The following is a 144,179-nucleotide window of genomic DNA, read 5'->3' on the forward strand; positions in this document are numbered from 1 at the left end:
CCACTTTACACCAGACAGAATGGCCATCATAAACAAAGCAACCAACAACAAATGTTGGAGAAGGTTGTGGGGAAAAGGGGACCCTAGTTCACTGTTGGTGGGATTGCTGACGGGTACAACCATTATGAAAAACAGTATGGAATTTTCTCAGAAAAATCAAAATCGACCTGCCTTTTGACCCAGCAATTCCACTACTAGGATTATATCCTAAGAATCCTAAAACATCAATATCAAAGAACCTATGCACCACAATGTTTATAGAAGCACAATTTACAACAGCCAAGAGTTGAAAGCAACCTAGGTGCCCATCAGTAAATTAATGGATCAAAAATTGTGGTACATATACACAATGGAATTCTATGCAGCAGAGAGAAAAAAGGAGCTATTACCCTTTGCAACAACATGGATGGAACTGGAAAGCATTATGCTGAGTGAAATAGGCCAGGTGTTGAAAGACAAATACCATATGATCTCACCTTTAACAGGAAGCTAAACAACAAAACAAACAAGCAAGCAGAATAAAAATAAAGACACTGAAATAGAGAACAAGGGGATAGTGACCAGAGGGGAGAGGGAAGGGAATTTAAGGGGAAAAAGGGGGAGGAATTTGGAGGAACAAGTATGAAGGACACAAGGACAAGAACTAAGGGGGGTGGAAATGGGAGGGAGGTGGGGAGCAAGGGGCGGGGGAGGCTGGGATGGGAGAAATAGACAAAAAAACTGTACTTGAAAAATAACTAAATAAAATTAATTAAAAAATAAAATAAAAATAAAAGAATCCTAAAACATCAATTTCAAAGAACCTATGCACCACAATGTTCATAGCAGCACAATTTACAATAGCCAAGAGTTGGAAGCAACCTAGGTGCCTGTCAGTAAATGAATGGATCAAAAAATTGTGGTACATATACACAATGGAATTCTATGCAGCAGAGAGAAAGAAGGAGCTATTACCCTTTGCAACAACATGGATGGAACTGGAAAGCATTATGCTGAGTGAAATAGGCCAGGTGCTGAAAGACAAATACCATATGATCTCACCTTTAACAGGAAGCTAAACAACAAAACAAACAAGCAAGCAGAATAAAAATAAAGACACTGAAATAGAGAACAGGGGGACAGTGACCAGAGGGGAGAGGGAAGGGAATTTATGGGGAAAAGGGGGGAGGGATTTGGAGGAACAAGTATGAAGGACACAAGGACAAGAACTAAGGGGGGTGGAAATGGGAGGGAGGTGGGGAGCATGCGGCGGGGGGGCCAGTGATGGGAGAAATAGGCAGAAAACTGTACTTGAAAAATAAGTAAATAAAAATTAAAAAAAATAAAGTAGTCATAACTTTGCCAACAGCCCCAGAAGTCAACTGGCCACTAGGCTACCAGTTTAGGTTTGAGAGGACCCTGGGGCTGTTAGTAATCCTGGCTATTCTGTGACTACTCAGGCTTCTCCTTTTCAGATAAACAGGCTTCACAACATCCATTTCCTCTTTTTCTGGTCAGTTCTCTGTAACTCTGTATCTTAGGTATCCATACATTTTCTATGTCGTCCTTGAATTTTGGGGATGCTATTGCTTTCCCTGGCTGTAGTAAGTGTCTTGGGCATCATGCCTGAGCTAATTAGCTCAATTTCACCCCCTGGCCACAAGTATGAATTTAGGGGTGGGTTCTGCATTTAAAATGATTCTCAGTGAACATGCTCAGGGGGTATCAAAATAAATGGTGTTTGGCTTTTCTGAGAAGAGATCTATATTCTCTTTCCTTGATGTGGTGGAAGAAGTTTACAATCATGAGAATTTCTAATAGGTATTTGCAGTTCTGTATGATGCTGTCCATGCAGAGAAAGATGAGAGAAACAAAATGAATTGAAGGCTTTGGTGATTATACTATACCTTTGAATCAAACAAACTTGAAAGTTTCCCTCTCTCTGGACCTCCAGTGAGATGATCCTTGAGGCTCATTCTTGTGTGAACTTGGGTATGGTGGTCTTTCCCAGCAAAGATTTAGTTGGGTTAGCTGAAATGTGAGTAAAATAGAACCTCACTGCAATAAGAATTGCCTTTTTAGTAATTCTGTGTTTGCACTTCTCAAAGACTTCACAGCCCAGCCGACTTCATATATGCTGGTAAATATCCCTCAGACCATCATCAAATGGAAATTCTGGTTTCCAATTTGCAAAATGTCTGCATTCGAAAAGTCTGCAACATTAGAGCAAAGTGACATTTTCCTTCTAAAAAATGTCTACACCAGGACTACAACAGCTGTAAGGATTATGAAAAAGTCACAAAATTTTAGGGATTGGGATTTGCATTAGCAAAATAATTTGCAATCAGAGCTGCCAGGTAGCACTTCATGGAAATCAAGAAATGAGTTTTGAATATGTAGGTCATATCCTTACCCGCAGCATCCAAATCTATAGTAAAATCAACGTTATAGCTGTCTGGAAGTGCTGTGACTAAATGCTCAGAGTAGCTCTCCCATAAATGCTGAATAATTGTGATAAAGCAGATGCATCTAAAACATATTAATATTTATTTTACTTGAATTTCTAAATTAGTTTATTGCCTAAGAAAATCTTCAATTCAGTTGTCCTTGCCCTGTGGCCATTTTCTATAGTTGCCAAAGCTGGCTTCTCCACCTTAAGTAACTCTGAACCTGTGGCATAAGCATTGGGGTTGGTTTGAAATGGCAAGATTTTCCCATCCATTTCTCCACTCAGGATTTAGTTCCTTCAAAGAATACTTTGTATATCTTGGGTTTCCTTCCCCTGCTGTCAGAATCTAAAATGAATCTGAACTAAAAGTACTTGCTGAGTGCTTATGATCCCAGCTGTAATTTGGGGTCGAGGTATGAATATTTTCTACTCAAAGAGGCACTGAAGATTTATAAGAGGTTTTTAAAAATAAATGAACACACTCATTTGTGTTGGCATAGGCATACTATAGCTGGGGAAAAACAAAAATATAAGCAAGCCCTCAGTCATTAGTCTTTAAAAAATGAACCCGGATTTGTGATTTGTGATGATTGGGAGTTAAGTGTGGTGAGTACACAGTGTCCCTTAAAAGAAAGAAACACCAGGATGAAGGAGAACTTGGTAGGAGACAAACACAAAAGCACCCAAAGCCTCCAATCTCTATTTGAACCCGCCCAAATTCCAGAAGTGTAGTTTTAGAAGGTGCTCTTCGTGTTCTGGCAAAAAATAGGTGTTGGGCTGGAGAGCCAGTGTTCAGATGCTTGTGGCTTCCTTTCACTGCAAAAATAGACTTAAGAATAATCCAGTCTTTGGTAGTCTCTCCCATGGTGGAGTGACCTGAGTAGCCCCTATACTTTCATGGCTGGCGGATGCCATTGCAGTCAGCCCACAGCTAGGTGAGCTCATAGATAATTCGAAGATGTTGAATACAGTTGAAAGAGAATATTAATAAATGTTAACTAAACATTTCTTTTTTTCTTCTTTTATAAATCTGTGAGGTTTGTGCTCTTAATAACATCTATTGGTTTACAGAGAGAGTCCTGTTAGGTAATATTTTTTATCTTTAAGGAACTAGAAAATAGAGACAAAGTGTTTTGGCTCCTTTAACCTCAGAAAGGATAACAATTACCCAAGAAACTTAAGCTTTCCTTTCCTAAAGATTTCTGTACAAGGATATTCCTGTCACAAGTCATTTCTGATTTTCATTAAGTACTCTACATATTATAATTGTGCCTAATGCATATTGCTTCTCTTATAATGCCCTGATTTTATCCTAGGCAAACTATGTGACAATTTGGAAGAAAAAAGGGGAGTTTCTAAACTTTTATGGGTGCCTACCACGATCATAACCATCTGTGGGGGCTTGGGTACATTGCCTTATGGTAAATATTCTTATAGAACAACAATTCTTTCTTTTTCCCCTTCATCCATAAGGGTTTCACTTGTAATGTCTAACCTTTATTCACATTCTGGAGCCTTTAAGTAGATTGGCCTGAGAGAAGTTTGTAAAAATTCAGATGTATGCAATACAAAAATAGCTAGATACAATATTCACCTATTAAATTGGCAAAGATTTTAAAATTTCTTAACATGTAGGATTGACAAAAGTGTGGCTAAAATGTGGTTATTAAGATTAGGTGTGAGTGTAAAATGAGTGTAACCATTGAAGATAAATTGGCAACACATTCTACCCCCAAATGACACTTCTAGTTATTTATCCTACAACTGTAGAACAAAGATTTACATATTGCATTTATTATGATACATATTGAATTTATTTTGATAGCAAAATATGGTGACAACTTCTATGCTAATCAACAAGGTACTCCTTATAAAAAGGAAGAAATATTTATACAAAGGAATATTATAAAGCCATGAAAAAGACAGGATAATTGGAATATGTAGACATTGGGAGATAGCCAAGTATGGGTTTGAAAAAAAGAAAGGGACTTGTCCTGACCAGTATGGCTCAGTGGGTTAGGCATCATCTCAAACCAAAAAGTTGCTGGTTCAATTCCAGGCCAGGACACATGCCTTGATTGTGGGCCAGGTCTCCAGTTGGGAGCATGCTGGTTGATGTTTCTTTTGTGCACATGATATTTCTCTCCCTTTCTTCCCCTCTCTTTAAAAATAAATTAATTAAATCTTACAAAATAAGAAAGAGATATAACAGTGTGTATAGTTTAACTCCATTTTTATAAAAAGACATACGTGTCCATTGTACATTTGCAGAAAAATTCTTTTTTTAATCCACACCTGAGGATGTTTATTGATTTTATGTTTATGTAATTTTTTTCTTTTTAAAAAATTGTTATTCAAATACAGTTGTTTTCATTTCCCTCCCACCACTTCCCCGCCACCACAGCTATCCCCACTTCCAATTCTTGATCCTACCCCACATTGGCTTTGTCCATGTGTCCTTTATAATGTTCCTGGAAAACCTTTCTCCCTTTTCCTCCCTTTATCCCTTCCCATTTCCTCTCTGGTTACTGTCAGTTTTCTCTTAATTTCAATGTCTTTGATTATATTTTGCAATTTCTGAAGGGACAGGTAAGAAATTGTAATGACTAGTGCTTTTTAAGGTTTGGAACTGGGGATCTGAGAGAAGAGGAGAGAGAATTCACCCTTAGAATGTTATGGCCTTTTGAATTATTTGGTTTTAAAACAATCATTATGTCTGTATTCTTTTACTATAATAAAATTGGTATAATTTGCTGTATGTGTATTATGTATCTATGTATATGTGTGTATGGTATCTTTGCAACATTATTTACAATAGCTGGATTTCCATTATTTACATATGCATACGTACTATAGCTTTTTTATCTTGACATCTACTGATGAGCACTTGGGTTGTTTCCATATCTTTGCAATTGTAAATAATGCTGCAATGAACATAGGGGTGCATACATTCTTTCTAATTAGTGTTTTGTGTTTGTTTGGATATACCCAAGAGTGGAATTGCTGCATCATAACGTAATACTATTTTATTTTTTTAATTTTTAATTTTTAAAGGTTTGGGGGCAGTAACATAAAATGGAGTAAAGATAGCCTCTTCAGCAAATGGTGTTGGGAGAACTGGACAGCTACGTGCAAAAAAATGAAACTTGAGCACCAACTTACACCATACACCAAAATAAATTCAAGGTGGATAAAAGACTTAAATATAAGCCATGACACCATTAAAGTCCTAGAGGAGAACATTGGCAAGAAAATCTCAGATATTCCACGCAGCAACATTTTTACGGATATGTGCCCTAGAGCAAGGAATATAAAGGAAAGAATAAACAAATGGGATCTCATCAAAATAAAAAGCTTCTGCATGGCTAAAGAAAACAGTATTAAATTAAAAAAGACAACCAACTGTATGGGAAAACATATTTGCCAATGATACCTCAGACAAAGGTTTAATCTCCAAAATATACAAAGAACTTACACGACTCCACTCTAGGAAGACACCCAACCCAATTAAAAAATGGGAAAAGGACTTGAACAAACACTTCTCCAAGGAGGACATACAGAACATTCAGAGACACATGAAGAGATGCTCAATATCGTTAGCTATCAGAGAGATGCAAATTAAAACCACAATGAGATACCACTTTACACCAGTCAGGATGGCTATCATAAACAAAGCAACAAACAACAAATGTTGGAGAGGTTGTGGGGAAAAGGGGTCCTTAGTTCACTGTTGGTGGGATTGTAGACTGGTACAACCATTATGGAAAACAGTATGGAATTTTCTCAGAAAAATAAAAATTGACCTGCCTTTTGACCCAGCAATTCCACTGCTAGGATTATACCCCAAGAATCCTAAAACATCAATTTCAAAGAACCTATGCACCACAATGTTCATAGCAGCACAATTTACAATAGCCAAGAGTTGGAAGCAACCTAGGTGCCCATCAGTAAATGAATGGATCCAAAAATTGTGGTACATATACACCATGGAATTTTATGCAGCAGAGAGAAAGAAGGAGCTACTACCTTTTGCAACAACATGGATGGAACTGGAAAGCATTATGCTGAGTGAAATAGGCCAGGCATTGAAGGACAAATACCATATGATCTCACCTTTGACAGGAAGCTAAAGAATAAAACAAACAAGCAAACAGAATAAAAACAAAGATGCTGAAATAGAGAACAAGTGGGCAGCGACCAGAGGGGGAGAGGGAAGGGAACTTGAGGGGAAAAAGGGGGGAGGGATTTTGAGGAACAAGTATGAAAGACACAGAGTTGAGGACTGGGGGTGGGGGGGGAATGGGAGGGAGGGGGGAGACCGGGCGGGGGGGGGGGCAAGGGAAAAAAAAAATGTACTTGAAAAGTAACTGAATAAAAAAAAAAAAAAAAAAAAAAAAGAAACACGAAACTTAATTAATTCTCCAGGAAAGAATTATAGAGACACAACTAGCATTTTATGGACTGAAGGTGTATAACAGCAAAACCAAACTAAAAAAAAAAAAAAAAAAAAAAAATTTTTTAAAGGTTTTATTTACTCTTTGTGACACCATGGATGGAACTGGACAGCATTATGCTAAGTGAAATAAGCCAGACAGTGAAAGACAAATAACATAAGATCTCATCTATAAGTGGAACCTAATCAACAAAACAAACAAGCAAGCACAATATAACCAGAAGACATTGAAATTAAGAACAAACTGACAGTAACCATAGGGGAAGTAGGAGGTGATAATGAGGGGGGAAAGCAGGGAGGGTTTTCCGGAACATCTATAAAGGACTATTGGGAAAAACCAAAGGGGTTAGGATCAAGAGTGGGAGGTGGGGATGGTTAGGGTGGGGGGACTGTTGGGGGGTAAATGCAGACAACTGTACTTGAACAACAATAAAATAATTTAGAAAATAAAAATAAATGAATAACATAACATAATGGACACTAAAAAAAGACTTCATTTATTTATTTTTAGAAGGGAAGGGAGGTAGAAGGAGAGGGAGGGAAACATCAATGTGTGATTGCCTCTCACATGCCCCCAACAACTGAGGCATATTCTATGCCTTAGAATTCAAGTGGTGACCCTTTGGTTTGCAGGCCAGCACTTAATCCACTAAACCACACCAGTCAAGGCAGGCAGTAGTATTTTTAATATTTGAGGATCATACATAATGTTTGCCATAGTTGCTGCACCAATCTGCCTTCCCACCAACAGCGAATGAATGTTTCCTTTTCCTCATACCCTTTACCAACATTTGTTGCTTATTGATTTATTGATGATAGCCATTCTGACCAATGTGGAACACTGTCTCCTTGCGATTTTAAGTTGCACTTTTGTAATGATTAGTGACATTGAGCATCTTTTCATATGTTCACTGGATATCTGTATGTCATCTTTAGAGAATGTCTGTTCAGGTCCCCTGCCCACTTTTCAAGTGGATTGTTTGTTGTTTGAGTTGTATGAATTGTGTGAGTTCCTGAATTCATGCAAAGACTTTTACTATAACACAACTGAACTTCTTTATTTAAAAAAATTATTTTACTGATGTTCAATGACAATTGTCTCCATTTACCTGCCACCACTGCTCACTCCATCACAACCATCCCCGCCTCCCTCCCTTGCTTCCACCCTCCCTTGGTTTTGTCCATGTGTCCTTTATAGCTGTTCCTGAAAACACTTCCCCCTCCCCCTATTATCCCCTCCCAGCTCCCCTCTAGTTACTGTCAGATTGTCCTTAATTTCAATCTCTCTGGTTATATTTTGCCTTTCTGTTTATTTTGTTGATTAGGTTCCACTTAAAGGTGAGACTGAACTTCATATGTAAAAATCTGGCTGGGGAAAAAAGGCTTAATTTTAGCAGAATCAAAATGTAATACTACCTAATGACAAAATGAGCAGCAGAGCCAATTTTGATTGTAAAATGAGGGTCCACACATAGTCTACCATCTAGCACAACATATTCTCAGATTTGAGGCTTGTTCTTTGTGGGTCTTCACAAGTTTCTCTATGGTGCTGAATTTGATTTGAATTCTTTTTTTTTCATAAATTACTTTATTGTTGTTCAATTGCAGTTGTCTACATTTTCTCCCCACCATTCTCCCCCCACCCCAGCCAAATCCACTTCCCTCCCTTGCTCCCATCCTCCCTCTTGGTTTTGTCTGTGTGTCCTTTATGGTAGTTTTTGAAAACCTTTCTCCCCACAGTCCTTTCCTCCCTCTGCTCTGGCTATTGTTAGATTGTTCTTAATTTTAATGTATCTGATTATATTTTGTTTGCTTTTCTTCATTTGTTGATTGTGTTCCAGTTAAAGTTGAGATCATATGGTATTTGTCCCTCACTCCCTGGCTTATCTCACTTAGCATAATGCTTTCCATGAGAAGCCTCAGCATGGGCTGATCTGGGCCAATAAAGAGCTTCCTAAAGTTACCATGTTACCATGGTCAGTAGTTAAGTAAAATTTTGTTTATTTTGGAGGGCTAATACTGGCATACGTGATGCTCCTTCAGTTTCTTCTTTTCTGTTTGGTAATTTGTGCCTCTAAAATTCCCACTGTTGCGTGTGTTAATTTATAAAAAATTAAAAAATTGAAGCATTTAAAAATGAGTTCTGTATAAATTTTGGATATTAACCCCTTATCTGATGTATCATTGCCAAATATTTTCTCCCATTCAATGGGTTGTCTGTTTTGTTCATGGTTTCCTTTGTTGCACAAAACCTTTTTAGTTTGATGTAAACTTATTTTTGTGTTTGTTTGTTTCCTTGGACTAAGGAGATATGTCAAAAATACTACTAAGAGAAATGTCAGAGAGTTTACAGCCTGTGATTTCTTCAAGGAATTTAATGGTTTTCAGATATACACTTAAGTCTAATTCATTTTGAGTTTATTCTTTTTTTTAATTTTTAAAATATTTTATGTATTTATTTATCTTTAGAGGGGAAGGGAAGGAGAGAGGGAGAGAAATATCAATGTATGGTTGCCTCTCATGCGTCCCCTGCTGGGAACTGGCCTGCAACCCAGGCATGTGCCCTGACTGGGAATTGAACCGTGATACTCTGGTTCACAGACCCGCGCCCAATCCACTGAGCTATACCAGCCAGGGCTCTGAGTTTATTCTTACATATGGTGAAAGAAGGTGGTCTAGTTTCATTTTTTTGTGTGTATATGTTCAACTTTTCTGACACCATTTTTTGAGTAGACTGTCTCTATCACATTGTAAGTTCTGGCTTCTTTTGTCAAATATTAATTGACGATAGGCATAAATTTATTTATTGGCTTTCTATTATGTTCCATTTATCTAGGTATTTGTTTTAGGTCAGTATCATGCTGGTTTTTTATATTTATTTCATTTATTTTATTTTATTTTAAACTTTTATTAATTAATATAGTCTTGCAGTATAGTTCAATACTAGTTGCATGATATTTTTTAGAAGCATATACTATGTTTATGGATAGGAAGAAATAATATAATCAAAATGTCCACACTGCTCAAAGCAATCTATAGATTCAATGCAATTTCTACCAAGATTCCAATGATGATTTTTACAGAACTAGAACAAATATTTCAAAAACTTATATGGAACTATAAATATCCCTGCATAGCAATAGCAATCTTGAGAAAGACAAAGTTGGAGGAATCTTGCTACCTAATATCAAACTATATTACAAGACTACAGTAATCAAATCTGCTTGGTATAGACTAAAAACAGATGAATATATCAACGGAACATAATAGAGAGTCCAAAAATAAACCCACACCTTTATAGTCAATGAATATTCAACAGGGGAAGCAAACACAGACAATGGGCTAAAGATAGTTTATTCAATAAGTGGTGTTGGGAAAATTGGACAGAATCTGCATGATATTTTTGAACTTTGTTCTTCTTTCTCAAGATTGCTCTGGCTTTTCAAGGTCTTTGTAGTTCCATATAAAATTTTGAGCTATTTGTTCCAGTTCTATAAAAAAAACATCATTGGTATTTTGATAGGAATTGTATTGGATCTGTAGATTGTTTTAGGTGATAGGGACATTTTAACAATGTTAATTCTTTCTTTCCATGAGCATGGTATATGCTTCCATTTATTTGTATGTTCCTCAATTTCCTTCTTCAGTGTCTTTGATTTTCTGAGCACCAGTCTTTCAAATACTTGGTTAGGATTACTTCCAACTGTTTTTTGGATGCCATTGTAAATGGGGCTGTTTTCTTAGTTTATGTTTTTGATAGTACATTACTGGTGTAAAAAAGAGAAATCCATTTCTTTTCATATATACTTTAATGGCTTTTAAAATATATATTTCATTGATTATGCTATTACAGTTGTCCCATTTTCCCCCTTCACTCCCCTCCACCCTGTACATCCAATCCCACACACATTTTCCCCTTTTAGTTCATGTCTATGTGTTATACTTATAAGTTCTTTGGTTTTTACATTTCCCATACTATTCTCAGCCTCCCCCTGTCTATTGTCTACCTACCATCTATGCTATTTATTCTCTGTACCTTTCCCTCCTCTCTTTTCCTCCCACTCCCTTGTTGATAATCCTCCATGTATTCTCCATTTCTCTGGTTCTGTTCCTGTTCTAGTTGTTTAGTTTGTTTTTGTTTTTGTTTTAGGTGTGGTTGTTAATAGTTGTGAGTTTGCTGTCATTTTACTTTTCATATTTTTTTATCTTCTTTTTCTTGGATAAGTCTCTTTAACATTTCATATAATAAGGGCTTGGTGGTGATAAACTCCTTTAACATGACCTTATCTGAGAAGCACTTTATCTGCTGTTCCATTCTAAATGAAAGCTTTTCTGGATAGAGCAATCTTGGATGTAGGTCCTTGACTTTCATGAGTTGGAATACTTCTTTCCAGCCCCTTCTTTTTTTAAATTTTATTTAGTTATTTTTCAAGTATAGTTTTTTGTCTATTTCTCTCATCACAGCCCCCCGCCGCATGCTCCCCACCTCCCTCCCATTTCCACCCCCCTTAGTTCTCATCCCTGTGTCCTTCATACTTGTTCCTCCAAATCCCTCCCCCTTTTTCCCCTTAAATTCCCTTCCCTCTCCCCTCTGGTCACTGTCCCCTTGTTCTCTATTTCAGTGTCTTTATTTTTATTCTGCTTGCTTGTTTATTTTGTTGTTTAGCTTCCTGTTAAAGGTGAGATCATATGGTATTTGTCTTTCAACACCTGGCCTATTTCACTCAGCATAATGCTTTCCAGTTCCATCCATGTTGTTGCAAAGGGTAATAGCTCCTTCTTTCTCTCTGCTACATAGAATTCCATTGTGTATATGTACCGCCCCTTTCTTGCTTGTAAAATCTCTTTTGAGAAATCAGCTGACAGTCTGATGGGAATTCCTTTGAAGGTAACTGTCTCATTTTGTCTTACTACTGTTAAGATTCTCTTCGTATCTTTAATCTTGGGTAATGTAATTATGATGTGCCTTGGTGTGTTCCTCCTTGGGTCCGACTTCTTTAGGACCCTCTGAGCTTCCTGGACTTCCTGGAACTCCATTTCCCTTGCTAGCTTGGGGAAATTCTCCATTATTATTTGTTCGAATACATTTTTGATTTCTTGCTCTTTCTCTTCTCCTTCTGTTACCCCCATAATTTGGATGTTGGAACATTTAAAGATGTCCTGGAGGTTTCTAAGCCTCTCCTCATTTTTTTGAATTCTTGTTTCTTCATTCTTTTTGTGTGTTTGTTTATTTCTTCCTTCTGGTCCACTCCATTGATTTGAGTCCCACTTTTCTTCCCATCACTTGGTTCCCTGTACATTTTCCTTCATTTCACTTAGTGCAGCCTTCATTTGTTCATCTAATTTGTGACCAAAATCAACCAATTCTGTGAGCATCCTGATCACTAGTACTTTGAATTGCACATCTGATAGGCTGGCTACCACTTCATTGCCTAGTGGTATTTTTTTTTCTGGAGTTTTTATCTGTTTTTTCATTTGGGCCATTTTTTGTCTTGACATGCCTGTTATGTAGTGAGGGGTAGAGCCTTAAGTGTTCACCAGGGCAGAACAACCCAGTAGCTGGGTTGTGATGCTGTAAGTGGGGCAGGGGTCTGAGAGGGAACAATGGCGCTTGCTCCACTCTCTGCTGGATTTCAGGCACTTCCCTTGCTTCCCACAAGCAAATTGGGCCCTTCTGGTTCTGATTCCTGTGTGGATGGGTGTGTGTACACCCTGAGACCCTGTGGGCCTCTCCAACGAAATCCCCTGGGAGGCTGAGAGTTTCTCCTAGTGCCTCCTCAAACCCCACAGGTGTTTTCAATCTGTGTTTTGAGGCTTTATTTTTCTGTGCTGGGACCCTGGGTTGTGAGGTCTGTCTTGCTCCCTAGTTTCATCTGGTTTATCTGTGCATGAATGTGGGACCACCCAGTCGGCCAGCTGCCTTGTGAACTGCACCACTCCACAATTCCCTACCTCACTGGGTCCACCAGATGCCATCTGCTGCCCTGCAGCAAGCCCTCTCTATCCTGGCTGGCTGACTCCTCTCCTCTACCAGTCTGGATGAATGTGTCTACTTTAACTCCTTGTTTGTTGGACTTCCATACAGTTCAATTTTCTGTCAGTAATGGTTATTTTTTGTTGTTATTTTTAAATTGTTATTGTCCTTATTTTCATTGTGTGAGGAGGCACAGTGTATCTACCTATGCCTCCATCTGGGCCAGAAGTCTGAGAAATTCACTTCTGAGTATTAATTTTTGTATCTTGCTACTTTACTGAATTCTTTTTTTGGCCTATAATTTTAGGGTTCTCTATGTAGTATCATGTTTTGGCACTTTTACTTCTTCCTTTCCAAATCGTATGCCTTTTTCTTCTTTTTGTTTGACTTCTGTGCCTAGAAATTCCAATACTATGTTGACTAAGAGTGGTGAAAGTGGACATCAGTGTCTTGTTCCTGATGTTAAAGGAAATGATTTTATTTACTTCTATTGAGTGTGATGTTAGTTGTGGGTTTGTTGTATATGACCTCTATTATGCTGAGATATGCTATCTCTATTTCCACTTTGCTGAGAGTTTTTATTCAAAAATAGGTGCTGAGTTTTGTCAAATACTTTTTCTGCAGCTATTGATATGGTCATATGATGTTTATCCTTCATTTTGCTTATATTATTTATCATATGAATTGACTTGTGTATATTGTACCATCGTTGCATCACAGGAATAAATTCCACTTGATCATTCTAGATCAACATTTTAATGTATTGCTGAATTCAATTTGTTAATATTTTGTTGAGGGTTATTGTATATTGGCCTATCATTTTCTTTCTTTGTAGTGTCTTTATTTGGAGTCAGGATAATGCTGGCCTCATAAATAGAGTTTGGGAGTCTTCTGTCCTCTTGAATTTTATGGAATAGTTTGAAGATGATAGGTGTTAGCTCTTCTTTGAATGTTTGGTATAATTCACATATGTAGTCATTCATACTAGGACTTTTATTTGTTGAGTTTTTTATTATTGCTTTAATTTCATTGGTTGTGATTCATCTGTTCAAGTTTCCCATTTATTTTTCATTCAGTCTTGGAAATTTGTATGTTTCTAGGAATTTCTTCCATACCTAATTTGTTTCCTTGCTGTTGTTCATCATATTTTGTTACAAGTTTTTTTATTTCTGCTGTGCCAGTTGTTACAACCCCAGTTTTTGCATCTAATTTTATTTATTTGAGGCCTCTTTTTTTCTTAATGAGTCCAATTAAAGTTTTATCAATTTTGCTTATCTTTTCAAAGAACCAGCTCTTGGTTTCATTGACAGTTTGTATTTTCTTTTGATTTTCTTTTGTTTATTTTTCAGTCTGGTCTACATTATTTCCTTTTTCTGCTCACTTTGGGCGTTGTATGTTGTTCTCTTTCTCATTTATTAAGGTGTAAGTTTAGATTGTTTATTTGCAATTTTTCTTCTTTGTTTAGGTAGACCTATAATGGAATGAATTTCTATTTTAGAACTGCTTTTGCTGTGTTCCGTAGATTTAGTGTTGTTGTATTTTTATTTTCATTTGTTTCAAGGTATCTTTTTATTTCTTTCTTTATCTCTGTGTTAATCCATTCATTGTTCAGTGACATGTCACTTAGTCTTTCTGTGTTTGTGTGTTTTTTTATTTTTTTCCTTGTAATTGATTTCTAGTTTCATATCTTTGTGGTCAGAGAATATGCCTGATATGATTTCAATCTTAAATTTATTGAAACTCATTTTGTGGCCTAAAATGTCATCTATACTTCAAAATGTTTCATGTACACTAAAAAGAATATATTCTGCTGCTTTGGGGTTATATTCTCTAAAGATTTCAATAAAATCTAACTTGTGTGTCATTCAAGGCTGCTGCTTCTTTGTTGATTTTTTTACTTTCTCTTTGTATGATCTATTCATTGAGGTCAATAAGCTGTTATAATTCTCTGCTGTGACTGTATTACTGTCAGTCTCTCCCTCTGTGTCCATGGGTATTTGCGTTATATACTTAGATGCTCTTACATTTACATACCACATAAATGTTTATAAGGATTACATCTTCTTGCTGGATTGATCTCTTTATCATTATGTAATGTCCTTCTTTGTCTCTTATTACATCATTATTTTAAAGCCTGTTTTGTCTGAAGTTGCTACTTCAACTTTTTAAAATTGGTATTTGCATAAAATATATTTTTCATTTTTTTGCCTTCAGTTCCTGTGTCTTTTGATCTGAAGTGGGTCTCTTATAGATAGCATATATATTGGTCTTCTTTTCTTTTTTTAAAATATTTTGTTAATTTATTTTTAGACAAAGAGGAAGGGAGGAAGAGAGAGAGAGAAACATCAGTGTGTGGTTGCCTCTCACATGTCCTGTACTGGGGACCTGGCCCACAACAAAGACATGTGCCCTGACAGGGAATGCGATTCAATGATCAGCAACCCTTTGATTTGCAGGCCAGCACTCAGTCCACTGAGTCACACCAGCCAGGGCTGGTCTTCTTTTCTTATCCATTTAGCTACCCTATGTCTTTTGATTAGAACATTTAATTCACTTACATTTAAAGTGATTTTAATAGGTATATATTTATTGCCATTTTATTATACATATTTATGTTCCTCTTTTCCCCCCTTCTTCTTAAAAGAATCCCTTTAACATTTCTTACAACACTGGTGGAAATAAACCCCTTTAGTTTTTTCTTTTCTCAGAAGCCCTTTATCTCTCTCCTTCAATTTTAAGTGATAATATTGCTGGGTAGTGAACTTTTGGTTTTAGACCTTCATTTTTCTGAATATTTTGTCAAACTTTCCCGAACAGTTTCTGTTAACAAATCAATTGATAATCTTGTGGAAGCTCCTTGTAGGTAACTAATTGTATTTCTTTTGCTGCTTTTAAAATAATCTATTTTCTTTAACCTTTGGAATTTTAATTATGACATGTTTTGGTGTAGGCCTTTCTGGGCTCATCTTGTTTGGGAATCTGCATTTCCTGGATTTGTCTGTTCTTTCATCAGGTTGGAGAAGTTTCAATCATTATTTCTTCAGATAAGTTCTCAATCCCTTGTTTTCTTTCTCTCTTCTTCTTCTGGTCCCATGTGACACAAATGTTGTTATGCTTAATGGTATATATACCAACAGTCCCTTACATATTCCTCATATTTTAATATTCTTTTTTTCTTTTTGCTGTTCTTATTGGGTGTATTCTGCTACCTTGTCTTCTCAATTGCTGATTTGATCTTCTGCTTCATCTAAGCTATTGTTGATTTTTATTAGTGTATTTCATTTTAATTATTATATTCTTCATTTCTGACTGTATTTTTTTCCTTTTTTGTTGTTGTTCAAGTACAGTTTTCTGTTTTTGCCCCTCATGACTTGGTTTTTTAAAATATAGGCTATATGTCCTTTAAATTCTTATTGAGTTCATCCATTTTCTGCTAAGCTTATTGAGTATCCCCTTTTTTCAGTAAATACATGCAGATTTATTTATAGGGTAAGCTGATTTCTCTGAGGGCAAATTCAAGATATGATAACATTTTATTAACTTGTGATGTCCTTCTCTGGCAGGCAGGACAGCAAGTTCTAGTAGAAGCTAAAAATCATCCTTTAAAAAGTTACCCCTGGGATAAAGTTTAAATGAAAAAATATCCCAATGATTCTGAATCGTTTCTGAATACAGAGACTTAGGAAGGAGTTTCCACTGAGTACATGAGGAAGGTGTGAATTCTGCATAGTGTTGTAGGGAAAGGGTAAGAGTAGGGTCTATGCAGGATGGCCTCAGCCCACAGATGCCAAGATGATGTCTACTGGCAGTTTCTCTGAACTTCTGGCTGTCACCTAAATTATAACTGTGTCCAAACGCAGTAGCCAGGAGCACACCAGGATGTCATGACCACCCTGGCCAGGAGTAATGTGTAGGTTTCCTTGTTATCCAGCACTTTGACCTCTCACAAGGGTTTATTCCCAGGAATTTTGCAATATTCCTCATAGCCTCTTCAAGTGTCTTGGTGATAGATAAAATGAGTGTTTTCTCCTCCTTAAACTCATCTCCTATCTCATCCGAAGCAGCTTCGAAGTTCAGATTCTTAATCTTTTGAATTAAGTGACTTCCAAGCTATAGTGACTTCCAAATCTTCTAGCATATATTCATCTTCGTAGTCTTCATCACCAGTCTCCACAGTGGTGGGTGCACATTCCTTGACAGTTGACTTCATCATCTAACTAAATATGTATGTCACAGCTGTGAGGTCTTCCCTGGGTAGTGCCACCAGTGTCTTGCAGGTCCCAGACTGGTTGTAGGGTAGGCTCCGGGCAAGCATGTAACAGAGCACCTCATAGCACTCAGTGGGCTCCATCTTCACTGTGACATTCTCCAAGGTCTGGGCCACCAGGTGGTCAGTAAAGATGTATTTAGTGAAGTGGATGACATACTCTGTCTCTGATTCAGTGAGGGCCACAAGCTCAGATGAGGACTTGAAGAGGGGCCGCAGACCATGGAACTTTGGCATTACTGCCAACTGCTCCTGGAAAATCTCCTGTTGGGTAGCTGCTTATTTCTCAGGCTATTTCAGTGCTGTGATGGGGGTGCTTTATGTTCTTTGTTTTGCCATGGGTGTGGTGGCCAGGGGCATGGACTTGAGGTTAAAAGATTTTTCTGATGGTTCTAGAATGTACTGCTATTGAGCCCTTTCCAAACCAAGGATGGGCACAGTCAAACAATTGAAGGTACAGCCTGCATTGAGGGCCTTCTTCTTCTGCTCTGGAACATTGAGATAGCTCAGTCCCTGACTTTGTTGTCATCATCCTTCACCCACCTCTTCAGCAACATGAAGATACTGGGTAACATTCTTCATTCTGGGCTCCAAAGTTGGCTAAAGCACTCACAGCACCTGCTTGTACCTCTTCATTCTCCAAGACCACTTGGTTATAGATGAAGCAGATGTACTTGGAGGGGTTGTTGGTATTTGGCACCTCCTGGCTCAGGAGATGCAGGATGTGGGTGGCCAGCAAAGTGAAGTCACTGTCCTCAATGAATTCACACAAGTGTGACAGTCCTGTCTCCTTGCTCTCTGAGTTCTCAATGATTCTGATGATACAGTCCACAATGCCCCACTTATATTCAAAGCCACCCTCTTCCCATAGCATGATAAACAAGAAGTTCATGAGTACAATGTGTTTACAAGGATACATCTGACACAGGGCACTGATGGCCTGGACTAACACCAACTTGAATTCACCTGAGGTCTCTCATAAAGTACATCTGCTTCATGAGGTGGTCGATGCTGCTCTTGCTACCAGAGGGGTGTGGTGATGGTCAATGTGACAATACTATGATTTGATTCTGTGACCAGGTTCTCTAGGTCCACATTGCAGGCTGTCACTGTTGAAGGATCCTTCAGGGAAACCTTATTGAGGGTGTGGACAGTAGCATAGCAGAGGTCTGCCTTGGGTGAACTGCAGAAAAGCTGGGCCACTGACACAGCTGGGGCCAGCTCTTTGGCACTGCAGCTTGGCATATTGACAATGGTGGAGGCAGGCTTGTAGACAACCACCTCATTCTTGTTGCACAAGCAGCTCTCAATGAAATCAAATGGTGGGCTGTCATGGCTGCTGTCCTCCTCCTCCAGTGCCTGGCTGGCCACCTGGATCATCATGTAATAGGCAAAGGGAGACTTGAGGCCATGCCAGGTGGACTTGCTAATCATCTTATTGACAGCCAGGCAGTCATTCCTATGCACATGGTATTGGAGCCCTAATTCATGGCACTGAAACATAATGTTATCACTGGATAAGTGATACCTCCTCCTGGGCCCAACTCCTGGGCCTTGTTCACCCAAGGGCTTGAGCACATCAAAGCTGCATTTTAACAGGTGAAGGGAAGACACCAGTGAATAGCTGAAACACTAGGCACCTTGTCAACAATAGCCTATTTCATGTACCTCTCAATTGCCCACAGCATGGTGCTATCAGTGATCTAGCAAAGGCCTCAAATGGCCAGGCCCTGATAATCATCTTTGTCAGTCATGTCCTTTGTCAGGCTACTGGTGATGATGATGACATCTTCTCCAATCCAAGACATCCTCTTGATGGTCAAGTAGCACATCCAACAGAGGGGTGCAATTATTGGACTGAAAGAGCTTGGTCATGGCAAAAAAAAGGCCTAGTTTGCTTCTGTGGTCCCCAGGTGCTCAACCTGGTTTATGAGGTAAAGGATCTTGGTGACAATGTGAGCACATTTCTGAGCTTTGATGGGAGTTTAATTAAATACACAGGCCCCCTGGAGCACTACATTCTTCTCAATGTACTGGAATGGGTTGGAGCCTCCACCTGATTCCTTGTCTTTTTTGTTGAATTTCTTTAGTATGGTGGTGCTGGTAGGGGCATAAAGCAGCAGCCATATGCTGGACCACCATGGCTACTAGTGATGATCTGATGGTGGTTCTGCACAAGCCACTCCTTGAGTATCCTTTTTACTATTTTTGCTTTTTGAACTGTGCATCTGTTGTATTGCCTGCCTCCATATCATTTAATTATTTTTCTTGAGATTTCTCCTTTTATTTCATTTGGAAAATTCTTTTTCTTTCAATTTTGGTTGCCTGTCTTTATTTGTTTCTGTGTATTAGGTAGATCTGCTATGTCTCCAAGTCTTTGTAGGTTGCCCTTATGTAGTCAGTATTTGGTGGGGTTAAAGAGCACAGTCTTTCTGATTACCTGGAATAGGTGCTCCAGGAGGATTTCTCGTGTGGGTTACATGAGACCTTCTGTTGTAGCTGAGTCAATATTGTTGTTGACCTGTTGGTGGTTGGGGTTGATCCTAAGACTGACTGATTGTGATGATTGAACTTGACTACAGTGTACCAGTTGCTATGTAACAATGGATCACATAAATCAGAATTTGGCCCAGTGGATTTTAATGCCTGAAGAGATCTCCTTTTCAGTGTGCAATAGATGATTTCACCACAGGGCAAGAGCTTGGCAGATTGGGTTAATTAGTAATCAAGAGAGTGTGGCTAGTGCTTCCTCCCTGGCTAATACCATATGGAGAGGAGTGTTCAATCTAGAAAAAATATTATTTGTGCATGGTAAAGGGATTAAGCACAGGGACAATGGCAGCTAACCCTCCAGTTCTCTCCCAAAAGTCACACAACCCAATGTTTCTGTGTATAATGTCTGTCTGCTCATAGTGGCTGGCCCTCCACTGGAGCCCAGTGTGAGTGCCTATGAATGAGATTCTGTGTCCTAATCTTTTAAGAAGGCACCTGTGCTTCTAGCAGTCTCCTATCTCCCAGATAAACAGAATCTCACTGATTTTGACAAGCAGAAATTATGTGGGCTCCTTTTTCTGTCACTGGTGTTCCAGACTCAGGATCCCACCATGGGGCTGAAACCCCTGAATTCTAAGGGTGGACCTTTGTAGCTGACATATTTCTCCACATTCGCAAACATAACACAGGTGCAGTTGATGACCCTTTATGTGTGTCTTCCTTTTTATATTAGTATCATGTGGTTTCCTCTATATCCTTTCCTTCTAACTATATCCTTAGTTACGCAATTTCTGTTCAGCTTGCCTTCAGTTGGTTATTCAGGTTGATTGTTTCATAGTTTAGTTGTAATTTCCATTTTGTTATGGGAGGAAGTGAGTATAACTTTTACCTATCCAGCTGCCATATTGGATCTCCATCAGAAAGATCTTTACACCACTGATGATTTTTCCTAATAGTCCCCTTATTTTTTCAGTTACTTACAACTTCCCTGGAGTCTTCTAAGACCTCTTTCCTCCCATCCTGTATCTTCCATTTTTGTATCTTCCATCTATTTGAGCTTTGTCTTGTAATATCAACCTGTATTGAAAGATTAATTCCATTCTTTCTTCACTTGTACCCCCTACCTATTGTCCTGAGGGTTGGAGAGAAGTAACTTGGGAACCATGGGGATGAAACTATATAATAATTAAGTAATCCTTACTTGTCTGGGGTCTGGTTCCTACCTCGAGTGCCCTCTTCTCACCACCCACTAAGTTAGCCTACTGAGTTCCTGCCCTGCTACTCATTACATATCACATTTTCTATTTTGTTTTCTTTATAAGCATAATCACTATCTGAAGCTCTCTGGTCTGATTATTTGTTTTCTTGTTTATTATCTGCTCCCCATGAAGGGAGTAAGAAGCCAAGGTACAAAGGTCTTGTTTTTCTTTACAGTATCTCTAGAACCTGGGATGGTCCCTAGCACAAGGGAAACATTTAACAAGTACCTGTGAAATTAATAATTAGATTAGTCAGTGTATAATCAATGTACCCTGTGAATGCTGAATGTGTAAAAAGCACCACTAGTGCCTGACCCCAAAGATCATTTCTTACAGTTTTCTCAGGTGGCCAATAGCTGTGAATCTAAATGTTACCATTTTGGTGTTATTAAGTTTTGCCTTGGTAATATATAAACATTCCCCACCCTTCACTCTCTCCTTACTGATCATTGAGCATTACAATGGCTGGGCTAAGGCATGATTCAGTAACTCAGCCCACAGGTTGAGTGGCATTTGGAAGCTGCTTCCAGTATCTGCATTGGTCAGTGGCTGCCAGATGTTGAATTGTGATCATGAAATAACTGCAAAAGTTGGATCCCAACAATTGAGCACCCAAAAATTGGCTGCCCAACTATGCAGCCCTTCTTCACCTGCATACTTGTTGCCAGAGATGACATAATTACAGATGAAGGTTGATATTTACAAAAATAATAAGCACTTTTTAAAGTGCTTGATGTGCATCAGGCTCTTATTTGAGTGCTTTATCTGTAATAGTGTCTCCTTCAATCCTTACAGCAAAGCAGCACCATCAAGAACAGAAGGTTACATTTGTTCCCACTGGGGCATCACTACTTCTAAAAACAACTACCTGGTCAAACATAAATGAATTTTCTAAATCAGATTACTAGAAGAGTGTCAATAAAAATACTTTTATTAGCATTCTTGCATTAGGAAAAGGCCTTAAAAATACAATTTTACCATTGAAATAGTTCAGCACAGTACATGTAATCTAAAATGATCTTACTTAAGTTCATATAGTGAACTGACAAGTCCATATTATAAGTTTTAAGAAATAGATTTCTAATATTTGATGTTTCATAGTGTTTATCCAAAATTTAATTTTCCCATTAAAATTTTCATTAAGTGAGTCACTAAGATAACACCTTTCTCATTACTGTAACAAGAAAACATGTTCAAACAAAGGCATTTCATAGTGCTTAGGGCTTGTTAAAAGTGCAACTACAGGCTTTCTTTGAGCTGGTTGGTGCTTTTTGCCCTTGGGGGCAACCTCTCTCCCATGCATAGAAATGAACATTTTATAACAAATTTTAAGGTCTATTTTTCTTTTATGTCTTTTCATTGGTCTTTTTTCCAGAGTTAATCTCTGAAAACCAATGGTCTCTTTCAATATTCGTGCCCCTGCTCTGGACTATTGTGAGCAAGGGAGTAAGAATGGAGGCAGTGGGGGTTGAGCATAACAAGTCCTTTTAATTAAAGGGAGAATGCCATTGCCCTACATCATTCCTAGAGAGATTCGTCCCAGAGAAAAAGACAACAAGTACACAGCAAAAATATTTTTGCTACTGGACAGAAGACATCTCAGATGGTCATGTATATGGGGTAATTAGACTCTGGTTTAGGTAACTTAACTGAAGAAATATCTTAGCTGGGTTTTAGGAATAGTAAATGATATGTGCTAAAACAATGCAGACTCTAGAGTGAGATGATACAGACTTGCATTTCTGAGCTATGTAACAATGGCTGCTGTTTTAACTTCTTTGAATACTAATTTCCTTACCTATGAATTGAAGGTAGAGTGAGATGGCAACCTTACAAGGTCTTTGGATGCTTAATATTTAATGAACAAATTCATACATAATAGCACTGCTTGTTTCAAAGTAAGAAATGAAGTGAGGTCTTTCCTGTCATGTATTCCTACCAGTTTCCACACAGACCGGTGCCTCTTCTTGCAACTCAAAAATGTTGGTGCTGTGCCAGTAAGAAAAATGAGTGAGGATGATGCCCAATGTGTAGGCAACCACAGTGTCTCCTCAACATGGAAAATCACATGAGGGATGAAGAATCCAGATTGTGAAAAGCCTAGTTCACAGGTACACATCCTAGAAACTGAACAAAGTAAATGGCACAGTCCCTAGAACACAGTGGATGTGCATCAGATGTTTATTTATTTCCATTCATTTCATGAATTACAGGCACAATGTGGTAGTCTATTAAAACCATGGGTACCCAAGATAAACAAAATTAGCTTTCATACTCAAAGTGGATCTCTGATCTTATTAGTGTGTGGTACTTAAAAAGCAGTGCTTGAGATTGAACAAACTGGAGCTTAAAACCTAGTTCCTTCACTTCTTAGCAGTCTGTCCTTCCTCCTATGTAAAATGGAGTTAGTACTGTTATGATAATGTAATAGCTGAGAGACAATTACTCTAAATGTGCATTAAATAACACCTCATTTCTGTTATGTCCTCAGAGAAATTTCAGCCAAATAAATGTCATTGACTGGTTCTTTTTGGCTCTAGTTTACTGTTTCTTTTGCTTTAGGTTACATTTATTAACACTTTTGTATCTCTGTTTTCCCAATTGTAAACTTGGGTTGATCTTCTGAAGGTAATCAGATGCCAAATGTATACAAATAATTCATACCAGGAAGTTGAAGTTTGCTCCTGGGTCACTTAGGGGATACCCATCAGGATTCTGATCTCTCTGTAAAGTTCTGTTTCCTTATCTCTACAATGGGCACCACCAAGTTGGCCTTCCTTCCCGAGACTGCTTCTTGGTGAAATTCATAACTCACAATAAAGTACTTGACAAACATGCCATGCTGAATGATATCTGGTGGGGAATTTAAGCCAAAGGTGAGGTGTTGATAAAAAAGGGGATGGTGACATATTTCTAATACCTACCCTAGGCTCTTATGAACAAAGTCTTCCCTGGGTATCATCATGCAGTGCTGTGTACTAACAATACCAATCATAATAATAACTAGCATTTAGTGAAAACTTAGTTTATTCCAGGCAGTGGAAGACCTGGTGAATTTGGTGCCACAAGCAGGTCATTTTTAAATTATTTACCATATGATACAATTATTTTTAGTATAAACTTGAAATAAAATAATAATAGTAATGGTCAGAAAAGAAACACAGACACTGAACGCTTTTTACTGAATTTTGTATATATAATCATGTCAACAAAAATAATAAAAAAACAAAATTGTAAAAAAGAAACAAGAAATGGATTAAAACTTTTTAATTACATTAAGTTATTCTTGGAAAAATACAAAAAATAAATTCTGCAAGTTTCAAAGAATGATTTGCACATAAATCTGAGTAATTATAGTTTTGTGTTTACCACTTTACAATCAGTTTGCTATCAAACCCCCAATCTACTGTTTAAATGAAATATTGTGTCCAAAGTAGGCTCAAATAGTTTTGAACCCTAACAATCTTCGAGAGACTAAAACATGCATCTGAGTCTCTATGTTCAGGGTCAACTGTATAATTGCCGTGTAAAATATGCTGTTTAAGAAAGAATAGGTAGTAAAAAGGTGCTAATTTAAAGCCTACATATATATATATATGATACTTTAAAAACTCCACAGTAATCCCAGCAATTGTTTAGAATGTTTTTCAGACCAGAAATTTTTATTCAGGGGGAGTATGTTATCCCAAGCAATATTGGCATTATCAATACGTTGTGCTAATAATTGCAAGTTTTAATTGTAGTTTTAAAATTCTCTATAAGCTATGACACCTCTGATGATATATAACTTGGTCAAAATATTGTTCTAAGTTCTTTGTACTCATTAACATATTTAATTATATTATTATTAACTGTTATTATCCCCATTTGACAAATGAGGCTCAGAAAGGGCAGGTAACTTGCCTGAGGCCATGGCCAAGTGAGTAGCCAGCATGGGTCTGAATTTAAATCCAGGCAGTCTCTTCTCTGAGACTTTACTCATGACCAGGGCGGCTACACTGTCTTAAAATAACACATGTTATGGGTATATGGAAATAATTAATATTTTCATTGTTGTCTGTGTAACTCTGCCCCCTCATTTTCTTTTTCAAGTTCAGAATGCGTTTGGGAAGCACAAATGACCTGAATCTCTGATCTCCAGGTAGATGATCTGGTAGCTGACATTTTCAGCTTTCTCAATTCACATTTGAGAAGACATATTTCAATAAAGAATCTGAATGTATAAACCAGACTAATGCAAGAGCTATAAAAAACATTTCTCAAAAGACTATGAAAAGCACAAAAAGCAGAGAGAAGTTCCAGAAAGACTTAGCAAGACAACTTAGTAAAATATTACATAAATGACTACTTTTGACTCTCTATGGAAGTTTCTTGCAAGTAAGGGAAGCCATTGAGTTGTTCATATTTTTGTTTTTATCCCCACAACCTAGCCATTAAAATGTCCCAGGGAGCCTTTGCTCAGTGACACAGTGAGCTAGGAAGAAGAAAAGGGTGTTTGTCATGCACACACATCAATGTTTGGGAGCTATGAATCAAGCTGTTAAAAAATTTGTTCTTTCCCTCACATAAGCCTAAGTGTGTCCATTGTATAAGTGAAATTAGCTTTCTGTAATTTAACAGTTTTACTTATATACTAAAGACAAACTTCTTCCAGGAAGCTATTCCAAAAAAAGAAGTAAAGATAAAACATAGATGTGGGTAAACTCAGTTTTGCCTAAGTCCTTTTAAATCATCACAGTTTTGTCTATTTACCAGGTGTTCAATAATTTTTTTCTAGCTTAGATTTTAAAGGAATAGAGATAGTTTCAGATGGTCAATTCTGTTGCATATATAATATACCAAATACACACAGGGCAGATTGAGTTAGTATAACTGCAGAGAAATCTATGGGAAATCAGTGATGTTTGGATAGATTTTTAAAATTCATTCACTTCTCTGCACTACTCTCACACAAAACAAATTTTTTATTGACTGATAAATATTTGGCTCCCCAGTAATATCAAATAGTTGAATAACTGAATCCCACTTTTCAGCTCTTTTTTCTTCCTGGGCCTGGGTTTGGGATAAGGAGATAGAGAGAGAGGGACTCACCTCTATATGATTTTGGTGCAGTCTTGCCTTGAGTGAATAATAAAGTATTCGATCTTCCATGATCTGTTTTATCTTAGGGTTCAAAGATAATAAAGGCATAGCAAACCTCTAGTGCCAAGATAGGCCACATTTTGGCCAGTCTCAACAAGACACTTTGCATTTCCAGAAGACCTCTAGTTAGTATTGTAATCAGGGCAGTGTCATAAAGCAACATAAAATTATATTGAAATGATGCGAATTTAGTATTTGCCCAGTGTCATTCTTAAGAGAAGTACACTTTGCCCCTCCAAAGGAATACATTCATTTGTACAGCATGCTTGGTAAGCAGGTATTATTATTATAATACCTTGAATTTATTTAGCACCCCACCCCCTCTCAGGCCAGGTCAAAGTTGGTTGGGCAGTCAGGCAACAAAATTTATTCAAGTCTGTTATTGTGTAGAACTATGTATTAGATCACCATCAGACACCAGCCAGCCTGATCTTCACTACACACCAAACGCAGCTTTGTGGCTGGCCAGCTGTGTGACCCCACATTTGCCTGTTCAGGGCTGTAACCCAGCCTATCTGATTCTCACTTGTCAACTTTAATTCTCTCCCATTTACTTAGGGATGTAGCAAGTCTCTCTACATATAAACATGGAGATTTCTCCCTCCAGATTCTATCTGGGCCAGACAATCCACCAATATCCTTTCCAGGGCTCTAGTCACTGAAACTGCCCATGTAGTTAAAACCAGAAAGCACAAAGTTGCCAGGAAATGAAAAAGAGCAAAATGACAAAATTAACTAATTTTTTTAATATTAAATTTTATTTAGTTACTTTTCAAGTACATTTTTTTTATCTATTTCTCCCATCCCACCCCCCCCGCCCGGTCTCCCCCCCCTCCCTCCCATTCCCCCCCCCATCCAGTCCTCATCTCTGTGTCTTTCATACTTGTTCCTCAAAATCCCTCCACCTTTTTCCCCTTAAGTTCCCTTCCCTCTCCCCTCTGGTCGCTGCCCACTTGTTCTCTATTTCAGTGTCTTTGTTTTTATTCTGTTTGCTTGTTTGTTTTATTCTTTAGCTTCCTGTCAAAGGTGAGATCATATGGTATTTGTCCTTCAATGCCTGGCCTATTTCACTCAGCACAATGCTTTCCAGTTCCATCCATGTTCTTGCAAAAGGTAGTAGCTCCTTCTTTCTCTCTGCTGCATAGAATTCCATTGTGTATATGTACCACAATTTTTGGATCCATTCGTTTACTGATGGGCACCTAGGTTGCTTCCAACTCTTGGCTATTGTAAATTGTGCTGCTATGAACATTGTGGTGCATAGGTTCTTTGAAATTGATGTTTTAGGATTCTTGGGGTATAATCCTAGCAGTGGAATTGCTGGGTCAAAAGGCAGGTGGATTTTTATTTTTCTGAGAAAATTCCATACTGTTTTCCATAATGGTTGTACCAGTCTGCAATCCCACCAACAGTGAACTAGGGTCCCCTTTTCCCCACACCCTCTCCAACATTTGTTGTTTGTTGCTTTGTCTATTATAGCCATCCTGACTGGTGTAAAGTGGTATCTCATTGTGGTTTTAATTTGCATCTCTCTGAGAGCTAACGATATTGAGCATCTCTTCATGTGTCTCTGGATATTCTGTATGTCCTCTTTAGAGAAGTGTCTGTTCAAGTCCTTTTCCCATTTTTTAATTGGGTTCAATGTCTTCCTAGAGTGGAGTCGTGTAAGTTCTTTGTATATTTTGGAGATTAAACCTTTGTCTGAGGTATCATTGGCAAATATGTTTTCCCATACAGTTGGTTGTCTTTTTAATTAAATTAAATTAAATTAAATTAAATTAAATTAAATTAAATTAAATTAAATTTTTAACCTAAGAAAAGGATGAGGTAGCTTTCTGAGAGCTGAGTTGGTCCACTCTATCCTGTTTGCCTGACCCTGGTGAAGTGGATGCTAAGCTTTGATGAAACTGCTGGATACCCTCCATTGTCTACAGGATAATAGGGAAGGGCCCAGGTGGTGGGGGAAGGGCTATATATTGTGAAACTTTCCGAATGACACAGGAAATATGAGTCAATTGTTTAAGAATAGAGCTAAGCAAACAGAAAAAAAATAGTTACCCAGCTTGTATGGCTCAGTGGATTGAGTGCTGGCATGCGAACCAAAGTGTCACTAGTTTTATTCCCAGTCAGGGCACATGGCTGGGTTGCAGTCCAAGTCCCCAGTAGGGGTCACTCAAGAAACAACCACACATTGATGTTTCTCTCCCTCTCATTCTTCCTCCCTACCCGCTCTCTAAAAATAAAATAAGTAAAATCTTAAAAAAATTAAACCACCAGTAACTTCCTAATCCATGATGATAGCCATTTTCATTTTGATGGATGCCACTCAATCCATTTTTTCCATGTGTGTCTGTTTGTTTGTGAAACTAAAATTGTATTATTCAAAGTAGGTGTATTTTACATACGTGTCATAGTATGAAGCAACAGTTAAATTTTAGAGGGCCCTTTGTACTTCTCTATTTTCCTACATATAACATGAATAAGATGCCTCTAGATTTCTAAAACTGTGCTCCAAGAAACACTGATATTAACTGCACAATATTTAAGAGCAATATTAAAAATAATTTACTTTTTTGACAAATTATTAAATTCCAAAATATAAGTTTACTTTCAAAGATGCATAAATTATCTTATATGTATGCTACTTTTACAGGTAAATTCTCACTTATTCTTTATAAGAGAATATTATATTTTTATGTTTTGAGGTATATCTGTTAGTAATAACCAAACTATGAGTAACGAAGACTCTCCAAACAGTGGCCTAGATATCAATGTTGTAAGGTTACTGTATAAAACAATTTATGGATCCAGACGGTTCAAGGCTGGTATAAAAACTTCATAATATCATCCAGTGCTAAGTTTTCTACCACCTGGCCTTTCCCCTAAATATGATGGGTAGTCTTGTTCTCATGATCCAGGATAATTCCTTTTTTCCACATTTTCCTTTCTTTGTTCTAGGTAGCAGGAAGAGGAAAGAATGTTACTTCTCAGGTAATGTTACCATCACACTTTCTTTTTAATATCAGAGGTAACATTTATTAGCTCCATGACTTTAGATGTGATTTCACTCTATAACTTTATCTTCTTTTTTTATTGTTGTTCTATAATAGTTGTCCCAAACATTCCACCTTCTTCCCTCTCTGTTTCATTTGTGATGTAAATTTTACTTTCTTTCTCTCTTCACCTTGTCTCTATATCCTACTATTATTATTGTTCCCCCTTCTACACTCTCAAAATTATTTTTCTTTCAGTTAGTCATCTCATATTAATTTTTTCTTTCTTATAATAGTCTTAATCTCTTTACACCTTTATTAATATTGGCTCGTTGACTGCTAATAATGTGATTGTGGGTGGGAGTTATTTTTGCAGGTGTCGGTTTGTGTCTGTCACACTTTCTTAAACTAAAATTAGTTACATAGTCACAGCTAGCTGTTGAGAATTTTAAGGGATGTAACTTTAGACTAAGTGACAATGAACGAACACAGATAAAAACTAAAGTTCTTGACTAAGGAAGGCCAGGAAGTAAATATTAGAGAGACAACTTCTGTGTCTGCCCCATTGGATATCCATATGTCTAAGAAAATTTGAGTTGGAATATTACTCAATTTCGGTCCCTGCCAGAAGATTTGATTTAAAAATAATTCTTGATCGAAATCTACAGAAGTTTTTCCAGACTTCAGCTTATTTTATTTTATTTTTGACAAGTAGAATTGTTTTTATACACATATTTTTTATTGTTATTCTAGTACAGTTGTGCCAATTTTTCCCTTTTTGCCTTCCTCTACCCAGTCTGCAGCCCCTCATCCCCACAGTCAATTCCTACACCATTGCCCAGTTCCATGGGTCATTCATATATGTTTTATGACTAATTCCTCCCACTTCTTTCCACCATTAACACCTTCACACATCCCCTCTGGCTGCTGTCATTCTGTTCTATGTTTCCATGTCTCTGCTTCTACTTTGCTGGTTAGTGTATTTTGTTCATTGGATACCTCCTAAAAGTGAGATCACATGGTATTTGCCTTTCAATGACTGGTTTACTTCATTTAATGTAATATTCTATAGTTCCATCCAGGCTCTCACCAAAGGTAGGAATTTCTTCTTTCTTTCTGCTGCATAGTGTTCCATTCTGTAAATGTACCACTGCTTTTGATCCACCCACTTACTGATGGCCACTTAGGCTATTTCCAGTACTTGTCTATTACAAATAGCACTGCTATGAATATAGGTGTGCATAAGTTCTTTTGAATTAGTGTTTTGAGATTCTTAGGTTACATTACCACAACTGGAATTGCTAGGTCAAAAAGCATTTTCATTTTAATTTTTTGAGGAGACTTCATATTGTATTCCACAGTGGCTGTGCCAGTCTGCATTCCTACCTACAGCGTACTAGGATTCCCTTTTCTACACACCCTCACCAGCATTTGTTCTTGATTTATTAATTATAGCCATTCTGACAGAAGTGAGGTGATATCTCATTGTAGTTTTAATTTGCATCTCTCTGATTGCTTGTGATATTGAGCACTTTTTCATATGTCTATGGGCCATCAGTATATCCTCCTAAGAGAAGTGCCTATTCAGGTCCTTTGCCCATTTTTTAAACATTTTTATTGATTATGCCAGGGCTGGAAAGAGGTATTCCAAGTAATGCTCATTTTTTAAATTGGATTGTTTGTCTTCCTGGTGTTGAGTCATATGAGTTATTTATATATTTTAGAGGTTAAACTCTTGTCTGATGTGTCTTTAGTAAATGCATTCTTCATATGGTTGGTTTCCTTTTCATTTTGATGATGGTTTCTTTAGCCATGCACAAGCTTTTTAATTTGATATAGTTCCATTTGTTTACTTTTTCCTTTATTTCCCTTGCCCTAGGAGATATATCAGCAAAACTATTATTGTGTGAGATATCTTAAATTTTACTGCCTATGTTTTCCACTAGGACTTATATGGTATCATAAATTATATTTAAGTCTTTTATCCATTTTGAGTTTATTCTGGCGTATAGTGTAATTTGGTGGTCTAGTTTCATTTTGTTGTATGTACCAGTCCAGCTCTCACAACATCATTTATTAAAGAGACTATTTGTACTATATTGTATGCTGGCACTTTCTTTGTCTAATATTAATTGGTCAAAGAGACATGAGTTTATTTCTGGGCTCTCTATTCTGTTCCATTGGTCCATGTGTCTGTTCTTATGCCAGTACCAGACTGTTATGATTACAGTGGACTTCTAGTATAGTTTTATATCAGGTATTGTGACCCCTTCAACTTTGTTCTTCTTTCTCAAGGTTGCTGAGGCTATTTGGGGTGCTTTTTGGTTCCATATAAGTTTTTAGAGTATTTGCTCTAGATCAGTACAATATACCATTGATACTTTAATAGGGGTTACATTAAATTTATCTATTGTTTTGGGTAGTGAAGACACTTTAATGATATTAAGTCTTCAAACCCATGAATGGGGTATATGTTTTCATATATGTGTATATTCCTCAATTTCTTTCTTTAATGTTCTATAGTTCTCTAAGTATAGGTCTTTCAAACCTACACTTAAATTTATTTCAATGTACTTCTTTTTTATATATATATTTCAATGTACTTCTTTATTTTTGCTATAGTAAATAAGATTCTTTTCCTACTTTCTCTTTCTGATAGTTCTTTGTTGGTGTTGACAAAAATGCCAATGATTTCTGGATATTGACGTTGCATTCCACCAAATTCATTCATTCAGTTGAGCAGTTTTTTGGTGGGGACTATAGGGTTTTCTATGTACACTATCATGTCATCTGCAAACAATGACACTTTTACTTCCTCGTTCCCTCTTTGGATGCCCTTTATTTCTTTCTCTTTCTGAATTCTGTGGCTAGAACTTTACAACTATGTTAAATAAGAGTGGTGAAAGTAAACACACTTGCAAGATCTCATTTTAATCTATCTGCTTTTATTTTTCTGTCATCCACTAATAGAATAATTATGGATGGTGCTCTAGCTCCATGTCTTGATATTTTATTTTATTTTATTTTGTTTTGTTTTATTCTATTTTAAATTGTTGTTCAAGTACAGTTTTCTGTCTTTTACTCCCATCCCTGTATACCCACCCAGCCCTCCCCCTAACCCTCCCATTCCCCCCTCCTAGTTTTTGTCTATATGTCTTTTATGCTTGTTCCTGTAAACCCTTCCCCTTTTCCCCCTGAAGTTCCCTTCCCTCTCCACTCTGGACACTGTCACCCTGTTCTCTATTTCAGTGTCTTTGGTTATATTTTTCTTGTTTGTTTGTTTTGTTGTTTAGGTTCCTGTTAAAGGTGAGATCATACATATGCACCCCAATGTTCATAGCAGCACAATTTACAATAGCCAAGTGCTGGAAGCAACCTAGGTGCCCATCAGTAAATGAATGGATCAAAAAACTATGGTACATTTAAACAATGGGATTCTATGCAGCAGAAAGAAAAAAGGAGCTCCTATCCTTTGCCACATCATGGATGGAACTGGAAAGCATTATGCTAAGCAAAGTAAGCCAGGTTGTGAAAGACATGTCTCAATATTTTAAATGCTCATGTTTTAGGAGGCCCTATAGGGAATGACTTTTTCCCTCACACTTTTGTCTCTGCTTCCTTGTTTTCTTCCCTCCCCTACTTCTTGCTTCCTTTCCCTTATTTGTCTGGCGTTTTTTTCTCCTTCATGTCTTACACCCTCCTAGTTCAGTTCTGATGGTAAAATGCTATCCAGTCAAGCTCCTCTTTGGGTTAAATTTAAGAGCAAAATGAAAGGGTTTTCTTTTTTATTTTTGGTTTGTTTGATTTTAATTAAAGATGTCATATGTACAAAAAGGTCTTTAATAAAATATTATTAAAATATTAATACTGAGTCTCATCTATCCACCACACAAGTTTAGAAACAGATTATCATTGATACATTAGGGAGCAAATTCTTTGCCACCCAAGGCACCTCACCCCACAGAGAGCATAGAAAATGTAGCTCATCTGTAGCTTACTTTTGTGCATATATATATATATATATATATATATATATATATATATGGAGAGAGAGAGAGAGGAACACAGGTACAGAGAGAAAAATGGCAATGAATGAGTAGCTATCAATATTAACCCTAAATGTAAAAGGGTTAAATGTTTCAATCAAAAGATATAGGGCAGCTGAATGGATAAGAAAACATGACCCATATACATACTGTCAACAAGAGAACCACCTTAGAACAAAAGATTTACTCAGGCTGAAAGTGAGGGGATATAAAAGACAATTCTATGCAAATGGAGAAAAACTAAGGTAGCAATATTTATATCTGACAAAATACACTCCGAAACAAAGGCCATAATAAGGGAAAAAGTCACCACATATTACTAAAAGGGATCAACCCAACAACAGAATATAGCCCTTGTAAACATATATACATTCAATATAGGAGCCCTTAAATATATAAATAAAATCTTGGAGGACTTTAAGGCAGAAATCGATAGCAAAACAGTTTTTATAGATGATTTTAACTCGCTACTGTCACCAATAGATATATCTTCCAGACCAAAAAGAAAACCTGCCCTCTTAAATGACACACTAGATTGAGTGGATTTAATTAGATATTTACCGAACATTTATTTCCAAAGCAACAGCATATACATTCTTTTCAAGTACCCATGGTATCTTCTCAAAGCTAGAACACATGGTAGAATACAAAATAAGTATTAATAAATTCATGAAAATAGAAATCATATCAAACATTTTCTCAGATCACAATGGCTAGAAACTATAAACCTCAATATAAACACCAAAAACATTCTAATACATGGAGGCTAAATAACATATTATTAAATAATTAATGGGTTAACAATGACATCAAGGACAAAATCAAAAAGTATGTGGAAACAAATGAAAATGAACACACAAAACCCCAAAACTTATGAGACACAGAAAACCAGTTCTGAGCAGAAAATTCATACCATTACAGGCCTTCCTAAAGAAGATACACATCTTTTCATATGTGTATTGTTTATCTGTATGTTGTCTTTGAAGAAGTGTCTATCAGGTCCTTTGCCCATTTTTGACTGGGTTGTTTGCTTTTTGGTATTGAGTTTTATAAGTTCTTTATAAAATTTGGCTAATAACCCCTTTTATTTTGCAAGCTGACATTCAATCCACTGAGCCACACCAGCCAGGGCTGGCTATTAACCCCTTATCAGATGTACTGGCAAATATTTTCCCTACTCAATGGGATATCTTTTTATTTTGTTGATGGTGTTCATGCTGGGAAAAAAACTTTTCAGTTTGATGTAGACCTATTTTTTATTTTTTGTTTTCATTGCTTCAGGCAGTATATCAGAAAAATACTGCTATGAGCAATGTCTGAGATTTTATAGCCTATGTATTCTTCTAGGGTTTTTATGGTTTCAAGTTTAACATTTAAGTCTTCGACCCATTTTGAATTTACTCTTGTAAGTGGTGTAAGAATATGGTCTAAGTTTAATTTTTCTCCATGTATCTGTCTAATTTTCCCAATACCCTTTATTGGAATAAACTATCTTTATCTCCTTGTATGTACTTGATTCCTCTGTCAAATATTAATTGACTATAAAGGTGTGGGTTTATTTGTGGGTTCTCTATTTTGTTCCATCGAAATATGTGTGTTTTCATACCAATATTATTCTGTTTTGATTATTATGGCCTTATAGTATAGTTTGATATTAAGTAACATGATTCTTACAGCTTTATCCTTTTTTCTCAAGATTATTATTGCTGTTCAGAGCTTTTTGTGGTTCCATAGACATTTTGGAAATATTTGTTCTAGTCCTGTAAAATATGCCTTAGGCATCTTGGTAGGAATTGCATTGAATCTATGGATTGCTCTCATTTTTCATGATCTTAGTTGCTTAAACATTTTCATGATGTTAATTCTTCCCATCTGTAAACATGGTATGGGCTTCCAGTTATTTGTGTTGTTTTCAATTTCTTTTCTCATTGTCTTATAATTTTCTAAGTATAGGTCTTTTAAGTCCTTGCTTAAATTTATTCCTAGATAATTTATTCTTTTTGAAGTAATTGTCAATGGAATTGTATTAATTTTTCTTTCTGCTAGTTAATTATTGGCATATAAAAATACAACTGATCTGAATATTAATTTTGCATCTTGTTATTTACTGACTTCACTTATTAGTTCTAGCAGTTTTTTTATAGAATCTTTAGAGTTCCTTACATACAGTATCATGTCATCTACAAATATGGAAATGCAGTCAATGTTACTAATCATTAGAAAAAAATAAAACCAAAATGAGCTATCACCTCACACTTGTCAGAATTGCTATCATTAACAAATCAACAAGCAATAAGTGCTGGTGAGAATATGAAGAAAAGGAAACTTTTTTGCATTGTTGGTGGGAATGCAGATCAGTATAGTCAAAAGCAGCATTGATTTACCTCAAAAAAATGAAAAATTGAACTATTTTAAGACCCAGTGATTCCACTTTGGGGAATTTATCCAATGAATCCTGAAACACTAATTCAAAATACTATTAAGTACCCCTATATTCACTGCAGCATCATTTACAGTCACCAAGAATTGGAAGCTGTCCAAGTGCCCATCAGCACATGAATGGATAAAACAATGATGGTATATTTTCACAATGGTATACTTCTTGGCCATAAAAATAAGAAGAAATTACTCTTTGAGATAGCATAAATAGACCTGGAGAACATTATGCTAATTGAAATAGGCCAGTCAGAAAAAGACAATTACCATATAATTTCACTCATGTGCAGAATCTAATGACCAAATTGAACTAATAAGCAAAGTAGAGACAGACTCATAGATAGACATTAGGCTGACAGAGCTCAGGGTGGAGGGTGGTTAGAAGGTGGAGGGATTGTGCAAAAAAACAAAAAAAGGACTGATGGGCATAGTCAACAGTGTGGTGAATATGGATTGGAGGTGGTGGGTAGATTTGGATGATAATAGTAAGGGGGATAAATAGTAATGGAAAAAAAATTTAAGATGGAAAAAATAAACACTCTAACCCAAAACCTAAAACAACTGAAACAATAATAACAACAACAACAGCAACAAAAATAAAGCCCAGACTGAATAGAAGGAAGTAATCAAGATCAGAGCAGACATAGATGACATAGAGACTTAAAAAATTCAAAAGATCAATAAATCCAGGATCTTGTTATTTGAAAAGATAAACAAAATTGATGAACCTTTAAACAGATTCATCAAGAGAAAAGAGAGAGAAACTAAATAAATAAATTCAGAAATCAAAAAGGAGAGGTAAAAATGATACCACAGAAATACAAAGAAGCATAAGGAAATATTATGAACAACTACATACCAAGAAATTGAACAAACTGGGCAGAATGGATAAATTTCTAGAAGTATACAATGTAATAGAAGTGGAACAGGAAGAAGCAGAAAACCTAAATATACCAATAACAACTAATAAAATTTGAGCAGAAATAAAATAATAACTCCCAGCAAACAAAAGTCCTGGACAAGACGGCTTCACAGGTGAATTTTTACAAAATTATTCAAAGAAGAAATAACACCTACACTTCTCAAAACTATTCCAAAAATTTCAAGGAGAAGGAAGATTTCCAAGCTCTTTTTAGGAGGCCAGTATTATCCAAATTCTAAAATCAAGTAAAGACACAACAAAGAAATAAAATTATAAGCACATATCCCCGATTAATATAGATCCTAAAATCCTTAACAAAATATTAGCATACTGGATCTACCAACACATTAAAAAGATCATACACCTTGATCAAGTGGGATTTGGTATAGTATTCACAAACCAATAAATGTTAATAACCACATAAACAAAATAAAAGATAAAATCACATGATTATATCAATAATTGCATAAAAATTGAATAAATCTAGCACCCATTTATTATAAAAACTTCCAGCAAAGTGGGAATGCAGGAAAAATACTTCAACATAATAAAGGCCATTCACAAAAAAACCCACAGCCAACATGATACTCAATGGGCAAAAAATAAAAGAATTTCTTTTAAGATCAGGAACAAGACAGAGGCGTTTGCTTTCACCACTCTTATTCAACATAATACTGGAAGTCCTAGCCACATTGGACAGACAGGAGAAAGAAATAAAATGCATTCAAATGGGAAAGAAGGAAATAAAACTGTCATTATTTGCGGACAACATGATATCATATATATAGACAATCCTTTAGGCTCTACAAAAAAAGCTACTAAACCTAATAAATGAATTAAGCAATGTAGCAAGATACAAAATCAATACTCAGAAATCTATGGCATTAATATCCAAATAATGAACTATCAGGAAGAGAAACTAAGAAAACAATCCAATTTACATTTTCAACAACAAAAAAATATAAAGTACATAGGGATAAATTAAACCAAGGAGGTAAAAGACCTGTACCAAGCAAACTACAGGACACTGAAGAAAGAAATTGAGGAATATAAAATAAGTAGAAACATATACCACGTCTCTGGATTAGAAGAATTAGCATTATTAAAATGTCAATAACTACCCAAAGCAATCTACAGATTCAATGAAATTCCTATTAAGACACAAATGACATATTTTACAGATCTAAAAAAGTATTCCAAAAATTTATATGGAACCAAACAGACCTGAGTAACCTCAGCAATCTTGTTAAGGAAGAACAGAGTTAGAGCGAAAACAATACCTGACATCAAACTACTCTAAGGCCACTGTAATCAAAACAGTCTGGTACTGGCATAAGAACAGACACATAGATCAATGGAACAGAGTATAGAGCCCAAGAATAAACCCACATGTTTATGGTCAATTGATCTTTGACAAAGGAGGCAAGAACATACAATGGATTAAGGACAGTCTCTTTGATAAATGGTGTTTGAGCTGGACTGGTACCTTGCACCATACAGTAGAATAAACTCAAAATGTGTATAAAAGGCTTTAAAATAAGTCAGTATACCTTAAAAATCCTAGAGAAAAACATAGGCAGTAAAATTTCTCATATCTCATGTAGCAATGTTTTTGCATATATATTATCCTAGGGCAAGGGGAACAAAGGAAAAAATAAACAAATGGGATTATATCAAATTAAAAAACCTTCTGAGCAGCTAAAGAAACCATCACCAAAATGAAAAGGGACCCACTGTATAGGAGGACTTCTCTGCCAATGATACATTAATCAAGGGTTCAATCTTTACAATATATAAGAACTCATATGACTCAACACCAGGAAGACAAACAATTCAATTTAAAAATGGGCAAAGGACCTGAACAGGCACTTCTCTAAGGAAGACATATTGATGGCCCTTAGATGTATGAAAAAATGCTCATCACTAGCCACCAGAGAGATGCAAATTAAAACCACAATGAAATATCACCTCACTTCTGTGAGAATGGCTACCTTTAATAAATCAACAAATAACAAATGCTGATGAGGATATGGAGTAAAGGGAAACTTAGTGCAGTGTTGATGGGAATGCAGACTGGTACAGCCACTGTGGAAAACAATATGGGGTCTCCTCAAAAAGTTAATAGTGGAACTGCCTTTTGACCTAGTGATTCCACTGCTAGAAATATACCCTAAGTATCTTAAAACACCAATTCAAAAGAATATATGCCCTTTGATAGCAATACATGCTGGTTTTTACTATTCTTATTATAATATATTGTATCCTCAGGGTATTTTATTTGCTTCTCCTGGAAATTCAAAAACATGGTATTGTCAACTTCTTCTGAAATATCTTTGAAGATGTAACTATTAAAAACTCACACACAGTTATATTTAAATTAACCTCTGTTTTTCTCCTCTCTCTGTTCAAAAGAACTAAGAGAGGTCCTGGCCAGTATGGCTTAGTTGGCTGAAGCATCATCCTGTACATAGAAAGGTTGCAGGTTCAATTCTTAGTCAGGGCACATGCCTGGATTGTGGGTTTAATCACTGGTGGAGGCATGTTTGGGAGGCAACCAGTCAATGTTTCTCAAATGTGTTCATAGCAGCGTTATTTTCAATAGCCAAAAATTTGAAACAGCTAAGTGCCCATCAGTAGATGAGTGAATAAAAAAACATAGTGGTACATGTACAGAATGAAATACTATGTTGCAGTAATGAAGAAGAAATTCTTTTTTTTAATAACTTATTATTCTTTTATTATAATGTTACATTCAATTTGCTAATATTTATTTACAATTTTTGAATGTATGTTTATAATTGAAAGTGACTTAGAATTTGTATGTGTGTCTGTACACAATGCTTATTTATTTATTTATTTATTTATTTATTTATTTATTTTTAAAATTTTGTTTAGTTATTTTTCAAGTACAGTTTTTGTCTATTTTTCCCATCCCAGTCTCCCCTGCCCGTTGCTCCCCACCTCCCTCCCATTTCCACCCCCCTTAGTTCTCATCCCTGTGTCCTTCCTATTTGTTCCTCCAAATCCCTCCCCCTTTTTCCCCTTAACTTCCCTTCTGAAGAAGAAATTCTTACCTTTAGCCCTGGCTGGTATAACTCAGTGGATTGAGTGCAGGCCTGAGAACCAAAGGATAGCAGTTCGATTCCATCAGGGTACATACATGGGTTGCAAACCAGTTCCCAGCAGGGGATGCATGAGAGGCAACCATACATTGATTTTTCTCTCCCTCTTTCCTTCCCTTACCCTCTAAAGATAAATAAATAAAATCTTTAAAAAAAAGAAATTCTTACCTTTTGTGACATCATTGTTGAAAATTGTAGGCTGTTATGCTAAATGAAATAAGCAAGTCAATAAAAGACAAATGCCATATGATCTCACTTGTAATTGAATCTAATAAACAAAAAAAAACTAAGGACCAAACTAACCATAGGCATAGAAACATGGAACAGACTGACAGCTGCAAGGGAAGAGGGGGCAGGAGGGGACTAGTTGTACAAAGGTGAAGTTATTAGTCAAAAAACATATGTGCATGACTCGTGGACATGAACAACAGTGTGGGGACTGACTGTGAGAGTGGGGCCCATGTTGGGTGGAGGCAGGCAAAGGGGAGAAAACTTGGACAACTATAATACCATAAATACTAATATATTTAAATTTAAAAAGAATAAACCAATTACATAAATAAGTGGAGTAACAAATTGGTTTCCCTCTTTCCTTTTTCCCTTCATCTCTCTCTATAAGTAAAAATTTAAAAAGTACTTTTATTATTTTTATCATAAATCTCAGTAGCTGGAATTTCTTTATCAGGACATTCTTGGCTGACCTTGACTCATAGATCACCTAATCTACATGATAGAGTCTGGCTTCCTCCATCCTATGCTGGGAACACATTTCTCTGCCCTATAGAGAGGGAAAACTAAGAGTGAGGATGGCACATCCTCTTTTCTGAAAACATGGGCAGGGGATCATTTGAAAGAGAACGGCATGAATGGAGGAGGGACTCCCACCCCTGTCCGGTCCCTAATAGACCACTGGGAAACTATAGCAGCTGCGGGTCTATGTACCTCAGCCTTGTTTCCCAGCAACTCGATGAGCATATGTGAGTCCAGTGTCATGGGGTCGGGATGGTGCTTGCTTCTACTTGTTCCCTGTCTTTCTGCCCCAGTGTTGATGGAAGTGCTAATGGCCAGGTAGATAAGAAAGACTGGAAGAACAACCCCCGGATAATGGATGACTCTAAAGAACTGGCTAGAAATTTTTTAAATAATTTTAAAATCCCCAAACATGGAGTTTCTGTAAGATTCACATGAACAGAAAGGAAATTTCCTTTTGAATTCTTTATTCAACCCTGAGAAGTGACCTTAGAAAAGACTTCAATTTTAAACTAGGCATAAAGTTTAAGAAAGTAGTAAACAACAGAGGATGGTTAACTTCTTTCTAATGTTTCTGATAAAATGTGAATAAAAAAGCAATTAATATATAACATCAGGCCCTTTTTTAGAAGGCTATAAACCTTCAAAGAATTGCATAGGAATTTAGGGGGACCTTAGTTTTTCAAGTGTGTGTAATGTATATGAACATAAACTGTTCAAATGGAGATTTGTGTTGGAGGCAGACATCACTCCTCACAGTATAGCATCAGGAAATCATATTTAAAGAAATGATACTCTTTGTTCTGAATAGAATTCCCTATGCCCTGTGAAGTTATCTCCACAGTGCAACTTTGTATTAGAAAGCATACTAGGGAATTATCACAATTGCACTGGATAACATTTACTCTAGAGTCAAATTTTTGCTAATTAGATTCACTGCCCAATGGCTATTCTTAATTTACATTTTTTCAGATAACTTAATAATCTGGATAAAGCACAAGTGTAGTGTGCTGTTCACATATTTAAATGACTTCTTAAAAATTGAGGATGAGTCTAAGAGATTTGTAACCCAAAATCCATTTGACCTATCAAAATCAGAATCAGACCCTCAAATTCTGTATTTCTGCCTTATCAAATAATAGGGGACCTGATTTGCTGAAAATAAGTAGAGGAAAAAATCTTTATGTACTTGTTAATGATTATATATAGTTATAACAGTACAACTAATTCTTTACTGGAGCTGCTGGACAAAAACAAAGGAAGAAGAAATAGAAAAGAGATACAATTTTATATATGAAACTTATTTTTTAAGAGGTGAGGTTTTTTTCTTAAACTTTAAAAAACTACCTCTATTTGTTCTTATTGGAAAAAATAAAGGAAACCAGGGCATCTCAGACAAGGGCCAAAAATGGCTGCCTGCTCATAGACAGTGTCCTCCCTGAGGTCAGCAATTGTGCAGTATTTATTATGGTCTTTTTAGGGGCTGGACCACAAGGGCCTATGAGGAACTGATAAAAATTTTTCATCTCGACCTTCTAAACACCATAATTTTTCAATGTATTATGCATTTATAAGATGTATCACTTAAGCCATTTTTTATGCTAATACAGTCATTAATTGTACTAAACAGGAAGTGTTTCCTTCTTCACAGGCAATTTGGAACTCCCTCCAAATGGAAAGCTACCAATGATAAATACACACATATATATGTATAACATATATATGTATAAGACATATATGTGTGTACATGTATTTATCATTTATATCTATACATCGACCTGTTGATTTGTAATTTCTAAGATTGATGAGCATATTGTTAATAGGCAGCAATTTAAGAGTCAATTAGGCTCCTTGATGGTCAATTCAGGTTTTTTCCTCTGGCCATAAGAAATTATTTATTTATCTTCTTGTATAATTTAACGCATCACAATGAATTAAACCTGTTGTCTGGGTGACTAAAATAATGACTTAACAATTTGATCCAATCTTGTTATTAGGTCAAATAAAATAAGGAAACAGTATCATTCGATGATCTGATCAACCACTTCACCAGGTTGAGATGCTGGCTAAGACATAGCTATAGAGCTAAGGTAAAGATAGCCTGTCCTGGGATTTTCTTATTAATTCATCTAAGAAATGTCCTTTCATGCTGTGCACATTTACTTATAAATGTATAAAGATATAGAAGATAAACAAAATTAAATTGAAATTTGAAGTTGGGTTTTTGTGTTAATCTTGATCCTTTTTAATGTAAAATCCTTGGGAAGGCAGCCCAATGTGTTTCTATCCCTCATCCCAACAAATCCTCATGGTAATTATTTGTTGTTCATCAGCTCATTATGCTAGAAACAGAGCTGGCATAGTACAATCCAATAAATTATTGGGCACATTTATCAGAGGCTATGATTTGAGTACACACACTGAAGAAAGGCCAGATGGGCCCTGCCACCTGTCATTTCTGGTACTGTTGTTTGCTTGGGTCACCCCCAACTATGGGGACTGACTGGATACAGCTGGAGAGCAAAATTAAGCCTGACAAAATACTTTAACATCCTGAAGGTTTTGGCATTTCACCTGGTTATTACATTTCTTTTGTGAATTTCTAGGTACTTAAATTTTTTGTTTCTCAAACACTCTTTTTCAACTTATCATAAACATTGTAAACATTTTATGTACATTATTAATCTTATTGTAAAATATTCAACAAAAAGTTAGTTGTAGGTTTTGCTCAATACTATACAGGAAACATCAATTCAGCAAACAGGCAAAAATTATTGAGTGTATGATCCCTCAAAATTTGCCCTCTTCTATAAAATTTGTGCAATATTTAGTCATAGTAAAATTCATGCTATGAAATTCTTCCTCTTTTTTAGTCTGACTGAAAGAGATTTCATCAGAGGAAACCAACACTAAAAGCCAGGAGTGAGGTTTAAGTGCTGGAGCTATGGAACTGTGAGACTTACAAGACACACCACTTATGTTAGCAGCTGACTTGATAACTCAGATTCAAGAAAACAAAAGGGAACTTCAAGTAGGAGAATATGCTATAAGGCCCTAGCTCTATGGAAGATCCCCTATCTTTGACTTAATATGTGCAATTGGAAACCCGTACATTTTTCTTGAGATCTAAATATCAAATATAATTACACAATTATTCTTTTTATGTAAAGTTCACTTTAGCAACATAATACTCTTTTCCAACATAAGTTTAGAAAAATATTAAGTAGAGAAAAATATCACCAATATTCATGGAACCTAAAGGTAAAAATGTGAAATTTAAACGTATTTGTCATTGTTCTTTCTCGTTAGTCATTGAGAAATTCTTAAACCATTTTTTCCTCTTTTTTCTAGAAATTTTGTTTAATGGGAGAAAGGCCAAATAATGTATTTGAACCATCTGCACTGCAAACGTGGCAATTAATTCCAGCTTTTCTTAAAGTTACAGAGTTGCAACTCAAAATTATCCTGAAAATGATGGTTTTTAATATTATCTGTTTTTATTTAACATGATTAGTATTACTGGAAAAGAAGCAAATGAAGAAAAGTGGAAGGTGAAATGATTGCAACAGCTGTGTGTTGCTGCTGTCCAATACATTGAGTTTATGTTTAAATAGGTGAGGGCAAAATCCTTAGCTATGGTCATGGATTCCAAAACATTACTTCTTGAACACTAATTTCCAAGATTTTAAACATATTACTAAAAAGGGGGGTTCCATGGTAAGTTTGGAAATCTAGGTGTCGAACAAAAATGAAAAGGATTTTCTTACTGCAGTATGACTACTCAGAACCAGAAATGTGCTAAAATGACTTCCCCACATGTATGCAGTCAGAGAATTTTTAATGCTACTGCCCTCCAGCTCATTGTAGTACTCCTATTTCAGAAAGCTTGCTTTGTGGAAAATAATTCCATATACACTTATAAACCATAGGTGAAATCTTACCTCAAAGAACCTCCTATTTTGTATTTATTTTCACATTTTTAACCTGTCATGCTCATCCTTAGACTCAAAACTGAATTTTCACAGAAATATTATGGGCTCTAGAAGTTGCATTCTCCTTCTATCAGTGATATTACTGCACTCATGATCACTAGGGTTGCAGGTCTCTGGACTCTCAATGATAGATCTATGCACACATGTAAAATTCTGAATGTGGAGAAACTCTCAACTTAATTGAAAATCAGCTTTCTCATTAAAGAAACTTCCTTTTGATATTTTTTAAATTTCTAATTAATTTATTTAATTGTTGTTCAAGTAGTTTTCTCTCTTTTACTCTCGTCCCAGCCCACCCCCTAGTGCTTCCCACCTCCCTCCCATTTCCACCACCCTTAGTTTTTGTCCATGTGTCCTTTATACTTGTTCCTGTAAACTCTTCCCCTTTTCCCCTGAAATTCCATCCCCTCTTCCCTCTGGTCACTGTTAGCTTGTTCTCTGTTTCAGTGTCTTTAGTTATATTTTGCTTGCTTGTCTGTTTTGTTGTTTAGGTTCCTGTTAAAGGTGAGATCATATGGTATTTGTCTTTCACCACCTGGCTTATTTCACTCAGCATAATGCTTTCCAGTTTGATATTTTTATTAAATTACTTTTTTCACTTCAGAGTTTTTGTGTATTTCATATTTTTATTGGGTATCATTCTTAGGCTTTTAAAAATATCCTCACTTCAGGACAGTTTTTCATTGAAAGAGAGAGAGAGAGAGAAAACAATGTAAGAAACATTGACTGGTTGCCTCCAAAACATGCCTCCACCAGTGATTAAACCCACAATCCAGGCATGTGCCCTGACTAAGAATTGAACCTGCAACATTTCTATGTACAGGATGATGCTCTAGTCAACTAAGCCACACTGGCCAGGACCTCTCTTAGTTCTTTTGAAAAGAGAGAGGAGAAAAACAGAGGTTAATTTAAATATAACTGTGTGTGACTTTTTAATAGTTACATCTTCAAAGATATTTCAGAAGAAGTTGACAATAACATGTTTTGGAATTTCAAGGAGAAGCAAATAAAATACCCTGAATATATAATATATTGTAGTAAGAACTAGTGAAAACCAGCATGTATTTCTATCAAAGGGCATGCTATAGTTAAGATTTTTCCTTGCCTTGCAGATGACATAGTGAGAAACTTAGAAAACACGCATCAGTGAAGATTAATGTTGAATGAGCTATAAGTAAAATGACTCTGTAGTTTATGAAAACATATGAAAAAACAAAAAACAAAAAAAAATAGCTTGCATCTGTTGACTGTTTGCTGCTGGCAATGTGATATCCGGGTTTGATACCATTGCCTCGCACATTTAGTTAGGTCAACATGATGGATACACAGATGTCTGAGACAACCCCGGAACCAGACATTTGGAACTGCAAACCAAAGATTGCATAATTACTAAAGTGACCACCTCAAATTCTAATTTTATTATTAAGGTTTTGCTTTTTGTTCCTTAACCATTTTATTGGGTATTTCACAAATATTTAATCTTGATGAGTGTGTATATATATATGCACAGAGGATTTCCAAGTAATGCTGTTAAATGCACACTATCTCCCTCATGCACAGCATTTTAAGTTGGTTCCTAGAAGCAGTGCTGGAGGGAGGCATTCATATGCCTGGGACTTTTGGCGGAATAGTTCTCAGAGGAAAGAAGTTCATGAAGGAGCCAAGCAAAAGTGTGGCTTTAGGTAACATCAAAGACCAAAAATTATATAAATAAATAAAGCAGGCTAAAAAGATGGAGAACATTAGACTAGGGGGATGCAATTTTAGTTTAAGATCTTCCTTACAAAGTGACAAACAAGCAGAAACCAGATAATGTGAATATTTGAGTGGAGAATATTTTAAGAAGATGTAAAAGCCTATGCAAGGGCCCTGAGGTGGCAGACTCTTTGGCATATTCATGGACCAGTAAGGAGACCAGTGGGGTTGAAATAAAATGAACCAAAGAACAGTGAAGGAAAATGATGAGAAAGGACAAGTTTTCAGAGTGCAGTTGGTGCAGGACATGGTGAGCCATGGTGGAAACTGGGATTCTACCCTAAGTCACTAGGGACCATATAATTACCTGTGTGGCCCTCAACTGTCCTACATACCAGTTTTGTTATCTGTAAAATAAATTAAAAGACCAAATGTTATCCCAAGACCTAAAAATTCTATGATTCTAAAGTAATTTGTTTGGTATTTCACACTTTATTTCCTTACCTTTCTAATGAGGATGAGTTTCAGTTAAGGCTGAAGAGCAATTAATAGGCCCTGTGAACTCTCCCAAAAGAAGAGGCATAACACTGTTGTAGGAGGAAACGGATGGTTTTTAAGAGATCAAAGACATTTAGGAAGCAAATTGAGAATCTCTATATTTCAGGGACTGTGCTAGTGGTGCCAGGAAAGTCATACGCATGGTTTTCTTTCAATTTCAATTTTATTGAATTACTGGGGTGACATGGCTAACAAAACCATTCAGGTTTCAAGTGTACACCTCAACAACACATCATCTGCATACTACATTATGAGCCCATTGCCTAAAGTGAAGTCTCTTTCTGTCTCAATTTATCCTCCCTTTGCCCTCTTCCTACCTTTAAATTTGAGCTTCTAGTGGTTGCATACATAGGGGTTCATACACAATTGTTCAATTTTAAGGTTATGTTATAGAAGAAGGATATGAGCATTTTAGGTTGCTTTGTGCAGAATGTGTAGTCTGGTAAGAAGAATAGAGAATATTTATTATCGGTTTTCCAATAGTGTAAAAAGAGTGAACTCTGAAATTCCCTCCCGTCACCCCTCTGGATTTCAGGGGAAAAGGGGAAGGGTTTACAGGAACAAGTATAAAGGACATATGGACAAAAACAAGAGGGCATGGAAATGGGGGGAGGTAGGGAGGGCTGGGGAGTAGGCTGGAATAGGGGTAAAGGTAGAAAACTGTACTTGAACAACAAATTAAATGAAAAAGAGAGAGAGAAAAAAAAGAAGAATGAATGAATTCTTCTTTGGAGAAGAAGAATGAGTAATGAATGAGTTCTTAGATCCTGTGAGGTGTACCTTGGGGTAGAATTTAAGAGGAAATAAAACACAAAATAGCTCATAAAGCCTTGGCATTTTTAAGGCAAGATTACAGGGAAGGGTCAACAATGGGATATATCAGGACCACAAAGTTTTTGTAACATGATGTTGTTTATTGAGATATAATTCACATGCCATAAAGTTTATAGTTTTAAAGTATAAAATTCAATGGTTTTTACTGTATGGTAAGGCCATCACCACTAATTCCGAAACACTTCCATAACTCTGAAAAGAAATTCTTTACCCATAAATAATCTTTATCCACCCCTCCCACCATCAATCTCTGGTAATCTACTTTGCCTACTTTGAACATGTCATATTAATGTAATCATACAATATATGGCCATTTGTATCTGGCTTCTTTTACTTATAATTTTTCTAAGGTTCATCCATGTTTTAGCATATATCAGTATTTTATTCCTTTTAATTAGTAAATAATATTCCATTTTATAGACATACAACATTTTGCTTATCCATTTAACAGCTGATGAACGTTTGACTTGTTCCTACCTTTGGTTATTATGAGTAATGTTGCTATGAATATTCATGTACCAGTATTTATGTGAACATAATCTTCAATTTATGTGCTTATTGGCAACTTATATACCTTCTTTGGAAAATGTTTATTTAAATTATTTGTCCATTTTTAAAGACATGTTTTTTGGCTTTTTAATTATTGAGTTGTTAGTGTTCTATAAATCCAAGACCTTTATCAGATGCATGATTTATAAATATTTCTCTGATCTGTGGCTCTCTTTTCACTTTCTTGATAATGTTCATTAGAGTACAAAAGTTTTTAATTTTAACGAAGTCCATCTATTCACTTATTTTTTATTGTAGCTTGTGCTTCAGGTGTGTATTTAAGAAAGTACTACCTAATTCAAGGTCACAAAGATGTACACTTATGTTTTCTTCTAACAGTTTTATAGATTTAGCTCTTCCATTTAAGCTTTTAATCTACTTTAAGTCGATTTTTATGTATGGTGTTAGGCGAGGTTGCAACAGTATTCTTTTAAAATTTTTATTATTGTACCAACTTTATTCTTTTGCATATCACTCTCTGGTTAATGCAGCACCACTTGTTGAAAAGACTTCTTTCCTTCCTCATCGAATAATCTTGTACTGTTATTGAAAATAAATTCAGCACAATTATAATTTCTTTTGGACTCCCAATTATATGCTGTCAGTTTATGTGTCTGTCCTTTCCAGGATCAGATGACATTGAGTACTATAGTTTTGTAGCAAGTTTTTTTTTCTTTTCATTTTCTGTTTTTTTAGTTATTATATTGTTGTTCAGGTACTGTTATCTGCATTTGCCCCCCTTTTCTCCCCCCTTACCCTAGCCATCCTCAGCTCCATCCTCTGCTTCCACCCTGCCCCTGGTTTTCTCCATGTGTCCTTCACCAACATTCCTGAAAACCCTTCCACCCATCTCCCTCATTATCCCCTCCTACCCACCCTCTGGTTACTGTCAGATTTTTCTTAATTTCAATGTCTCTGGTTATATTTTGCTTGGTTGTTTGTTTTGTTGGTTAGGCTTCACTTAAACTTGAGATCATATGGTATTTGTCATTTACCACATGACTTATTTCACTTAGCATAATTCTCTCCAGTTCCATCCATGCACTTGTAATGTGTAGGGAATCCTCATTTCTTTTTGTGGCATAGTATTCCCTTGAGAAAATGTACCATATTTTTTTATATTTTATTTTATTTTTTAAAAATATGTTTTATTGATTATGCCATTACAGTTGTTTCATTTCCCCCTTCATTCCCCTCCACCCTGCATACCCCCTCCCATTCACATTCCTCCCCTTTAGCTCATGTTTATGTGTCATAAGTTCTTTAGCTTCTATATTTCCCACACAACACTTGCCCTCCCCCTGTTTATTTTCTCCCCACTATCTATGCTACTTATTCTCTGTATCTTCTTTCTCCCCGCTCCTCACACTCCCCTATTGCTAATCTCCATGTGATCTCCATTTCAGTGGCTCCACTCCTGTCTTAGCTGTTCACTCAGTTTGCTTTTGTTTTAGGTGTGGTTGTTAGTTAATTGTGAGTATGCTGTCATTTTACTATACATGTTTTTATGCTCTTTTTGTTAGATAAGTCCCTTTAACATTTCATATAATAAGGGCTTGGTGATGATAAACTCCTTAAACTTGACCTTATCTGAGAAGCACTTTATCTGTCCTTCTATTCTAAATAAAAGCTTTGCTGGGTACAGCAATCTTGGATGTAGGTCCTTGCCTTTCATGACTTGGAATACTTTCCAGCCCCTTCTTGCCTGTAAGGTCTCTTTTGAGAAATTCGCTGACAGTTTGATGGGAATTCCTTTGTAGGTAACTGTCCCCTTATCTCTTGCTGCTTCTAGGATTCTCTCTGTCATTTTAATCTTGGCTAATATAATGATGATGTGCCTTAGTGTGTTCCTTCTTGGGTCCAACTTCTTTGGGACTCTCTGAGCTTCCTGGACTTCCTGGAAGTCTATTTCTTTTGCCAGAATGGGGAAGTTCTCCTTTATTATTTGTTCAAATAAGTTTTCCACTTGTTCCTCTTCCTCTTCCTCTTCCCCTTCTAGTACCCCTATAATTCGGATGTTGGAACATTTAAAGATGTCCTGGAGGTTTCTAAGACTCTCCTCATTTTTTTTTTTTTGAATTCTTGTTTCCTCATTCTTTTCTGTTTGGTTGTTTCTCTCTTCCTTCTGGTCCATTCCATTGATTTGAGTCCCATTTTTCTTCCCATCACTATTGGTTCCCTGTGCATTTTCATTCATTTCACTTAGTGTAGGCTTCATTTGTTCATCTAATTTGTGACCAAAATCAACCAATTCTGTGAGCATCCTGATCACTAGTGCTTTGAACCATGCATCTGATAGGTTGGCTATCTCTTGGTCACTTGAAAGTATTGGCTCTGGGTCTTTGATTTGTTCTTGTTTGAGTGAAATTTATGTTCTTGTTTGAGCCTGTTATGTATGAGGGGCGGAGCCTTAGGTGTTCACCAGGGCAGGGCAACCCAGCTGCTGGGTTGTGATGCTGTATTTGGGGGTGGAGTCAAAGAGGGAACAGTGGTTCTTGTTCCACTCTCTGCTGGATTTCAGTTACTTCCACTGCTTCCCACAAACAAATTGGGCCCTTCTGGTGGTGGTTCCCAGGTGGGTGGGCAGGCTTGTGTATGTTCTAGGACCCTGTGTGTCTCTCCAAGAAACTCTCCTGTGAGGCTGGGAGTCTCTCCTGGCACCTTTTCAACTGGTGCTTTTAGTCTTTATTTCCTGGTGCTGGGGCCCTGGGTTTCGAGGTTTGTCTCACTGTCCGTTTTTGCCTGGTTTATCTGTACCCGAATGTGTGACCACTGTCAGCCAACCACCTTGCATGCCTCATTGGGTCTGTTTGTTTCCTTCCTGCGCCTCAGGTCTGCTACCCTGTGCCACCTGCACTCCCCAGTCTGGCAGCCACCACCTTTTCTTGTTGCTACCCCTCCCTGCTGGCCACTGACTCTGCCCCTCTTATGGGTCTGGTTGAATGGTTGTTGGACTTCTATACAGTCAATTTTCTGTCCCGGTTGTGCTTTTGTTTTTAAATTTTTGTTGTCCTTAATTTTGGTTGTGCGAGGAGGCACAATTTTTCCACCTATGCCTCCATCTTGGCCAGAAGTCCTGTACCAGTTTTTTGACCCATTTATTTACTGATGGGCACTTAAGTTGCTTCCAGCACTTGGCTCTTGTAAATTGTGCTGCTGTGAACATTGGGGTGCATAGGTTCTCTTGTATTGGTGTTTAAGGGTTCTTAGGATATAATCTGAGTAGTGGAATTGCTGGGTCAAAAGGCAGTTCCATTTTTAGTTTTCTAAGGAAATTTCATACTGTTCTCCATGGTGGCTGCACCAGTCTGCATTCCCACCAACAGTGCACTACGGTTCCATTTTTCTCTACAACCTCTACAACACTTGTTGTTTTTTGACATGTTTATGATGGCCATTCTGACAAGTATGAAGTGGTATCTCATTGTAGTTTTAATTTCCATCTGTATGATGGCTAGAGAAGCTGAGCATCTTTTCATATGTCTCATGGCCCTTTGTATGTTCCTATTGGAAAAGTGTATGTTCAAGTCTTTTGCCCATTCTTTTTATTCAGTTATTTGTCTTCCTGGATGGGATTCTTGTGAGTTCTTTATGAATTTTGGAGATCAAACTTTTGTCTGAGGTATTGTTGGGTTTCCCATAAAGTTGATTCTCCTTTCATTTTAATGCTGTTTTCTTTAGCAATGCAGAAGCTTTTTAATTTGATGAGGTCCTATTTGTTTATTCTTCTCTTTACGTATCTTGCTCTTGGGTCATATAGGTGAAAGTATTGCTGAGTGGAATGTCTGAGATTCTTCTGCCTATATTTTTCTCGAGGAATTTTATGGTGTCACAGCTAATATTTAACTCTTTTGTCCACCTTGAATTTATTTTTGTGTATGATGTGAGTTGGTGATTGAGTTTCATTTTTTTCATATAGCTGTCCAGATCTCCCAACCCTGTTTGTTGAAGAGGCAGTTTTTACTCAATTTTATGCTGCTCCTTCCTTGTCAAATATTAATTGACCCTAGAGACTTGGGTTAATTTGGGGGCTCTCTATTCTATTCCATTGGTCCATATGTCTGTTCTTATGCCAGTACTAGGTTGTTTTGATTACAGTGGCCTCATACTACAGTTTGATATCAGGTATTGTGATCTCTTCTACTCTGCTCTTCTTTCTCAAAATTGCTACAGCTATTTGGGGTAATTTATTATTCCATATAAATTTTTGAAATGTTTGTTCTATGTCTGTGAATTATGTCATTGGTACTTTAATAGGTATTGCATTGAATCTATAAATTGTTTTGTGTAATATGGACACTTTGATGATGTTAATTCTTCTGATGCATGAGCATGGTACATGCTTTCATTTGTTTGTGTCTTCCTTAATTTCTTTCTTCAATGCTGTGTAGTTTTCTGAGTACAGGTCTTTTACCTTATTGGTTAGGTTTATGCCTAGATAGTTTATTTATCTTGTTGCTTTACAAATGTAATTTTTTTCTTATTTCTTTTTCTGATAGTTTGTAGTTGGTATATAAAAATGCCCTTGATTTCTGAATTTTGACTTAATATCCTGCCGTTTTGCAAAATTCACTTATTACATCAAGCAATTTTTGGTGGTGTCTATAGGATTTTTAATGTACAGTATAAGGTTATCTGCAAACAATGACCATTTTTGCTTCCACCTTTCCAATTTGGATGCCTTTTATTTCTTTTTCTTGTTTAACTGCTGTGGCTAGAACCTCCAATATTATGCTGAATAGGGTTGGTGAAAGCAGACATTCTTGTCTTGTTCCTGATCTTAGTGGGAAAACTTTAATTTTTTGCCCATTGAGCATGATATTGGCTTTAAGTCTCTCATATATGACTTTTATTACTTTGAGAAATGCTCCCTTTATTTGCACTTTGCTGAGTTTTATTATTTTTATTTTTTAAAATATGTTTTATTAATTATGCTATTACAGTTACCCCTTTTTTCCTCTCTTTTATTCCCTTATGGCCTTTACCATCCTCCCACATGCATTCCCCCCTTAGTCTGTGTCCATGGGTCATAATATTAGTACTTTGGCTTCTCCATTTTCTATACTATTCTTAACCACTGCTTCTATTTTGTGCGTACCATTTATGCTTCTTATTCCCTGTTCCTTTCTACCCCATTCTCCCCGCCCCCTGCTGATTATCATCCATGTGATCTCCATTTCTTTGATTCTGTTCCTGTTCTAGGTGTTTGCTTAGTTTTTTTTCTTTTTAGATTCAGTTATTGATAGTTGTGAGTTTGTTGTCGTTTTACCGTTTAGAGTTTTGATGTTCTTCTTTTCCTTATATAAGTCCCTTTAACATTTGGTATAATAAGGGCTGGTTGATGGTTAACTTATTTAGCACAACCTTATCTGGGAAGCACTCTATCTGCCCTTCCTTTCTAAATGATAGTTTTGCTGGATAGAGTAATATTGGATGCAGGTCCTTGCCTTCATAAGTTTGAATACTTCTTTCCAGCCTCTTCTTGCTGTTGAGGTTTCTTTGTTAAATTAATTTTATGGGAATTACTTTGTAGGTAACTATCTGCTTTTCTCTTGGCGCTTTTATGATTCTCTCCCTATCTTTAATTTTAGATAATCTAATTATGATGTGCTTTGGAGTGTGCTTCCTTAGGTCCAACTTCTTTGGGACTCTCTGAGCTTCCTGGACTTCCTGGAAGTCTGTTTCCTTTGTCAGATTGGTAAAGTTCTCCTTCATTACTTGTTCAAATATATTTTCAATTTCTTGCTATTCCTCTTCTTCTACTGGAATCCTTATGATTTGGATGTTGGAATGTTTAAAGTTTTCCTGGAGATTCCTAAGCCTCTCCCCATTTTTTCCATATTCTTGTTTTTTCCTTCCATTCTGGTTGAATGCTTATTTCTTCCTTGTGCTCCAAATCATTGATTCAAGTCCCAGGTTCCTTACCTTCACTATTGGTTCCCTGCATATTTTTCTTAATTTCACTTTGGATAGCCTTCACTTTCTTCTCTATTTTATAATCATACTTAACCATTTTTTTTAAATAGATGCACTTTTTTTTAAAGATTTTATTTATTTATCTTTAGAGGGGAAAGGAAGGAGAGAGGGAGAGAACTGGCCTGCAACCCAGGCATGTGCCCTGACTGGGAATCGAACCGTGGTTGCTTGGTTCCCAGGCCCGCGCTCAATCCACTGAGCTACACCAGCCAGGGCATACTCAACCATTTTTGGATCATCTTGATTACCAGTGTTTTGAACTCTACATATGATAGGTTGGTTATCTCTTTATCACTTAGTTGTTTTTCAGAAGGTTTGATCTGTTCTTTCATTTAGGCCAAATTTCTTTGTCTCAGCAGAAGGGTTAAGTTATAAGGGGTGGAACCTTACATATTTGCTAGGGTAGGTCAACCCACTTCACTGTGTTGTGTCTCTGTATGTGCGGCTGGAGTCCAAGAGCGAACAATGCCATTTGCTGAGCTCTTGGCTGACTTTCAGTCACTTCCCCCACTACCTGCAAGCAAATTAGGCATTTCTTGTGCTGATTCCCAGATGGACTCTGTAAGGCCATCCAACAAATTCTATGAGGCTGGGAGTTTCTTCCACTGCCCCCATCTCCACAGATTTTTATCATCAAAGGTTTTGAGGCTTTCTTTTCCCACTCTGGACCCTCAGGTTGAATGGTCTGTCTGGCTCACCAGTTGTTCCTCCTGGTTTATCTGCAGGTAAATTTGGGACTACAAGCTGCCACCTAGCCCACCTGGTCCTTCAGCTACTGCCTTCCCATGTGTCCTCTTTGCCTCAGATGCTGGTTTCCACCCCTCCTAAAAGTCTGGATGAATTTTCTTCTTTAACTCTTTGGTTGTTGGACATCCAAACAATTCAGTTTTCTGGAAATTCTGTTTTGTTTTTTTTTTAACTTTGCTTGATTTATGTATTTATTTATTTATATTTTTAATTATTGTTCAAGTACAGTTTTTTTTCCTTTTTGCCCCACCCATCCATGCCACCTCGGACCTCCCCACATCCCTCTGTTGTCCCCATCTCCCCCTGTTGTTGTACATGTGTCCTTTATAATTGTTCCTGCAAATACTTCAACCTGTTCCTCTATAATCCTCTCCCCTCTTCCCTTTGGTCACTGTCAGCCTATTCTCAATTTTAGTGTCTTTGGTAATACTTGCTTGTTTGTTTTGTTGATTATTTTCCTGTTAAAGGTGAGATCACATGGTATTTGTCCCTCACCGCCTGGCTTATTTCACTTAGTATAATGCTCTCCATGTCCATCCATGGTGTCACAAATGATAGGAGCTCCTTTTTTTTTCTCTGCTGCATAGAATTCCATTGTATAAATATGTCATGTTTTTCTTTTTTAAATTTATTTATTTAATTGTTGTTCAAATAGAGTTTTATGACTTTTACTCCCATCCCAGCCCACCCCCCCCCAGTGCTGCCCAACTCCCTCCCATTTCCACCCCCTTAGTTTTTATCCATGTGTCCTTTATACTTGTTTCTGTAAACCCTTCCCCTTTTCCCCTGTCATTCCCTCCCCTCTCTACTGTCAGCCTGTTCTTTATTTCAGTGTCTTTGGATATATTTTGCTTGCTTGTTTCTTTTGTTGTTTAGGTTCCTGTTAAAGGTGAGATCATATAGTATTCGTCTTTCACTGCCTGGCTTATTTCACTCAACCTAATGGTTTCCAGTTTCATCCATACTGTTGCAAAGGGTAGGGGCTCCTGCTTTCTTTCTGCTATATAGAATTCCATTGTGTGAATGTACCATAGTTTTTGGATCCATTCATTTACTGAAGGGAATTAGGTTGCTTCCAGCACTTGGCCACTGTGAATTGTGCTGCTATGAACATTGGGTACATTGGTTTTTTTGGACTGGTGTTTCAGGGTTCTTATGATATAATCCCCAAAGTGAAATTGCTGGGTCAAAAGGCAGTTTTATTTTTAGTTTTTTGAGGAAAGTATATACTGTTGTCCATAGTGGTTGTATCAATCTGCATTCCCATGAATGGTGCACTAGGGTTCCCTTTTCTCTACAATCTCTCCAAAACTTGTGGTTTGTTGCTTTGTTTATGATGGCCATTCTGAATAGTATGAGGTGGTATCACATTATGGTTTTAATTTGCATCTCTCTGATAGCTAGCAATATTGAGCATCTTTTCATGTGTCTCTCAATGATCTGTATGTCCTCCTTGGAGAATTCTCTGTTTGAGTCCTTTGCCATTTTTTAAATTGGGTTGATTGTCTTAGAGTGGAGTCATGTGAGTTTCTTATATAATTAGGAGATTAAACCCTTATCTGATGTATCATTGGCAAATATGTTTTCCCATATGGTTGGTTCTCTTTTCATTTTAATGCTGTTTTCTTTAGTCATGCAGAAGCTTTTAATGTGATGAGGTCCCATTTGTTTATTCTTTCGTATATGTCCCTTTCTTTAGGGGACATATCAGTGACGATGTTGATGTATGGAATATCTGAGATTTTCCTGCCTATCTCTTCTTCTAGGACTTTCATGGTGTCATAACTTATATTTAAATCTTTTATCCACCTTGAATTTATTTTTATGTGTGATGTAAGTTGGTGCTTGATGATTTTTTTATTTTTTCACAGCAAATCTTTACATTTATTTTATTTTATTCATCATGATCTTTTAAATTACTTTATTGTTTTTCAATTATAGTTGTCTGCATTTTTCCCAACCCCATCCAAACCCACCTCCCTTCCTTGATTCCACACTCTCCCTTGGTTTTGTACTTGTCCTTTATAGTAGTTTCTATAAACCCTTCTCCCCACTGTTTTCTCCCCATTCCCCCCTGGCTATTGTTAGATTTGTTATTAATTTCAATGTATCTGTTTATATTTTGTTTGCTTTTTTCATTTGTTGATTATGTTCCAGTTACAGGTGAGATTGCGTGGTTTTGTCTCTCCCTGCCTGGCTTATTTCACTAGCATAATGCTCTCCAGTTTCATCCATGCTCTTGCAAATGTTATAAGCTCATTCTTTTTGTTTATGCTGCATAAAATTGTATTGTGTAAATATACCATAGTTTTTTTAACCACTCATCTGCCTATGGGCACTTAGGTTGCTTCCATCACTTGGCTATTGTAAATTGTGATGCTATGAACATTGGGGTGCATAGGTTCTTTTGGATTGTTGTTTCAGGGCTCTGATGGTATAATCCTAAAAACAGAATTGCTGGGTCAAAGGGAAGTTCCATTTTTAGTTTTTTGAGGAAATTCTATATTGTTTTCCACAATGGCTGCACCTGTCTGTATTCCCACCAACAGTGTACTAGGTGTCCCCTTTTCTCCGCATCCTCTCCAACACTTGATTGTTGTTTTGTTTATGTTGGCCATTTTGACCAATGTGAGGCAATATTTCATTGTGGTTTTAATTTGCATGTCTCTGATGGCTAGGTATGCTGAGCATCTTTTCATGTGTCTCTGGGCCATCTGTTCATCCTCCTTGGAGAAATGTCTGTTCAAGTCTTTTGCCCACTTTTAACTTTTTGTTGTTGTTGTTATTTTCATGGAGTGGAGTTGTGTGAGTTCTTTATCTATTTTGGAGTTCATACCCTTTTCCTAGGTATCTTTGTAAAATATGTTTTCCCATATAGTTGGTTCTCTTTTCATTTTAATGCTGTTTTTTTTTTAAGCCATGCAGAAGCTTTTGAATTTGATGAGATCCCATTTGTTTATTCTTTCCTTTATGTCCCTTGTTTTAGGGGACTTATCAGTGAAGATGTTGCTGTGTGGAATGTCCAAAATTTTCCTGCCAATGTTTTTCCTCCAGGACTTTTATGGTGTTATGGTTTATATTTAAGTCTTTTGTCCACCTTGAATTCTATTGTGTGTATGTGGTGAGTAGGTGATCGAGTTTCATTTTTTTGCATGTAGCATCCAGATCTCCAAACACCATTTGATGAAGATGCTTATTTTTACTCCATTTTATGTTTCTTAACCCCTTTGTCAAATATTAATTGGCCATAGAGACTTGGGTTAATTTCTGGGTTCTCTGTTCTGTTCCATTGGCCTATGTGCATGTTTTTATGTCAGTACCAGGCTGTTTTCATTACAGTGGCCTTGTAATATATTTTGATATCAGGTTTATGACCCCACCTATTTTGCTCTTCATTCTCAAAATTGCAGCTGCTATTTGAGGTATTTTATGGTTCCATATAAATTTATGAAATGTTTCTTCTGTATCTGTGAAATATGCCATTGGTAATTTATTGGGATCATGGTGAATCTATAAATTGCTGTGGGTAGGATGAACATTTTTATGATGTTAATTCTTTTGATCCATGAACACAATATATGCATCCATTTGTTTGTGTCTTCCTTAATTTCTTTCTTTAGTGTAGTGTAGTTTTCTGAATATAGATCTTTTACATCCTTGGTTAGGTTTATTTCTAGATACTTTATTTATCTTGTTGCTTTACAAATTGGATTTTTTCCTGATTTCTGCTTCTGATATTTCATTTTTGGTATACAAATTCCTTTGATTTTTGAATATAGACTTTATATTTCACTATTTTACCAATTTGTTTATTAGATCAAGTAGTTTTTTGGTAGAGTATACAGGATTTTCTATGTACAATATAATGTCATCTGCAACCAATAACAGTTTTTTTTTTCTCTTTTACAATTTGGTTGCCTTTTATTTATTTTTCTTGCCAAATTGCTGTGCTAGAACTTCCAATACTATGCTGAATAGGAGTGGTAAAAGCAGTCATCTTTGTCTTGTTCCTGATCTTAATGAGAAAACTAAATCTTTGCCCATTGAGTATGATGTTGGCTGTAAGTCTCTCATATATGGCCTTTATTATGTTTAGAAATTCTCCCTCTATTCCCACTTTGCTGAGTCTTTTAATCATAAGTGGGTGCTGTGCCTTATCAAATGCTTGTGTGCATCTATTGCTATGACCATGTGATCTTTGCCTTTCATTTTGTTTATGTGATGTATTACGTTTACTTTATTGTGCCATCCTTGCACCCCTGGGATGAATCCCATTTGATCATGGTGTATTATCTTTTTAACATATTGCTGGATGTGGCTTGCCAGTGCTTTGTTGAAGAATTTAAGCTCTATGTTCATCAGTGATATTGGCCTGAAGTTTTCTTTCTTTGTTATGTCTTTTTCTGATTTTTGGATTAGGAGGATGCTGGCCTCATAAAAAGAGTTTGGGAGTCTTTTATCTTCTATTATTTTTTTGAATAGTCTGTGAAGAATAGGGGTTAGCTCTTCCTTAAATGCTTTGTAAAATTCTCCTGTGAATATGTCCAGTTCAGAATTTTTATGTGTCTGGAGATTTTTAAAATTACTGCTTCAATTTTATCAGCTTCTTTTGATCTGTTCAGGCTGTCTCCTTCTTCATTCAGTGTTGGAAGATTCTATTTTTCCAGAAATTTGTTCATTTCACTTAGGCTTTGAAACTTCTTGTAATTTAATTTTTCATAGTAATTGCTTACAATCCTTTGTATTTCGGTGGTATCTAGCTGTCCTCTTAGTTTGCTCTTGTTTTAGGTGTGGTTGTTGATAACTATGAGTTTGCTGTCCTTTCACTGTTCATATTTTTTATCTTCTTTTTCTTAGATAAGTCCCTTTAACATTTCATATAATAAGGGCTTGGTGATGATGAACTCCTTGAATTTGGTCTTATCTGAGAAGCACTTTATCTGTCCTTCCATTCTAAATGAAAACTTTGCTGGATAGAGCAATCTTGGATGTAGGTCTTTGGATTTCATGACTTGGAATACCTCTTTCCAGCCCCTTCTTGCCTGTAAGGTCTCTTTTGAGATATCTGCTGACAGTCTGATGGGAACTCCTCTGTAGGTGACAGTCCCCTTGCCTCTTGCTGCTTCTAGGATTCTCTCCGTCATTTTAATCCTGGCTAATGTAATGATGATGTGCCTTGGTGTGTTCCTTCTTGGGTCCAACTTCTTTGGGACTCTCTGAGCTACCTGTATTTGCTGGAAGTCTATTTCCTTTGCCAGAATGGGGAAGTTCTCCTTTATTATTTGTTCAAATAAGGTTTCCACTCATGACTGTTCCTCTTTCCCTCCTGGTACCCCTATAATTCAGATGTTGGAGGGTTTAAAGATGTCCTGGAGGTTCCTAAGCCTCTCCTCATTTTTTTGATTTGTGTTTCCTCATATTTTTCTGTTTGGTCATTTTTTTCTTCCTTCTGGTCCACTCCCTTGATTTGAGTCCCACTTTCCTTTCCATTACTATTGGTTTCCTGTGCATTTCTCTTCATTTCAATTAGTTTAGCCTTATGTCCCTCTAATTTGTGAATAAAATCAACTAGTTCTGTGAGCATCCTGATCCCCAATGTTTTGAACTGTGCATCTAAATGCTTGGCTATTTCTTTATTGCTTAGAGTTATGGGCTCTGGGGCTTTGAGTTCTTCTTGAACCATAATGCTTTGGTGTGTTCTTGCCTGTTACATATGAGGAGCGAAGCCTTAGGTGTTCACCGGAGCTGGCATTGAAGTCATATAAATACAGTGATTTTGTGTGTTTATCTTATATTGTGGAAAATTGCTGAGCTCATTTATTTACTCTATTAGAATTTCTGTGAATTTCTTAAGATTTTATGTGTGAGATCTTCAAATAGAGATAGTTTTATTTTATCCTCTCCAAAATGATGGTCTTTGATCTTTCTTCCTAATTTCCCTTCTCAAATCTTTAAGTATGTTATTGAATAGAAGTGGTGAAAGCAGGTATCTTTGTTTTTTAAATAATCTTACAAGAAAGATTTTAGTCTTTCATATATTTTAAAGATTTTTTATTGTTATTTAAGTACCATTTTTCTGCTTTTTTCCTCAGTCTTTCATCTTAAACATGGTGTTGTGATTGTTTGCTTATTTGTTTGTTTGAGGTTTTATTATGTAGGGGAAGTTCCATTCTATTTTCACTTTGTTGAATGTTTTTTATCATGAAAGTATGTTGGGATTTTTCAAAGTCTTTTTCTGTATCTGTTGAGAAGATCATGTAGGTTTTGTCCTTTATTCCATTACAATGATGTATAACCTTGATTGAATTTTTCTGGTGAATAATTTTAAAACTCCAGAGATAGATCTAATTGGTTATGATGTAAAATTCTAGTTTTACATTGCTGGATTCAGTTTACTAGTCTTTTGTTGAAAGTTTTTACATTTATATTCAAAGGAACATTGGTATGTCACATTGTACCTGTGTGTGTTTTTGTAATATTTTGGCTTTGCAACCAGAGTATGGATGACTTAACAGGATGTGTTAGGTAGTGTTTCTTACCGTTTTATATGATATTGGAAGAATTGTGAAAAATTGGTGTTATTTCTCCTATAAATATGTAGAATTCACCAGCAAAGTAATCTTGTCCTGGGATTTTCATTGTGAGGAGTTATTTCATTTTTATTACTTATTTAATCTCTTTAATTTTATAGGTATGTTCAGATTTCCATTTCTCCTTGAGACATTTTTAGTAGTTTGAATCTTTCTGAGAATTTTTTCATTTTTGTTAGTTATTTAACATATTGGGTACAATTATTCATACTGCTTCCTTATAATATTTTTTAATTTCAGGAAGTTGGTAGTACTACCCTATTTTATTTCTAATTTGAGTTCTTATATATATATATATATATTTTTTTTGATTTGAAGGAATTCTTTACTCGCATACAAAAGAAAAGTGAACCTGGTGATGAACACTCAACCTCTAGCTTTACATTCTTTTTTTTTTAATTTTTAAAAATTTATTTAGTTATTTTTTAAGTACAGTTTTTTTTTTGAGTTCTTATATTTTCACTCTTGTCTGGTTTACCAAAAATTTATTTTCCTTGATTTTCTGAAAAAGCCAACATTTTGTTTCATTAATTTTTCTCTTTTTATCTTCTATACTTTGCTTCATTTATTTATGCTTTAGCGTGTATTTCCTTCTTTCTGTTTTCAGTTTAATTTGCTCTATGATTTCTATATTCTTTTTTTTTTTTGGTTCTCTAACTTTATTTTTATTTTTTTTTAATTTTATTTAGTTATTTTTCAAGTACAGTTTTTTGTCTATTTTTCCCATCCCAGCCTCCCCCGCCCCTTGCTCCCCACCTCCCTCCCATTTCCACCCCCCCCTAGTTCTCGTCCCTGTGTCCTTCCTATTTGTTCCTCCAAATCCCTCCCCCCTTTTTCCCCTTAACTTCCCTTCCTTCTCCCCTCTGGTCACTATCCCCTTGTTCTCTATTTCAGTGTCTTTGTTTTTTTTTTTTTCTGCTTGCTTGTTTGTTTTGTTGTTTAGCTTCCTGTTAAAGGTGAGATCATATGGTATTTGTCTTTCAGCACCTGGCCTATTTCACTCAGCATAATGCTTTCCAGTTCCAGCCATGTTGTTGCAAAAGGTAGTAGCTCCTTCTTTCTCTCTGCTGCATAGAATTCCATTGTATATATGTACCACAATTTTTGGATCCATTCATTAACTGATGGGCATCTAGGTTGCTTCCAACTCTTGGCTATTGTAAATTGTGCTGCTATGAACATTGTGGTGCATAGGTTCTTTGATATTGATGTTTTAGGATTCTTAGGATATAATCCCAGCAGTGGAATTGCTGGGTCAAAAGGCAGGTCGATTTTTATTTTTCTGAGAAAATTCCATATTGTTTTCCATAATGGTTGTACCAGTCTGCACTCCCACCAACAGTGAACTAAGGACCCCTTTTCCCCACAACCTCTCCAACATTTGTTGTTTGTTGCTTTGTTTATAATAGCCATCCTGACTGGTGTAAAGTGGTATCTCACTGTGGTTTTAATTTGCATCTCTCTGATAGCTAATGATATTGAGCATCTCTTCATGTGTCTCTGAATGTTCTGTATGTCCTCCTTGGAGAAGTGTTTGTTCAAGTCCTTTTCCCATTTTCTAATTGGGTTGGGTGTCTTCTTAGAGTGGAGTCGTGTAAGTTCTTTGTATATTTTGGAGATTAAACCTTTGTCTGAGGTATCATTGGCAAATATGTTTTCCCATACAGTTGGTTGTCTTGCTAATTTAATACTGTTTTCTTTAGCCATGCAGAAGCTTTTTATTTTGATGAGATCCCATTTGTTTATTCTTTCCTTTACATTCCTTACTCTAGAGGACATATCAGTAAAGAAGTTGCTGCGTGAAATATCTGAGATTTTCTTGCCAATGTTCTCCTCTAGGACTTTAATGGTGTTATGACTTACATTTAAGTCTTTTATCCACCTTGAATTTATTTTGGTGTATGGTGTAAGTCTGTGCTCAAGTTTCATTTTTTTGCATGTAGCTGTCCAATTCTCCCAACACCATTTGTTGAAGAGGCTATCTTTACTCCATTTTATGTTACTGCCCCCTTTGTTGATTTCTATATTCTTAAAGTGGAATGGAATGTTACTGATTTAATATCTTTCTTTTTTCTTACAGTGGACATTTACAGCTATAAATTTTCCTTTAAGAACTGCTTTGCAGTTCCTAAATGGTGGAGGAGTAAGCAAAAGCTATACCAACCTCCCCCAAGGAGCAATCTGCAATTACAACTAAATTGTAGAGAAATCATCTTGAATAACCAATTGAACACTAGCTGGAGAGAAGCCTTGAGACAGAATAAAACACTTTAGCACAATGTGACTAATAGGAAGAGACAAGAGAGGGCTGGCTGTGCTTCCACAAGCATCAGATGAAGTGCCAGAGGGATATTTCAGAAACCAGAGGGTTCCCCCTGAGAAGTATGGGGTCTAAACCCAAGATACAAGAGACAAGAGAGCGCTGGCTGTGCTTCCACAAACATCAGGTGAAGTGCCAGAGGGATATTTCAGAAACCAGAGGGTTCCCCCGAGAAGTATGGGGTCTAAACCCCAATCTGGACTGCCAAACCTATAGCACCAGAACTGGAAAGGAACATAGATAACATCCAGCTGTAAAAAGGAGCAGGAATTCTGTCTGCCCGGAAGAGACATCCTGAGAAGCAGAGAGCCTTTAAACGTGCCAAAACACAAAATTTTATTTGCAGTTCTTTACCATGGGTGGTGGTAAAGGGAGGGCAGAGTAGACTAGAGAGGCTTGAGGAGAGTCTGGGGTTGGTGGCTCTAAAGAGAGAAGTGAGGGAATAGCCACCAAGATCTATGTGCTGAGTCATTCCCTAAACTACAGGAGCCATCACTCTCAGGCACATCATTCCTTTCTGAATGGTATCAGGCTGAAGGGAAGAAATAATCCCACCCCCAAGAATTACTCTGCACCTGTGGTGCTTAAGACTGACTGCTGATTACAGATTGATTAGATCAACAGACTGATCAGTTGTACCAGTTGGTTAGTTTAATGTTTAAGGCAGAAAATTCAAAGAAGCAGCCAAAATGGGAAGACATAGACTCCAAATAAAAGAACAAAATGATTTTCCAGAAGCAGTAGATGAAATGCAAGTATGCAATTTGTCAGACAGAGAATTTAGATTAATGATTGTAGGGATACTCCACAACATGAAAAAGACATAGAATCATAAAACAGGAACAGTCAGAAATAAAGAATGCAATATCTGAGATAAATAATACACTAAAAGGAATAAGCAGTAGGTTAGATGTGGTAGTGGATCAAACCAGTGTTTTGGAAGACAAAGTAGAAAAAACAATAAGGCAGAACAACAAAAAGAAAAAGGAAAGAAAAAAATAAGAATAACTTAAGAAATATCTTACACAACATGAAGCATAACAATATCCACATTATGGGAATACCAGAAAGAGAAAAGAATGAGCAAAGGATTGAGACTCCATTTAAAGAAATAATAACTGAAAGCTTCCCTAATCTGTTGAAGGAAAAAGTCACACAAGTCCAGGAAGCTCAGAGAGTGCCAAACATGTTGGACCCAAAGAAGCCTACAATGAGACATATCATAACTAAAATAACAAGACTTAAAGATAAGGAGATAAATTCTAGCAGCCACAAGAGAAAAGCAGGAAGATACCTACAAGTGAGTACCAATTAGACTGTCATTTGATTTCTCAGCGGAAACATTTCAGGCCAGAATAGAGTGCCATGAAATATTCAACATGATGAAAAGCTAGTACTTACAACCAAAGCTACGTTACCCAGGAAGGCTATCATTTAAAATCAATGGAGAAATAAGGAGCTTCGGAGACAGGAACAAGATAAAGGTGTTTGTTAATACCAAACCAATACTGCAACAAATGTTAAAGGGCTTTTTTTAAGAAGAAGAATAAATGGAGACATGGGGAAAAACACAGATGAAAACAGTCTAAGCATAAAAAGCCAATACATACCAATCTATCAATAATTACCTTAAATGTAAATGGCTTCAATGCTCAAACCAAAGGATAGCTGAAAGGATGATAACAAAATCCATATACACGTCGCCTCCAAGAGAACCATCTCAGATAGAAAGACACACACAGACTAAAAGTAAAAGGATGGAAAAATATATCATACAAATAGAAAAGAAAAAGAAGCTGGGGTAGCAGTACATATATCTGACAAAATAGACTTTAAAACCAAGGCTATATTTTTTGGGGTTTTTTTTTCTGCTTACTTGTTTGTTTTGTTGTTTAGCTTCCTGTTAAAGGTGAGATCATATGGTATTTGTCTTTCAGCACCTGGCCTATTTCACTCAGCATAATGCTTTCCAGTTCCATCCATGTTGTTGCAAAGGGTAGTAGCTCCTTCTTTCTCTCTGCAGCATAGAATTCCATTGTGTATAGAGAACAAGGGGATAGTGACAAGAGGGGAGAAGGAAGGGAAGTTAAGGGGAAAAAGGGGGAGGGATTTGGAGGAACAAATAGGAAGGACACAGGGACGAGAACTAAGGGGGGGAGGAAATGGGAGGGAGGTGGGGAGCAAGGGGCAGGGGAGGCTGGGATGGGAAAAATAGACAAAAAACTGTACTTGAAAAATAACTAAATAAATTTATAAAAAAAAAAAAACCAAGGCTATAGTAAAACACAAAGAAAGACACTACATAATGATAGAGGGAAAAATACCAAAAGATGTTATAACCCTAGTAAAAATTTCTGCACCCAACACAGGACCACTTAAATATGTAAAACAGTCTTGACAGACATAAAATGAGAGATTGACAGAAATACAGTCATAACTGGGGGTTTTAACACCCCATTGACTTCAATGGATAGATACTACAGGCAGAAAGTCAATAAGAATACAGTAGCCTTAAATGACACACTAGTTAAATGGGTTTAACTGATATCTTCAGAGCATTTCAACACAAAGCATCAGTATAAACACACGTTTGATGTGCATATGGAACATTTTCTAGGACAGACCACACATGAGGACACAAAACACGTCTCAATAAATTTAATAAGATTGAAATATTGTCAAACATCTTCTCTGACCACAATGCTATGAAACTAGATATCAATTACAGGAATGCTGAAAAATAAACAAAGATGTGGAAGCTAAATAAGACATTATTAAGCAATGAATGGGTCAACAATGAGATAAAGGAAGAAATCAAAAGATACCTTGAAACAAATGAAAATGAGGACACAGCAAACCAAATCTGTGGCACATTGGAAAAACAATTCTAAGAGGAAAATTCATAGCATTATAGGCCTAACTCAAAAAATGAAATAGCTCAAATAAACAATTTAACTTCACACTTAAGGAAGTTGAAAAAGAAAAATAAACAAAGCTCAGTGTGAGAAGAAAGAAGGAAATAATTAATATCAGAGCAGATATAACTGAAATAGAGTCTAAAAAATAATACAAAAGATAAATGAATCCAAAAGCTCGTTCCTGAACAGATAAACAAGATTGAAAAACTTTTCACTGGACTCATCAAGAGAAAACAAAAAGGACCCAAATAAATAAAAGCAGAAATAACAACTAATGCCAAAAAATGCAAAGGAATGTAAGAAAAAATATGAAAAATCATACACCAACAAAACTGGACAGCCTGGATGTAATGGATAAATTTCTGGAAACATATAGTCTTTCAAAATAATTCAGAGAGGATCAGAGAATCTGAATAGACAGATTACACCTAATGAAATTGAAGTAGTAATAAAAAAAAAAAACCTCCCAGTAACCAAAAGCCCTGGACCCAATGACTTCACAGGTGGATTTTACCAAACATTGCAAGAACTAACCCCTCTCCTTCTAAAATAATTGTATAAGATTTAAGAGGAGAGAAGGCTCCCAAACTAATTATATGAGGCTGACATTACTCTAATTCCAAAACCAGATAAAGACACTACAAAGAAAGAAAATTATAGGCCTAGCAGGCCAGTGGCCATGGAAGTTGGAATCTGCTAAGAAGTGTGTAACAATTCACCTGATCAATCAACTAGCTCTGAAAATGGATGGCACTGAAGTGTCAGACCCATACGGAGCCATTGCCAGCAGTCAGTGATGAACAAGCAGGAGACAGACATTCCACACAGCAACATCTTCACTGATATGTCCCCTAAAGCAAAGGACATAAAGGAAAGAATAAACAAATGGGACCTCATCAAATTCAAAAGCTTCTGCGTGGCTAAAGAAAACAGCATTAAAATGAAAAGAGAACCAAATGTATGGGAAAACATATTTGACAGTAATACCCTGGACAAGGGTTTGAACTCCAAAATATATAAAGAAGTCACATGACTCTACTCCAGAAAAACAAAACAACTTAAAAAATGGACAAAATTCTTGAACAGACATTTCTCCAAGGAGGACATACAGAGAGTTCAGAGACATATGAAAAGATGCTCAGCATCACTAGCCATCAGAGAGATGCAAATTACAACCATGATGACATACCACTTCACAATGGTCAGAATGGTCATCATAAACAAATCAACAAACAAGTTGGAGAGAATGTGAAGAAAAGGAAACACTAGTGCACTGTTGGTGGGAATGCAGACTGTTGCAACTATTGTGGAAAACAATATAGAATTTCCTCAGGAAACTAGAGGACTTCTGCCAAGATGGAGGCGTAGGTGGAGACACTTTACCTTCTCGCACAACCAAATCTAAAAACAACAAAGTTTTAGCAATAATAAACATAGTCAAGCCACAGAAAATCGAACAATACGGAGCCCAACAACAAGGAACCACTCAGCGAAACAGGTGAGAGGGGCAAAGCCAGCAGTGGAGGAGGTCTGGCAAAAAAGATCCCCTGACCCAGGCTTGCAGGCAGCCAAGGGTGAGGATCCCAGGTGTGGGATAGCCACAGGCGGACCCAGTGAGGGCGCAAGGTGGCAGGCTGACCGTGGTCACACATTTGCGCACAGATAAACCAGTGAAGGGATGAGCATTGGGACAGACCACTCAGGCCATAGCATAAGGCAGCAGGCTGACCACGGTCACACATTTGTGTGCAGATAAACCAGTGAAGAAGTGAGCTTTGAGACAGAATGTGCAGGACCTGGTGCAGGGTGGGCTGACCTCAGTCGAACATTTGCTCACAGATAAACTGGCTCGGGGGTGAGTGGTGGGGCGGCCCAGGTGGGAGGGAACAGAGAGGACCACTATTGCTCCCTCTCTGAGCCTGCCCCCACATACAGCTTTACAAACCAGCGACCTGGGTGGCCCTGCCTTGGTGAACACCTAATGCTCCTCTCCTCATATGTAACAGGTGGGAACAGATCAAAACACGGCTCAAGAAGAACTCAGAGCACCAGAGCTGATAAATCTAAGCGAACAAGAAATTGGGAACCTATCTGAGGCACAGTTCAAAACACTGTTGATCAGGATGCTCACAGAACTGGTTGATTTTAGCCACAAATTAGAGAAACATATGAAGGCTAAACTAATTGAAATGAAGGAAACTGCACAGGAAAGCAATAGTGATGGAAAGGAAAGTGGGACTCAAATCAAGGGAGTGGACCAGAAGGAAGAAAAAAAATGACCAAACAGAAAAGAATGAAGAAATAAGAATTCAAAAAAAAAATGAGGAGAGGCTTAGGAACCTCCAGGACATCTTTAAACCCTCCAACATCTGAATTATAGGGGTACCAGGAGGGAAAGAGGAACAGTCATGAGTGGAAACCTTATTTGAACAAATAATAAAGGAGAACTTCCCCATTCTGGCAAAGGAAATAGACTTCCAGCAAATGCAGGAAGCTCAGAGAGTGCCAAAGAAGTTGGACCCAAGAAGGAATACACCAAGGCACATCATCATTACATTAGCCAAGATTAAAATGACGGAGAGAATCCTAGAAGCAGCAAGAGGCAAGGGGACTGTCACCTACAAAGGAGTTCCCATCAGACTGTCAGCAGATATCTCAAAAGAGACCTTACAGGCAAGAAGGGGCTGGAAAGAGGTATTCCAAGTCATGAAATTCAAAGACCTACAACCAAGATTGCTCTATCCAGCAAAGCTTTCATTTAGAATGGAAGGACAGATAAAGTGCTTCTCAAATAAGATCAAATTCAAGGATTCATCATCACGAAGCCCTTATTATATGAAATGTTAAAGGGACTTACCTAAGAAAAAGAATATAAAAAAAAGATGAACAGTGAAAGGACAGCAAACTCACAGTTATCAACAACCACACCTAAAACAAAAGCAAACTAAAGGACAGCTAGATCAGGAGTGAACCATAGAAAGGAAGATCACATGAAGGGTTAGCAACAGGGGAGTGGGAGAAGAAGAAGGGGGGAGAAGGAACACAAAATAAGTAGCATAGACCATAGATAGAAAATAGATAGGGGAGAGGGTAAGAATAGGAGGGGAAATATAGAATCTAGAAAACTTGAGAAATGTGGTCATGAACTAAAGGGGGGATGGTGAAGGAGGGGTATTTAGGGTGGAGGGAAGTGAAGGGGGGAATAGAACAAATGTAATGGCATAATCAATAAAAAATAGTAATAATATTTTTTAAAAAGAATTTCCTCAGGAAACTAAAAATGGAACTGCCTTTTTACCTAACAATTCCACTGCTGGGATTATACATTAAGAGCCCTGAAACACCAATCCAAAAGAACCTATGTACCCCAATGTTCACAGCAGCACAATTTACAATAGCTAAGTGCTGGAAGCAACCTAAGTACCCATTAGAAAATGAATGGATCAGAAAAACTATGGTATATTTGCACAATGGAATTCTACACAGCAGAGAGAAAGAAAGAGCTCCCACACTTTGTGACAGCATGGATGGATCTGGAAAGCATTATGCTAAGTGAAATAAGCCAGATGGTGAAAGACAAATGCCATATGATCTCACCTTTAACTGAACTTAATAAACAAAAGAAAAAAGCAAACAAAATATAACCAGAGACATTGAAATTAAGAGCAATCTAACAAAGCCAGAGGGCAAGGGGCAGGGTAGGGGGCAGGAGAAAGGATTTTCAGGAACATCTGTAAAGGACACATTGACAAAACCAAGGGGGAGGGTGGAAGGAAGGGAGGGAGGTGGATTTGGATGGGGTGGCGGGCAGTGGTGGAGGGAAAATGCAGACAACTGTAATTGAACAACAGTAAAGTATTTTTTTTTAAATAAGTCATATGCCCTGGCTGGCATACCTCCGTGGATTGAGCATAGGCCTGTGAACCAAAGGACTGCAGTTTGATTCCCAGTTAGGGCACATGCCTGGGTTGCAGGTCAGTTCCCAGCAGGGGACATATGAGAGGCAACTGTACATTGATATGTCTGTTCCTCTCTCCTTCCCTTCCCCTCTAAAGATAAATAAATAAAATCTCTAAAACAAAAGTAAGTTATAAAAACACTCTATGGAAGCACACAACTTATGACACAATGAAGACTTTTGAGAAATAAAAAAGAAAATAATAGGCCTATATCACTAATGAACACAGGTGATAAAAAATAAACAAAATATTAGCAAACTAAAGACAGCAATGCATCAGAAATATCATACACCATGAGCAAGTGAAATTTATTCCAGGAATGCAAGGATAGTACAACTTTCACAAATCAATAAATGTGATATACCACATGAACAAAAATGAAGGATAAAACACATGATTATAGTAATAGATACAGAAAGAGCTTTTCATAAAATCCAGTACTCATCTATGATAAGAACTCTCAGCAGTGTAGGAACAGAGGGAACAAACCTAAATATTATAAAGGCCATATATGACAAATCCACTGCCAGCATCATACTCAATGGGAATAGAATTACTAGTGTTATTGTTAAGATTGGGAACAACAAAGGGATATCTGCTTTCACCTATCCTATTTAACGTAGTACTAGACATTCTAGCCACAGCAGTCAGACAAGAAGAAGATAGATATTGATATAGCCAAGAGTTGGAAGCAACCTAGGTGCCCATCAGTAAATGAATGGATCAAAAAATTGTGGTACAGATGCACAATGGAATTCTATGCACCACAATGTTCATAGCAGCACAATTTACAATAGCCAAGAGTTGGAAGCAACCTAGGTGCCCATCAGTAAATGAATGGATCAAAAAATTGTGGTACAGATGCACAATGGAATTCTATGCAGCAGAGAGAAAGAAGGAGCTATTACCCTTTGCAAGAACATGGATGGAACTGGAAAGCATTATGCTGAGTGAAATAGGCCAGGTGCTGAAAGACAAATACCATATGATCTCACCTTTAACAGGAAGCTAAACAACAAAACATACAAGCAAGCAGAAAAAAAACAAAGACACTGAAATAGATAGAGAACAAGGGGATAGTGATCAGAGGGGAGAAGGAAGGGAAGTTAAGGGGAAAAAGGGGGAGGGATTTGGAGGAACAAATAGGAAGAACACAGGGACAAGAACTAAGGGGAGTGGATTTGGGAGGGAGGTGGGGAGCAAGGAGTGGGGGAGGCTGGGATGGGAAAAATAGACAAAAAACTGTACTTGAAAAATAACTAAATAAAATTTAAAAAAAGAAATAATTTGCATTTTTATATGCGAACAATAAACTAACAGAAAGAATAATTAAGAAAATCCCATTCACAATGGTTTCAAAAAGAATAAAATGTCTAGGGATAATTGTAATAAAGGATGTAAAAGACATGTACTCAGAAAATTATAAGATACTGAAGAAGAACTGAAGAAGCTACAAATAAGTGTAAGCACATATCATGCTCATAGACAGGACAAATTAACATCATTGAGATTTCCACACTAAAAAACAATTCTATACTACCCAAAGCAATCTATAGATTCCTGTCAACATTCCAATGACATTTCACAGAACAAGAACAAATATTTCAAAAATTTATGTGGAGTCACAAAAGACCCCACATAGCAACAGTGATCCTGACAAAGTAGAACAAAGTGGGAAGAATCACGCCACCTAATACCAAACTATACTACAAGGCCATTGTATTCAAATAAGCGTGGTTCTGGCATAGAAACAGACACATAGCTCAATGGAACAAAATAGAGAACTCATACCATTATAGTCAATTAATATCCAAGTGAAGAAGCAAGCACATACAATGGGCTAAATATAGTCTATTCAATAAATAGTGTTGGGAACATTGGACAAATATGTGCAGAAAAATTAAACTAGACTACAATTTGCACCACACAAAAAAAAATAAATTCAAAATGGATCAGAGACTTTAGTGTTAAACCTGACCAAAATAATCTTAAGAGAAAACATAGGCAGTAAAGTCTTGAACATTGCTCACAGAAATTTTTTATCAGATATATCTCCCAAGGCAAGGTAAACAAAAATAATAATAAATCCCACTACATCAAACTAAAGTGTTTTTTTTTTCACAGCAAAGGAAATCATTAACAATATAAAAAGATAACACACAGAATTGGAGAACATATTCACTGATACATCTGATAAGGGGTTAATATCCAAAATTTATAAAGTACTAACAAAACTCAACACCCAATAAACGTGCAAAAAGATGCTCAATGTTACTAATCATCAGAGAAATGCAAATAAAAAACACAATGAGATACCATCTGTGAAATGGTCATCTCACAGTTCTGTGAAATGTCATCTCACACCTGTCAGAATATCATCATCAATACATGAACAAACAAATGTTTGTAAGGATGTGGGGAAAAGGTAAACCTTTTGCGCTATTGGTGGCAATGCAGACTGGTGCAGCCACTGTGGAAAGCAGTATGGAGATTCCTTAAGAAATTAAAAATGGATCTAACTTTAGACCCAGCAATCCCACTTCTGGGAATATACTCAAAGGAACCCAAAACACTAATTCGAAAGAACATAGGCACAGTGTCATTAAATCACCAAGAAATAGAACCAGCCCAGGTGTCCATCAATAGATAAGTGGATCAAACAACTGTGGGATATTTGCACTATGAGATTCTACTGGGCCATAAAAAAGAAATAAAAATTACCCTTGTGACAGTATGGATGAACCTGTAGAACATTATGCTAAATGAAATAAGCCAGTCAGAGAAAGACATATACTGTATAATTTCAGTTATGTGTAGAATATAAAGAATAAACTGCCCTGGCTTGTGTAGCTCAGTGGATTGAGTGAGGGCCTGCAAACCAGAGGATGGTGGTTCGATTCCCAGTCAAGGCACATGCCTTGGTTGCAGGCCAGTTCCCAGCAGGGGACACATGAGATGCAACCATACATTGATATTTCTCTCCCTCTCTCCTTCCCTTCCCCTATAAAGATAAATAAATGAAATCTTTAAAAAAAATTTTTTTAAAGAACAAACTAAGCTAGCAAGCAAAACAGATACAGACACATGGATGGAGAACAGATGACAGGTGGGGGAGGGGAGTGAGGGGGTAGAGGGGTAAATTGAAAAGGAAAAAGGACTCATGGGCATGGACAACAGTAAGGTGATTGGTGGAGGGGGAGAGATGTAGGAGGGGACTAAATGGTAATGAAAAAATATAGTAAAGATTATATATGTGTATATGTATATACACTCATATATGTGTGTATATGACTTTGCATTATCCTGTATGTTTAATATGTTGTGTTTTGTTACATTCATCTCAATGTAATTGCCAATTTCCTTTTATTTGCTTGATTCATTTGCTATTTAGAAGCATGTTAATTTCTACATATTTGTATATTTCCCAAATTTCTTCCATTATTAATTTGTAATTTCATTCTATTATGGTCAGATAGCATTCATACCTTGTATGACTTCAACTTATTTAAATTATTGAGACTTATGGCCAATATGTGGTGGATCTTGGATAATGTTCTATGTACATAAAAATGCATATTCTGCTGTCTGGGGGGGCATATATATATATAACATATGCATATATATGCACACACGCATAAATATATTTTCTAGTTGATTTATAATTCTGTTTGAGGCTTCTATTTTCCTATTAATCTTCTGTATAATTGTTATACCTATTATTGAAAGTGAGATTTTTTTTAAAGATTTTATTTATTTATCTTTAGAGGGGAAGGGAAGGAGAGAGGGAGAGAAACATCAATGTATGGTTGCCTTTCATGCGTCCCCTGCTGGGAATTGGCCTGCAGGGAACTGGCCTGCAACCCAGGCATGTGCCCTGACTGGGAATCGAACCGCGATTGTCTGGTTCGCAGGCCCGTGTTCAATCCACTGAGCTACACCAGCCAGGGCTGAAAGTGAGATATTAATGTCAATATTATTTTTGATTTGTCTAGTTTTACAATTCTGTCCATTTTTGCTTCATGTATTTTGGGTTTGCATTATTTGGTGGACATATATTTATAATTGTTAGATTTTTTTAAATCATTGATTTTTTATCATTATAAAATGTTCTTCTTTGTCTCTATTAATGATTTTTTTTCTTAAGGTCTATTCCACTTCATATTAGTATAGGCACTCCAGATTTCTACATGTTTTGTCTTTTTACGTTGAACTTTTTTTGTGTTTTTTAATCTAAAATTTGTCTTTTAATAGAGAACATATTATTGGCTTATTTTAAAATTCACTTTACAATCTCTGATATTTTATTGTGTTGTTAATTTATTCACATTCAATGCCATGAATATGATTAGATTTAAATTTGCCATTTTACTTTTTGCTTTCTGTATGTCTCTTGACTTCTTGTTCCTCTATTACTTCATTACTGCCATCACATGTGTTAAATAAGTATTCTCTTGCATAACAGTTTTATTCCTTTATCATTTCTTTCACTTATATTATTTTGAGCTATTTTCTTAGTGGTTGTCCTGGGATTAATATTAACATATTAACTTATAACAATAATGTTTAAATTAATACTAACTTAATTTTAATATTATACAAAACATTGCCACTTTATAGATTCATTCTCTCTCCTTTTCTTTATGCCATTATTGTCATACATATTGCATATTTGTGATGCCCTTCAACACAGATTTATAATTAGTGCTTAATGTAGTTGCCTTATAAATAAGATAGGAGAAAAAGGGGTTAGAAGAAAAATGTTTCTAGCCCTTTTTTTAAAAGATTTTATTTATTTATCTTTAGAGGGGAAGGGAAGGAGAGAGGGAGAGAAACACCAATGTATGGTTGCCTTTTGTGCGTCCCCTGCTGGGAACTGGCCTGCAGGGAACCAGCCTGCAACCCAGGCATGTGCCCTGACTTGGGATCGAACTGCGATTGTCTGGTTCGCAGGCCCGCACTCAGTCCACTGAGCTACACCAGCCAGGGCTTGTTTCGAGACTTTTTAAATTTATCCTTTCATGTTTGATTTTTTTCAAATATACTTTATGATTATGCTATTACAATTGTCCTATTTTTTACCCCCTTTATCCTCCTCCACCCAGTACTCCCATCTCCTGCAGCATCCCCGCAACTTAGTTCATGTCCATGGGTTGTACATATAGGTTCTTTGTCTTCTCCATTTCCTGCACTATTCTTTACCTCCCCCTGTTTATTTTGTATCTACTAAGTATAGTTCATATTCCTTGTACCTTTTTTCCCCATTCTCCTCCTGTCAACGCCCCACTGATAACCCTCTGTGTGATTCCCATTTCTGTGATTCTCCTCCTCTTCTAGTTGTTGCATACTTTGTTTTTGTATTTGTTTTTGTTTTATAGGTTCAGTTGTTGGTAGTTGTGAGTTTGTTGTCATTTTACTATTCATAGTTTTGATCGTCTTCTTTTTCTTAGATAAGTCCCTTTAACACTTTGTATAATAAGTGCTTGGTGATGATTAATTCCTTTAAATTAACCTTATCTGGGAAACACTTTATCTGCCCCCCATTCTAAATTAGAGCTTTGCTGTATAGAGTAATCTTGGATGTAGGTCCTTGCTTTTCATGACTTTGAATACTTCTTTCCAGCCCCTTCTTGCAACTAAGGTTTCTTTTGAGAAATCCGCTAATGATCTTAGGGGAACTCCTTTGTAGATAACTCTCTTTTCTCTTGCTGCTTCTGCTATTGTCTCCTTATCTTTAATCTTGGTGTGCCTGGTGATGTAATTACAATGTGCCTGGGTGTGTGTTTCCTTGGGTTCAAATTCTTTGGGGCTCTCTGAGCTTCCTGGACTTTCTGGAAGCCTATTCCCTTGGCCAGCTTAGGTAAGTTCTTCTTCATTCTTTGTTCAAATAAGATTTCGATTTCTTGTTCTTCCTCTTCTCCTTCTGGCACCCTTATGATTCAGATATTGGAATGTTGAAAGTAGTCCCGAAGGTTCTTAAACCTCACCTTATTTTTTTGAATTTTTTTCCTCATTCTCTTCTGGTTGAATGTATATTTCTTCCTTTTCTTTCAAATAGTTGATTCGAGTCCTGTTTTTTCCTGTTCACCGTTGCTTTCTTGTACATTTTGATTTATTTGATTTTGTATAGACCTGACTTCTTCCTTTACTTCATGGCAATAATCGTTTCTGTGAGCAACTTGATTATAATGTTTTGGATGGGTTGTCTATCTCCTCCTCACTTAGTTCTTTTTCTGGAGTTTTGATCTGTTGTTTCATTTGGGCCATATTTCTTTTTCTCAGGACACATATTTTGTTGTAAGGGTTGAAGGCTTACATATTTACTGAGGTGGGGCAACACACTTAGCTGTGTTGTGGCAGTGTATGTGGGGGAGGGGTCAGAGAGGGAATAATGGCACTTGCTCAGCTCTCACCCTGCTTCTAGTTCCTTCCCCCTGCTTCCCACAAGCAAATTGCACCCTTCCTGGTGCTGCCCCGGTGCTGATTCCTGGGTGGGTGGGCTTGTGTACATCTAAGACCCTGTGGGCCCCTCCAAAAGACTCCTCTGTGAGGCTAACACTTTCTTCCACCACCACAGCCCCCACCCCCAGGTTTTTACAGCCAGAGGTTTTGAGGCTTATTTTCCCAAGCTGGAACCCTGGGTTGCATGGTCTGTCTAGCTCCATAGTTGTCCCTCGCAGTTTATCTGCGTGTGAATGTGGGACCACCTGGTCTGCCAGCCACTGCCTTACCATCAATTCTCAATACAGGGGCTGAGACTTCCTGCCCTTCCTACCAATCTGGATGAATATTTCTTTTTTTAACTCTTAGTTGTCCAAATTCCATATAGTTTGATTTTCTGGCAGTTCTAGTTGATTTTTGTTTTTAAATTGGTTGTTATCCTTCTTTTGGTTGTGTGAGGTAGTGAAGCATATGTACCTATGCCTCCATGTTGGCTGTCCCCTTTTTTTTGAGTTTATACTCTTTTAAAAAAAATATTTAATTTATTTATTTTTAGAGAGAGGATGAGGAAGAAAGAAAGGGAGAGAAACATCAATCAGCTGCCTCTAATACATGTCCCAACCAGGGACCGGTCCACAAACCAGGCACGTGCCTTGACCAGGAACTGAACTGTCTCTGTTAGAGAACAGTCCCAGTGGGAGGTGGTTGCAAATGGCATACTATTACCGAATAAATGCCCCTCTTTCTGCTCCTAGGGTCCCCCCCCGTACTAGATTCATCTTGCCCACTGCCAGAAAAAAGAAGTCTCTCAATGCCAGAGACTGGTGAAAAGGAAAGGGATTGTTTATTTAAAGAGTTGTACAAACTTAAGTGTAATAACTTAATGTCTTCATTGAGATCCCAAAGTCCTTTAGAATACTCACAAGTGCACAGTACTTCCTTCCCCCTCTGCCCAGTCTGGGGTACCATTTTTCAGAAAAAGAAATAGAAGTCCGTGGTTCTTCTCTGCTCAAGCTGAGTGGTCCCCAAAATACCCCCCATGGCTGCTGCACCTGGGGGAAATCCCATGCCAATCTTCCTCTGCCACACCATTTCTGACTTCTCCCACAATTGGCCACATCTGCCAGCATTCCTGCATTTTTCCAGTTTTACTGGGTTGCCATAGTAAGTCTGGGCAGGTGTGGCCCTGTGGTGTGGAGTCAATCATCCCCAAGCTCTTATGCAGGCTCTGTAATCAGGGGGAGTTGCCTCCCAGTTGCATCATGGGTTGAAGTCACTCCCATCCCTTGGCTCAAAGCATGGACACAGCTGCGTAACATATCTATGAAATGAGTTAAATGTTATAGATATGTTAAATGACCATTCTAGAGGTTATCTTCAAAACTGTTGCTCTTCAAAAACAACTCTCAATGGCCTTGCTCCATGAGTCCCATCTCCCAGCTCAGACTTGTGGGTGTGAGGACATCCTATAAATAATTTTTTCTAATAATCCTGGACACTGATTTCTGGACCCCATTACAAATCTCTATTTGGGGCCCCCCTTGTCTGCACCCTGTTACACTTCAAGTTTTCTTTATGGGAGGACACCCAAACAATTGAGCCACACTGCTCAAGACTATACAGTCTTTTATATTTACCGTGTAGTTATCTTTTCTGGTGTTCATTATTTATTCATAGGAATTTGATTTGTTTCCTTTTATATCAATTTTAAGACTTACTTTAATAATTGTTTTAGGATTGGAAACAAATCAAATTTTGGTTTATATAGGAATGTCTTTATTCAAATGTGAGAACTGAAGTTTTTATAAGTTTTTTAATTCTCTTCTTTATTTTTAAATTTTTTAGAGTTTTTTTATTGATTATGCCATTACATTTGTTCTATTCCTCCCCCCTCCATTCCCCTCCACCCTGCACACCCCTCCCCCCCCCCCCCTTTAGTTCATGAACACGTGTCTCAAGTTCTTTTGATTCTTTATTTCCCCTACTTTTCTTTCCCTCCCCCTATCTATTTTCTATCTACTGTCTATGCTACTTATTTTCTGTACCTTCTCCCCCTTCTCCTTCTCCCACTCCCCTGTTGCTAATCCTCCACATGATATTCATTTCTATGGTTCACTCCTGATCTAGCTGTCCTCTTAGTTTGCTTTTGTTTTAGGTGTGGTTGTTGATAACTATGAGTTTGCTGTCCTTTCACTGTTCATCTTTTTTATCTTCTTTTTCTTAGATAAGTCCCTTTAACATTTCATATAATAAGGGCTTGGTGATGATGAACTCCTTGAATTTGGTCTTATCTGAGAAGCACTTTATCTGTCCTTCCATTCTAAATGAAAACTTTGCTGGATAGAGCAATTTTGGTTGTAGGTCTTTGGATTTCATGACTTGGAATACCTCTTTCCAGCCCCTTCTTGCCTGTAAGGTCTCTTTTGAGAAATCAGCTGACAGTCTGATGGGAAGTCCTTTGTAGGTGACAGTCCCCTTGCCTCTTGCTGCTTCTAGGATTCTCTCCTTCATTTTAATCCTGGCTAATATAATGATGATGTGCCTTGGTGTGTTCCTTCTTGGGTCCAACTTCTCTGGGACTCTCTGAGCTTCCTGCATTTGCTGGAAGTCTATTTCCTTTGCCAGAATGGGGAAGTTCTCCTTTATTATTTGTTCAAATAAGGTTTCCACTCATGACTGTTCCTCTTCCCCTTCTGGTACCCCTATAATTCGAATGTTGGAGCATTTAAAGATGTCCTGGAGGTTCCTAAGCCTCTCCTCATTTTTTTGAATTCTTATTTCTTCATTCTTTTCTGTTTGGTCATTTTTTCCTTCCTTCTGGTCTACTCCCTTGATTTGAGTCCCAGTTTCCTGTCCATTACTATTGGTTTCCTGTGCATTACCATTCATTTCAATTAGTTTAGCCTTCACATATTCCTCTAATTTGTGGCTAAAATCAACCAGTTCTGTGAGCATCCTGATCACCAGTGTTTTGAACTGTGCATCTGAATGCTTGGCTATTTCTTCATCACTTAGAATTATCGGCTCTGGGGCTCTGAGTTGTTCTTGAGCCATGTTTTTATCTTTTTGTGCCTGTTATATATGTGGAGAGGAGCCTTAGTTGTTTACCATGGTGGGGCCACCCAGGTCACTGGTTTGTGACACTGTATGTGGGGGCGGGGTCAGAGAGGCAGCAATGGCGGTCCTCTCTACCAGCCCAGTCCTTCCCACCATCCCCACGTGTTTATCTGAGTGGAAATGTGTGAGCCCGCCACCCTGCACCTTGTGGTCTCAATGCCTGCCTCTTCACTGGTTTATGTGCATGCAAATGCTCGACCTGCCACAACCAGCCAGCTGCTCCTCTTCCTTGTGTTTACCGGTAGCTAGCTTGCACCTGGGATCCACGCCTTAGGCTGCCTGTGCACCACCCAGGTCGGGGATGTTTTTGGCCAACCCGCTCTGCTGCTGGCTTCACCCCTCTTACTGGTTTAGCTGAGCATTTCGTTATTTTCAGACTCTGTATTGTCGATTTTCTGTGTGGTTTGGTTGTGTTTATTGTTAAAACTTTATTTTTTTTAGATTTGGTTGTGTGCAGACGCAAGGTATTTCCACTTAAGCCTCCATCTTGGCGGAAGTCCCTGTTTTTTTTTTCCATTTTTTAATTTTATTTTTGTTTAAGTACAGTTGTCTGCCTTTCTTCCATACCTCTCCCCCCTTCCCCAACCATCCGCACTTCCCTCCCCTGATTCCAACCACCTTGATTTTCTCTTTCTGTCCTTTATATTTGTTCCTGAAAATGCTTTCTCTTTTCTTATGGAAAAAGTGGCCACTTTAGTCAGCTTAAGAGCTTGAGAATTTCAAGTTATTTGAAATAAATCTAAGCAAAAGTCTGGGTTTCTTGCTGTTGCTGTTGTTTGCTTGTTTATCTAATGGGTGAAACTTGGAAAATGTTCCAAGAGCAGATCCCCCAAGCTAGTCTGAAGGAGCCAGTGGGAGAAAGGGGCAGGCTGCCTCTGGCAGCTGAGGGTCCTTCTGTAAAGATGGATGAAGTAAGCTTCTGGTGGATTTGGGTCACACAAAGAGCATCACTGGGGTGGAAGTTGGCTTTATGGGTAGGAGAGAAAGGGAGTATAGAGACTTTTAAGAGAATAGAAGGAGGATCAGAGAGAGAAATGGTGAGCAACATGAGTTACTGGGAAGGGCAAAGAGGGAAGCTACAAAAACATTTTAAAGCTGAGGCTTTCTGGATGAACTGATATCAAGAAGTGGACAGAAAAGGATACAGTTTTAGCAGGTAGTAAAGCCTTAGAAAAAAAATTGGAAGCAGGCGGAAGTTGTGGGTTATAGTCAACATTTTAAAGAGAAGAAATGCTATGGATTTGATGCCAAGGTTTACCTCTTGGCCAATAAGAATCATGATTGGGTAGAATACATTTGCTAATCCTGGAGCAGTCATTGGCCCAGAGCTTACTTATATCATGCAAAGAGATGAGGATGATCTTTTAAAAAATGTTATGTCATTTTGAATAAGTTTAGTTGCCTTTTAAATGGGTTGTTTTTTGGTTAGAGTTGTAACAAATTGCAAAATGTAGGACTGTAAAGCATCTCTCTGTGAAAGCACTGAGATCTTCATCCACTGTAATGCTGGGACACTGTGAAGGATAGAAAGGCAACACTGGTCAGACATTCTCAGTATGCCAGGTGCCTCAACACATTCTGTCCTCACCCAGTTCATGAAGGCAGCTTCTGCTACTACCTTGCTTTACACATGATAAATCTAAAACTGCTTTCCAGAGAAAGCAATGAGTCCTTAGCATCCCAGTGTACCCAGTCTTTCAGGCTTTTTAGAGGAGAACCCAGAATAAAAAATGCATTTTTTCTTCTGATATAGATATACACATTTATAATGGAAGCATGTTTTTTTCACAACTACACATGTCTTTACTATGTGAGATGCTCTGATTCTATCTATTGTATTCCTTTTTTTTATTTTATAATACTTTCAATGAAGTCCATTGCAGTCACAACATAGTAATGACCAAGCCATCAATTGAACTTTGAAAAGTACTCACCTAGAATCTGTTGTAATCTGATGTTATCCATCCAAAACCAGTCCTGACAGATAAACTATGAGTTCTTAAATAAAAGTCACATAGCATATGTCCTCTATGAACCCTAGAAATATGGAAAATACGCACCCTAGAAACACCTAGGAAACAGAGCAATTATAGATGATTCTAGAGCTAACATCTTTGGACATGAGCCATGTCTCCTCCAAAACAAAAATCTTCCTTCACACAATCAGCCACAAAGAAAAAGAAAATGTGTAAAATAGATAAGTAAAGTAGTCACTATATCATTCTGAGATGCCAGAATGGAAGGTCTCATACAGCATAAAAAATGGATGGGGAAATAAAAACTGAAACCACACTGTCAGTCTTCACAACACTCTCACTTCTTGCTTTCTGAATTTGCTGTTGAGTCCTGTTAACCATGACCACTGGCTGTTTAAAATTACACCATTTCCCTAATTTAATTTTCTCCTGCAGTCATAAATATTAATTAAGCTCAACCACAGAGAAGCTGCATTTCACTTCCTGAGGACCAAAAGAAATTAAGACTCATGGAAATTAAAGTACTAGATGGTTCTTTAAGACTGCACTGTGACAGTCACTTTTCTATTTTTAAAGTTAGGTCAGATTTATAAAATTTTGGTGGTTTATTTTATTACCTGAATTCTCCTGCACTGTGGGTGTTCCCAGTTTGATTCTCTTCTTGCAAATATGATCTATGCTCCTCCAGAGGACTTGTTAATTTTCTCTAAAACAAGATTCAGTAAAGTGTATGTTTTGATTAACAAAGACCAGAAATACTTGTGTGCAACTAGCTTCTTAGTGGCAAAGAACATTCTTTACAATGTTTGTTTGTTTACTATTATTTAATGCCAAAACTATGAGCACTGATTGTTAAAAAATGAGGAATATATAAAGTGGAAAGAGAAAGTCTCCTGCATACCCCTCCCAGTACCAGTTTCTAGGGATTAGTTTGTGAACAGTTTTGTGTGTGGCATTCAAATATTTTCTATGTGTAGACGGCGATGGTTTATTTTTATAAAAATTAAATTGGGGGAAGAAGCATAAAATGGAGTAAAAATAGTCTCTTCAACAAATGGTATTGGGAGATCTGGAAAGCTACATGCAAAAAAATTGAAACTCAATCACCAACTTACACCATATATAAAAATAAATTCAAAGTGGATAAAAGACTTAAGTATAAGTGGTGACACCATAAAAGTCCTAGAGGAAAACATAGGTAGGATAATCTCAGACATTCCATGCAGAAGTATCTTCACTGATATGTCCCCCAAAGCAAGGGACATAAAGAAACAAATAAACAAATGAGATTTCATCAAATTAAAAAGTTTCTGGACGGCTGAAGAAAATATCACTAAAATGAAAAGAGAACCAAACGTATGGGAAAACGTATTTGCCAGTAATACCTCAGACAAGGGTTTGATCTCCAAAATATATAAAGAACTCATACAACTTCACTCCAGGAAGGTAAACAACCCAGTTAAAAATGGGTAAAGAACTTGAACAGACACTTCTCCAAAGAGGACACACAGAAGGTCCAGAGACATATGAAGCAATGCTCAGTATCACTAGCCATCAGAGAGATGCAAATTAAAACCACAATGAGTTACCACTTCACACATGTCATAATGGCCGTTATAAACAAACAAGTGTTGGAGAGATTGGAGAGAAAAGGGAACCATGGTTCACTGTTGGTGGGAATGCAGACTGGTGCAGCCACTGTGGAAAACAATATAGTATTTCCTCAGAAAACTAAAAATTGAACTGCCTTTTGACCCAGCAATTCCACTGTTGGGATTATACCCTAAGGATCTTGAAACACCAATCCAAAAGAACCTACGTACCACAATTTTCACAGCAGCCCAATTCACAATAGCCAAGTGCTGGGAGCAACCTAAGTGCCCATCAGTAAGTGAATGAATCAAAAAACAATGGTACATTTACACAATGGAATACTATGCAGCAGAGAAATAGAAGGGGTTCCTACCCTTTGTGACAGCATGGATGGAACTGGAAAGAAAGCATTATGCTAAGTGAAATAAGACAGGTGGTGAGAAATAAATACCGTATTATTTCACCTTTAACTGGAACCTAATCAACAAAAGAAAAGGGCAAGCAAAATATAACCAGAGATATTGAAATTAAGAACAATCTGAGAGTAACCAGAAGGGAAATGGGAAGGGAAAATGGGGGAAAGTGTTTTCAGGAATGACTCTGAAGGAAACATGGACAAAATCAAGGTGGGGAGTGAAAATAATGGAGGGAGGCAGTTATGGGGGGTAAATGCAGACAACTGTAATTGAACAGCAATAAAATAATTTTTAAAAACTAAATCAAATTACCCATATCTGCAACCCAATTTTTCACCATAAAATGGGTATACTTTCTATATGATTTCATAGTGATTTCTATAATTCTTCATGACAGCTGGCAATATTCCACAATAAGTTTGGGTTATTGTTTATTTTTTAATTTTTAATAACTTTACTTTTCAACTACAGTTGATATACAGTATCATATTAGTTTCAGATGTACAACCTAAGGATTAGACATTTATGTAATTTATGAAGTAATCACTCCAATAAATCTAGTACCCATCTGATACTATACATAGCTTTAATATTATTGACTATATTCCTTATGCTTTACTTTTCATCCCAATGACTATTCTGTAACTACTAATTTTTACTTCTTAATTCCTTAATCTTTTTCACTCATCCTCCTAATCCCCCCTCCCATACAGCAATCACTGAAATGTTCTCTGTATTGGTGAGCCTATTTTTGTTCTGCTTATTGGTTTTTAGATTTCATGTAAAAGTGAAGTCATATGGCATTTGTCTTCTCTGTTTGACTCATTTCACTCACTGCAATACCTTCTAGGTCCATCCATATTGTTGCAGTTGGGAAGGTTTCATTCTTTTTCTGTGACCAAGTCATATTCCATTGTATATATTCACCACTTATTTACCCATTCATCTATTGATGAATGCTCAGGTTGCTTTCATATCTTGACTACTGTAAATAATGCTGCAATGATCATATGAATGCATATGTCTTTTCAACTTGTGTTTTGGGTTTCTTCCCATAAGTATTCAGAAGTAGGATTGATGGATCCTTCTCTGTTTCTTGCTATAGCCTTTGTTTTTCAGTCTATTTTGTCTGGTATAAGTATACCCCATCTTTTTTTTTTTCCATTTTCATGAAATACCTTTTTTCCATGTCTCTACCTTTAGTGTGTATGTCTTTAGATCTGAAGAAAGTTTCTTGTAGACAACATATTTAAGGGTCATGTTTCCTTATTCCTTCTGCCATCCCATGTCTTTTGATTACAGCATTTAGATCATTTGCATTTAAAGTAAACTCGGATAGATATGTATTTACTGCCAATTTATTATTCATGCTATTTATCTTTTTTTCATCTTAAATAAGACTCTTTCCCATTCCTCTTAATAATGGTTTGGGGGTGATAACTCCTTTAGCTTTTCATTGTCTGGGAAGCATTTTATCTATCTTTTGATTCTGAATGATAGCCTTGTTGGATAGAGTGATCTTGGTTGTAGGTGCTTGTTTTTCATCACTGAATATTACATTGCCAATCCCTTCTGGCCTGCAAAGTTTCTGTTGAGAAATCAACTGATGGTCTTTATGGGAGCTCCCTTGTATGTAACTAATTGCTTTTCTCTTGTTGCTTTAAGTTTATCTCCTTTCTTTTTAACCTCTGGCATTTAAATTACGAATTGTATTAGTGTAACCTCTTACGTTCATCTTATTTGGGACTCTTCTGCACTTCCTGGGCTTGTGTGTCTATTTCCTTTTCCAAGTTAAGAAAGTTTTCCATTGTTATTTTTTCAAATAGGTTTTCAATTATTTCCTTTTACTCTTCTTCTGGCACACCTGTGATGTGAATATTGGCACACTGGAAGTTGTTTTAGAGGCTCCCAATACTATCCTCACCTTTTGGGGTTCTCTTTCATTTTACTGTTCTTTTTTTTTTGTTATTGTTGTTCAAATACAGTTGTCTCCATTTACCTGCCATTACTTTCACCTGCCCCACCCACTCCCACCTACCCACCTCTGGCTTTGTCTATGGACCCTTTATACATGTTCCTTAATGACCTTTCCCATTCTTTCCCCCGTTACCCTCTTCTTCTCTCCCCTCTGGTTAGTATCAGTTTGTTTTTTATTTCAATGTCTCTGGTTATATTTTGCTTTCTTGTTTGTTTTGTTGATTAGGTTCCACTTATCGGTGAGATCCTATTGTATTTGTCTTTTACCACCTGGCTTATTTCACTTAGCACAATGCTCTCCAGTTCCATCTATGCTGTTGTGAAAGGTAGGATTTCCTTCTTTCTTTCTGCTGGGTAGTATTTTACTGTGTAAATGCACCATAGTTTTTTTGACACATTCACTTACTGATGGGCACTTAGATTGGGTATTTTTTGCTACTGTAGCTTCCAAAATATTGATTTGATCCTCTGCTTTATCTAATCTAATCTTGATCCTCTGTAATGTGTATTTCATTTCAGGTATTGTATTCTTAATTTCTGACAGATTCTTTGTGTTTTCTATCTCCATTTTTGTTTTTCTTTATTTTTAAAAAATATTTTATTTATTTATTTTTAGAGAGGAGAAAGGAGGGAGAGAAAAGACCTTGGTGTATAAGAGAAAAATAAAATAATATTCACTTCTCACATGCCGCCAAACAGGTCTTGGCCTACAACCCTGGCAAGTACCTTGACAGGAAATGTAACTAGCTAACTTTTGGTTTGTGGGACAATGTCCAACCCACTAAGCCACACCTGTCAGGGATCCATTTTAATTTTTTCTTATCTATTCACTGAAATTCTCACTAAGTTCATCTGCTCTTCCCCTATGTTCATTGGGCATGCTTATAACCATTGTTTTGAACTTTGCATCTGATAGATGTTTCCATTTTATTTAATTCTTTTTCTGGAGTTTATTCTGTTATTTCATTTAGGACACATTTTTTTGTTTCCTCATTTTGACTCCCTCTCTGTATTTGTTTCTATGTATCAAGTAGTGTTGCTATGTCTTCCAGTCTTGGTAGAGTGGCCTAATATATATAGTAGGTGTCCCATGGGGCTCAGTGACACAGCCACCTTGATAACCAAAACCATGTTCTCCAGGTGCTCCCTGATGAGAGCTTTGTGTACTCTTTTGTTGTAGCTGAACCTTAAATGCTGTCAGCATATTGGTGATAGAGATTTACCTCCAGGCAGGTAGCCTTAGAGGAGCAGCTGTGACCACAACAGAGGAGCTGCATACAGGGCTGACCCTATGGAGCAGGACTCACTTAAGCAGGGCTTTGGCACATGCCAAGTCCACCCATGAGTGCATAGCATTCACCTGTATGAAGGTTGTTGGGTGGTGCTCTGGCATGGTCTGAAACTGTCCACCAGGTATACTGGCCCTGAGGACTCTCAGGAAGTAGAAGCCAAGATCAGCATTCACCTGCATACCACCCTGGGCCACTCAGAATGAACTTTAAAGCTACTCGTGTTGGGCTTGGAGGTGCCCAGGAGAAGCCAAGCTATGAAGTAAACCCAGATGCTTCTAGTTTCAGGCTTGAAACCACCTAGCAAGAAGTACAAGCATACCAAGTCCAGATGTTGCTTCTTTGTTTGGGGTTTATAAGCCTTTGAAAGATTTTAGGACAGTCCAAAGCATGAGTCAAGACTGGCCATTTATATGGGAAAACCTCTGGAAGCAGCTTGGGTGGGCCCACAAGTTAGGTGGGGTAGAATCTCTATGTTGATGGAAATTCAGACTTGCCTGTGCCTGCAGGAGGAAGGCTCAACAAAGGAACAATGCCCTGTCAGCATATATGTCTGGGAGAAACTTGCCCCCACCACAACCAGCTCTTGCCTGGAAGTCAGACAATTCGGTTCTTCCCTCTACATCCCTTTCACCATTCAAGCTGCTGCCCCAGAGCTGAAACTCAGAGTAAATGAGTCCAAGTATGTATTTTCACAGTCCCTTTAAGGGCAATGTCTGAGATTCCAGAAGCCTTCCATATCACTCAGCCACAGTCCTGCTGATTTTCACAGCCAGGAATTATGGAGACTTCTGTTTGTGGCACTGGAACCCTGACCTGGGAAATCTGGTGTGGGGATGGGACCTCTTGATACTCATGAACATTTTTACAGCTGACACATTCCTCTCAATTTTCACCACACACTGGTGTGGGGTAGCTCTTTCCATGTCTCTGCAAGTTTCAAGGTGGCTTTTGTAAATCCTTAGTTATAGGACTTCTGTTCAGCTAGATTTCAGATGGTGCTGAATTACTGTTGTATAGTTTAGTTGTGATTTTGATGTCAGGTTATTGTTCATTTAACTATACATTTCATCATTGAGCATGTTGTTGAGAAACTACACATACATACACACATGATACCAATAGCTGGTTTCATGCTCACATGAAATCTTCCTGTGAGCATTTCCTTTTCCCATCTTCTGGTGTCTTCTCCATCTTACTGAAGGAATTAGGAAGGTTGAGAACATAAGGTAGAAACAGGTCAAGATTTGGGTCAGAGAGCCTGGGCTAAAATTGAAGGTCTAGGATCAGAAGAAGGCCCTCAACATCTTGCACTCCCATTCCCATGGCAACAAGAAGAGCAGGCTCCCACATGGGAGAGGCCTGCTTGAAGCATCAAATCTGAGGTTGCTACTAGCCCCTTCCATAACATCTCTTTATTCTTCAAGGTGCATCTGGGGTGGGGGTAGAAAATTCAAGGAATGAACGGAAAGAAAAACTTCTGTATTTCTAAATTCAACATGTTAAATAGGAAAAAAGAATGAAATGAACATGGGAGTAAAGATATGGTTTCTCTTTCCAGTTTCTATGTAACTATAAGGATTGGGAAATGGGTCTCAGGTCTGAGATCAGATGTTCCTCATGGACCAGATGTTCCTCATCATTAGTATCTACTTAGCACCTTAGTTTGAAAACTTAGAGGAATTAATTTATGAGGTTTTACTCTTCAAAGGAAGAGCTAAACTCAGTATGTTTAAAGATATAGGCCTACTATGTAGAATACTCTGGAGAATATTATGCAGCACTTGTCATTTTTCATATAATATAAAACAATACATTTAATGTCAGCAGTACCTATGTCAATCCTTTAGTCTGACAAGAGGCTACAAATAGGGAGATTTACTAGCCAGGTGTGAAAGGAACAACTGAAAAATATAAAGTTTGTCATTTATATCCAGTTTCACCCAGGAATGTCAAAGAAGCTTAATGCAATTTTCTCACAGCTTTCCTATCCCATATCCACACTGCTTTAACATCAAACATAGATTAAGTACTTGCTCCAAAATTCCCATTGTGTTTACATTCATTCTTCATGTGCTTATATAAATATGGTAGAAGTAAGAAAACATGTGCCCGCAGGGAAAAAATATGTTCACTTCCTTTTAGCTGTTCTTAAGTAGAAGAGCCCCTTTTCAGAATGAATGCCTTAAGGATGAGATAGTATCAGCACTAGTGATATGTTCATATTGCAAATAGAATACACCTTAAGAAAACATTCTGAATTTCTAAATTCTTCTACCTTTGAGGTTCAAATTTTAATTGTTAAATGCTTCTTTCATTTATATTGGGATATATTTGGGTGACAAAGCAAGAAAAACAGTGTGTTTCTTAACAAGGGGGTTAATATGGGTGCTGTTTGTGGGTTCATTTTTCATTACATGAATTATGTTCTTTTTCTCATGTTTTGGCAGGCAGTGCTACTTCAGCACTGCGTCAAATTCTGTGTAGAAAACAAAAGAAAACATTCCCAGTTGCCATCACGAGAAACCCAGGTCTTGCCCAGAATGAGGACATGCAAACCCCAATCAAAAGTCAATAAATAGGACTCTACTTGTTACTTTCTCTTCTTTTTTATTTTTCTGCTTTGCTTCTTTAAAATGCATATTGGGACCTAGAGCTTGGGGAATGTTTAGGAACAGTTCAGTCCTATCCCTTTTCTTTTTCAGGGTGAGCCCAATTCCAGAGGTTCAGAGGAAGGCAGGATAAAGTGGGGTTCCTGGGGCCACGTCCTTAAAGAGAAAGGCTAAGGGACCTTGGTGGACCTTAACAGGTGTGGTGTGATTGCTAAAGTTTTTCTTAGGCCATTTTCCATGGTTGGAAAATGACACCTTCCACATTGCAACCCAATAATTGCCGCACTTCCCCTCTCCTCCATAGTCAACCAAGTAGGTCCCTGTTTTAGAAAAATGCACCCCAGGAAGAGATGTAGTAGGTGTTGGAATAGGAAACTTTGCTTTGACGAGTTTACCCCACTACTTGGGCTTCCAGCAGCAGACAGGTTCTTAGTCCTGTGGGCTTGGAAGGTGAATCCTGGCATCTTGGAAGTTGGGAGCATTGGTGTGGCTGAGGGTGAATGGGAAGGGAGACCTGTAATACAGTGAAGACAGACTTAACACTGCTCATTTTGGCAAATCATATGCCAATAGGCAGCTTGGGACACACTGCAAGATGAGTGAGAGAAAGTCTTTTAAGCATCGGGCTATTTCACCTTTGGTCAGAAACTGGCAGAAGCAGCATCACTAGGAAAGTTGATAGATTGCAAACTTCAAAGTACCTCCCCAGAGCTGATGAATCCAAATTTGCATTTTAACAAGATCCCCAGGGAGTTCCTCTGCACATAAAGATTTGAGGGGTGGTCCCAAGCCTGGTTAATTACCTCAGTCCCTCTGGGTCACTTTTGATGTAATGTATTACCCCTTCCAATAAAATTAAGCTCCAGAATTTTCTGAAAACTCCAGAATCCTTTCTTTGCAATTATTTTTAGAAGTAAAAATTGACAGTGAATACAGACATATATATTAAAATCATATGAGCACTCCCCATGTGCCAAGCTAAGAGTTCTCACACAGATAAAACAGGGCTCCCAAGCTAGCACCCTCCATCTCAGGAGCACTTTCTTGTTGCCTTGTTCCTTTTTTCAAAGGAAAACATAACCTACAGAGATTACAAATGGCAGGGGAAAGGACTGGCCTACCTAGAGCTCTTGTGTGAATGCACTCTGTGAATGTCATATTGACTGCTTCAAGGACTGAACCCTTGGTTTTCCTATCAATTCTGGGTCAACATAGGCAGAACACTTCTTGGGTATTAGTGCATCCCTGCAGCAGTTAAACTATTTTGAAGGGTGAATGTAGATTCTTCTCAGAATGGGATTTTGGCACTGGGAAATTCCTGAATTATGCTTAAAATGAAACATGAAAACATAGGGAAAGACAAGTTTTGCTGAAACCTATGGCAGAAAGAAGGGAGAAAGAAGAAAGAAACAATCTCTTTAAGTACATGGCTTTCCCTACCTTGTTCAAGGCTGTATTTTCACCATCTGGAATATAGTAAGTACTCATTAAAACAGTTACTAAATGGCCCCAAAATATATAAACTCATCTTCATTGTCATTGCTTAATATGAGAACAAGTTATATATCATTCATTTATGTTTACACAGAGGCCCCCATCATCATCACTTTGAGATGGAAACAAGAAGTAAATAATTATTTCATAAGCATAAGACTCAAAATCCATACCTAGCTAAACTCTTTCTGATCTCCAAATGTGTCAGATGCTTTTTCCTTTCATAGTTATTAAAACTGTTTGTTTACTCAAATAAGTGATAAGTATCTAATGGATCCACTTCTGAATTATCTCTCTTCATGAGGCAAAGACTTCATAAGGAGTTCTAGGGGCCTCATTTTTCAGGTCTTGGACTGACTCTCCATGTGTCCTGTTCTTATTAAAGTTTACTGCTTGCCTTTTCAGCAGGAATAACTGATACTCCAAGAATAACATTCAAATGTATGGAAAAGCTCATAGGGCCACAAATGCAGCTGCATCCGATTTAAGCATCCCTCAAAGGGCCATTTACTTTCACTCACACTGACATGTTATTATTGCACTAAAAGTTGGTGTTTCTTTATTTTTATCTCTTCCAAGTATTTTGATTACCTGTTATAATAGTCCCAGAAATATGCTTTAAAACTCAAGAATGGTGGACAGCATGGCAAGTGTATACCAGAAATGTTTGTCAAACCCTGAACCTGAGTGGGCACAGCACCATCCTTCCCACAGACCCACACATATGGGAATGTAGTCAACCAACCATGAGAAAACCCATAAAATGTTTTTCAAAAATAAAATTCTTTGTCTATTGAATAGTGGCTTCACTGGTATCCTTTCAAGTGTAAGAACTGAACAAATATCTGTACAAGTTATTTTGCTAAAGTTCCTTTGATTTTGGATCTAATATTCTAATTATATTTTTCACCATAAATAAAATGCAATAATAAAATAATTACGACATAAAATTATACCACTATACTTCATAAAATATGTAAATTGAAGATATAATTCTAGCCCCCAAATACAATCAGGGCAATTAGCCCTGATTGTTGATTTTATTTTTATCATTACTATTATTTATTCCCCATCTTTTTCTGTGAATCTTGCCCATAGTGATAGATTGTATGCAGGTGCATTATTTAACTTATGATGTTGCATCTTGCTTTCCTCCCACTTTTATCAGCGCTTCCCAGTGTTTTTGCAGAAGACTTTGGACATGCTGAATATTTCCTGCAGTCTTTTTCATAAATCCCTTTTGTTAAGATAACTCTTAGCTTACCTTTTAAGTTGTCCTTTCAATTAGTTGTTGAACACTAGTTGTTCATAAACAACTAGTATTTTGGTCATCCAAGAACTATGAAATCCAGAAAAAAAGAGTATCTGAAAGTGTGCTCACATATACTACTTTTAATAGTCTGATTTTTTTAAACAAAATTTTAGAAATACAACCCACCCATAGGAAGTGAAGTACTAGTTATAACCTTTGACACAAATATATATATATATGAGAAAAATAGATTTGTCATATATATCTATATATTTAAATATATATAAATGTACTAATGTATTAATATATAAATATATATGTTTGTATGTGTGTGTGCCTTTTTTTATTAAGACATTCTCAGGGCCTGACCCTGAGAATTTCGCTCTGTGAATAGCAAGCTGTGAGCCTCTGATTTTTACCAACCCAAAAGCTTATTTGAAAGTGAACTGTGTATTTTCACAAGACTTCACCAAGCTATCTTTCTCCTCTATCTTGACTTTGCCTACAGACTTGCCTGATCATGCCCTGAAGCAAGGCCTGTCCCCAACATGTATTCTCTGAAAGGCTTCAGAGATCATAGTATTATTGATCAACCGAATGTGGCTTCCCCTTAGAAAATTTGAGACCTGCTCCCTTCCTCAGACTAGATTTATATGACAGAGGGCTCTGGGAGGCAGAAGTTTTGCTAAGGGATGCAGGATCATAGCGTCCTCTTCCAGGAAAAGAAGAGGGTGCCCAAATTTAGCCCAAGTCAAATCTGCAGGTACACCATCCGGAATAAAAACAGTGTGTTAACCTCAAAACATAATCGTATGTTATACAGCGGCTTTATATGGAACCGGACAACATCGAACAAAAAGAGAATGGGGACAAGTGTCAAGGAAAGCTTTGTGGGTCTCAGTAGTAGGTGGGTTTAAACTAAAGGGCAATCAGGGAAAATATCTGTTTTCAGTCTGAATTACCCGTGAACTTTTTCCTGGAGAGAGCTCCTGGAGCAATTTACAGCATGCCAACCAGAGGCTACAGTGCCAGACGCTCTGAATAAACCTTTAGAAACAGAAGCTGCCAGGAAGGACCAGGATTGTGTAGGAGAGGTAGCGCCTCCATAAACCTGGGCGCTGAAGAACGAAAAGGAATCCCAGGCTGGGTGAAAGTTCCTGATTCCTGCATAGCTCCAGGTGTTGGATTCTGAGCTGCTCGCCTTCTCCCACACCCCGAAGGCCAAGAGCAGAGAGGGACTCCAGGCAGTGTCACACGCCACCCGACCTACCCCGAGACCTCCGAACCTCCAGAGGCGGGAGGAGGCAGGTTTGAATTTGCGCATAACTCCCAGGGACCCCAAAGAAATGCCAACCCCATGAAGGCGCTTTCGGAGAGATTCAGAACAGCAGTGCGCTGGGTTGAGGAGAAAAGAAAGCGGGATAAAAGAGGGCTCGTGTCAGACCCGAAGGCAGTGGGGACGATAGGGGACGCCCTATCACTGCAGACGCTAGCTCCAAACGCTCCAGGCTTCCCGTAAAAGCCGGCTGTCGAAGGTCAGAGAACTCCCAAGCTTCGCCCTTTAAGAAGATATCGCCCCTACTCCGCTGACATCCTCTCCCGGTCCCGATCGCTCCTTTTGCTCAAGGAATAATTTCTAAAATCGCATTTCGGCCAGTAGCCAAAAGAGAAAAGAGACTGGATACTCATACACATGCATAGACCGAAATATTCTTTTGCATTTTCAATTCCATACATGCCAGAAAGCTATCTGTCGCTACTTCAGGAGTCTTGTCTATGTTTGGCGTCTCTTTTCTACTGAATGTGAGAAGCACCCGTGGGGAGGAGAAAGGGGATTTAAGATAGTGATGGTGGCGGTGGTGGTGTGTATGTATGCCTTTCTGCCCTAAGCCTGCACACAAAGTTTTGACCATAGGCAACTCCTCCGGTGAGCAACTGTCTTTCCCAAGTCAACAGAACTCCGTAATAGATGGTGATGTTCTGAACCCTTTGGCTCCCCTTTGCATGCCTACAGTGTGTATATACTCCTCCTGGACGCTCTCAGCGCTAGGCATGGCTTCAGGGCAATGCAGACCTTGGCTTTGGGGGATCCTGACCTATCTCTATTTGTCGAGTTCATTAAGGCCCTTAAAACGAATTAGTCAAACCATCCGGCGTTTCTTTGGTTCAAAGATATGGAGGGCCCTAGAGACTTGGGATAGAGGGAAGGGGTGGGAGTGCACTGTATCTACTCCTCTTCCTTGCTTACTTTCTAGCCTTTATCCAGTGCTTCCCTTTCTAATGTTCATCCTTCTGCCTTCCACCTCCCTTGTCTTTTGCCATCATTACCCACAACTTTGGAGAGGTGGGTCAGATGCCCACGATTTTCTAGTTTTTCCTTTGTCGCTGAAGTGGAAATCTCAGAGCTAGATCTTCAGGCCTCTAGGTGCGTTTTTAGAACCAAGAAATGGAGCCCGCTTCCAAACACCTGTAATACCACCCTCCCTCTCAAATTTGGGCTCACTGGTGTCTTCAAGCTGCCCCAGGGCAGGTAATAATTTGTACCCAGAAGCTGGAGCAAAAGTTAAAATGAAGTATATGTCTGGGGTTTCTAATTCTTATAAAACAGCTTCCCCAGGAAAGCAGAGAAGAGAAAAACCCTCCAGAAGAGATTCCATGTGCTGTGTATTGACTCCTTTATTCGTTTCTCTTCTCCTACCTCACCCCCACCTCCTGCCCTGTTTGTTTTAGTTGCAAAATTCCGTGGGCACCTAGGTTGTGACTGAAAAGTAACCTTGAAACACGGCGTCCTAAATGTCAGAGACAAATTACAGTCTCCCAACCGTCGGCTGCAGCTGGCGAGGCCTCGTTCGCCCAGGGCCGGGACAGCTTTCCTACCCTCCGGCCGCCGCTCATTTGGATGCTGGAAGCTGGGCTCAGATAAGACCAAAAGCCAGGGTGGCCAAACCAGTCGCTCTCCGTGCCTTCCGGGGCGGTTCCTAGTCTTAACTGTAATAGGGAGGGGCCTCCTAGGGCAGCGGCAGGCGAATTAAAGGTGTGTACACAATTTTTCTAAATACGACAGCCCTTTGCAAATTGTCTCTGTCAATGTCTCGTTGTTTTGACAGAGAATGGGCGCTGAGAACGAAGAAACCGGGATAAATAAATGCAGCTTTTGTCGTTCTGCAGAAAGAAACTAGGCCCCGAGGCCGGACAAACCCTCCGACAGAAACACCAGGCGCCAGGCGCTATGGAAGAGGGCGGGGGTCAGAGCCCTGGGAAGCCCCAGGGGTGGCTTCCTCCCAAAGCTTTCCTTCCAAGGCTGCTCAGGGCAAGCGCCCAAGAATGGGGGCCGTACTGAGAAGCCCTCGCTCCCACTCGCCTAGATGGCCAGTCGTGTCACCGCATGCATTCTCGGAAGGTTGCGGGCTCTGAGGGGCAGGTGCGGGGCCCCGGCCACAGCTCTCTCTCACCTAGGTGTGAGCTGATTATTCAAATTGGCTGTCCGGGGTCTGGGGATTGGAGGCCAGCGCCCGCGCGCCGCGCTATATCACCAGGCGCCCACGTCACTACACCACTTGTCGGCTCCACGATCCACACCTCCTCCTCCTCCTTCACTCTCCACCCCCTCCCCACCCGCCCCTGAGCCACGAGCTTCCAGCCGCCTCCTGGCAGCTCCGCACTGCCAACCTCAAGCTCCATCGGAAGCCCGCGAGGGCAACAGCGGCAGGCAGCGGGCGCTGCGGGCACCAGGTCTCTTGTCCCGGCCACCTCCGGTCCTCGGCCCCCTCCACCCACCACTTACCCCTCCCGCCCACTTCCAACTACCACCTCTGGCCAGCCCCAGAGAGGGACTGGAGAGAGGGAGTGGAGCAGAGAAAGAGAGAGGGAGGGAGGAGACAGTGCCATAGCTCACTTTTTTTTAAGGGGGGTGGGGGGGGTGATTGCTGGTCGTTTGTTGTGGCTGTTAAATTTTAAACTGCCTTGCACTCAGCTTCCAGTATGCTGGGAGCGGTGAAGATGGAAGGGCACGAGCCGTCGGACTGGAGCAGCTACTATGCCGAGCCGGAGGTAGGCACTCGCCTTTTCCGGGGGGGGGGGGGGTTGGGGTGCCGGCTCTTGCTTTTTCCCCAACCTCGGGAATGCTTTCCTTGCCCGAACCCGCCCCCCACCCACGCACCCCCCACCAGCTCTGGGCAGCCGTGTTTTCCACCCTACTTCGACTCAAATGGGTCTCTTTTTTATACGACACACTGTTAGCCTTGAGATAATATTAACTTTGTGATCAAATATTGACTTGCGGCGCCTCCAAATCCTCTTCGTGGCCGAGCCACGCACTATCCTAACAGAGTTATGTTTGGCAGCGTGCGGCTGGGGAGGGGTGGGAGGTCGGCAGCAAGGGGGATGAGAAGCTGGAAAGCAGAAGGTGGGCAGGAGTTGAGGGCTGAGATAAAAGCAAAGGGTAAAATATTAGAGGACAAAAGAAAGTTTGTGTCTGCAAAACACAGCCGCGTGTAGTTCAGTTCGCGATCTCCTCCTTATCCTTCCATTCAGTGCCTCTGGCGGGCCCCAGACTCTGCTCAGGCACTGGGTTTCGGTTCTCCTGGGGCCAAGAATCGGGTCCCGTAAAGAAAACTGAGGAGAGAAGACTCTGGGACAATCTCTGGAGGCTGCCCTGGTCACCCTGCTAGGGGCTCCACAGATTGCTTGCTAAGATCGAGGTGGGGTCTGGGGCCCCGGCGGGGACTCAGTATACTGGGGGAAGAATTGGAGATACTATAGGGAGGGCGGATTCATTTGAGGTGCCTAGCTTGGGGATGTTCAAGTGCCCTTTGTTTTAGAATCTGAGCCAGGAGGAGAAGGGATAGAAACCAGACACACGAGCAGAGTAGCAACTCGATGGCTACCTCCCCAGGAGCGATCACGGCACTCTCTGAGTGAAACGGACTTGGAAGGGGACGGGGAGGAGGATGGTGCAGTCGAGGAAAGGACTTCCCGGAGGCTCGGGCTTGAGCTGGCCGTGTGGCTGGGAGGTCAGGGCGCGCTCAAGCCTTGGTACTAACGCTATGCGCCTCCGTCCCTGGGTTCTTGTCTGCAGGGCTACTCCTCCGTGAGCAACATGAACGCCAGCCTGGGAATGAACGGCATGAACACCTACATGAGCATGTCGGCAGCCGCCATGGGCAGTGGCTCCGGTAACATGAGCGCTGGCTCCATGAACATGTCCTCGTACGTGGGAGCGGGTATGAGCCCGTCCCTAGCCGGCATGTCCCCTGGGGCAGGAGCCATGGCGAGCATGGGAGGCTCGGCTGGGGCGACCAGTGTGGCGGGCATGGGACAACACCTGAGTCCAAGCCTGAGCCCGCTTGGGGGACAGGCGGCGGGGGCCATGGGCGGCTTGGCCCCTTATGCCAACATGAACTCCATGAGCCCCATGTACGGGCAGGCGGGCCTGAGCCGCGCGCGGGACCCCAAGACGTACCGGCGCAGTTACACGCACGCTAAGCCACCCTATTCATATATCTCGCTCATTACCATGGCCATCCAGCAGAGCCCCAACAAGATGCTGACGCTGAGCGAGATCTACCAATGGATCATGGACCTCTTCCCCTTTTACCGACAGAACCAGCAGCGCTGGCAAAACTCTATCCGCCACTCGCTCTCCTTCAACGACTGCTTTCTCAAGGTGCCCCGCTCACCCGACAAGCCCGGCAAGGGATCATTCTGGACCCTGCACCCCGACTCAGGCAACATGTTTGAGAACGGCTGCTACTTGCGCCGTCAGAAGCGCTTCAAGTGCGAGAAACAGCTGGCTCTGAAGGAAGCAGCGGGCTCCACGGGCGGTGGAAAGAAGGCGGGCTCAGGAGCTCAGGCCTCGCAAGGTCAACTCGGGGAGGGCTCCGGACCGGCCTCCGAGACAACGGTGGGCACCGAATCGCCCCGCTCCAGGGCATCTCCGTGCCAGGAGCACAAGCGAGGGGTCATGGGGGACTTGAAGGGTACGCCGGTTGCGGCATTGAGCCCCCCGGAGACGGCGCCCTCGCCAGGGCAGCAGACGCAGGCCGCAACTCACCTACTGGTCCCTCCCCACCATCCCGGCTTGCCGCCAGAGGCCCACCTTAAGCCGGAGCACCACTACGCCTTCAACCACCCTTTCTCCATCAACAATCTTATGTCCTCCGAGCAGCAGCACCACCATAACCACCACCACCACCAGACCCACAAAATGGACCTCAAGGCCTACGAACAGGTGATGCACTACCCTGGCTACGGTTCCCCTATGCCTGGAAGCCTGGCCATGGGCTCAGTCACGAACAAAGCGGGCCTGGACGCCTCACCCCTGGCCGGGGACACCTCCTACTACCAGGGAGTGTACTCCCGGCCCATTATGAACTCCTCCTAAGACAGCTGCTGGCCCCGCTAGCTGGGACAAGGACAAGAGAGAAAGAAAGTGGGGTGGAGACTTTGAGGTAGGGGTGTTAGAGAGATGCCGGGGAGAAGAAATCCAAGACACTCCCACCCCCAGGACAGCAGTTTCCCCTTACCCTCTGCAGCTCTTCCCTCCAGAATAGATGGGCCACACTGATATGTACCATTCCATATAAGGAGGGAAAAAGATAAACAGTCAAAAATACAAAAAGAAAACAGTTCCCAGTTTCCACTACTGTGTAGATGCCTGCTTCTTGCAGCATCTGCAAATTATAATTTTTGTTGTTGGACTCTTCCATTGCGGTTATTGCAGGGAAGTCTTACTTTATTAAAAACAAAAACAAAAACAAAAACAAAACAAAACAAAAACCACAAAATACAAAACAAAACAAAAAAAATCCCACAAACTTTTGTGAGTCAATGTAAAGCAATGTAGTTTTAACAGAACCAGAGAATTGTACCATTGTTTAAAAAGAGAGGGGGAGAAAAGATGTAAGGGTCTGTTTTAAATGACCCAGAAAAAATACACATTCCCATGTCTGACACGGTGAAATCCAGGTTTCGGGTCTGATTAACTTATGGTTTCTGTGTACTTTATTTATGGCTTGTAAATATGTCTTCTGGCTGAAAGGATCAGAGTTCCAGAAATCTATATTAAAGTGTTATTGCTGGTTTTAATCCTTGAATTGTCAAGATTGTTTTTCTTTGCTTGATTAAAAAAAATAAACAAGTCTAGAAATTAGTGGAGGGAGAAAGATACAGGCTAGTTGCAGGTTATATTTTTTGGGGGAGAATTGTTATTTTACCAACATTCCATTAAATTTTTCAGATATATTGAATTTAAATTGATTTTACAGACGTGCTGACTATTGTGGCTCAGTTGCTTTGGTGTCCTCCCTCAAAGTGAAAGGTCACGTTTGATTCCCAGAGCACATGCGTGGGTTTCAGTTTAGTCCCTGGTTGGGCACTGGAGATTGGCAACTGATCTGATGTTTTTCTCTCACATCAATGTTTTTCTCCTTTTTCTCCCTGTCTTCCCCTCTCTCTAAAAATAAATAAATAAAATCTTTTTAAACACACAGAAATGTACCCATTGCCCAGATTCTGCAATTATTTTACTATACTTGTTGTGTTGTATATCTGTCCTATCTGCAGTCCATTGGTCAATTTGTCTTATATTTTAGGGGCATGTCACAGTAAATTTCAGACATCAGTACACTTCCCCCTAAGCACTTCAACAAGCACATAATTTAAATAGAACTCAATATTGTTAATGGTTACCTTTTGGATTTTGAGTTTATCTTTACAAGCAATAAAACACAGATGTCAGGTCAACCATTCCGTGGGTTTGATGCAGATTTATCTTTCAAGTCAGGTGCAAACCACATATCCTGATTTTCTAACTGGGCCATGTGAAAGTTCAATGTTGTTCACATCTCTTGGGCCCTAGGTCAGGCTTTTCTGGGAAGAAGATTGAATTTTACATGTTTTTTCTGTATTTCCCATCTTAGCTTCCCCTTCACATTAAGCCCAGATTCAATTTGCAAATTCCTGGGGCAACACTTTTGCCTTTTCATTGCTGCCTCTTTGTGGCACCCCTTTACCCTCCTATAGCATTGGGCCTCTTTGTGTATACTCCACAATTCTATTCTGGCATCCTCTTTACTTAAGTGTTTTGCACAGCATTGGTATACCTCGATAAAGCCTGGCAGTAGTGAGGCATCTGGAAACAGACGACTTTCTCCTAGAATTATAAAAGGATAGATCATGCAGGATGATGTTCTGAATTTCCACTTAAAAATAAGGTATATTTCGGATGAGGAGAAGGTGAAGGGGTGTATTTAGCGGCTTGCAAAGTGACGGTAGCCAGTGGAGAGATCCCAGAGTTTGCAGGGCCTTCTTTTTCTCCCAACGAACACCAACAACAGCTTGAATAGCACCCAGTTGGCCAAGATTGGCAAGGTAGGATTTAGGGACTGAAAGGATGAGGGGTATTTTGTGAGCCTTAAAGAAAAATTGAAATGTATAAAGAAATACTCAGAATAAATTCTTACAATCGTGCTGTCTCTCCCTACAGACACCCTAACTCTGTGGTTAATCACAGTAGAAAACCCGGAAATGAAGCCGGGCCACAGCGTGCGAAGGCTTTGGCTTTGCCTGGGGCGGGGGGGCGGGGGGGGGGCGTATCTGTGGGCCTGCAAGCTGGCTAGCTGTCTGGGGGAGGTCAGGAACCAGTGTTGTCACGGCCCTTTCAGACTTCGGGCCACCCGGAGCACAGCTACTTACAGTGGGTAAGAAGGCCTCTGAGGCCAGGACATTTTGCCTCAGGTTTTTAAAGTCTGGGTTCCTGTTTCCGGGACTAATCTTTGGGTTTCCTCAGCATCCAAGCCTCTAGTGTCCCAGATTCTCCCCATCCCTGGAAACTGCTTCTCCGTGCGCCCTCTGCCACCTTGAGGGGTCTCTACTCCCTCAAACCCTGGCCTTCCCCTGCGCTTATGGGGGTGAAGGGTTGCCCTTGCTTGTGTCACTCTCTCCCGCCTCTAAATCCTTGGTTTTTAACCGGACACATTGTCCCCAGTAACACAAGGAAGAGAAATTGGGGCGGTTGTGGGGGGGTGGGTATCCGGAGGCCGAATCCAGCTATCAGGGCTGTCTCCTTCTAGCTGGGACACACACGTCGTGAGCCCGGCCTGAAATGTGTTTCATTATCACATAAAAGGCTCCTGTGGCGAAAGAGCCGAGAGGCAGGACGGGCGGCCGAAAGGAGGACAATGGAGGCTGAAAGCGCTGCCCTAACCTGCTATGTTTCGTAACGCACGCCCATTGTGTGAGGGTCGTTTTAAACTACTTAACGCGCCGGCCCACCTCCCTTCACTGATCCCGTCCGATAAGATGGAGTTCTGTCCGAATACATAAAAAGGATGTTGGGGAGTGGGTGCTTTCGGAGGACTCTGCACTTCTTGTGCCTTTCACACCTCACAGGCCGGCCACCGCCTCTTTCCCTAAACCTAGGCTCCAAGCTTACCAGCTCACAGAAAGCCCTCCGCCTGCCTTCCCCCAGCTCTAAGTATTGTAGGGCGCAGCGTTTCTTTTGTCCTCCCACCTCCCTCTTTTATTCCTTCCTTTTCCTCGCGCCGAACGCGCGCGCCAGTTTAAGTAACCGTGATCTGTGAATAAACAAAGTCAGTAAACAACCGAAAAAAACCGCTCTAGATCCGAGTTCCAGGAGGGTAAACTTTCCATGCCACCTCAGACTTCAGCAAATTTGCACAGATAGTATATTGCCTTCCCCTCCTTTATTATTCTTTTTTTTTCCAGGATCCCATTGTACTTAACTGAATTTTATAACGCTGATCGATATCTTGGTAAAATATTCATTTTTAAACTAGCGGGCAGTGAAATCTTTGCTTTGTGTGCTAAAGTCAACAGTCGCTGGGTTTGAGCTCACATAAATGCGGAGATGCCTGGGCTGGGAGCAGTCCGCTGCCGCCGCCACCCTCCGCCTGCTGGACGCTCTGCTATCAGACGGCCCGAATTCCGCAGGTAGGGAACACGCCCAGTGCCGGGCGGCGCCTAGGGGACCTTGGCTAAGTCCGACCCTACCCCCACTCCAAGCAGCGCGCCTCCCCTCCCCCAGGTAGCACCTAAACGTCCCCAGAGCTCCGACCCCTGGGAAGAGGGAGTTTGGCGGTGGAGGTAGTGAGAAGCTAAATCCGAGAAGACCAAAGGGGTTTGTAAAATGGCCTTTTTTGTTTGTTTGTTTGTTTCGGGAGATTTCTAAGAATGCATAGTTTTAGAGAGTGAGGAGTGGAAGAATTACGAACTCGGACTAAATCTGGGCTCTGAGTACAGTTTGGTAGGGCCCCAAACTACAGAAAGCCACTGTTTTCCTGCAGCCACTTGTGGCTGAAGATTCAATCCGAGGGCCTCGTATTTCCCAAGGACAGTAGGTAGATGGGGTAACACACTTGGTCTCAGAGTCAGGGGTAGGGGTCAGCAATAAAGGACGTGCTGGTAGAGGGGTGTTTTCAAAGGCAGAGGCTCGGGAGTGGCGATGCCTTCCCCCGACGCCCACAGTTTCGCGTCCAGCCTCGGTGTTTCTCCAGAAGCCCTAGGGCCCAGGCGGTGGCCAGGTTCGACAATGTGCTGAAGCAGAGGAGAGGCAGCGTCTCTCCGAGAAGCGAGTGAACTTTTCGTTCGGGTGACAAGAAGTGGCTGGTGGCGCTCACGCAGACGCGCAAAGGCTGCATGCAGGCATCTTCCAGAGCCTCCGGGGTTACAAGCTGGGTCCAGCAGGAATAGTCAGAAACCAGTGGAGGGCCATTTATCACTCCACTCTCTTAGCGCATGGCTCGAAGGGGCATACCGCGGTGCCTGCGGTTTGGAGAACCTAACAGAATCGAACGTATGTTTCTAGGAGGGAGCGGGCTGAGAAAATCAGTGGTTCCAGTACCGCCAGTTGAAAATGCAAGACCCTCATTTTTCGAGGGTACAGAAAAAGTGTCTTTTCTCTGGAGTCTACCAGGAACCTTCCTGAAATCTGTATTCCCACTGGACTTTTTGCTTTAAACTGCTGGCTGTCCAGCCTTGTAGGAGGCCCATGTTGGCTCCCTAATTCTTGGTATTTCTCCAGTGTGTCGCTCTGGGTAGCGGGCCTACCTAAATTGCACACCACCCCAACCAGAAAGCTCTTTTCCAGTCTGTGCCAGAGTCCTCAGATTCCAAACTCAAATAGCAGAAATCTGTCCTGGTAAATGACAGAGTCAATTATGTGGGAACCTCCATGTGTGGGAAGCTTGGGTGCCCTCCCCTCCTTCCTTGCCCCCTCCTACCCCCCCCACCCGCCCGAGGTGAATCTTTGTCCACCGCTCCAGAAGAAGGCTACTTGCTCGTCCGCTGTCCTTCAAACCCCGGCTCGGCTTGCTTGGCTGGTTATCTTCCCTGAACTCGAGATGGAACGAATGCAGGACACACGGCCAGGCTAATCGTTTTTAAATAATTAATGTCTCGCTGTTCCGCTGGTAATGCTCAGCCTCGAATCTGTCAATTACTTGTCATTAGACCTGTATCGCCCCACGGCCTTCCTTTGGCCCTTTGGTGGAGCCAGGTCGCCCATCCCACTCCACGGCGGAATGAAAGGTGTTTGGCCTTTGAAAGCCGGGTGGGAAGTAGCGGTGGCCCTTAGTTCAGTGCGAGTTTTGAAAGAAAGACCCTCGCTGAAAAGATGTAATCTTCAAAATGGACAGTTTAAACGCCTGAGCTTTATCACTCTCCTACTGCCTTCTCTCCGCTTTATAAAGAGAAGCCGGTCCTCAGAGCTTTGGGGGCTTTTTATGTGGGGGTGGGGAGAAGAGAAGGGAGAGATAAGGCTTAATAGAGCAGGGGTTTAGTGTGTTTGATCAAGAAGTTACCTGTAGGTATCTCGAAGTACCTGGTTTGATCAGGCGCAGCACATTGTCTAAGCACCAGGCCAGGGGTGGGGAGTCCTTTAGACAGTATCTACTGGAATGTGTAGGTCAGAACTGTCAGGAAAAGGGCAGGGCGTTTCCTTGCTGCTAATCTTCAGTTTGCAAGAGGAGATAGAAGAGGGAATTCTTCTCTGAGTCCCCAACCTTCCTAGGACCTGACATTGCAGAACAGTCTGTGCAGACTATTGCCCAGAGACTTTTAGATACCAAGCCTTGCCACACAGAAAAGGCACCACCCCCACACCTGTATCCCCCATCCCTGCACCACCCCTACACGACTTAGAGCCACCAGTCCCAAATTGCTGTCTGCTTAGCAGAAAAGCAAGATTTCAGATCCTTGAATGTCTTTGGCTGGGTCAGGGACAAGGGGTACGCCAGCCCTGCCTGCAACACCATGGCAACCAAGGACTAATGGAGTGAAATTTAAAAAAAAACAAAAACAAAAGAAAAAAAACTTCCCAAAAGCTTGCAGCTCCCTTTAATTAAGCTTCTGCTCCTTCCTTCCCCCATTAATTGTTCTTTTTACACCAAACAAATATCTGAGGGTCTTAGAAACTTATATGCCTTCTGTGCCAAAGATGTACAACTCTCTTGTATTGTAAAGGCATGTCTCCTCCCAGTTTTATAGCAGAATTCAATTACAGCTTCTTATAGCCTATCCCCCTAGGAACTGGCTTTCCTCTGAGAAGAAAAGACAAGAAGATATAGGAGACAGATAAAAAGATTGTGAGGCAGTGAGAAAACTGTTTTAAAAATGATTAGAAAGCAGGCTGACGGCTGTCAGGGGCTGTGTGCGAGGAGGCTGTTGGGAGGGATGGAGAGATTAAGGAAAAATCACAAACAGCATTGTGGTAATTGTGGGGAAAGAAGGGTGGTAGTGGAGGGGTCTATAGTGGGGATGATAATGGTGATAGAGGGAGATTTAGGGTGGTGAACACACAATACAGTGTACAAGTGGTGTGTTGTAGAATTGTGCACCTGAAACATGTATGATGTTGTTAACCAGTGCACCCCAATACATTCAGTAAAAATGAAAAAAAAAACAAAACAATGAATAGAGGTAGGCTGACTGGACACTGCCTGTGTGCTTGGCCAGCCCTGGGGCCTAGACTGCTCTTTAAGCCTTTGGCTTCAGATTCACATCCTTTTTAGTGCATGTTTCAATGACTGGGATTTTTTGAAAAATTCTCTTTTGATGAAATGCACTGGATGAGCAGGATGTGACAGGTATCTCCAGAGACCAGCAAACAAAAATTGCATGGAAGAGACACTGATTCTCAGGGGCGCTCTGCAGGGACCCAGCTCCTTCTTCATTTGACAAAGCTCCTAGGGAGTGCCCTACTTCTGAGCAAGATTCAGGGGTTGCCACGGAAGCTTAAATCCTGGGACATCTCCCCATTCTTTTCACAGCCTTCCTGCCCACTCTCTTATCCTTTTTCTCCATTCTTCTTTAAAACAATCATGTGTATACCCCACCCGCCCCCTCCTGCCATTGTGTTTGTTGATGACCTAACACACACACCAAAAGCCACACACAGAAAACCAACAACGTGGGATGGGAGGAGAGACCAATTATGATTGAAGCTAACAAGCCTGGAACACCCAAGTTGAAGCTGGCTGTCTCCTGGGAGACTGATGGAGGCTTATTTTACAAGCTGTCATTTCACCCGGGTCCCTATTGCCAGACTGGAGGTGATTCCTATTCTCCCCTCCCTCTCCGCCCCTGAATCTTGGGGGCTTATTCTCTATGGAAGCAGCTGCCACCAAAGCCCCTCTCCTGCACAGGTAGAGAGGACAGGGATGTTTTACAAGCACATTTTCACAATAGTATGCTTATATTTTACATTAGTGGCTGTTTGTCAGAACTCTGAGCTAGCTCACTGTCAGGAGAGAAGGACTGGAGAGATGTCACTGTCCCACACTCTCACTCCCTGCCATTAAAAAGCATTGACTTTCCATTCTCTCTCTTTTTCTCTCACTCAGTATTTACTATTAGATAATTTAATTGATAGCTGGGAATGCTGAAAGAAGTAACCCAAATTAAGTCGCATTGATTCCTTCATGCTAAACTAGAGGCCTCATATTCTCATTAGGGTAAATGCCTAGGGCTTATTTTCTCCTGAAGGCAATTGGAGGCAGCAATATTCCCTACAATGTCATGACATGATGCCAGCAATGCAATTTTTTAAAAAGTTAAAAACATCAAGTTAACTGAGAGGGAATAACCATACACTTGGAGGAAAACATACTGGCATTATGCACATTACAATTTTGGAATGAGAATTATTTGCTGTGTTTTCTCAGTTTTATTTGCTTAAGCAGTTTCATTTCTACTCAATAAAGTGACTGAGGACTAGACTTTTCCTTAGGAAAATCACATTTTCCTTTGTTTCTTTCTTTGAAAGGAGTAAAACAGATGTTTCAATAATAAGCAGGAATGTTTTTAGTTCAGGGTTGGTAATGACCCTAGCAAATCAAAATAAAATTGCGTACATGTCAATTTTGACTTGCTATTTCATTAGAAATATGGTCTCAATTTATTACTTCTTCCCTTTTCACAAAGCAGACATAATTGTATAATAGATTTTGTTGGAAAGGTTTTGTTCACGTAGAGAAAAGCATGCAGTTCCCAATTTAATGAATGTTAAAAGCTTACTATTTGAAAGTACAAAATGCCATCTCAGTAAGTGTTTGGAGGAGAGTGCTTGTGAGGAATGAAGGTCTGAAGTGGGTGGCTGAAGCACTGGGAGGGGAAGATAATGGTTATATGACATTTTCTTTGAAGAAACAGGGTGAAATATCACCCAGAGCAGGGTATGGATCATAGGGACCTCTGTATACAAAGAAATCAGGAGATCAACATGTGTATACTCTGGTATAAAATACATACATAACCCTATAGTGAAACTTTTTCTTTGGCATATGTTCTAAAGCCCAATCTAAGAAGTCTAAAATAACAGAGACCAATTCCATTAATTTTCATTTAGTCTGCAATTCTGAACTACATTAAACCAAATTGTTCACACACAGAAAGAAGTTCTAAGGTCAATGACTTGCTGGTTGAGAAAATTAACCCTCTACCCAGAAGAGTGAGTCTATTTCTTGTCAAAACTTTACCATTTATTCTTCCATCTTTGTTTTTTATTTTTGCCCCCTCTCTTTCGTTCTTCACCACAACTGTATTTAATCCAACCACCATTTGAGTGGGGTCCTCTGTGACCATGCAAGGTGTCTCATGAACATGACCTCTTTAAGCTTTCCCACACCCTACAGGTAGATGTCAAAATTAATGGGTGATGGGCTTGGTGCAGAGAGAAATTAAGGAACCTGTTCCAATTTCAGAGATCAGTACTGAATTCAAGTCTTTCAGCTCTATGTTCTGCCATTTCTCTCAGCTTCATATGATCCTGCACACAGATCTCTCTGATTCAAATGCAATAGGATGCCTGCCTTCACCAGAAACACCAGGTTTCAAAGTGAAATGTTTCTGGCAGAAAGTGAAGCTGAAATGTTAGGGGAAGGCTAGAAGGAAACAGGAAGATCTCAGGATGGAGGCTCAGATACTCTCCCTCAAAGGATGGCAGAAATCTCACCCACTAACCTAGAAGTTAATATAGTGGGTTATGACTGAAATCAGGCTGAATTCTTAGTTCCTCTTTTGCAGCAATACAGTTAGAATTTCCATGTGACCATGGTCCTTCAAAGCCAGCTGGAGGTTCAGTCAGGTCTGGGCCAGCCATTCTTCACTGAAGTTTCTGGGGCCAGCTGGTAAGTGCTGCAAGGAGACAGCTCTTGCATTGTGATTACAAAAGAGAACAATGCCAGGGGGCAGAGACAATGGCCTGACCTATGGGCTTAAAGCAATACACATAGCAAAATTATTTATCAAGAGGCAGCCTGCCAGCCTTATTCCTTACTGGGGAGTCTAAAGCAGGATCAGGAATATCCTAAGACTTGTCTCTGACCTCCCCCCTGACCTACACCTGGTATCCTGACAGCACAGGTGAAAGCACAGCTGGCAGCACAGCTGGAATGCACCCACTGTCCACAGCTGTGCTTCAGTGCTTTCTTGCCCCTGCCCCAGCCAACAGAACAGCAAGATCTCAGCTCCCACAGCACCCCTCCTTCCCATATTATATAAATGCAGATCTGTGTAAACACCTGCCTTGGAGGTTTGCCTATGAATAGGAGGCTGGCCTAGACTGACTGACTGCTTCCATCATAGAGGAAGGGTGTACTGCAGTACTCAGTAGGCCTGCAGTCTAGGAGAATAGCACCACCCAGCTTCCCACTAAGTTGCATTTGGGACTTGGATATGCAAGCCAAGGATGGTTGATACCTGCTTGCACCAGGTCCTGGGGACACTGGGCTGACTGAGGGTTGGCCTTCCTGACAACAGAATCTCAGTCTGGACATGGAGGGCTCCTTTTTCTCCCCCAACATTTCAGAATATAAATTCCCCAGACTGTCCATTTATAGTGGTGTGGGATTTTCTTTAGACTTAGTGACTTTTGTTTTGGAATTTCAGAGGAGACTCTAGCCAACTGGATTGTAAGGCCAGCTCAACACACAGTGATGTCTAGGACATGGGGATCACCAGCTCTTGGAAGTGAATAGGGTTCTAGATTAAACCAAAACACCCAGTTCTAAACTTGATAATTGAGGTGTTAGACAAAGTTGGGGAGAATGCATTGCGAATGACAGTTACCCAAACTGAGATCAGGCTTTGAGCCTTCAAAAGACTGAAAGAGAAGGGGAGAATATAATCTTGGGACTATTTATGGGAGTGAATTGGGGTGGGAAAGGTAGCCAATCTATATTTTTTCCACTTTCCATTTTAATTACCACTCTATTCCCACCAATAGAGTTTGCCAATTAAAGTTGTCTCTTGATTTCTTTGCTTTAAAAGGACATTTCGATTCACCCAGGCAGACAATTAAATCCCCAGCCCCACCCCGCCTCTCTTCACAAAGCTCAGGAACAAGCTCCTTATCTCTTGTCTTCATTGTGTAGTGGGAAGGAGTTGATCTCAGGTGCTAACCTGCAGTTATCAGAATACCAGCCTCATTTAGAGAGCTCAACTCTGGAACCTTAGATGATCCTTTCATTGATTCAGGAAAGTGCTGTTTGGATTTTGCCCTTCTAGCTCAGTAAACAGCTAAAAGTAACTGCAGGATTTCTTCCTTGCATTTAGAGGAATCTCTTGTCTCTGTCTCTATTTCTCTCTTTCTCTCTCTCTCTCTCTCATACACACACTGCTTCCCTTCTTCAGGCTAAGAAACAAGCAGACTGTGGTCCTTTTATAACAGCAGAAGCTGACCTCCCTGTTTCCAGCAGCTGAGTCTTTTGTGGTGGGGGCAGGAATGCTACACCTTCCTCTGAAGAACATATGTCTCTCCCAAAGAGCATAGCCTTCCAAATTCCTAAATCTGTAGAAAAAGCTCGTGGAAAGTGTTGACCCTTTAGGCTCCCTACCCTGTCACCTCCAAAAACTCACATCTGGCTAAAATACTTGCTCGAAACTTCTCTGTCCTACCCTTCCCTTGCTTCCCTTCCCATCTCCCTGCAGAGATCACAGTTCCCAGTCGATATTTGATAAGCCTGTTGAAGCTCAGACCCAGCTGAATAAAGTTGGGGATGGGGACAGATTTGCTGTCTGCAATGCTGGAATGGTGCTTCTGCACCTGGTCCTCTGGTCCTTGAGGGTAAAAGCAAATTGAAGTGGTAAGCTTGCTTACTCTGATGATCAAACTTTTAAAGTTTTTAGCAAGATCCCCACATTACTCCTCAACTACAAATAGAAAAAGAGAAATGAGTTTCTTGTCCACAATTTGCAATTCTCTGAACAGACTATTTGTTTTAATTGGGCCATAGCATTTAGCTCTATCTCTAGGAATAGGTTTGCTTTGTAGAGAACATGTGGAATGTGTACACTCTGCCATGTATTTGTGCAAAATAAAGAGAAAGATATAATTTCCAATCATCACAATATAAAAAATTAGTATAAATCCTAAACAATGATACTTTCATATTCAATAATTCTTTAAAAATATTTGATAAATGATAAAGAATAGTTTTCCTGAAGGTGCTGGACACAGTCAGTCTGCAACAAATGTGTGTTAAAAAATTAAGGAACTTCTTTCTTCAAAGTCAGTACTATTTCTAATGGAATTCTTTTATTTGCTTAAATGCCTTTCACATAATAAAAATATTTTCAAAGTTAGATCATTCAACTTAGATCATTTGTTAGAATGATCAAAGTTAGATCATTTATAAAATACAGTTTTCTAATATCTACCAGCTTCGAACAAGCAAAAAGATTTTTAAAAGTTTTATAAATTTAATTTCTGGATCTATTGTTTCCAAGAAACCAAAAGTCTCATATTTAAAAAAAATTCACTATCTTGTCTATGAGCTATCCAACCGAAAAAAATTGTAAAACATAAAACGAATGCTGATTTTTTAGTATTTAAAATAGAAATATTTTCACAGTATCAAGTGTTCCACAGTCATGAACATTAAGGAAATAACTTTTTTTTAAAAAGGTAGTCTCTGAAATTAGATTGCTATTTTATTATATTAGGTACCCCTGGACAAACCAAGAAAATATGTCATTTCTTTACTTCTTACCTTTTCTAGCACAATTTTGTGAAGTATAACAAGCATTTGGGGTTTTGATATATTTATTATGTGCCATCTATTTGTTGAGGCTCAACTATGTCTTTGCACTATGTACCGTCTACGGTGTGTCCTGAGAAATTGAAAGAATGATAAATGGCTGTCCAGGAGAGTTACAGTGTACAGTTCACAGTATCCTAGGTTAGTTGTTCCCGACGGCTGCATTGTTTAGGACTTGTATTGATTTCTTATATTTTTGTGATGACTGGAAATTATGTTTTTCTCTTTGGTCTTGATATGACCAAAGCTAATTATCCAATTTCACTTCATATGTTTTTCTCTAAATTTTATGTTTGATAAAATAGCTCAGTGGCACTAATTAAACCTCTTCTTTCAAAGGCTATTTATTTGTATTTCTCAGTGTTTGTATTTCTAGCTATGAAATTTACCTCAAAAAACATCTTGAGGGGAAGTGATCACCTTTGAATTGTTTGACACATTTGATAAAGTATAAAAAATGTTTCTGGGTAAAAATAGTATAGATTCTAAATGAAATAGGAATTTTGTTTTTTTTTACCTCCTTCCATTATGCAGTGTTTGTGCAGTCTCCCCACATCTGGGGTGTTTAGATATTCGGTAATAGTTCACCACCTTTGGAGCTCAGGCAAAATCACACTAAGTTCTGAAAAATAACTCAGGAGAAACCTTCAGATATTAGTGGGAAGGAGGATGTAACCTCCCATGGCATTCTGTCTGAGACACGCGACAATCTGTTTGATGCAAGGGGCGAAAAATACGACCTAACAGTGTTTACATGTGTATTCAGCCATGAAATTGAATATTATCAAAGTTGAAAAAATGCAAATTAAATTAAAACCAGAGAAAATTGTCTTCGGAATTACAGCAGCTTGGAGTCCCCAAGTGTTTGATAAAATTGAAGCTTTTAGAAAATGAAAAACCTCTAAATTGTCCTTCTCTGTTTCCTAACCTCTAGGTATGAATTTTGTTCTTTAATTCTACTACAAATGCGCTGAGGTTCAGGCATCAGTCATTCTCCCTAGGCATCGGGGAACTATCTTGGAATATAATTTTTTTTTTAACGTTAAGTGTCTCCGTTTACCTAAGTGTTACTAAAATGTAGTCTGGTTTCAAAACCGGAGGGCACCCCCTTTGCTTTCCTCACTCAAAAATCAGCCCCAAGCCGCTGGCTGCGAGTGGCGGAGGCTGGAGACCCCCTGCTGCAGCCCACGTTAAGGCACCTACGGGGCGACCAGCTGCTGGTGGTGATGATGTGGCTCTGACTGCCTCCGCCGGTGTCCTCGGGTCCTCTCAGCCATCTCAGCCCTGGATTCACGGAGCAGGGAGTAGTGGGCCAAGTCCAGTGGCCGATTTGCTTGTCCTTTTGGCTTCCCCGCGTCAGAGATGCGCGAAATACGAAAGCCTGAAGAGGTCCCCGTGGGGGGCTTTGCCTCACTGACCCGCCCGCGCCGCCCCAATGCTCACTTCGTTAACACAGCATTTTCCGGGGACTTGATGGAAGAGGCGAGAAAAGGAAAGTGTCAGATTTGTATAGTATTTTTAGGGGAGATTGGGGGGGGGGGGGAAGCTCTTTAAAAAGCAATAGGCAAATCCGCGTTCTTTTTGCGTTTTCCATCTTAAAGTTCAAGGAACCAATGCACCGAATGGAGTCAATCCGACCCCACCCCCACCCCCAGTCCGCTAGGCGCTGCAAACTTTATTCTCCACCCTTCTCCCAGCCCGTCTCCCTCCTGCCTTAGAGAAAGTAGGCGCGCCCTGGGTCCTTCTGTAGGTGCCATGGGCGCACAGGTTGGAAAATGGTCCGCGCGGTTTCTGCGGCGGAGTCAGGTGGAGAAGGTGGACCCTCAATCTTCCAAAGCAGGGTGCGCGGTCCAGGGTGGGAGCAAGACCCAAGCAGCCACGACCACCAGCCTTAACTAGGACTGTGGGGGACGCTGGGGCCACCAGCAAAAGCGAAAATGTGCTGGCTTGCCTTGAAACAATTTTAATCTCATTCGGCGACTTGCGAGGATTTTCGTTTAGCCCCTCAGTCTGTTCTTCCTCCCTTTCTAACATCCATCCGCCCTACCTCAGTCCTAGAGCTTGGTGTTAGGCCGAGGGTTGCCAGACAGTCTACGTGTTTTTCTTCCTCACTGCATCCTCTGTCCTGGCCTCCGCCTCAGTCGCACATTTGAGGGGAAGCCCCTCTTCCTGAAATGCAACAGGCTCAGCAGCCCATATAAAAACAGGGTGCGGAGTAGCGGAAGCCGATTTTTGAAACCTATACTTCCTTTCCAGGAATCCCTGGATCAGACCCAGGTTCCCCAGAGATTTTAACATGCTTTTAAGTGATGGTCGCGTTTTGGAGATTCAGAACCCTATTTGTAGGGGACATGTTTTTGTATTTTTTTAAATCAAAACTAAGCAGAGGAAACAGTAGCCAATTAAAATGAAATATTATTATTTGCCTCGCTCATTGTCAGTGATTTGCCCCCGGGGATCCACAATTTTCCCAAGCCTGTTAAAGGGTGACAATGAATGAGTGCCTCGAGTAATTTAATTTTCCTGTCACACTAAATAGAGCTACATTGTAAACCTTAGATCTACTCTTACTGATAGGATCGCCCTGTTTTTCCATTTGCACCATAAAGACCCCCAAAAGGCACACTGTATTGTGACCTCTACTCTTGAATTATTCAAGAACTTAATGACATTTTCCATTTTAAAAAGGGAACTAATTGCCATTGATGTAAAGCCTGTGACCTTGTTTGGGTGCCCAGTATGAGAATGTAACCATCTGTATTGGATGCAGACCTTGGGCAAAAATTGGAGAAAGATGTAAACACAAATGAACTCAAAGTGGACACTGGAAAATGAACTCAGAATGGACACTGGAACTGAGCATATTACTTAATTCCACCCCAAGCCATGACATATATTTCCTCAAAGTTCTCTTATCTGACCTAACATCGGTATACAATCTCACATCAACTCAGGCTTGTTTTTTTTTTTTTTTTTGGACATTACATGACTTTTTTTTTTAGCTAGGAAAGGAACATTTAAATTTTTGAAATCTCGTATCCTCTCATTGTGTGAAATTACTCTGTGCAATGCTAAGCAACATAACTAATAACATATTACTCCCATCTCTCTTTTGCTTTTCTTAATTTAATTACTGTCTTACTCTAAAGGAAAAAGAAACTTACACAGTAAAAAATTGCACCTCAGTATTTAGTTTTTGAATTAGTCTCCAGTTTCCAGAAAATCCAGCATTGAAATTTTTCAGTATCAGAATTCTCAGTCTTTAAATTACTTGAAAATGAATGCTTCTCTTTTCTCAGAGTAAAAAGACTTCTGAAGTTCTGACTGTCTTGTTACCATTTCCCTAGTTCCTGGAAGAAACCAAAAGGAGAGGGGAAAAATGGGCTTCTTGCAATGTTCTTTGGTTTTGTCAATTCATAAGTCAGACCACAAAGATGTTTTTCTTGATTTATCTGAGTAAGTCTACAGCCAATATTAACCATTTAAAAAGTGTGAGTGAATTGGGAAGTAAATCATTTCCCCTGTGCTGTGCTGCAGATGCTTCTTTTGAACTTTTAAGTGATGTTTGGGAAAAGCGATCATCATTTCTACAGTTCCTTTTAAAATGACACTCTCAATAAACACATCCAGTTTCATTGAGAACTGTCCTTTATGTGAATTCACATCTCTATCTTATAGAATTTCTGGAAAAGAGTGTAAAATACATTTGAACACTAACTTGATTCTAATGAATCTTACCTTATAGCAAAATATTTGACTTGACAATACAACTACTGCTGTTGCAGCCTAGAGTCATGCACAAACAGAGTGCTTGATGCTCCATCTATGGTAGTGTATCAAATGCTATTTTAAAAGAAACGTTCTCAGTGTCATAAACTGTTACTACCCAAGTTGTATAATAAAGCAGCTCCTTCATATTTCTTTAACAGAAACCTGTTTCCCTCCTTTATATTATGTGGTGTCTGTGTACAATAATATAGCAAAAAATTGGGTAAGGATACATCATTCTTATTGTTAAATAACAAGGACATAATTAGGAAATATATTTGAAAACATTTGCAAATCAAGAAAAGTTGAGATATATGTGGAATGAGTGGTGATCACCTTCATTTGTGTTTCCTGTGACAAAAGCAACACTTTATGTGTCAAATATTAATTTAGTTTTAGAGATATTTCCTTTAGTTCTCCACATTTAAAATGTTTTAAACAACTATTAGACAAAGAAGAAATTATGTCTCTCATAACATGTTTATACTCTATCATTCTGTAGTTTATAATTTTTCACAGTGACAGTATGCATTGCAAATGAAAATTTCATTCAAATTGTCACCAAGAATTAGTTACAATTATTTTTCTTTTTGTCTTAAACAACTATTCATACAGGACAACTTGAAGGAGATTTGAAATACTGTGGAAAGTTTGTGGCATGTTTACAGCACAACAAAGCCCTCTCATGACCCAATTTCTAGATCTCACCCTCTTCTGAGTGGATATCTGTGTTGACAATTCAGAGAGCCAAGGGGAGGAATTTTATCTTCACTAAGCTCAAGTGGATTGTTCTAAAGGAATGTGCAAGAGATTCTGATTTAAGGCCTTGTGCAATTCAGGCCTCATTACCACCTGCCCATAACAAACAAGAAAAACAAACAAAATTTTGAAAAGCATTGCCATTTTGCCTTTATAAATATGACATTTTAGTTCTTCATCTATAAAATGGGTTCCTTGTTTTTCCATTAAGTCTGGTGTGAAGGGACATGCTTGGGCTTTGCAGCTGAGTATCTTATATTGGTGGAGATGAAGAGCACTCTTAACTTTGGTTATTCTTAAAGATGCTGTGCACATACTAGAAGGCAAGGGTTTTGCCTTGAGGCAGTTATTGAGGAAAAAGTGAGTTAGCTTATCATACCTAGGCAGATAAATGGGATCAGGCCAGCTTGCACTATTCATATGCAATTCCAGTTTCCCAGATTTTAACAAGTGCTTAATAACTGCAGTATGCCAACATGCTGAGAGTCTCATTTTAGTACAGCCAAGAGGACCAATAAGGTGCCCATTTGCACCATTTTTCTTAATTTTTTATATCCCTTGTCTTCTCCTTTATAGATTTTAACTGCTAATATATGTTTTTAATGTCAGAGCTAGCAAACATTGGTGATAACTTCCTATTTTCCTATGTATCTGAATATGTTTACTCAACTTCTGACTGTTCATTTTTCTTCCCCTGACATTATTCCTAAAATATCTTTAATTTTTTCAGTTTATTCTGTTTAATAAACATTTATTTTATAATTATGGATTGCAATCTGACTTTGTGTAAGACTTCTTCTTGTTTATTGAATGTTGTTCTTAAGAAGATGATGATGACATCACTCAGCAGTGACATTTTTAGGACATAAGTAAATGTGTATGTGTAAATGGAAACATCCTATTCTGGTGTGTTCTCTTTGCTATGGAGCTCAGAGGCACAGCATTCCTGAAGGACTGTTTGTATAATGGGTAAATTTTATATATTATTACATTTTTCTAGTGCTCAGAGTATTTGGATGGTTGAGTAATTAAACCCCAGAAGAAATATACCTTGAGTTCACAAAGGCCAGATACTCTAGATATAGAAACCATTAATTTTGTATTAAAATACAGGGACTTTTGAAAACATTCCATCAGCATGAAGTTTGCTTTTCAAACAAGATTTTCTAACTTCAGTCTTATGGTTTCCACAGATTTGTTTATTAATAGCTACTAGAACAAAAAAGATGAGATAGAGGGAGGCCATTTGTTTTCCTGAGTCTCATGTGACTGAAGTGCATAAACAACTTCTCCCTATGCCAAACTCTAACCATCATCACAAGAATATCCCTGAGAAGCCATCACCCTGCTTTCAGACTTTTCCTGGATGCCTTTCCCAACATTTTTCTTGAGTAATGAGACACAAAACAGACCGTTAATATTTGATGGTTCAGGTTCAGATGGATATAGAGTTCTCAGGATAAAGGGAAAGGGCACATGAAAATAAAGATTTACAGATTTGTACCAATCTCTCAGGCCAATAACTGTGAGGATTTATTAACACAGAGATATTAAAATATAAGTGTTAATTTGTCCTATTGAAAAAATTAGATTTGTGACAGTCAAGTTGCCTAAGAAGACATTTAACCTCTAAAGTTACTAAAGCTTTCTGAGAATAAATGATAATTAGTGAATAATTTTTATAAATCCCTGGTCTAAAAATGAGCAACTGGCCTAAGACATCAACTTTTCCTTTTCTTTTTTTAATATGGTCATTTTTATGAATTGATTTTTAGATTGAGAGAGAGAAAAGAAGAGAGAGAGAGAGAGAAGTATTGACTTCTTGTTCTACCAATTCATTGGTTGATTCCTGTATGTGCCCTGATGAGGGATCAAACCCACAACCTTGCCATATCAGGACATATCTAGACAACTCTCTAACCAATTTAGCTATCCTGACAGGACCATCATTATTTTTCAACAACCATAAAAAGCCCACGAACTCAGATTGGGGAAAAAGATGATCTAGTACACATACTTTGTGGGCCTTTTTGTACTGGTCTATAAAGTATGGGAAATGACACCCTGCCTCGAAATGAGAGGCAGAAAGAAATGAGAATAACTAGTGGCCAGACTGTAAACAGGCCCTGTGAGATCCCCAGTTCAACAAAGTGGGTGCACTTTCTTCAAGGAGCCCTGAACACAACAGGGCACATGAATAGCCTAGGGCACTCTGGTTACTACCTCTGCCATCTGCCCCAAATGAAGGGAGTAACCAGGACTAAAGCATGGCTAGTGTAGAGAGAATGGAACTATTTCTACTACCATTTCTAATTATTGGAGTGAGGGATGGCATACAAGAGATGAAATTCAACTTGTTTAGAGTAAAAATGTCAACTCCAAAGTGCACAGTCCACCTACCTTTCCCTTTTGAAGACTGTCCTTCACAAGCTGTCATTTGCTGCAGGTGGGGGAAACAGTGGTTCTGGCATAATGTGATTTTTCAGTGTGCTTTGTCTCTGTGGAAAGGCTTCAGAAGGCCCTTGAAGTCCTCAGTCTTAAATTCATCATAATAGGGGAAGTATTATTATTTTTGTAGGTGTGAGGTTTGGTTGGGAGAAACATTGACTCAGACAGCCCTCTGGGTAAAGTGACCTGAGAAAAAGACCTGATATCATCTGTAGGGTACTTATTAACCACTGCTCATTTGTGAGATCAATATTTCCAGCAAAGTGGTCAACACTCAAGATACACCACCGTGTCTTGTTTTTTTTTTCTTGACACAATTTATTTTATAAATGCATCTGTTAGAGAAGAAAAGCCTGTACGAAGGACTATATCTTTTATTTCTGGGATATGCAAAGCACATTTATTTTTAGCTTTTATCTCTGGAATTATATGTTGATCCCATACATATAGATTGATTTTGTTCAGGTAGATAATGAAAAGTCAAGTGGAAAATTGCACAGTGGCACTCGTGATCCTGGTATTATATTGGTATATAAATTGGTTTATTATTTCATCCTATTAAAGAATCTTTTTTTCCTTTTTATTTTTTTTTTGTACAAGGAAAACTTAAATTGCATCATGTTCTCAACCTCACTAAATTTCCTTTTGGGGAAGCAGGTGGGGTGGGTAGTGGAGGGATTTGATTTCTTCTGCTCCCTTTGCTAAGTGTATTGGTTAAATGAGCTTTCACAGAGGAATATCCTTGCAGCTTTCTGTCCCTCAGCCCACTTCAGGGTCACACATGTCGTTTCTGTAATTCCTGGATTCTTCTGGGTCAGAACAAAGATGTCCATCATGTACATTTCATTACATAGGTGAATATTTTATTCACCCCAGGCAATTCTAAATTTTGTCACAATGACTGAAAGAGTTTAGCTCTTTCCTACCCCCCAGCACAAAGGGTCCAGGGATGAGCAGGTAGCAGACAGATAAAAGCCACCAGCAAGGGACAGCTTGAAGCCAGAATACTGGAGGCAATGCTATTAATAAACATCTTCTGGACATTTGGTAGCCTGTGGAGCTTGCTCCAGCTTAAAGCAATTAATTCAGGACACTGACATCAAGTCTCCAGGTCTTTGACAGCTTGCAGCTGAAATAAAAATGCTAGTTCTCCCGGGAAGAGAAGAGGCTGGCTAGCTCTTTTCTGGACTGTTTGCTTATAGGCCCAGAGAGCAACCTTCCTTACAGAATGAAATGCGAGGGCACAAACAATGTACCAGAGAGAGAATAGAAGATGGGAATGAACAGTTTGAACTATTTGCTCAGCAGAAGGGCACCACAATGCAGAGGCAGTGGTTTTCCCAGGCATTCATGGTCCCTTCTTTGGGGTCTTTTGTTGTCCTTGTCTCCTTTGGTCAGATAAGAGCACAGATGCACTATTACAGATAAATAAAACTGCACTTATCCCCCTAAATCTTGGGGTGCCTTTACTGTAATGGGTTAGCCTCTGCTCCCTTTTATTTTATAAGGCAATGGTAAGGGAGACAATGGAAGAATGGAGGAGGGTGAGGGAGGGGTGGGGATGGGCTAGGAGATAGGGCTGTGAAGTCACCTTTGATTCACTTCTGATATTTTTCTATTTCTTCCTTAAATCCAGGATGTGATCAGACACAATCTTTGTGGAGTGGAGCATTACAATTTAAGGGTTCAGTGAGTGATTAGTACTGGCCACCGAGCCAAAATGTTGCCTTTTTGCAAAAGGCAGGGAAGGAGGTGTGTGTGTAGTGAAGGAAAGTTGGGAGAGGGTCAAGGCAGAATTTTGGGGTCAAATAATCAGGTTTTTTTGGCAGCTAAAAAGAGGGGAAAGTTTTGATTTGCAATTTAAAAATGGTTCAGTGTAGATTTGTCACTTTAAAAATAATTTTGGAATTCTGTTTTCCATATTTTTTTCAGAATTGCAATAAATAGAGGTAACTGTAATAAAAAGAGGATGAACAGGAGATTGGACATAAAATGTACTTTTGTAATTGCCATAATTCATATCTTTAATTAGAGTAAATATCATCTAAAATGTAATCAAGATGATATTTCACACTTGTTATTTTAAAGTCAGAGCCTATTTTAAATTTCATGGCAGGAAATAGATGTGATAATAACATTTTTAAGAATCATAGTTTACAATAAGCTGATTTTAAAATGAAAACTGAGTACAAGTTTGCACTGTAAGCTGATTTTAAAATAAAAACTGAATACAAGTTCACACTGTTCCGATTCAGTAGGTTTTGCCAGCGATGTTGATTTTAGGAGCCAGGCTACAAATGCTTAATTTTATTGTAATCAGGTTTATTTAGCCTGAGTGGTTTTATTATGTGAAAGCTAAAAAGTTAACACCAAAGAAAACTAATGATTTAGTACTATGATTGTATTAAACATTCACATTCCACCTGATGCAAATACAAGAGTTTGATGCTGTTTTTATTTATTTATTTATTTATTTATTTATTTATTTATTTATTTATTTATTTATTTTCCTACACTGACAAAACTCCCACGGGGAAAACAAATCTTCTGTATATGTTTCCTGCTGGGTGGTCAGAAGGAAAGGCCAAGAAGCCAAAGGCCTTCCATTGAGACACTGTTCTGCCAAAAGCCCAGCCCACCTCTCCTGCTGCTACCCAGGAGATGAAAGCACCTGTTTGTCTTTGGAGAACAGAATTGCACCCTACAGTAGGGACAGGGGTTTCTTTGAGGAAAAGATCCACCCAATGTGTCTCATGCTGGGCTCAAGGCATCCTGTAAAATGCCCTTGTGGCCGTTATTCACTAGAGCTGCTAAGTAGTTTTAAGGGCTGTATTAAATTTAGTTAAAAGGGTATGGGTGTGTGAATTCTGGCCTGTATATTATACAGGGAGAGGAGATGGAATATGGTAGAAGGGTTCTATTTAGACATTTGCAAGTGTTTGATGGCACCATTCAAAAAATAAAAGGGTACTATAAACTACATTATTTTTGCTATGATTTTCTATAATATGTATGGATGGTAACCTCTTTTTCTTAAGGATTTTAATGAAACTATCAAGTACAAGTTCTCATTTTCTTTGCAAATATGAATTTTAAAATTTTATATTTAAAATAGAAATATTATCACATAATAAAGGGCAAACATATTTTTGTTTGTCTGATTAGGTGCTTAAACTAAATGTATTTCATCTTTATAAAAACTGAGGCCAAGATGAGAAAACTATAGTCTGCCTGGGTAAATGGCTTTTTTCTCTCTAACTCTTGACATAAAGAAAATCTTGCCCAGGGAAATTTTTCCAGCCTGGCATTTTAAGAGCAATCTGTAAATCATGTTGAATTATTGTGGGTAACTCAGAAAAAATGACTCTCTTATGTTTAAGATTATGAATTTTCATGTGAGGGGAAACAGTTTTTTATTGTCAATTTCTGCAAAGAATTAACATGCAATTTGGTATGCAGTGCAAAGTGGCACGTGTGGGAAGGCTTCCAAGGGAAGAGTGCCAGAGCAGAGGGCAAATGCACAAATAATGAATCGGGTTTGAAAGTCTGTGGTCAGAAGCAAGGAGCAAGTGATACTGACCTTATGTGAAACTGGCTTGGTCATCACACCAGCTGCCACAGGGTTTGATTAATGAGGCATTAAGGAGATGGAGTGACACTTACAGCTAGTTACTTATGGTGCTAATTTCAAAACTCTTTGCCATAGACAAAGAAACTGCTCATAATGCAAAGTAATGTGTGGTATGTTCTTCATGGATGCATTTAGTGAAGCAAATATAGTTATGCAGAATTTAAATTAAGGTTGACACTAATGTAAACAGAGCCCAAGAACCACTGTCCGATAATTTGATGAGGACACAGGTTTTAATCAAGCCTCCTCCACTAAAATAGCAATTTAAATCCCAATCGTTTAAACTGGATAAAATACTTAAGCAATGAAGGCTGGGGGCAGGGAGTAGAAATTTACTAGAAACGGAAAAAGAAACACTATCTCTGTGGAAATTGCGATTATATTTTGACCCAACAGAACGATATCCATGATGATTTAAATATCAGGTTGACTTCAAGACCCAATTCTGGGAATTTGAAGACATTTGTCATGCATGTTTTTTCTTCTCATGAAGTGCTTGTTTTAACACATGCTGGTAATACTGATTTTAGAATAAAAATGATCCCAGTGATGAGAAAATGGAGCCTCTAGCTGAGTAAAAGTCCCCAGAAATATTTATTTTATTTATTAAAGGAGAAATATTACATCCCCCTACTCCTTCCCACAGTGATTTCTATTTAAATTGAAAATTTCCAAAGTAACTGGGCATGGTAGGCTTGGAACAGGTCTGGTTAATCATCCTGAGGGTTAGTTTTAAAGAGATACACACACTCATACACGACTTTTTCCTGGCTTGCTAGTTTATTTCCCTTACTATATAGATCAGCAGAGAATGGATGCTATTACCATTAATTAAAATGCTAGCAGTGCAGGTTTCAGGTCTTGAAGGCCTTGTGCATGGGAAACAAAAGAAAATAACAACTTATTCTGTCACTGTCCTTGGAAGCAAAAACAAGCGAAGGTTGGTATATCTTCTAGGGTAATCCTGATTTTACTGTTGGCCAAAAAGAAGGAAGGAGAGGGAATCCTAAATTCTCTGAATTATGATCTAACTGCTCCAGATCACAATCATGATTTAAGGGGGATACATTTGTACAAAGAGGTGTGTTTTTAATATCTATTTCAAAGAAAGGGCATATATATATATATGCCATATTTATTTATTTAAAATATTTTATTTATTTATTTTTAGAGAGCAAGAACAGGAAGGAGAAAGAGAGGGAGAGAAACATCAGTGTGTGGTTGCACCTCACATGTCCCCCACTGGGGGCCAGACCTGGCCCACAATTCAGACATGTGCCCTGACTGGGAATTGAACCAGTGACCCTTTGGTTCGCAGGTGGGCACTCAATCCACTGAGCCACCAGCCAGGGCTTATATTTTTTATTTTTAAAATAGCATTAAATGTAAAGTGCTCTGAAAATGCTCCTAAGCAGTGGCGAAACACATTATGGAACTTAAGAGTGAAAAATGAAGGGAAAACTGGAGACTGTCACATTCTGAGGATTAATGACTAAGCATTTATCTTGATCCCAGAATTACCTGCAGGTTAACATGTCTTACATGTAGAGAAACCGAACTCAATGTAGTTAAATAATAGTCCTAAGATTTTAGGACTATTATTTAGGACTATGACCTTAGGAATATTGCTTAGGAATATTATTCCTTAGGAATATTATATATAATGACCTTAGGTCATTCCTATGACCTTAGGAACATTCCTAAAGCCTTATTGCAGGCAGTAAGGGGCGGGGGCAGCCTGCTCTGATTCTGGAGCCTACATCCCCTATCCTCTAAAGAAAGAGCCTACTTCCCTTCTCTTTAGCACCCTTTCCTGCATGGTGGTTGGGAACAGTCCACTCCAGCTCTGTTACCTGAAGGAGATGGAAAGAGTTCAAACTCCAAGTATGTTGAAGAGGGGAAGGGGAAATTTAATACTTTTACCATTCAGAGTTAGAGAAAATCAACTAAATCATATCTGCAATAACAGTGATTCTGAAAATACTGAGTCTAAATTAATCTCTATGTCCAAAAAGACAGACTTTTTGTTGTTCTAACCTCAGGGTCAGAAGAGAGAGGAGGGGTATCTTTGGAGACATTTAGAAGGCGTCTCAGGGTCAGCTTGGCAGAGTCCCACATAATGGACAAACAGCCCACATGCTTTTCCTCCTTTTTGCTGGATGGGGAGCAGCAGAAAGCACATGGAAATAGTGGGTTGGGAGGAGAGAAGCGTGCAAGGCAGGCTTGGCATGTCAGAGTGTCTTCCAGAACAATGTAAGAAAGAAAAACAACTTGTGAAATAATAACTTTGGGGTCCTCCAGTGTTTGGGAATGTTTTGGGCTCCTCTTTTACCCTGTTTCCCAGCCTATTCACCTTACCTCTGATGCCTGCTGCAATTGTGGAGAGCCATCCCTTAGAGCTGTGATGCACCTGGCATTGACACAGAATGCTGATTTCTGCCCGTGGGTGTGGGAACCCTGTGTATGCTGGCTAGAGTATGGTAAAGTTACTGTTCATGGCAGCTCCCACGTTCTGGGGGACAGGTATACATGCTGCTCCTCTGGGGACAGTTCTGATAGGCATTCTGCTCAGCTCTTCATGGGGTCCTGGTGGGCTTGAGCCCTTGCTGCCCATGGCACTGACCATCCCAATGGTACTTCCCTGAGGTGGCTTCCCTTCTTCACGGTCTCATCTTCTCCAGCTGTTGGAGGTCCCCTTCCCTGGATCCATATGCAAACACCTTCCTGTGTCCACCTGAGTAAGTTGTCCTCCGTGCATCTCCATGTGCTCACTTGTCCTATCCATCAGTCCATGTTTGAGGAGCAACCTAGGAGAACCACTAAGCTCTTCCTTCTAATTTATAATTTTAATCATAATTCTGATAACCTCATGTGGCTGAGATTGCTTGTTCATGCTCTAAAAAACATCTGATTGATTTCTGCCCTGATACACTGGTACACAATTGATTTGAGAGTTGCATTTTTATCCTCACTGTCCCCTAATGTGGGTGAAAGGTATGGAAATGCCTACTTTTCTCTTTTTACCTTAGTTTCTTTCTCCTGCTGTCAGAGAATAAAATAAAACAATTTCACAGATCATTTAAAAAAAGTTTGCTTCTCACAGTTTTCTGGAAATTAATGATGCCAGTGATGGTGAGGTGTTTTGAACTCACTTCTCATTATAGAAACCTGGGGTGGAATAGGGTGTGAGCAAAGCCAATATGTGGTTAGTAGTCAGCTCTTCAAATTCACTGAAAAGTCCTCACATTCTTTTCTTGCTCTGTAAGGAAATATAAACCTGTTTCTCCCGCCCTACCTTTAGATTTGGAATCTTGGTGCAAATCCCAACATCAACAAGGTTGCTATGGCTTTTTATGATTATCATAAGAGTTTGTCTCAAGTGAGGCTCAAGTACTTCCAGGGAAAGGTGCTGGGACCCCAGCTTGCTAGACCACTGTTCTTGTTTTAGCACACATCACCCACTTTTCTTCCTTCCTATCTCGTGCACTGCCAATGTCTCCTTCTGACATACAAAATCTGCTTTCTTACGAGAACCAGGACCTTTTGCCATGTAACTCTGGGCCCAGACACCTGCACTAATCTCCTCTTAAGTGGAGAACAGATTGCTAATTCTTTGTTATCACCTATAAAGGTGATACAGCAGACTTTGTTCATAGGCAGTGTTGAGTCCTTCCACACTAGACCACCCCGAGCCCCCAGACAGAACCTGTGACCTCTAAACAGCAGGCGGGTTACTGAGAGGTCTGATCGTCTTGAGAATGATCTTTTCTGGCACCAATAAACCAACCTTGTCATCTAATTGGCATCTGACTGTGTGCCCATGTGGGCAGTTCCTTGTCAAATGGTAGCATCTGCAGTTGGGTCTCTTCTCAGGGAGGCACCTGGAAGTGAGGAGACCCTTGCCATGTACCAACATAGATGGGAATGGATTGGCAAATAGTTTTTTTTTTTGGTCTGAGAATGTCTACTGATAAATAAATTTAGTGACTGGCTAGAAGGTCTCTACTGAAATCCTAATCACCTGAGATTAACATCCTTTATTCTGATGTACTACTACTTCTAACAAGAATTTTTGGGCCCAGTTCCAGGATAGAGTGTTTTCTCTCAGATTTTAATTTCTAGGTTTCCCCATCTCTTCTATGCTTGCCTTCTTTTTCACTTCCAGGGCCCAGGTCTGAGCTCTCAAGTGTCTCATACCTCTTTTGTCAGTCTTGAAGCCTCCATCACCACCAGGCTCTGCCATGCACAGAATCATTAATAACACTGACTATATAATAGAACTCACAATTTTAACTTACTTTACAGAATTCTTTATATGTTCAGGGGTGTTGTCTGCTCCTCAGTGTATTTATTTAATCAATTCATTACATAAGAACTAAAGCATCTGGGTAGTTTTCAGATAAATAGGTTAATATTTTTATTTCCTTAAAATGTTATTTGGCACATGGCAGATTTTTACAATATCTCTTAGCAGTGAGTCTCCTTGTTATTTATTAGCAGTTTTATAAGAAATACAGAGATGATGACTTAGGAAATTTCTGGGGTTATCTGAGCATACCTGTTATCAGTGAAGTTACAGTAATACCTACCAGCTGGGATGTCCATTAGCCTAAACCAGTAGGGCATTTTTTCACGTTCTTGTGAAATTTCCAATTCACATTCTTTTGTTACTTAAGAAGTCAGTTGGTAAAGGTACTGGCAATATCTCAACTCTCCTTTTCTTTAATTATTTACTAAATCTTGTTCATTCTTCTTTCATAATATAACATTTATCACTACTTTTCCATTTTCTCTGCCAGTATAGGTTCTTATTGACAAAGACAGTATTTATGACAAGGAAAATTACCTTCTAGCACCATCTGTGTTGGCTTCTAGCACCACCAATACTTGGTTTTTAGAAGTCTGTGTCAGTGTTTCCAAGACAGGGCAGGGGGGCACTTTGCTTTTCCACCTAATTATCATTGTATTTTTTTTATTAGGCATTCAATACCTATTATTTCAATGTCAGTGACAGACCACATTCTGAACACAGCTTATCAATTAGTTTGTCATGGATATGAACACAATTTTTAAATTTAAGAACAGTCATGTTTTATATCTGTCTATAGCGCCTTGAATATTCTGCTAACTGAAATAGATTAGATTTTCTGTAACAAATTGTGAACTTATATTTTCTTGACAATATAGTGAAAGGTATTGAAAGTTCACAGTGGGTAGATGGGATAGATGGTCTTTGTACCTGCACATCAATCTGAACATCACAAAAAAGAAGCCACAGACTATTGCATCTCCAGATGTGGTACAACAGGTAACATACAGCATTTTTGACAAAAATTAAATATGAACCTCATCATGAATCTAATTTACAGTGGATAGAAAATACAGGAAAGGAAGGAACCTGCTAAATGGCATCGTGTGGGTGGAGTCAGTGAAATCTAGATGATTGGAAACAGGATATGTTACCTTTTTTTCAACACATAATCATCAAGAAGAAAAAGAAAGAAAAAATTATAGATTAAAAAGATGAAAAACATATTTAGTCAAATGCCATGTGTGGATTCCGGATTTTTGTGGGAGGAGAGAGGAAGGGAGAGGGAAAAAGAGGAAGAGCAACATTGATGTGACAGAGGAACATTGATCAGTTGTTGCTGGCACACTCCTCCCCCTGGGTACTGAACATGCAACCCAGGCATGTGCCCTTATCAGGAATTGAACCAGTGATGGGATGATGTCCAACACAGATCAGGGGTGGACTTTGAATCTTGATTTCAATTAAGGTACCATTCCCCAATGGTATGAAATAATTTAAATACTTACATGCTATTCAGGAATTACTGTTAACTTTTTAGATGCTGCCAAGGCATGTGGCTATACTTTTTAAAATCTGTATATTTTAGAGTAGCATTCAAGAAATTACTTGAAGAAGGGTGATTTAATAAGTAGAATTAACTTTCAGATAAACTAGCTGAGGGACAAAGTGGATGGAGTAAAGGCCAATCTGGATTGGCCATGGGTTGGTAACTGTGGGAGCAGACTGATGTGATTTACTATTCTCTCTAATGTGTTTGGCAATTTCCACAGTACATGGTGAAAAAATTAGGGGGCACATTCATTAAGATTTGCCCCAAATCTGTCAGTGATTTAAAGTTAGAGATAGATAGGATTCTGGAGTGGCTATCTTCCTGTCCATTCAAGCCACATGCTCTTCTCCTAGACTTCTCCTCAGTTTACTTCCTAGTGGTGACTGCTGGCCTAGTTGAAGAAGTCTTCTATAGGTGATGCTCAAACTGCTTTGCTACTTAGGTTCTTCCCAATTCTTTGATGTTTTGTTTGCTAACAGAGCATTTGTCAAGGTTGAACTCTGAGTGACAAACTCAATGGCCATTTCTCTGTGATTGTGGCAGTGATAGACGCCATTCATCAGCCTCTCCTTGAAAGACTCATTTACTTGGCTTCCATGATGATGCAACTACTGATTTTCTTCTGAGGCTGTTATCATGTCCTTAACTGCCCATCCTCTTAGCCAACTGTGGAAGCTGCTATGTGGGTCCAGAGTTCAGCTGTCTGTTCTTTTTGATACCTACTACATCTGAGAGGCTTCTTCCTCCTGAGTTTTAAAAAAATATTTTATTTAGTTATTTTTAGAGAGGGGGGAGGGGAAAGGGAGGAGAAGGAGAGGGAGAGAAACACCAATGTGTGGCTGCCTCTTGCTGGGGAACTGGCCTGCAACCCAGGTACGTGCCCTGACTGGGAATTGAACCACTGACCCTTTGGTTCACAGGCCAGCATTCAATATACTGAGCCACACTGGGCAGGGCTCCCTCCTGAGGGGTTTTTTTTTTTTTTTTTTTGGTCTCACCTCTTCTGCTGCTTGCCAGACATTTCTACTTGGAGGTTCTTTCATTTACTCATACCCAGTATTTCTACAAAATGAATTCCTTCCCTCACCTTCCTCTCCCATATTTCCTGAGGCACCATATTTACTGTCAGCTCATCTTTCATAATGTCTTATCTCTCACATTGATCTTCTTTTCCATCCTCACCTCCAATACTCATGGTCAGGCCCCTCTGTCTTACATTTTTTCTCAGTTTCCCAGAATCTTCCATACTATGGACTGACATCTGAAAAGTATCCCTGAGCCTCTCTGTTCCTGTGCTCACCCCTCCAAGGTCATCAGAGAGTCCCTGTTTTTTGAAAGATAATATTCTCAACTTATTTTTCACCACCTTCTGTCTGATCTCGAAGTATTATTTCAGCCTCATTTCTTACCACATAAATTTCATACTAACCTCATCACTGAAAACACCTTTCCCCAAAGTTCTGAAACTTTTCAGTTCCCTTTTTACTGGGGGTGAGGCAAGTCCTATCAATGTTTCAAGACCCAGCACACTGGCAGTCATGGATAGGGACTCCATTGTTATTTTGTCTCACCTGACCTTCACTTTGCACATAGTGTAAAGGTGACTCTGAGATGACTAGACATCTATAAGGTGTGTGGCCTTAAACCAGTGTTCAACCTCTCTTGTGCATTTTAAAATGGAGATAGACCCAACTCAAATGCCCACCTTGTCTGGATAAAGTGGGCAATGCACTGGGCCATTAGAGCCTACAACAATTAACTTCATATTTTCATCCACAGACTTTCTTCCCTCTTGGATGAGAATATACACATTTAAGGTTGAGTCATTAACCCCATGGCTATCAGTACTCATAACAGTGTTGTGAACTGAAAGTGTTCAATAAGAGTTGTTGAGCAAATTAATCACTTGTGAACTCCTTCCCAGCATCGAGTCTTAAACCCTCTCAAAGTGCAGCTACGCCTGCATGCTTGAGCAAGTGTCAGCAGATTTTCTGTGTCACTTGCAAACTGCCATTTTTTTTTTCAAATTTTTTCAAATTTTGTACTTGCGTTTCTTAGTTTTAAAAGTGTCACCAATTGGGTCACAATTTTGTTTTTCATGGACTTTCTTTAAAAAAAAAGATTTTATTTATTTCTTTTCAGAGAGAAAGGAAGGGAGAGAGAAAGAGAGGGAGAGAAACATCACTATGTAACCACATTGGGGACCTAGTGGGGACCCTAGTGGGGACTCTAGTGGGGACCCCTAGTGGGGACCTGGCCTGAAACCCAGGCGTGTGTCCTGACTGGGAATCAAACCAGCGACCCTTTGCTTCACAGGCGCACACTCAATCCATTGAGTTACACCAGCTAGGGCTGGAACTTTCTAGATGATGTCCCTCACTGGCTTAGGCAACTTGGAATGGGTGGTAGGGCCCACAGGTAAGACTGGGCAGGTGTGTTCTGGTAAGATGTGTAGCTATTACATGTAATCAACCAGCCTGAATCCTCTATCCTCCACTTCTCCAAACTATTTTATATAAGCTGCCTTTTCCTCTTAATATGCTCTGAAAGATAATTTCTAAACATATTTTTATGTGTTCTAAACAGTAAAATTGAAAGAAAACTCTTACTCCAACACTTTTTCCTGTATTAAATGTATTTGGACACTTGCCCTGTGTCAACAACTGTTCTATGAACTGGAGGTGCAAGTGTAAAAATTATGTTGTCCCTTGAAGATTTCCTGTCTGTCAGTGGAGAGACAGACAAACCCACAGAAAATGAATTCAGCTCCTCAGTGGATAAGAATATCCTTGGAAACAGGCTGTATTAATTTTCTAGGAGTGCTGTGGCAAAGTACCTTAAACTAGATGGCTTAAAGTAATATCAATTTATTATATCACGGTCCTGGAATCTAGATATCTAAAATCAGGATATTAGCATGTTTGGCTTCTGAGGGCTGTGAGACAATCTCTTTCATGCCTTTCTAGCTTCTGGTAGTTTCCTGGCAGAATTTGGCTAATAGATGCATCACTCCAGTCTTCATGTTGTTATTTTTTTATGTCTTTATCCCTTCACATTATGTTCCTTTTACATGTGTTTGTCTCTCCATCCAAATTTTCTTTTTCCATAAGGTCACCAGTCAACTGGATAAGGGCTGACCTTAATGATCTCATTTTTACTTGATTGTCTTTATAAAGACTCAATTTCCAAATTAGGTCATATTATGAGGTACTAAGGCTTAGGACTTCAACATATGTTTTTTAAGGGAATTACAATTCATCCATAACACAGAGGAAAGCAAAAAATTAATTTTGAATTCTGCACCAGGCTGTGTTACCCTTGAGCATTTCTTTAAACCTCTAAAGTATAAAATCAGGATATTAACACCTACCTTGCAAGGTTGTTGTGATGATCAACTTAGTTAAAAAAATGGTGCCCTTAACAACTTTCATACAGTACATGTTAAATAAAAATTAACTATTACTGTTATAAAAGCTACATGATATATATGTATATATATGCCTATATGTATACATACACACATAAAATGCATATGCCAGTTTCATTATATATTTTTAAATAACTTTAAAATTAAAATGTGACCGAGTAGATAGTATAATTTGTTTAGAACAAAATGAAATTATATACATACTTTATTATTATTAATAAGGGATAGGGTGGGCATAAACAGAAAATTGATTGGGAATTTCAATAGATTTCTCTATTTTGTTATCTGTCTATCTATCTAACTATCTGTCAGCTATCTGCCTGTTCATCTGACTACCTCCCTCTCTAGCTGGCTGTTCATGTCCCTCCATACAAGTCAATTTGTTAGGTGATGGAGATGCACAGGTGAAGATACCACATTTTCTCATCTTCTAGAATTTATAGTCTGGAGGGGAGGTATAAATATACAAAGAGGCAGTCTTAATTATAACAAGAATTGTGCTAGAATAGAGAAATGAAAAGTTGTCTGAGAAAACTAAAGGTAGGCATTTAGTTCAACCTGGAGGCTCTAGAAAGACTACCTTTGACTTTTAAAGAGTAAGACTCCTGTAGGTGAGAGAGGTAACACTCTGTATGGTCTCAGTGCATGAATTGACACCACCAATGTTGGAATCCCAAGCCATTTAATAACATCACAACAGTCATAGCAGCTAACATTTATTAAACACATAGTATGTTCCAGGCATTATGATGAATTCTGTACGTGTTTTCTTTATTTAAATTTTGCAAAAACCTCTGAGGAATCCTCAGTCTCATTTTACAGAAGAGGAAGTTGAGCATGGTTAGTTTGCATGGCTTGCTGAGGGCTACCTGCCAGACCCCTTCTTTTAAGTATCTTAAAAACTGAGTGTCAAACTTAAGGACAAATTTCAGAGAGGGGAGACCAGAGCTGTCAGCAGGTATGTGATATTGGAGGGTGAGGTTAGGGTAGGCAGAGGAGGCTGTTAGTGATGGATGTCCAGCTTGGAATAATGAGTTCAACTTTGTAACCCAGATGCTTCTGTGAGAAAGATGGACAATGGGACAAGAATGGAGCTGAGGAAATGGAGTAGGAGGCTTCTAAAGTTGTTCTGAGAACTTCCTGGGGTTCTCAGTATTGGGTGTCCCTCAGAGAATATCTGCAAGAAGTACCATTAGAGCCATGCTTGGCGTGGCTCAGTTGTTTGAACACTGGCCTGGGAACCAAAAGGTCATTGGTTGGATTCCCAGTCAGGGAATTGTGTTGTGGGCTGGATCCCCATTTGGAGGCCTGCAAGAGGCAACTGCTTGATGTATCTCTCACATATCAATGTTTGTCTCCCTTCCTTCTCCTCTCTCTAAAAAAATAAATAAATAAAATCTTTAAAAAAATGTAGCAGCAGAGATGTCCCTGTAGGCAGCCAAGTATAGGATGAAGAACTGCACACAAAAGTGCAATGGGAGCCCTAACATGTGAATCTTACTTGATTCAAATAAAAATATGCACTGTATCGAACACCTACTGGGTGGCTGGCAAGGAGGAACTTTCTAACTTTTGCACCAATTAATCCTCCCAGGAACCCTCTTCCTCTTTAATAGGTAAGAAAGCCAAGGCTTTGTGGAGTTGACATCTTCATTAGAGACCTTGTGATTTAAGTGGAAAAGCCTCCTTTCTAACTTAGGTCAGCTTGATGTAAAAGGCTATATTAACTGCCCAGGTGACCTGGACCCAGCTTCTTTTTAGTCCATTGAGTGAAAAATGAAGCACAAGTATGGCCCACCAAGACTGATAATTGCATGTGGGGTCATTTTGCTGCATAACATCACCCTCTTTACACATGGACCCATGGGATAAGGATGAGGAGATGGGTTGTCCTTCTTGTTTCCTAACTGTTAGGACAAATAATGTATTTCAACTATAATAAATTTCTGCCACTTTATAAATTTTGATCTACTAATGCAGCTTTGCTAATGGTTTTATCTAATTGCTTTAACAAACCTTCCAAGAGACCTTCACAATCTACTTTATTATAAAAGGTTGTTTTGAACCCTTGAAATTCTAGTCATCTCAGAAGGGAGATTCCAGAGGAATGAGCAAATTACAATGAAAGAATTATAGACAAGTGTCTAAATTGTTGGGAGTTAGAGGTTCTTTGGAAGGGTGAGTAGGAGTTTTATAAGCAAAGGAGCTTAGAGGAAGACTATTCCAGGCAGAGAACATGTATGATATCTCTTAGTCCTAATTTTTTTTTACTTGTGTCAATGGCAGTTCTTCTCTTAGTGAATTAAATTCTCTTACTGAAAAGTGAGACTATTTAATGTCTTTCTCCTCACTGTGTGCACAAAATCAATAGCAGTGCTTAGAACAGAGTAGTCAGTCACTCAATATATACTTGTGATGTTGAACAAATGGCATCCCTGTGCCAGTACTGACTGGCTGTAGGAAGAGTAATTTTTACTCTCTTGGTTCTCATACTGTCAGTCTGTTGCCACATACCTTTCTTTGTTTCTGCTTCCACCCAACTAGCAACATTCTTGTTACTGGAACTAGGGCAGTGACCCCATAAGTTATCTCCCTATTTCATTTATGTGAGTACTCCATTTATTCCACCCATCTATGTCAACTTGGTATTCCTGAAGAACAGTTAGAATACTTTCCTCCTCTGCTCAAACCATCAGTACTGGATATAAGCATATCTCAGCTTTCAAGACATAACAATATGGGAACTTTACTTTTTCACTTCAGGTATTATATCTCATTTTTTAAAAATTCTCACCCAAGGATATGTTTATTGATTTTTTAGAGGGAGAAGAAAGGAGTGAATGAAACAGAAAGAGAGAGAGGAAAAAGAGAGAGAAACATCAATTACTTGTTTCTTGGAGCACCGTAAGTGCTCCAATGGGGGACTGAACCCACAACCTAGGTATGTACCCTGACTGGGAATGAGCCTGTAACCTGGAGCACAGGACTATGCTCCAACCAACTGAGCCACCTGATCAAGACTCTCATCTTTTTAAATTGTTTTCATGATATGGTCTCTATTCCTCTCACCTTTGAATTTTACTTTCATGTGGTTTCCAGGATGTGGAAGCTCTTTCTCCCTTCCAGGTACACCTGTTGAAATCAACCTAATGCCCAAGGCCATACTTGAGCACCACTATCTCCATGGGTCTTTTCTGATTAAGCTTTTCAACAGTTTTCCTTTTTGTAATGATAGATGGAATTTTATTCTCTGTACCCATATTTCTATTTGAAGGAATAGAGTGGATATTCTACAACATCTGTGGGATTGAACTAAGCACTAAGCACCAGTTATGTACCATGCCCACTGCTAGAAGCAGGGGTTACCTTCTGAGGATGATATAAAACAAAACATGAGAAGTTACTTTATATGCACATTTGAGGTATACAAGAATGATGATAACAAAGATGGTGATGATGATAGTGAATGTGCAGAATATTCACATTTCCCTCTCCAGATCTATTCTCCTTCTTTCTCATCCTGCTCTTTCTCCTGGGAGGCTGGCCCCTGTGACTGTCAGCAAGGCCTATTTGTATTTTGGTTCCTGTTGGGTTCAGAGAGTAGGTAATATATCAATGGGAAAACAGAGAGAGGGGAGAGACAGTTTGGGTGTTTATTCTACCACGTCTCTTTGCTGTCCCTCAGTTTAACAGTGTTCACACTCTGAAAGCTCCAATCCCTTTCAGCAGATCCCTCATTAATATAGTAGTTAGATTCCCATAACCAATCCCTATCTTGCCTCTTCAAAACTAGAATGGTATTGCCCATCACCACTCATTGTTACCAGTCCCAGAGTGTGTCACTAATAAGCTTCTTTAACATTGCCATAACAACCTTTACAAAACTCTCACAGTTTTTTCTTTTCAGTGTGGCATCTGTATTTATTGCTAAGACCAACAATGATTGATGATAATGGTGGTGGTGACAGTGGTGGTGGTGGTTTTTGTGCCAGCTGATGGTCTGAGAATCCTAATATGTGACTACATGTAGAGTGGCTGGAGAATTGTGGCAGACTAGCAAACTTCTTACTGTATTTGTTATCTATTACTGTATAACAAGTTAGCCCCAAACTTAGTGGCTTAACACAATAGTAATAATTTATTATTTCTTATCATTTTTTGCAAGTCAGGAATTCAACTTGGTACAGCATGACGGTTCATCTCTGCTCAATCATGTCTAGAGCCTCCTGCAGAAGGCTGAAGGCTCTTTCACTGATAGGTCTAGCAGTTTATACTGGCTATTGCCTGGGAACTTATTTGGGTCTATCAGATGAAACATATACATGTGGCCTCTCCATGTGACCTAGGCTTCCTCACTACATGGTAGCCAGAGTCCAAAGGCGAGCACAGAGACACAGAGAGAGTGAGCCAAGCCAAAGCCATATTTTATCCCATAATTTAGCCTTAAGAAACACACACTGGCTCTTTCACTGAGTTCTATAAGTGGAGATAGCTGTAAAGTTCCATCCAGATTTCAGGGGAGAGAATGTAGGCCTCATCTCTTAGTGGAAGATTGTTGATGTTTATGATTTATTGTTGACTCATGATGTGGAGTAAAGTAATGTAAGGCACTTCTGAACCTACACATAAATCTACATGTGCTACCCATTCTTCTCATGCAGTGGCAACTGTGCAGAATGCATGCTGATGATGAAAATTACTCATAAGTTAAGGAGCCTGGACCCCTGAATCACCACTTGGAGGAGCACCAGCCAATCCATGTTGACCTTTGTGAGTTTGAAAATTAAACTTTTAATATGTTAATTCTCTGAGATTTGGCAATTGGCACAAGAATTTTATTCATATCCTCAAACTTTGAGCCAATGTATTCATCTTCCAGTATTAATAGCACAACTATCAATTTGACACATTTATAATGAAAACAAGACATTAGGGTTAAGTACTTCTTCTTCCTTATAATATGTGAACCTACCCCCATTCTAAGTAGCACTGAGCAGTAAAAAGACTATGAAAAGAGAAGAATGAAGTCACACGACTGCCTAGGTCTTGACCAACAGGATCATAGACTGTGTCCAAAAAAAGTCTTGGCCAAGTCAATCAGTGGAAAAGGAAAAGTATTGAGATGACTGTGGTAAATATTCAGTCTTTACTGGGAGGATATTGGGATAAATGGAGATTGTTGTGTTGGAAATGTTTGGCAAGTGGGTATCCGCATGGGCCCTTAACACACACCAAAGAAGACACTGTCTAAAGAAGAAAGTATGCATGACATAAGTCCCAGTTAAAAGCCTGGAAAGTACATCTGTCAAGTAATATTTAGTACTGACATTTTCATGAGGATCCAGCCTATAGAGGCTTTTCACTGGGCTTGGCAAGCCACACTCTCTATTCTTCTCTCTTACTACATTCTATAATTAAGAAATGCTGGGGATGCTGGGAATATGGCGATGGAGTAGAATGGAGCTGATGCTAGCTCCTGTACTCATGAGTGAAAATCCTGGCAGATCTATAGAGAAACAGCACAATAAACCATCGGTTACCCAGCATTTATGAAATTAAAAGACCAGAGATTGTGACCGATGCTGAAACACCAGACAGTGGCAGAGTCAGCTACTGGAGCTGGGACATATGCGGCCCCTGTGCTGCGGCCAGAGCAACAGGCCTGGAAGCCGGGGAGTCAGGTATGGGAGCTAGACACTCCAAGCCCCTGTGACGGTCCTGGGCGACAGAGGAGTCAGGAATCAGAGCTGGGACATTCTCGGCCCCTGTGCCGATGCCATAGCTACTGGCCTGGGCAACAGAAGAGTCAGTTGCAGGAACTGGGACACTGGAGGCCCCTGTGCCGCCACCATAGAGGCAGGCCTGGGTGCCCGGGAGCCAGCTACGGAGCCGGGCCATTCTCAGCCCCTGTGCCGCTTCTATAGCTATGGGACTGAACGCTGGGGAGTCAGGTACAGAAGCTGGGATACTCCAAACCCCTGTGACAGTCCTGGGAGGCAGAGGAGTCAGCTACGCAGCCTAGGTATTCTCAGCCCCTGTGCCGCTCCCATAGCGACAGGTCTGGATGCTGGGGAGTCAGGTACCAGAGCTGGGACATTCTAAGCCTCTGTGCTACTGCCCTAGAGATAGGACTGGTTGCCGGGGAGTCAGGTATGGAAGCCGGGACACTCCAAACCCCTGTGACAGACCTGGAGAGCAGAGGAGCCAGCTATGGGAGTCGGGATATTCCCAGGCCCTGTGCCACTTCCATAGCAATGGGACTGGACACCGGGGAGTCAGGTACGTGAGCCAGGCACTCCAAACCCCTATGACGGCCCTGGGCAGCAGAGGAGCCAGCTACGGGAGCCAGGATATTCTGGACCCCTGTGCCAATGCCGTAGTAATGGGTCTGGGAGCTTGAGGAGGTGGCTACTAGAGACAGGATATTCAGCAGTGGTAGGCGACCAACAAAGGGACCAGCACCAGGACCAGCGTGAGAGTAGGTGGAGATGAAGAACATCAAGAAACTTCAAGGAGTCTGCACCACTGAACTTCACAAGGATCATACCACAGAAGTTCACACCATAAAACCAGGGTTTCAGAACAGATCAATTTTAGAAGCTGAGACTAACAAGAAGAATCTCAAAAAATGGGAAGAAAAAGAAACAATCCCCAAATGAAAGAAAAAGCAGAAACTTCAGAAAGAATGTTAGATTAAATAGAGGCTGATCAACTATCAGATAGTGAATTCAAAGCACTGGTTATTACGAAGTTTAAAGAGCTCACAGTGAACTGCCAGAAACTACAGGGGAACTACTGATCTCTCCACAAACTACATCAACATGAAAAAGGAAATGGAAACTATCAGCAAGGGACAAGAGGCAATGAAGAATACAATTTCCAAATTGAAGAACACAGTAGAAAGTTTCCAAAGTAGGATAGATGAAGTGGAGGATAGGATTAGTGAGTTAGAGGACAAGGTAGAAAGCATCTCACAGAAAGAGCAAGAAAATGAAAAGAGGCTCAGAAAGAATGAAGAGGGATTAAGAGAAATGCAAGACAATATGAAATGTAATAATATCCGAGTAATAGGAATACCAGAAGGAGAAGAAGAAGAACAAGGGATAGAAAATGTATTTGAACGAGTAATGAGAGAAAATTTTCCTAATTTGATAAGAGAAAAAGTCTTACAAATCCAGGAATCACAGAGAGTCCCAATCAAGAGGAACCCAAGGAGGCCCACTTCAAGACACATCATCATCAAAATGGCAAAATTCCAAGACAAAGAGAGATTCTTAAAGGCAGCAAGGGAGAAAAAAGAAATAACATACAAGGGAGCCCCAATAAGGTTAGCTACTGACTTCTCAATGGAAACACTTCAAGCAAGAAGAGAATGGCAATAAATATTCCAAGTAATGAGAAACAGAGGCCTACAACCAAGGCCACTTTACCCAGCAAGGCTCTCAGTCAAGATCAAAGGCCAAATAAAGAGCTTCCAAGACAAAAGAAGTCTAAAAGAATATGCCTCCACCAAACCGGCTCTACAAGAAGTACTAAAAGGGCTGCTTTAAGGGAAGGAAGGATAAGAGGGAGACAGAGAGGAACACAGGTACAAAAATGGAAATGAATAAGTACCTATCAATAATATTGTTAAACGTAAATTGATTAAATGCTCCAATCAAAAGACAAAGAATAGCTCCATGGATAAGAAAGCATGACCCACACATATGCTGCCTACAAGAGACCCACCTCAGGACAAAAGACCATCACAGACTAAAAGTTCAAGGCTGGAAACAAGTTTTCCAAGCAAACGGACAAGAGAAAAAAAAAAGCTGGGGTGGCAATTCTCATCTCGGACAAAATAGACTTCAAAAAAAGGGCCATAAAGAGAGACCCAGAAGGTAACTTCATAATACTCAAGGGAAGAATCAACCAAGAAGACATTAACATTGTAAACATATATGCACCAAACATAGGGGCACCCAAATATATCAAGAAAATCATAGAGGACTTCAAGAAAGATATTGATAGCAACACAATTAGAGTAGGGGATTTGAACACCCCACTATCAAAAATGGACAGATCTTCCAAACAAATTATCAACAAAGATATTGCTGCATTAAACAACACTCTAGATGAAATGGACTTAACTGATATACATAGAGCTCTTCATCCCAAAGAAGCTAAATACACATTCTTTTCAAATGCACATGGAACATTTTCAAAGATAGACCACATGATAGGACATAAAATGAGCCTCCACAAATTCAAGAATATTGAAATCATACCAAGCATCTTCTCTGACCACAATGGACTGAAATTGGAAACCAACCCCAAAGAAAAAAACCCAAAGCACCCAAAATTATGGAGGCTGAATGGTATGCTATTAAACAGCAAATGGGTCAAGAATGAAATTAGGGAAGAAATCAAAACGTTTCTGGAAAAAAATGAAAATGATCTCACAACAACCCAAAACTTATGAGACACAGCAAAGGCAGTCCTGAGAGGGAAGTTTATAGCAATACAGGCCTACCTAAAGAAGATAGAAACATTTCAAACAAACAACCTAACCCTACGCCTGCAAGAACTCGAGGAACAACAACAAAGACAGCCCAGAGCAAGCAGAAGGAAGGAAATAACCAAGATTAGAGCAGAATTAAATGACATAAGAACTAAAAGCACAAGTTTAAGGATCAATGAATCTAGGAGTTGGTTCTTTGAGAAGATAAACAGAATAGACAAGCCTTTAAGCAGGCTCATCAAGAAAAGAAGAGAGAGGACACAAATAAACACAATCAGAAATGAAAGAGGAGAGATTACAACTGATACCACAGAATGAGAAGGAATTTTAAGAAATTACTATGAAGAACTTTATGCCAAGAAATTTGAAAACCTAGGGGAAATGGACACATTTCTAGAAAAATTCAATCTTCCAAAACTCAGTGAAAAAGAAGCAGGAAATCTAAATACACCCATAACAACAAAAGAAATTGAAGCAGAAATTGAATCAAAAAACTCCCATCACACAAAAGCCCTGGACCAGATGGTTTCACAGGAGAATTCTACAAAGCATTTAAGGAAGAGCTAACCCCTATTCTCCACAGACTATTCCAAAAAACCCAGAAGGATGGAAAACTCCCAAATTCTTTTTATGAAGCCAGTATCATCTTAATTCCAAAACCAGATAGAGACACAACAAAGAAAGAAAACTTTAGGCCAATATCACTGATGAACATAGATGCTAAAATCCTCAACAAAATATTGGCAAATTGCATTGAACAATATATCAAAAAGATCATACACAAAGACCAAGTGGGATTCATCCCAGGTATGCAAGGATGGTTCAATATTCACAAATTAGTAAATGTAATACATCACATAAACAAAAGCAAAGACAAAAATCACATGATCATATCAATAGTTGCGGAGAAAGCTTTCGATCAAGTACAACACCCATTTATGATAAAAACACTCAGCAAAGTGGGAGTAGAAGGAGCATTTCTCAAAATAATAAAGGCCATATATGAGAGACCTACAGCCAATATCATACTCAATGGGAAAAAAACTAAAAGCTTTTCCACTAAGATCAGGAACAAGACAAGGTTGTCCCCTTTCACCACTTCTATTCAATATAGTATTAGAAGTTTTGGCCACAGCAATCAGGAAGGAAAAGGAAATACAAGGCATCCAAATAGGAAAGGAGGAAGCAAAACTGTTACTGTTTGCAGATGACATGATAGTGTACATGGACAATCCTATAGACTCTACCCAAAAACTGCTCAAACTAATTAATGAATTTGGCAAAACAGCAGGATACAAAGTCAATATCCAGAAATCAAAGGCATTTTTGTATACCAACAATGAATCAGCAGAAGCAGAAATCAAGGAAAAAAATCCCATTCAATATAGCAAAAAAAAAAAAAATCTGGGAATAAACCTAACTAAGAAGGTAAAAAACCTGTATGCAGAAAACTACGCAGCCCTGAAGAAAGAAATCAAGGAAGACACAAACAAATGGAAACATATACCTTGTTCATGGGTTGGAAGAATGAAAATCATCAAAATGTCCATACTACCCAAAGCAATATACACATTCAATGCAATACCTATTAAAGTACCAATGGCATATTTCACAGACATAGAACAAACACTTCAAAAATTTATATGGAACCATAAACGAGCCCGAATAGCAGCTGCTATTTTGAGAAAGAAGAACAAAGTAGGGCGGGATCACAATACCTGATATCAAACTGTATTACAAGGCCACTGTAATCAAAACACCCTGGTACTGGCATAAAAATAGGCACATAGACCAACGGAACAGAACAGAGAGCCCAGAAATCAACCCAACTCTGTACAGTCTATTAATATTTGACAAAGAGGGCAGTAACATAAAATGGTGTAAAGATAGCCTCTTCAACAAATGGTGTTGGGAGAATTGGACAGCTACATGCAAAAAAAAATGAAACTTGAGCACCAACTTACACCATATACCAAAATAAATTCAAGATGAATAAAAGACTTAAATATAAGCCGTGACACCATTAAAGTCCTAGAGGAGAACATGGGCAAGAAAATTTCAGATATTTCATGCAGCAACTTTTTTACTGATATGTCCCCTAGAGCAAAGGACATAAAGAAAGGAATAAACAAATGGGATCTCATCAAAATAAAAAGCTTCTGCGTGGCTAAAGAAAGCAGTATTAAATTAGCAAGACAACCAACTGTATGGGAAAACATATTTGCTAATGATACCTCAGACAAAGGTTTAATCTCCAAAATATACAAAGAACTTACACGACTCCACTCTAAGAAGACACCCAACCCAATTAAAAAATAGGAAAAGTACTTGAACAGACACTTCTCCAAGGAGGACATGCAGAACATCCAGAGACACATGAAGAGATGCTCAATATCGTTAGCTATCAGAGAGATGCAAATTAAAACCTCAATGAGATACCACTTTACACCAGTCAGGATGGCTATAATAGACAAAACAACAAACAACAAATGTTGGAGAGGGTGTGGGGAAAAGGGGACCTTAGTTCACTGTTGGTGGGATTGTAGACTGGTACAACCATTATGGAAAACAGTATGGAATTTTCTCAGAAAAATAAAAATGGACCTGCCTTTGACCCAGCAATTCCACTGCTAGGATTATACCCCAAGAATCCTAAAACATCAATTTCAAAGAACCTATGCACCACAATGTTCATAGCAGCACAATTTACAATAGCCAAGAGTTGGAAGCAACCTAGGTGCCCATCAGTAAATGAATGGATACAAAAATTGTGGTACATATACACCATGGAATTTTATGCAGCAGAGAGAAAGAAGGAGCTACTACCTTTTGCAACAACATGGATGGAACTGGAAAGCATTATGCTGAGTGAAATAGGCCAGGCATTGAAGGACAAATACCATATGATCTCACCTTTGACAGGAAGCTAAAGAATAAAACAAACAAGCAAACAGAATAAAAACAAAGACGCTGAAATAGAGAACAAGTGGGCAGTGACCAGAGGGGAGAGGGAAGGGAACTTAAGGGGAAAAAGGGGGAGGGATTTTGAGGAACAAGTATGAAAGACACAGAGATGAGGACTGGGGGGGGGGGGGGGGGAACAGGAGGGAGGGGGGAGACCGGGCGGGGGGGAAAGAGAAAAAAAAATGTACTTGAAAAGTAACCAAATAAAAAAAAAAAAAAAGAAAAGAAGCTCAGAGAAAGGGAGATGCTTAGAGGCCTGGGAGGTCCAGTGAGTCCTGTCGTGACACCCGCTCTCCATGTCAGCAACCTGGAGGCATTTTACATGTTCTGTCCCAAGCTAGTACTGCATTTTACCCAAGAAAAGAAAAGATGTATTAGTGTGCATTCTAAAGCCCTTTGTAAGGGAGAAATCCACTTCATTGCATCTCAGCATGTATATGGAAAAATAAAAATGTCATGGTTGGAAAAAAAAAATAACTAAATAAAATTTAAAAAAAAAGACACTGAAATAGAGGACAAGGGGACAGTGGCCAGAGGGGAGAGGGAAGGGATGTTAAGGGGAAAAAGCGGATTTGTAGGAACAAATAGGAAGGACACAGGGAGGAGAACTAAGGGGGGTGGAAATGGGAGGTAGGTGGGGAGCAGGGCGGGTGGAGCCTCGGATGGGAGAAATAGACAAAAAAAAAAAACTGTACTTGAAAAATAACTAAATGAAATTAATAAAAAAATAAAAAATAAAAAAAAGAAATGTTCATGGTGCTAAATGTATGTATAAAATGACATACTTAAAGGACTACATTTTAAAAAGCTTTCCGCTTGGAAATAATTTTGACAATAAAATTTCAATAATAACCACTTAATACAGTTAACAATGATTAAGAAATAATATTTTTTCTAAATTGTTGGAGAGTAAGTTACAAACATCATGGCTTTTTACTCCTAGATATTTCTCATTTACTCTTAAATGTTTCAGCATATATTTTCTAGGAGTAAGGATATTTTTATATAACCATAGCACAATTGTCAACTTCAGTAAATTTAACAGAGACAATATTTTTCTAATTTACCATCAGTATTCATATTATGTTATTGAGTCAGTAATGTACTATTTAGCATTTTTTTCCCTCAGTGCATGTTAGCAATCTATGTGATCTCCTTTAATCTGGAACATTTCTACAACATTTCTTCTTACTTATGATATTGATGGCTTTGAGGAATACATTCTTTATTTTTGTCTTTCCTGTTTCCTCATGATTACATTCATGTTGTGCATCCCTGGCTAGATACCTACAGATGATGCCGTGTCTTGCCCAGGGCATCACTTTGGTTGCACAGTGTCCATCTCCCCTCATTACTAATGTTGATTTTAATCACAAATGACAGGTACTTCTGTAAGTCTCTTAAAAAGAAGATAGCTCTCAAGGTATAATTCTTTGAAAACCACTTTCCAAATATAAGTCTGTAGAGTTTCAGTTTCTAATAATATAAAGTTAGGTGTAAATGTTATCTTGATTTAATGAAGCCAGTGAAATATATCCTGAGTACAGCAACTGCTTTTGATGTGTACTGTCAGGGTGATGCTGGTTCTCCACTCAGGAAGGGCGAAACTAAGCAAGAACAGGCAAAGTTTTCTGTCAACTTGGATCTTAGACACAGAGTGAAACCTTTGTGTAAACTTTG

At 38.9% G+C, this 144,179-nt stretch overlaps 1 protein-coding gene and 1 pseudogene across 3 annotated transcripts; one reads left to right on the forward strand and one right to left on the reverse strand.

The window, feature by feature from the left end:
- Positions 1-16,628: 16,628 nt before the first annotated feature.
- On the reverse strand, positions 16,629-96,268 carry LOC119062875 (coatomer subunit gamma-1-like; annotated as a pseudogene).
- FOXA2 (forkhead box A2) lies at positions 96,072-99,673 on the forward strand. 3 transcript variants are annotated; one of them, XM_037163938.2, is made up of 3 exons: positions 96,072-96,319; positions 96,561-96,637; positions 97,665-99,673. In XM_037163938.2, the coding sequence occupies exons 2-3, from the start codon at positions 96,569-96,571 to the stop codon at positions 98,967-98,969; spliced, it is 1,374 nt and encodes a 457-aa protein (XP_037019833.1). In that variant the 5' UTR covers positions 96,072-96,319; positions 96,561-96,568; the 3' UTR covers positions 98,970-99,673. The 3 variants fall into 3 exon arrangements, with proteins under 3 accessions (XP_037019833.1, XP_037019832.1, XP_037019831.1); XM_037163937.2 differs by lacking the exons at positions 96,072-96,319; positions 96,561-96,637 and adding an exon at positions 96,948-96,992; XM_037163936.2 differs by lacking the exons at positions 96,072-96,319; positions 96,561-96,637 and adding an exon at positions 97,001-97,287.
- Positions 99,674-144,179: the final 44,506 nt, after the last annotated feature.

This window comes from Artibeus jamaicensis, unplaced genomic scaffold, assembly GCF_021234435.1.
Source record: "Artibeus jamaicensis isolate MK-2021 breed Jamaican fruit bat unplaced genomic scaffold, CSHL_Jam_final contig_320, whole genome shotgun sequence".
Lineage (NCBI taxonomy): Eukaryota > Metazoa > Chordata > Mammalia > Chiroptera > Phyllostomidae > Artibeus > Artibeus jamaicensis.

Bases quoted from the DNA above. Each gene is read 5' to 3' on its own strand.
- FOXA2 (XM_037163938.2), top strand. From the start codon at position 96,569: ATGCTGGGAGCGGTGAAGATGGAAGGGCACGAGCCGTCGGACTGGAGC. The intron at 96,638-97,664 runs GTAGGCACTCGC...TCTTGTCTGCAG, and splicing joins GCTACTATGCCGAGCCGGAG to GGCTACTCCTCCGTGAGCAA.